Raw genomic sequence first — 144,179 nt, forward strand, 5'->3', positions numbered from 1 at the left:
TGGCTCTCAAAGTACTCAGTACAATCCATGAAATGTGAATAGATGTGTTGATGTCGAACATTTCACGGAATCCTTTGATCGAAGGTCAATGATGCAACCTGTCATCGAAGGCGAGAAACCTGCCGTTGAGGCATGCAGATTCCAAGGTACTGACGATTCCTAGATCATCTTTTTAGATAATGAGCTGAAGTCGATAGAAAGCGATCCGTCGTAGGCAAGCCCACAACACGAAATCATAGATCAAGTTTGAAGAAATATAGTTGCAAGGACTGACTCAGGGATAGTCAAAATGGATGACAGATGTTTTGCAGATGAATGGTTTATTTGCACTGACCTCTTGAACACATAACGACATTATAGATGGTTTGGTGACAATTGACCCAAAGCTAATACCCAGAAACCAGCTGAAGACTTTCAATATGGTTTAATTAACTGTTAGGCAAAGGATTTCCCAACCTAGGTGAACAAAAAGTGTCATGTTCAAGAGTGGTTGAATGCTTTTCTGAGACACAAAGTATAACAAACAGGTTCATTTTTCTCTCTTTTCCCCCACCATTTCTGGCAAGTACCTCTTTATTTTTGACAAGCTTGAGGAGGATAACATTTGCTTGGTTATAAGCTCATCCTTCGGATGAGTCCAACTTAGTTTAAAATTCAAACCCTAAGAAGGAGTGGTCTGTTCCTGTTTGTAATTGAATAGGTCCTTTACTGTTAAATTTTAACGAGTCCAGTATAGGAGAAACTCGGTGTTTTTTAATTTTAGGGAGTCAGAATAAAAACTTAAGAAAACTCCATGATTGTCCTTTTTCGTAAATTTGTGTCTCCCAAGCCCAAAAAAGTATAAAATAATACTTGAGAGAACCGCTTGACCATTACGATCAAGGAGTACTTTTCATAATTAGTGTCCTTGATCTGAAAAAGTAAAAAAGCGATCAAAGACACGTCGTTTTATAACCAATATCGAACTTGAAACGACAACAGTCCGGCAATCTTTTCATGTTTATGCGGTCAGAAAAGAGCTATAAGTGGACCGTCCTTTTAATTCCGTTTTAACGAGTTAAAAAGGGAAAAACTCGGTAATCTTTTCATATTTTATGAGTCAGAAAAGAGCTTAAAGAGGACTCGTCCTAGAGGAATGAGTGGTATAAAGGGTAGCAATTGGTTCCGGCAATGGAGGAACTGCTCAAAACATGTAATGGTGAAGAGGCTAGCTAATAAAACCACTCCTAACTGCGGTCCCTCAGGAAAGGAAAACAAGCAAGTGAAAGCATATGATCGGCCAAAGAGATGGTGGCGATGGAATGAAAACAGCCAAGGCTCATCTAGCAGAATTTAGCAGATAAAGACGACAATCACGAGATGTAAAATGGGTATGAGTTCATTTTTACACAAGCTTGAACCAAAGAGAACTTTGCTTGGATTCGGTTTCATGTTTAAGCAAGATTGAAACGAAAAACTATGCTTGTTATAGTTCGCATGCCCCCATCATAATGATGCAAAACGAGGTACATGCCCCCCAAGCTTCATTGCATTCAACTAGGTGGATGGAATGAAGGTTTACTTTCGAGATCTTGGAAAGACTCGACTCGAAAATGGAGCTGTTTCATTTTTTAATGAGGTTGACACAGGAAAAGAACTATCCTCAAAACCCTTGTTTCATTTTTAAAAACGAGCTTGACACAAGACAAGCAACTATGCTCTAAAATCCTTGATTCAGTTTTTAATGAGCTTGACACAAGACAAGGAACTATGCTCAAGACTCCTTGTTTCATCTTTTAGCGAGCTTGACACAAGACAAGGAACTATGCTCAAGACTCCTTGTTTCATTTTTTACCGAGCTTGACACAAGACAAGGAACTATGCTCAAGACTCCTTGTTTCATTTTTTAACGAGCTTGACACAAGACAAGGAACTATGCTCAAGACTCCTTGTTTCATTTTTTAACGAGCTTGACACAAGACAAGGAACTATGCTCAAGACTCCTTGTTTCATTTTTTAACGAGCTTGACACAAGACAAGGAACTATGCTCAAAAATCCTTGATTCATTTTTTAATGAGCTTGACACAAGACAAGTAACCATGCTAAAAAATCCTTGATGCATTTTTTAACGAGCTTGACACAAGACAAGGAACTATGCTCTAAAATCCTTGATTCATTTTTTAACGAGCTTGACACAAGACAAGGAACTGTCCTCATACCTGATTCATTTTTTAACGAGGTTGACTCAGTAATAGGAACTATCCTTTGACCAACTGATTCATTTTTTAATGAGGTTGACACAGGAAAAGAACTGTCCTCATACTCACTGATTCATTTTTGAACGAGGTCGACACAATAAAAGGAACTTTCCTTGAAACATCCAATTTCATTTTTTAACGAGGTTGAGACAGGAACAAACTATCCTCGCGGCAGCCTGTTTCATTTTTTAACGAGGTTGATATAGGAAAAAACTATCCTCGCCAACTGATTATGGCTTCCAACTGGAAGAAATACATGTCAATGGACACACCTTGATCATGGCTTCCAAGAGGTCTTCATCAGAAGGAAGAATAGTTCTCTGCAAGAAACACATGTCAATGGACTCAAAAGGGATAAGAACACCACGTTCAAGTAATCCCATAGAGTTTTCCATGTCAATTACTGGATCTAAATCAAAGGAAGATGAGCAAACAATGAGAGGATCACATACATCGGTAACTGGAAACATGGGACGAGTTGCCACATAATTAACCCGTGGCGGGGTAGATACCACTTTAGAATCAGGAGCATTTAGGGGTGTCATATTATTGGTAGTTGAAACAAGACTAGAGAACACAAGCTGGTCTACAGTCACAATATTTCCATTGTGAGGGAAAGACATCACGCGAAAGAGTGTCGATACGATGGCTTTCATTGCATAAACATAGTCGCGCCCAAGGAGTAAATTGAAATCCAAGGGACCTCGAACTACCATAAGATCAATATAGACAGTTTTACCTTCCAAGTTAATAGAAAACTTAGGAAGGATCCCTAAAGGTTCACTAATGGTTCTGTTAAAAGCTTTCAGATTCTGTGTAATAGGCACAAGCTGAGGGGAACCCAAAGCTTTCCAAGCAGTTGAGGATAAAATACTAACAGAAGCACCTTCATCTACCTGTGTGCGGTGTATGTCGCTACCACCAGCCTTGAAAATGATTTGGAAAGGGATGGAGGAAGGAAGACGAGGTTCTATCAGTCTATCCAATCAAAGGAAAAGACCTCAATACTTGGAGGGCGTTCTGTAGAGACAGGTGAAATAACCCCTGACGTAGAAGAATCCGATGTAACAAGAAGAACCTGAGCGGTATGAAGTTAAGTCTCTAAAGGGAGAGTGGGATCGACCGAATGTGAAATTGAATTGACCACTTGATCAACTAATGGATCATCAACTTGAGTGATATGAGTTTCACTCTCCAATGGAAGAGTGGGATTGACTGTACTTGAAATTAGATCAATCACTCCGTCAATTGACGGTAGGTTGGGAGAAAGTTTACGGTAACCAGTTGGAAATTATTGGTGTGGAATAGTAAGGTTTTCCAACAATTTTGAGGCTTCATCCATGTGAGGGAAAATGTGAATTTGATGACTCCCTTTGCATAACTTACAAGGAAACCTAACTTTACCCTTTTTCCTTGGAACCTGACTATCACTGGTTGATGAATCAATGGAAAGTTGATGAGATTTTTCTGACCATACTTCCAAGACCTTTGGACTACCAGGACAATTGATAAGGAAGTGGTCACCCTTACAAAGCCTGCAAGGGTATTTGGGTTTACGATGCATGTTGGAGGTTTCCTTAACACAACTAACACTTACAGCCATGGTTGGTTGGTTGACTTCTTTATTATCTTGCTTCTTTTTCTTCTTCTTCTTCTTAGACACCTGGTTACTTGTGTCAAGGCTTTTACCGAGCGAAGAGGAAGAAATGGAGGAAGAAATATTAGGCAAAGAGGGTAAAGGGTCAACAGAAGGTTACTGATGTTGAGATGGTGAACTCTGTTGAAGTGAAGCATTCGGTTGAGGTGGAACAAATGGAGTATTTGGGGCCAACGAAGTTGAAAATAACCATATTGGTAAACCTAATGTAAATCCAGGTAATGACAAAGTAGCCATATAAGGAGGATCAACATTTCCAAAGCAAGGAAAAGTACTAGGATTCTCGTTAAGAGGGGTTCCTTGGTTGGTAAATTCCAGAACAGTTTCCATTATATTCAACTTCAGTGAATTTTATTAACAATTTAAAACTAAACTTAACAATTCACAATTCACACCTAACAATTAAAATTCACAATTCACACCTATGGTCTCTAAAAGTAAAAACAAACAAATTAACACGCGCTATCAAATCTAGGAGTCAAACCACACACAAACAGTAACTTCCCATACTAAAAACACTAGTTGGTGATGAAATCCAACTTTGTAGAAATTTAATACAGAAAGGGCAGTTGGAACAGTTACCCCGACAACCTGCTTAATGAAACAGACTAGCAGAAGTTTCTTCACAAAACCATCTCGAGTGAAGAGAACGCCCCAGAGAGTCCAAGTGAGTCTAGTCGATGTCTGCTCTAGGTACACCGTCACCTTAGGAAAGAATCCTATAGATTATGGCCACTAAGGTTACCAACAAAAACAAATATACCTGGGGGAATAGTCTACGATCAGATACACACGCAAAGGCAGAGTAACAAAGCTCAATCCCCTTGAAGGCTCCTTGACATAATCCAAGGTTTACCAACAAGTGACCCCAGGCTCTTCGACAATGGTCAATCCAAGGTTTACCATTTTTAATACGTGTATATCTGCTATCGTTCCCAATGAGGAAGGATTTATTACCTCACCGGTTCAGATATGATCTCGTGCTTGACTCCTTTAGGAGGAGCTTCCCAGAGCATACATGCAACAATTGGAATTTTTCCTACCGCAAGATCGACTACTTGTTTGTTTTACTGTCTTGGAGAGTTAACTAAAACCTATTCCAAGACACTAGCTTAAGCTAGTTTGGTGGAAAGAGCCCTAAAAATGTAAAAATTACTAGATGAATTTTAATTAAGCGCTGTGTTATTTAGGTTGTTGTTACTCAAAAGGGTAAATGGATATGAAACCAATGGTGTTATGACCCAACCCAAAACTGAATGCAATCAAATATGATAATGTAATATTTTCAATTCGATGAATCCTAACTAAAGTAAGGAGAGAGTTTCCATTCACTTCCAACAATGCAAAAAATTGATCACTAGGAGAAAATATAACAAATTCTCTAATGCACTAATTTCATCAAGAAAAATTAATGCAAATCAATTCCAAAACAGTTTTATTTTTATTTTTATTTTTGTGTGTTAAAAACAAGCATAAAAATATGTAAATTCAAATCAAAGAAAACTGATCTAAATCTACGATTTATTTTTCAGAATGTAAACTATGCAATTTTAATCTATGCACAATTCACTTGAAAAGTATGCAAATGTAATCTATGCACATTTTTCATTCATATTCTGAAAATGAGAATTCTAATTATGCAAATGTGATCTATGCAAGGGAATTCTCAAACACAAGATGATTCTAATGTAATCTAAGAACCAATCAAGTGCAAGTCAAGAAAATTGGGTGAGAGTTCCAAAGATCAAAAAATAAAAACACTCAAAGGCGATTAACACTCATACACAATTTATACCCCCCCCCCCCGTGAATGAGGGGGAAACTTTTTTGCAAAAATAAAAGCAAAAAGATGCAAAATTGTGAAAAGACTGAGACAAACCTCCAAGTAATGACCAAAGGAAATCAAATTAAGAATTTCTCAAAAAAGAGACTCAAAACACCCAATTAACGTAATGGAGATTGATGAGATAAATAATTTGCTGAAAGAAACTCATAAACAAGGCTTTTTGATAGAACACATGCAGATCTGGGTAGACACTAAAAAATGTAAACAAATCCTAAGCTTAACTGGATGAAAAGATTTTAGGTTTTTCAAAAATTTGACAGGGTCCGCAGGCCTCCGGTATAACCAGATGCGGTACTGCTCTGTGTAGTAAAGTAATAGTGCGAGGATGTCCCCATTGCGTTACAAATAGAACGTGCGGTCCTCTTTCAAAAATGTGAAAAAACAAAAAACAGTTCAGAATCTAAAATCTACCCAACCCACACACATCAAGCAAAAAACTAGAAACAAGAAAAAGTTTCTCAAGTCAAAGTAAAAGTAAAGGCAAAAATCCAAAATTCAAGTCCCCGGTGGATTTGCCAATTTGTCGGCCGGATAAATGGTTCTTGCGGACAAGACCGATCTCCCTAGTATCAACTGATATCTAGCGGCAAGCATAACAAGCAAATCTACCTTTCTCTAAATATTGTGATTTATAAATAAAAACCAAGAGGTGTTTTAGACCCTACCTTAAGTCCAATTCTAGTTTGTGGCAGCCACGCTTCGACCGTCTGAATGAGTTTCTTTTTAAGAACCTGCAAACACAAACAAGCACACATCAAATAACACCTGCATAGCCAATATAATAAATCATATTCATCATGGTGATCAAGGAATCCATGAAATAAACCATAGAAGACAGCTTATTGAGAAAAATAAAATTGATTGTATTAACTTTGAACAAAGAAGAACTTTGCAACCTTTGGTGCCTTGATGTTGTACAAGCTCCTCCCAGGGTCCAAGCAAGAATCTCCTCTACTTTGACAAGCTTCACACTCTTCCCAATGAGATCAAAAGGTATGTAATCTCTCCTGTCAAGCTCAATTAGTAAGTCTAAATTCCAACAACATTTACCCTAAAAAATATTCAGCTTTCAACCTCTCTAGTAACCAGCCCAATGCCTCATTTTATAGTGCATAGGAAGGAAGTTACCAGGTCCACCTTCAAAGGGATAGAGTCCTCTTTCAAAGGGATAAGCTCCTCACATCAAGGGGTTAGCTCCTTTAGTTATGGGATGCATGAACCACCTAGGAGCGAACTTGCCACCTCAAGATTCCTTCTAGAAGCGTCCAGAATTAACCCAAAGTGAGTTTTTAAGAATGTACTTGCGCCTTTTTGACTTTTACAAGGTCCACACCCTTTCCTTTAGAGACAAAGCGGACAGGCCTACAAGGGACATGACTAGGGGGTGCGGGACCGCAGGTAATGCTAAGAGAAAGTGCAGAACCAAAGTTTTAGATATTTTTAAGGACTTTTTCTCATTTTTCAAGGCTTGACATGAAGAGCTGAGGTTTAAGACTTGCATAGGAGGAAAGTATGAGTGATGATAGACTCACACTAATTGCAGAATGTCATGGTGACAATATTTTGTGCAAAAATGAATATGTAATAAAATTACCATCTCCTTTAGCACCTTCTGCATATTCTTTGTATAAGTTGTATATTTCTCGTCTTGAGAAATTATCTGGAATATGTATTGTGTCTTTATTTGGCATACACTCTCCATGCTTTAAAAAGAGGTCTTTCATCCATGACATTGTAGTAATTGTTGATGGTCCAAACTCTCTTTTATAACGTACTTCTGAATAATATGTAGGGTCTTTTTCCAGTGTTTCTTGGATTCTTGACAAACAGAAATTACCAACTGAATGCAACATTTTGAAAGCCTCTCTACATATTAATACATTCCCAATATGATAAGCATAACCTTCTTGTGTAGATTGCATGCAACCCACTAAAAATGAATTTTGCATGCTTTTATTCATTAACAAATATTTCTTCCTTTGATCCAAAATAAACTTGAAATCCATATGTTTCAAGCAATCCTTTCGACAACATTCACTTGAAATCAGATCACCGATAGAACTTCTACTTGTGAGATATTTTGTCCTAACCCTTGTATAACTGGAATATTTTGGATTGATATGAAAAGGCCTACTCCTACTCCTAGATACAATATTTGCTTGCAATGTCTCCCTCATTTCATTATTATCTACAGAAGCATTTTCATCATCAGTAGGAGGAATATTATACTGACGAACATAGTTAGAAAATTCATCACCATCATTGTTTGGAAAATATTCATTACCATCCTCGCTTGAAGGAAATTCTTCACTACCAACATCTACGCTTTTGAAATCCTAACTTAGATGAAATTCGTCACCATCTTCATCCCTGCTTTTGAAAACCTCTCTTGGAGGACTCAATTCATCATCACCAAGACTACCTTTAAAACACTCGCTTAGAGAAAATGTATTATTCACATATGTGCCTCTAAAATTATCATTTGCAAGAAACTCTTCATCCTCCCCTTCATCATTGGTGCTCGCATAATCCTTAGGATTATGACTAAGTGGAAAATATGACTCTCTATTTATAGTCAAATTATCATTTGCACGAAATTATTCATCCTCCCCTTCATCAGTGGTGGTATCATAATCCTTGGGATTCGAAATAAGTGGAAACTTTGAATTTCTATTTAATGGAAAGTATTCATCCTCCCCTACATCAATGGTGCTCTCATAATCCTTAGGATTAGGACTAAGTTGAAACATTGAATCTCTATTTACAGGAAATTTTTCATCCTCGTCCTCCCCTTCATTAGTGGTGCTCTCATAATCCTTAGGATTAGGAATATGTGGAAACTTTGACTCTACAAATTCTTCATCCCCCCCTTCATTAGTGGTGCTCTCATAATCCTTAGGATTAGGAATATGTGGAAACTTTGACTTAGCAAATTCTTCATCCCCCCCTTCATCAGTGTTTCTCTCATAATCCTTAATATTAGGACTATGTGGAAACTTTGACTCTGCAAATTCTTCATCCTCCCCTTCGTCAGTGGTTCTATCATAATCCTTAGGATTAGGACTATGTGGAAACATTGACTTTGCAAATTCTTCATCCCCCCCTTCATCAGTAGTTCTCTCATAATCCTTAGGATTAGGAGGAAGTGGAAACTTTGACTCTGCAAATTCTTTATCCCCCCCTTCATCATTGGTGCTCTCATAATCCTTAGGATTAGGACTATGTGGAAACTTTGACTTTGAAAATTATTCACCCCCCCTTCATCAATGGTGTTATGTAGGTTTTAACCCCATATAGAAAGTACCTGCATACGAATTCTAAAACACGGAAAATAAACAATGCGAGAGCATAATACATAAAACACATATACATAAAGATTTTCCCCTGGATGCCAAAACCGGGACTACTAGCTTGATTTTTCATTATATTTATTTCAATGTTACAATACATATTTATACATGCCAAAACATCCAATACCATGGACCGAAAACCATCGCGTCCAAAACCATGTGTGAAAAACATGCACAAAACCATAGGTAGGTCCACCCAACCTAATATAGGGTCCAAAACCAAACTTTTATGGGGCGCTGTCCTAGACCCCATAGAGTGGGGTTACCTGCACCCCTCAAACCCCCTGTGACTCCCCCCACTACGCAATCGACGCAACGAAGGGGGGGGTCCGCCCCCCTTCTAACCCCCTAGTTAACTATGTGGGCTAGTCGTGGAAAGAATATAACACAACCGAACATTTTCCTTCTTTCCACAAGGGGCCACAAGAGAACTTAGTCATTTATCCAGCCCTACAACACCCATTGTTTCTCTACACCAAGAGAACTTCTAAGAGCTCACAGATTTTGTCAATGCATCTGCAGTATTCTTCAAAGTGTCCACCTTACTAGCAACACCTTTTTGTCTTCTATCATATCCCTCACAAAGTGATACTGAACATTAATGTGCTTTGTCTTTGAATGATATTCCAGGTTCTTTGCAAAGAAAATTGCACTTTGGTTGTCACAGTCTATCCTTATAAATCCCTGTACTGACCCCATACTTGAACACAATATCTGCAACCAAATTGCTTCCTTGCTTGCATTAGTGGCTGCCATGTATTCTGCCTCTGTAGTTGATAGTGCCACTATAGATTGTTTCTTACTCATCCAACTGACTGCACCTCCAAATAGGTTAAACACATACCCACTTATAGATCTTCTCTGATCCATATCTCCAGCCAAGTCTGGATCAACAAAGCCACGAATATCCAACACTCTGTTCAATCCTGGTCTTCCTTGGTAGCACAAACCATACTCACTAGTGCCACGCAAATACTTGAAAACCCACTTCATTGTTGTCCAGTGCTCCTTCCCTGGTTTTGACATAAACCTGCTCAATACTCCCACTGCATGTGCAATGTCTGGTCTAGTACAAACCATCGCATACATCAAGACACTGACTGCACTTGCATATGGAACACAAGACATGTCCTCTTCCTCTTCTTGTGCCTTGGGATGTTGTTTAGCAGATAACTTTACACCTACAGGAATAAGAATCTTCATCAGTTTACTATCCTGCATATTAAACCTCTACAATATTGTCTCGACATACTTCCTCTGGTTTAAACAGAGCTTCCTCTTTTTCCGATCTCTTTTAATTTCCATGCCCAAAATATAGTTTGCAGCACCAAGATCTTTCATTTCGAATTTGGAGGACAAATGGGTCTTAAAATCCTGAATAATTTATTTATCATTTCCAACCAACAACATATCATCCACATACAAGACCAGATAAATAACATGGTCACCAATTAATTTAAAATACACACAGTGATCTGCTTTGCTTCTGGTGAAGCCAAGTCCCCGTATAAATGTATCAAATTTATGATACCACATCCTTGGTGACTATTTTAACCCATACAGAGACTTCTTTAACTTGCATACCAGTTCTTTCTTACCCTTCAATGCAAAGCCTTCAGGTTTGTTCATGTAGATCTCCTCTTCTAGATCCCCATGAAGAAATGTTGTCTTCACATCCATCTATTCTACTTCAAAATCAAAAGCAACAACAACAGATAAAAGTAATCTAATAGAAGTTACCTTGGAAATAGGAGAAAAAATATCACCAAAATCAATTCCTGGCACCTGGGAATAACCTTTTGCTACCAACCGAGCTTTGTATTTCTCCACCTTTCCTTCTGCATTTGTCTTCTTCTTGAACACCCATTTGTTGCCAATGGGTTTCCTTCCAGCCGACAATTCCACTAGATCACAAACCTCATTTTTGTGCAAAGATGCCATTTCATCAGCCATGGCCTCTTTCCAGAGTTTTCCATCCTCTGAATTTATTGCTACCTTCACAATTTTGGGATCATCATCAGTAATAGATAAAGAAAAATTTGAACAGAAAGAAGATGGACTATACCTTTCTGGCTGCTTTCTTTCTCGAACTGATCTTCTCACACCCGGAGTTTGTGGCTCTTCATCTTCTGATTCCTCCTCTATTGTAGAGTCTGATTCTTCCTCCTTTAGCTCAAACTCTATCTTCTCATGTTCCTTTGGTTGAACTTCATGTTTAATAACATCTTTTACCTCTAAGAACACCACATCTTGGTTGTACACAACCTTCCTTGTTACTGGGTTCCAAAGCTTATAGCCCTTTAAACCATCCTTATACCCAATAAAGATGCACATTTCAGATTTACTATCCAACTTGGTTCGTTTCTCCTTTGGAACATCTACATATGCATCACATCCAAATACCCTCAAATGTGAAAGAGAGGATTTCTTACTAGTCCATACCTCTTGTGGAGTCTTATCCTCCAACATTGATGAAGGTGATCTGTTGACCAGGTGATATGTTGTCTCCACCACCTCTGCCCAGAATTCCTATCCTAACCCGACACTACTGAGCATGCTTCTTGCCCTTTCCATCAACGTATTGTTCATTCTTTCTACAACTCCATTTTTCTCAGGTGTGTATGGAGTAGTCTTCTGTTGTGCTATACCACACTTCTTACAGAATTTTTCAAATTCCTTACGGCAAAACTATCCACTGTTATCTGTCCTCGGCACCTTTATCTTATTCTCTGTCTGCTTTTCCACCAAAGCCTTAAATTCTTTAAACATGTCAAAGACTTCAGATTTCTTCTTAAGGAAATATATCCATGTATTCCTTGAGAAGTCATCTATAAAGGATACATAGTACACAAACTTACCCAGTGATGGAACCTTCACAGGTCCAAACACATCACTGTGCACAAGCTCTAATATTTGTTTCACCCTCTTACCACCAGAGAGGAAACTCACTCAATTTTGCTTCCCATATACACAATTTTCACAAAAATCAAAATCCAAAGAGCTATTACTCATACCTTCTACCATACCTTTACCATGAAGTATTCGGAGGCCCTTCTCTCCAATATGTCTAAGCCTTTGATGCCATAGCATGGACTTCTCTCCAGATACCACTAGATTTTCTGATCCACTTTCAGGGACCACAGAAATGTTGCACCCATCAACAACAGTGCTACCTTGGAGCTTGTACAGAGTTCCAATTCAAACTCCCCGCATCAATACCAGTGCCCCTCGAACCATCTTGCAGGTATCCTTCTCAAACACTGTTTTTACACCTGCATCATCCAACTTGCTTACAGAAATCAGATTTGTCACTAATGCAGGAATATGCAGAACACCCAAAAGTATTCTGACCCTTCCACCTTGCAAATTAAACTTTACTTTGTCGTGACCAACGTTTCTAGCCTTCCTGTCATCCCCCAAGAAGACATCACCACCATCATATTTCTCATACTCGCAGAACCACTCTCTATGGGGAGTGAAGTGAAAAGATGCACCTGAGTCAGTCAACCATGCCTTATGATATACATGCGTACTTGAAGAACCCAAGTACACATCCCCACCTTCATCTGAGGTGGTTTTCATCTCTGCAGAAGGAGCATCATCAGATTCCTTTCCTTTATCAGGAGCTTTAGATTTACAATCCCTTTTGTAGTGCCCTTCCTTTCCGCATTTCCAACACACCACCTTTACAGGCTTTCCTGAAGATTTAGATATCCCTCTAGATTTAGACCTCCCATTCAATGACTTATTTTTGTTTCTGTTCTGGGACTGTCCTCGTACAAACAAGGCATCACCATTCTGACTCTCCATATTTTTCTGTCTCATTTCCTCTGTCAGCAAGGATGAGACTATTTCATCAAACTGCAAGGCAATTGCATTGCTACCTATTGCAATAACCAGACTATCCCACGAATCTAGTAGAGAACACAACGAACTTAGGCACTTATCTTCATCTGAAATTTTAATATCAACATATGATAACTGACTTACCACAGTATTAAATGCGTTCAGATGCTCTGTCACCGAGTCTCCATCTTTCATCCTCAGGTTATACAACTTTTTCCGTAGGTACAATTTATTCACTAGAGACTTAGATTAGTATAAAGTCCCTAACTTGTCCCGCAAAGCCTTCATCGTAGCTTCCCCTGACACATTCAACAATACTGAATATGAAACACACAATTATATTGTGTTCTTTGCCTTCTGATCCAACTTCTTCCATTCTTCATCGGACATTGTCGTTGGTTTAGTACTTGGATCTACTGCGATCCATTGATCTTTATGCACCAACAAATCCTCCATCTTGAATTTCCACAACTCAAAACTCTGACCATTAAATTTCTCGATCTCTATCTTTCCACTGCTCGCCATCTTCTTTCACTACCAGAATAAATCTCACAGATCTCCCACTGAACAAGGTCTACCACAGGCTCGAGCGAAACCCCTCAGCAACAAAGAGGTCCCCTTGAAGCCAAAACAGCTCTAATACCAAATGTAGCTTTTAACCCTGTACAGAAATTACCTGCATACGAATTCTAAAACACAGAAAATAAACAATACGAGAGCATAACACATAAAACACATATACAGAGAGATTTTCCCCTGGATCCCAAAACCAGGACTACTAGCTTGATTTTCATTATATTCCTTTCAATGTTACAATACATATTTATACATGTCGAAGCATCCAATACCATGGACCGAAAACCATCGTGTCCAAAACCATGGACCAAAAACCATCGCATCCAAAACCATGTGAGAAAAACATGCACAAAACCATAGGTAGGTCTGTCCAACCTAATGCAGGGTCCAAAACCAAAATTTTCTGGGGCGCTACCCTGGACCCCATAGAATGGGGTTACCTGCACCTCTCAAACCCCCTGTGGCTTCCCCCTACTACGCAATCGGCGCAACAAAGGGGGGGCTCCACCCCCCTTCGAACCCCCCGGTTAACTACGTGGGCTAGTCGTGGAAAGAATATAACATAACCCAACATCTCATAATCCCTATGATTAAGAGGAAGTGGAAACTTTGACTCTAGAAATTCTTCATCCCCCCCTTCATCAGTGATGCACTGATAATCCTTAGGATTAGGACTATGTGAAAAATTTAATTTTGGAAATTCTTCATCCCCCCCTACATCATTGGTGCTCTCATAATCCTTAGGATTAGGAGGAAGTGGAAAAATTGACTCTCTATTCACAGGATATTCTTTTTGCTGCCCTTCATCAATGCTGCTCTTATCATCCTTAGGATTAAGACTAAGTGGAAAATTTGTTTCTCTATTCATAGTGAAAGAATTTCTATTACATTCATCAAAATGAATAGAGTTGTTGCATGACGAAGATGTCGATGCTAACGATAGAAAAACTTCACTATCAGGAGAATCCATGACCTTCAACTGGAAGATGTCGAATGATACAATGCACTCTCTCCCAATGACAATTTATAGCTTAGAGATTGAGAATTTCCCTCTAAAGTTTTCCCCAAAATTTTTCGCTGAAAATTTTCCCTCAAAAGTTTGCCTCCAAAAACTTTCATTGAAAATTTTCCCTCCAAAAATTTCATTTTTAAATATTTTCTTCCAAAATTTTCATCTATAATTTACTTGAAAACATATTACTAAACTTTTGGTTTTGAAAAACTTCACCCTAGTTTCTATTCAAAATATTGACAAAAACTCAAAATAATTTTTCTATTTAAATTATTTAACATTGACTATGTAGCTAAATTAAAAATTTATAATTAATGTTTTATTTTTATCCTATAATGAATTAAAACTAACCTAAAGCTATAATACTAACTATATTTTTTTTTTTAATTTTAAGTTCAGTCTCACATTCAAGAAACGTTAAATCAATCCCGCAATCATCGCTATAAAATAAAATTCATTGTTTCATCACATCATATCTCATCAAGTCTTCTGGGTCTTGTTAAAAAATTTGCGGAGGAGCTACAAAAGAGCTACATTGTCATATATAGCACATTCAATGGGAGTTTTATGCATTTTAAAGGTTAGTATTCTTTCTATTTCGACTATTTACAAATGAATGTGGGGAAATTTTATGTTTTTACGGGAAAAACCACATAAAAAAACTCTTCTTCTTTTTTATATTTTTATATGGACGAAAAGGAAAAAAAAACTCAAATTTTTAGGATTTTTAGATGAAAAATTAAGATTTTTTTTTTTATTTGTAAGCTTTTGAAATTAAGAATGGTCGTTACATTTTTTTTCTATTTTTTTTTTCTTTCCATTTGGGGAGCATTAAAATTCTTGCATGAAAAAAAAGCAATTGTTCAATTATATATATATATATATATATATATATATATATATATATATATATATATTTATATATTTGTAATTTTTAAATTTTTTGTTTTTGTTTTTTTTTAATTGAAATTTTATTTATTACACTTTACTAATAAAGTTTTTTTTAATTGATTTTTTTTTTTAATTAAAATATATCTTTTTGAAAATATTCAAATTTTTAATTTAAATTTAATTTAAAAAAAAATAGAGTTTTGTTTGTTTTTTATATAAATTTATTCGTTATTTTTTTTAATTATTAAAAAACATTTTTTTAAATAAAATATTAGTTTTTTTTTTATTATTAAATAGTATATAATTTTATTTTTTTTAAATTGGCCCTTCGCCACTGGTCGGGGCCTAGGCAGGCAAAGGGGGGCTATGGGAATGAGCTTACGGCCCTTTGGCTGCTGGCCGGGGCCTAAGCAGGTGGAGGGGGGCTACGGGAATCAGTGTGCGTCCCTTTGGCCACTGGTTGGGGGCCCGAGAGGGCGAAGGGGGTTGCCCGCCCAGTGCCCCAGCTAGAGGCCAAGGGCGATTTTTTTTTTAATTTATTTTTATAAAATTAAAATTTCAAATTTAAATATAAAATGAAATAAAAGATAAAAACAAAATTAATTTAATTTTAATTATAAAATTGTATAAAAATTTAAAAATATTAAAAGACTTTGTTATATATAAAATTTTAAATATTAATTTTTTATATAATGTCTTAAATTTTATATATATATAATTTAACATAAAAAGTTTATATATAATTTTTTTTATATATACATAATATATTTTTTTTAATTATATATATCGCTGGTTGATTTTAATAATTTAATATAATTTCAAATTTATATATACGATAATTTTTTTATGAATTTGTATATATAAATTTTATAACAATTTTTTAAAATTACATATAATTTAACTTATTTTTATATTTAAATAACAATTATAGTGTCAATTTTTTTATTTGACTTTTAAAAAAATTTAAGTAATATATATGGTTTTTTATTAACTAATATATCTATATGTGTGTGTGTGTTTTTCAGGAAAATGGCATCAAGGAAAATCTTTGTGAATATGTCTAGAACAAAGATAATAATTCCATCATCTAAAGTTGCAAGTGGACATGCTTTGAAGACTGTCGAACATACCCAAACTGAGAAACATCATAAAATTTGACCAACTGGCCCGTCAAGTACACCAAAGATTATTTCTGAATGGATGAATTCATGAGAAATAAATAAACAAATTTTACATGGCATGTTAAATATGTTGAATCTGATGATAGTACACATCTCTATCTATAGTGTGGTATGATTTACATGGGTGAACCGTATTAGGTGATAGGTAGAGTACAAGACATATGTTTGGTGCCAAATTCAAACATTGTTTTTCTTCTTGCTAAATTTCCCAATTCACATAAAAATGTTAGATATCATCTATCAAAGAATAAGTATGACACATATGAAGAATCTACACCATTGAGTGAATAAATCTCATCCAACATTTCAAATAACATTGTAAGTATGCTTATTTATATTTATGTGTTGTGTATTATTGTAAGGATCATTAAATTTTTTATAAATGAATAATCATTGACATATTGCATTTTTTTTTATAGGATTTTGATGAGAGTCTTTCAATGGTTGGAGGGTATTTATTATGTAGAGCCAAATATTATGAATGTGATCAGCAGACTCCATATAGACTCAGAACAAGAAAAGAGAATGAAGCAAAGATCAACAATCCATAACACTACAATGGTACATATAGGGGATCAACAAAGAATCCACGTGGTGGATCAATCAAGCAAAGGTAAACATGTTTCTTTTGAAGATGTGGCAGTTGTAGTTGAATCTAAAGCTCAAAAATATGTTTCCATTAGTGAGGAGGAGGTTAAGACTGTTGTTGAAAAGGAGAAAATAAATAAAACACCGAAAAGAAAAATGCCCATGGATGTCGCTCTTCCACTTGATGATGAGGAGATTATTTATGTAGAAGAAGATATGTTAACTAGGAATAAGAAGAAATAAAAATTGGTGAATCTATTAAAATCATAAGCAACAGTGAAGAACAAAGTGAAATTTCTAAAGGCAATAAAGAAATCATAACACCAGGCATTGATTTAGAGGATGGCATTATGAAAACAAAACAAAATGCCATTCAGAATCACTTGAGGAAGAATAAATTAATTAATGGTGGCAAAACATTTGAGTTTAATGTCACCCAATTCTATAGGTCAGATGAAGGACAATCTCAATATCAAATTAGAAAGGCACATCACCTACATGTCCATAATTTGAAAACATTGTTCAGGTACAATCCATATGCACGTGTGGTGGATTATGTGGTTCTTTTTTATCCAAATCAAGTTCCCAATAAGGAGGCATTTGATAGGACACGATGTTTTGACTACAGATATTATGTATTTGGAGGGAACCATTCAACAGAGGCCAAAAGGCAATTGATTGAGGAATATCCTAGAAACTATCTTTTTGAAATACTGAAATGCATCATTTATACTAGCTTAACAGAAACAGAGGCAAAGTTATTGGCATGGGATCATAATGCAGATAATGAGTATAGAATGTTTATGACTTTCATCCAAAGGGTCAGATATATCCATAATAAATTTGTAGAAAAATGTGGTGGGGATAAGACAAAGGTCAATTTAATATTTCAGAAGGAATGTTGTATGGAAACAGGTTATCAAATTGAAGACAGAATCAAATCAAAAGGTGGCAAAGAAATTTAGAGCTATTTAGAGGCATAGATAACATTTTCCAGTTGGCATTTAGAACAAGGGAGATATGGGAATTGATTGATGACATTTTCAACATGTGGGAGAATATTTCCATAAAAAATCAGAAGGTTAAAAAGTCTAAACCCATAATACATACCAACAGTAAGATAAGTCCTGAAATAAAGCAACTTCCAGATGATATGACTATCACACCTTGGAGAACATTGTAAGGAGTGACAGATGACAAACTAGTCAAATCAATATTATGTTGTGTGAAGTTAGGTGAATTGTCATTGGAGAAAATGTGGTCAGAATTTCAAAAATAAGTTTGTTGAATTATTTTTACATTTTCTTGGATTATAATTTTCTTTTAAATATAACATATTGTTGTTGCTATTATTTGTTATACATATCACTGTATTAACAAATTTTACTTTATTTATTCAGTCATAAGGTTTATATGAAAATACAAGAAAATATGTTTAAAATGTTGAATGAAGAGAGTTGGAATGATGTTGTACAAAACTACCCAAAATCAAGTTCTACAAAATGCCATTCGGAATCACTTGAAGAAGAATAAATTAATTCATGGTGGAAAAACATTTGAGCTTAATGTCACCCAATCCTATAGGTTAGATGAAGGACAATCTCAATATCAAATTAGAAAGGCACATCACCTACATGTCCATAATTTGAAAACATTGTTCAGGTACAATCCATATGCACATGTGGTGGATTATGTGGTTCTTTTTTATCCAAATCAAGTTTCCAATAAGGAGGCATTTGATAGGACACGATGTTTTGACTACAGATATTATGTGATTGGAGGGAACCATTCAGCAGAGGCCAAAAGACAATTGATCAAGGAATATCCTAGAAACTAAATTTTTGAAATAGTGAAATGCATAATTTATGTTGGTTTAACAGAAACAGAGGTAAAGTTATTGGCATGGGATCATAATGCAGATAATGAGTATAGAATGTTTATGACTTTCATCCAAAGGGTCAAATATATCCATAATGAATTTGTATAAAAATGTGGTGGGGATAAGACAAAGGTCCATTTAAGATTTCAGAAGGAATGTTGTATGGAAACAAGTTATCAAATTGAGGACAGAATCAAATCAAAAGGTGGCAAAGTAAATTCAAAACTATTCAGAGGCATAGATAACATTTTCCAGTTGGCATTTAGAACAAGGGAGATATGGGAATTGATTGATGACATTTTCAACATGTGGGGAATATTGCCATAAAAAATCAGAAGGTTAAAAAGTCTAAACTCATAATACGTACAACAGTAAGATAGATCCTCAAATGAAGCAACTTTCAGATGATATGACTATCACACCTTGGAGAACATTGCAAGGAGTGACGAATGACAAACTAGTCAAATCAATATTATGTCGTGTGAAGTTAGATGAATTGTCATTGGAGAAAATGTGGTCGGAATTTCAAAAGTAAGTTTGTTGAATTATTTTTACTTTTTCTTGGATTATAATTTTCTTTTAAATATAACATATTGTTGTTGGTATTATTTGTTATACATATCACTATATTAACAAATTTTACTTTATTTATTCAGTCATAAGGTTTATATGAAAATACAAGATCATATGTTTAAAATGTTGAATGAAGAGAGTTGGAATGATGTTGTACACAACTACCCAAAATCAAGTTCTACATCAACACTTAAAGATTTTTATCTTGCATTCAAAAAGGTATGTTGATTTTTACATTCATTTTATTCATATAATTTTTTTATTTTATTTTATTACTTATACTTATATTTGTTTATTTCATTAAAGATGTCAAAGAAGGATGCGAATGGAGTACTAAATACTTTCAAAAGCTTCATTGAAAAACTTAAGTTGGAAAGGCTGAGAAAGCAGCGTCTTAGGAATGTTGAATTTGATCATACTCTTATTCATTTCATTTGGAGTGGGCTCGACACTATCCAATATCAAATAATACAAGGTGACTATGAAGACATTGCAAAACTCATACCTAAAAGGGAATATGCCCTGGTTATTGCAAACATTCCTCATGATTTCAATTTGCGAGACATTGGATATGATAGTGAGCCTTACACTTGTCAAGATTTTAATAAAGTGGTTACGGGCTTTCAAGAAGTCACAATATCACCACTTTAGAGATTTGTGACATTTCATTCAGACACACAATTGTCAATGTTATTAACAAGCTTCAAGGGAAAATCAAACTCAAGGATGCAACTTACATGGTAAGACATTGAAATTGTATGTTTGATTAATGTAATTTTATTTTTTTATGTACAAGTGGATTGAACTTTTACTATGTCGTGTTACAGGCAAAAGTCAAATCCTATTTCTTCCAGAGATCAACCAATCACAAGTGATTGTGAGTTCATCCATGTTGAATGTTGAGCAAAAGATGATAGCTATACGTCTATTTTTCTGAACCAAGCAGATGGAAAGAGTCATAGCTAGGTACTGGTTCATGATGCTTTCATAAAAATGTTAACATATGAGGATAAAGAGGCAAAATGAGAGATAGTTCACATTTATCAAAAAACACAAACATTGATTAACTTTCTTATAGATTTATGTTTAAATGAAGGAGATTAGGTTTTGGATTTATTTTCTGGTTCATGTAAGTTTTATTATATAAAATTGAATTTTAACATTTCTTTTTTCTGATTTTATGTGTTTATACTAATTTACTTATTGTTTTTGTGGTTGATGATTAGGTACAACACTAGCATGTTGCCTACAAAAAGGAAGAAATTGCATTGCGATTGAAAGAGACCCACTACAATGCAATTTTATTCAACAAATAATTAATGCTCTTCAATTTCTTCCAGATGAAATACAATAAGTTGGTTTGAGGAAAAGAGATTTTAATGAATCATGTGTGGCAAAAAAAGCAAAGGAACCTCAACCACCATTATATTGAATGATTGGAAAAGGACACTTTGGGATATTTGTAGACATGAAAGATCCATTAGAAGAGGAAAATGGAGAAACTCAAGCAGAAAATATTGTGGAAGAAGAAAATAATGAAGCTGAAGAAGATGATGAACATGGATTATATGATATTGTTGATGACATTTAAGTTATGATTGCAAATCAAGCTCAATTTTGAGAGATCTTCATTAGTTTTACTTGTAATATTTTCACTTTGAGATTTTATGAGAAGAATGGGCATTTGATTATTGTTGTTATATGTTTAATATTTGTATTATCTGATTTCCACTTTAATTTTTATGCAATCTTTTTTTTGTAAAAAACTCGTGATAACTATTAATTTTTAACATAAAATTCATAAAAAAATGCTATTTTTTAAAGTTTTTTTGTTAGGAATTTCCCATAAAAATCATTTATTTGACATGTAGTTTTTGACAAAAAGTCTGAAAATGTATATTTTTTTCATTATATTTATATTGAAAATGTGTTTTTTTGTAAAATATTTAAAATTATTGTTTTTTTAGTGACAATTATTTTATGTCCATTGAAATATTAATTAACATTACATAAACATATAAAAAATACTAACTTTAAAATATTGACCATTTTTTTTTACTACGTGAAAAAACTAAAATTTCATTACAAAAAAATTGAAAAGAAAAATGAAAACAGACAAATAAATAAATACACTTAAAAATAAATCTTAAGGGAAGAAGAAAGCATTAGAAAATTTAAAGTGTCAAAAATCAACCCTCTAAAAAAAGGGGTTGATGTTGCATCAACACTTTTCAAAATCAACATGAAAATCATTAACATCTAAAAGAAATGGTCATACTTGATACATAAGAAAATTTAAAGTGCCAAAAATATGCTAAAAGAAAAGGTGTATTCTGTATCACCACTTTTCAAAATCGAGTGATTTTTCGCTACCTCAAAAAATGGCTACTAGGTCATTTTCTCGTTTGATCAGTAACTATGTTGTAGGCAGGTGGCCATAGTAAGCATCAAGTAAAGAGGATCTGTATAGATTCCTAGAGAAACAGAAGAGACAATCTTATTGTCAACCACAGAAGAAATTTTGGTCTCAGGAGAAGTCTGGGCTTTTGGGCCGTAATACATCAACTAATTGATGGTGATGATCTTTCCATTGTGGGGAAAGCACATCTTATGGTAGACCGTGCATGAGACAACTGACATGGCATAAATATAACTATGACCCAAAAGGATGTTATAGTCAAGTGGTGGATCAATGACATCGATATCAATACACACAGTCTTTCCAGCAACTGTGACTAGGCAATTGTGGTATAAGCCAAGGGGTTATGAAGGATGACCATCCCATGCACGCAAAGTGATGGTGGACGGAAATAGTTCAGGGGATCCAAGTTGTTTCCAAACACTGGTGGCCATCACACAGGTGGAGGTACCTTCGTCAATGATACACTGTTGGACAGTGGTATTTCGAATGGAGACTGGAATTTGGAAAGCAACAGATGAAGGTAAAGGAGGGTTATCCGACTTGTCAACATGGAATACAATCATCTTATCTTCTTGAGGATATATGGTGCCTAGAGTAGATAGTAGATTTTTTGTTGTGATGGGAACATCTAGAATACTTCCATCATTAACATGGAAACAGGAGACTGTGCCAAGTCATCTACTATGCTATATGTATGGGTGGCTTTAGCAGGAGAAACATTTCGACGTACCGGTCCTTTGGGGATCTTGGGTATGACCTCAACCTTAGGTTGAGGGATCTGTAAAGTAATTTTGGGTGATGATAGAGGCTCAGTAGACATTTTGGGTTGGGACTCAATTGCAGAATTAGTAGGTGGCTTGTCATACTGACGCAATCGAGTCTGGAGGTTGACTTTTTTAGTGTTTATGTCATCAGAATTCATCATGAGAATCTGATAATCGTGGTGACTAGATGGAGGAGTTGGTTGAGCAACCTGACCTTATGAAAGTTGGGTAGATATATACCCTTGGTGAGGAAAAATTGTTGTTAAGCACAGTGGGTTGAGATGAAGCAGGAGGGGGAGGAGGAGCAGAGGGTTGCGATCCTCGAGAAGTTTCTTGAGCTTCCCATGCTTGGCGCATTTGAAGTAACAAGGGACACTCATGAATATAATGACCATAGGCTCCACAACAAGCACAAGGTTTGTTCATATGAAGACCCTTGTTCTGCTTGGGTTGACCGCCCTGTTGCTGGGTTGCGAGGTTAGGTGGAGGATCCTGAGGGGCATTGGGTGGAGCACCCTGGTTGCCTTGATTACCTTGCTTTTGTTGGTTCCTATTTCCCTTACCCTTGTTCCTTTTCTTGGGATTTAGGGGATTGGGACCACTCTGTTGAGCATACACTTGTCCTTGTGAAGGAGCTGCTTGTTGTGACAGAGTGGAAGAAAGCATAAGGGGATGGGGCGCTAGTGCGAAAGGAGCTGGAGCACTAGGATGTGCGTACAGATAATATGGAGATGGGGAAACATTGGTATAAACACGTGGTGCAACAGATGGCCCTAACATTGATTGATGCGGACAGGGTTATGCATATGGTGTTTTGGGACCTGGATAAGGAGTGCCCTAATAAGGATTGGGGAGGGGGATAATTATACATGGGACTGGTCCCTCCATGAGGTTGACCATAACTCATCTGGGGAGGAGCATATGGTTGGGGGTGTGAAAGAGTTCCAACAATTCCATCCACGGCATGAGATGCCCCCGATGCATTAGCAACGCTAGGCCGAGGCAGATCAGGGATGATAGTGTAAACGTAACCTGATTGGGCATAAATCAGGTTAAAGTTGAGAGTTATCTCGAGAGCTTCTTCCTCAGATTGAGGAAAGTGATAAGCGACATATTTCGCAATGGGGGCCAACAACGATCTAAGAAACCAATCCATCTAGACTCGTTCTTTGAAGTCAGGAGCTCGGTAGATGCTCCTCCTTCTACGCAATTCCTAAACATGGTTGGAAAGGCGAGTGGCGGAAGTTTGATGAAATGAAGTCAAAAGTTCAGTATCGGTATCATAACAGATAACTAACTAGAAATATGAAATAAAAGCTATGGAAAGAGTCACTAAAGTGGAATGTGTTGCCCTGGGCTACTCTACATACGACTTCGTAGCAGCTCCAGTGAGCATGCATATGGAGTTGTCGGTAATTGAATTGGATGAACACCATGTATGAAAGGAGCGAACATGATTGGTTGGGTATTCTCCAGGATTACCCTCAAACTTCAGGATGTCCAAAGGGAGTTTTATAGGCATTTTTGGCCATGTTGGATCGTGGATAAGGGGATCATTGATAAGCTAGTTAAAAATTGGGAGACTTAGACCAACTACAAACAAAAGTAAAGGAATCGAAGTGACCACACCGGTTGAGGTTCCGCTAATGGGGGTACCCTGGTTGGCACCTAGGTTACCGCCCTAGGTTCCTGCACCTGCATTGGTGCCTGACATGATGGCGGTATGAGGATGAGGGGACGCGGAATCAAAGGATGAATCAGTAGAATCAGAATCAGAATCAGAATGATGACTCGATGGAGGACTCGAATGATGAACTCTCCCTTGACGGGGATGACTGATATGGCCTAATGGGAACTAAGGGTGAAGCCCTCAAATTCGATGCGACAAATGCCTTGGAGGTGTTATGATTTCTAGACTAAGTGATAATGATAGGAAGAAAAGAGAAACAAACAGCAAGAAAACACCTAGTGCAGTGGTGCCAAGTGTAAACTAACTATTTTAATGATGTTACTCTAATGCAAGAAAACATGTCCTATCAAATAAAAATTACCTCTAGCCTATAGGTGATATGAATCCTCAAACAATCCTAAATCTATTGTTTCATATGGCCTTCCAAATAACTTCTTACTTAACATAATCTCATCCCCGCAAGCAGAGCTTTCTAGAGAAAGGTGGGGTAGAGGACCAAATTTTTCCCACAGCGAGACCTATAAGGTGTTTTCCTAAGATTGGTCACTACGGATACCTTTTTCACATGAGAGTGTTCGAGTCTTGAGCTCCTTGGAATTCAGTCACCACACAGAATTCCCTTCCATAGGTTGGGTAGCCCCGAGGAGAACTACTCGTAGGGTGACCTAGACTAACCCCCTCTGAATCGGGTTTCTTGCACACTCCATCTTTGACCATGGGATGGTGAAGGATTTTAAGCTCCATAATATGAAAACTTCTATGTCTCAATGAAAAGTGACCGATTGGTGTTATTGGAAGCCTTTCCCACCAAACCTACATACACTACAAAGTTTGTTTGGCCCTGATGCCCAAGTGGGCTTAATCTATGTGTGTTGATTTATTAAGGTGTAGTGTTTAATGTCTTGGCTTGGCGGTGTTAAACAAGCTCTCATTCTCTTAAGGTGTGAGTGTGTGTAAAATATGTGTCAAGTGCATGAGTTAATTAAGCATGTTTGATGATCCCATATGTTGCTGAAAGTAAAATGTTGAAGCACTATAAATGAATCTAAAATGACAGAAAATTAAATAGTCGATAAAGCATACACAACCCCACCCACAAGGGATATTAAGAAGCTAAGCAAGATAAGACAAACAGGCTACTCAAAGACACATAAAGAGGCCAACAAGATCTGATGTCAAGGAACTAGGATCTAAAGACCCTAATCTGTTGAAAATGGTGCAAACAAATAACAAAAATCAGAGGTGAAAATTGTTGTAAAGGACAGGTATGAAGCTCTAAGACCTAGGATGCTCAAGGGGATCCTAAGGGGGAAAAAGTAAACCCAAACTCTAAAGTGATAAAAGGTAAAATAAGCCTATGCAATAGATCTGAAGAGTAATGGATCGGATCTAGAAAACAGAGGCTAAAAATCTTGAAAACCCTGGACTCCTCACTCAGCAAATGTCTTCCTAAAAATGTGGAAGAGTACTCTAAACCCTAGGGGGCTATTTCCTTCCTCAAAGAGATAGAACAAGTGGATATAGGCCTAAGGGAGACTTATTAACACAGATGAAAACCCAAACTAGTCTGCAGACAACACTTTTAGACAAACTGTAAAAAATTTGAAAATTTTTCAAAAAAGCTGGAGAGCACTAGTACTGACCTGTTTTCAGAGCTAGCATGGTTTCTGGGCCAAAAAGTGCACTCTGGAGCACACTAAAGAGGAAAAAATGTGTGCTATATTCCTAGGAGTCTCAGTCGGCAAATCTTGGATAGATGTTGTCGTCTCCTGCTCCGCTGGTACCTGTGACCTGCAGAAAAGACCAGAAACCCTTCATAATCTGAAAATTTGACAAAATAAGGTTTAAAAATGGAAATAAAAATTGAGAGGCCTAAAAAATGGTTGGAGAAACCCTGAAATTTCTTAAACTTCAGTCACCCAGGAACGTGGTTATTAAACTAGTGGAGTCGTCATTTGTTATTATGAAAATTCCTGGAAGGTGTACCAAAAATCCTCACTTAAGTCACTAGGTGACAAATGACCCTAACAACAATTTGATGACTACTATAATTTTAGATTTGCAATACAAATGGAAAATTTGTAGTAAAAGAAAGCAAGATCTAAAATAAATAGCTGCAAAGTAATGTATCCAGAATAATGACTGAATTGGAAATACAATTTTAAATGAATAAATCTTTATTGATAACACCTGGTAAAGGAGATCTACATGTTGGTTTGTAAGTCCCCCTCTGTGGGATGGGTCCTTTGATATCTTTGATGCTTCAGAAATAGAATTCCCTCTCTCAATCATGTGAAAACCCAAACAAAAGTGAAGAACTCAAATGGGAGCTCAAGAAAATGACGATAATGTTGACGATGATAATGATCATGGTGAGGAATGAATGAAAAACCCTCTTTATATAGCAAAGCATGGAGTTAATCTCGAAAATGGAGAATAATAAAATATTATTGACCAAATTCAAATCTAACTACTTGGAATACTTTATTATATTTATTGGAGAGGGAAAAGGAATTTAAAATGGTTAAATTACTTTATTTATAAATAATTAACAAATAAAATGATTTATTAATTATTTTTCGAGAAACAAGAGAGGTGTGAAATCAAAATAACTATTAAATAGTGATTTAATAATTATTCTAATAACAAAAAGAAGGAAATTCAAATAAATAATGATCTATTTAAATATTCCTAAGGGATTTAGTCAAATGTGACAAGGAATAATTGTTAAATAATGATTTAATAATAATTCCTAGAGAAAAATCAATAAATAATTATCTATTTAATTGCTCTCATGGGGTTTTTTTTATTTAAATCAAAAAATAATTTAATAAAAGTGGCTTACTAAATTATTTTCCACACTGAAAGTGATTTTACTATGCTAAAATTAAATCCACATGGTACCTTCCCATCCATGGTATTTAGCCATGGTAATGTAACCAAAAAAAGGCTATAATAACCAGCCTCACTTTGTAAGAGGACAGATTGTCTAGCATAATGTAGCTATCCCAGTTATTTTTTTGATTTAATAGAAAGTATTTCATGTGAATTTGTTTATTGTGTGAGTTATTCTCTTTTTTCTGATGATTGATTTACTTAAATCTTGGCCCCTCCCAGGATTTCTATCAATGGTATCAAAGCAGGTTATGACCCCATAGTAATCAGGTTTTAAGGGCATTCAATGGGAGTTTTTCAGTTCTACTCATAATGCTTTTCCCTCCATTTAGAGAAGGGATCCAACAAGGTGATCGAATAAAAAAATTAAGGCATGAACTTATCATAGTGGTTCTCCTGCATCTACTTCCGGATTTGGCTCTTCGTGAATTGCCTCTTGGCATCCCACATATGATACTAATACATGATCTTGATGTTGGTCTTCTAGTTGCTCCCATTGCTCGACTGGTTAATCAAGTTGGGGTAAAATCTAGCGAGGCGAAGCATGTGTGTTGCATCTGGCAGTAGAGAGAATACTTAAATTTTCATTCTACTGCAACAAAGAAAGGAAAGTACAACATCAACACCCTACTACATCTATTCATCTAAACTATTTTATCCTCTCATGTCTTCTTCCTCCATGGCCTCGCTATGTAATCAAAATGAATATGTTGAGAATATCGATACACAGACAACCAACAGTGGCCCTCCACCGCCACCATTTGAGATACCGATAAAATGGACTCCGCAGGGAGCACTGAGCATAGAATGGGTAGAGTCCTTGGCCACGGTGTTCGATTGGTCATCCCAACACATTTCTCCCTCTGAGCTCCCGTCAGTGCTTCCCGTGTTGGTATTTTACAGTCTTGCAATATCAGCATTCAAGGTCCTCAAAAAATAGCCCAATTTCCTAGAAATCGACATCGATAGCAACTACAAAGTTATGGCGATGGGAGATCTTCAAGGCCAGTTGCACGACATTCTTAACCTGCTATACATCGTAGGGCCTCCATCTCCCAGTCAATTTTTTTCTTCAATAGAGATTATGTCAATATAGGGGCCTGGGGACTCAATATTTTTTTATTTCCCTTAGCCTGGAAGGTTCTTCTCCCTCATAGAGTATTTCTTCTCCATGGGGAATCATGAAACCAAATTCTGCATAACTTTCTATGGTTTTGAGAAGGAATTGATGTCTAAGTATGGGGATCAAGCTAGAGCTTGGAGAGTGGTTCTTGGCCCCCCTTGGGAGGGCTTGAACTTGATACCAATTGATGTAATTTGGTTAGATCCCTCTACACATCTAGGATTGTCACCAAACAAAGAAAGAGGGATTGGTTTATTATGGGGTACAAACTGTAGAGAATAATTTCTAAACAAGAACCATTTAAAGTTGATTACCAGGTCACATGAATGTCTTGATGAAAGGGAAAAATGAACTGGATTAACACGAATGGATAAAGGATACACAATTTACCATGATGTGAAATCATAAAATTTGATCAGTTTTCTTAGTGCTCCAAATTATCCACAATTTTAGGCCATCACAGAGCGTTATAATAGTCGGGGTACATATATTATATTGGAGTCACCTGATTTTTCTAATCCAAATTTTCACACATTTGAAGATGTAATGCCCCATCCCCTATGGAGCGAGATGCCCTAGGCCTTTATTAAGGCTAAGGGAAATGATGACACAATCATAACAAAAGAAGAGATTGTGTCTTTTTGTAGAGAGAATCTCTCGCACTACATGGTTCCCAAGGTTGTGGTCTTCATGACGGAGGCACTAAAGAATCCAACAAACTAAATACTTAAAAACCTGTTGATAGATCACTCCAAACATATTTCCGCAACTTCAATGTTAGCTAAAGCTTCTACACAAGGTGTCATTTGAACCAATCCAACGACATCAATACTGAAAAATCAGCCATAGTTTGACAATGATAATATATTGTCACTAAATCATGGATTTAATTAGAGATTGTTGAAAAACTCTATCCAGGGCTTTAAGGAGAGACATAGATACTATAGAATCATTTATGATTCAATCTTATCAAATAGAAAGAAAATTTGTTAAGCACAAAAAACTCAAATTAGTGGGGATTCTATTATAATCTGAAAATTGGCATAATGCCTAGTTTGTCAATGAATTTTCATATTTCCAGTTTTACATTTTCCAAAAAAAAGAGAGAGAGAAAGTAGCAAAGACTTCTGCTATTTTCGACAACCCAACTAGTATTGAAAGAATATGCTACTTCTAATTGCAAATTTAGCAATTTAAAACCTTGTCATTAACTGCTTCCCATGCTTTTACATAAGAAATTCTATATTGACTTCTCAGGAAAGCACTGGATCTAATGAAACTCAAGGCAATTGGTTTCTACAAAGTTCATATGTTTGGTTCCTCATTCAATGGGTCAGAGAAAATTGATGCCAATTCATATTGGCGTGCAATTTTAATCATTCTGGTGTGACAAGCATAGCTTCAGGTGATCAGTTTCAATCATTTTGATGTGACATGCATAATTTCAAGTTGGATGTTATCTCTAACAAAAGTTGCAGTGATATCTTCATGCCCAATATAGGGTATCTCTATCCTTAGACCCTCGTTTGTCATGGTTATGGGTCAACCACTCAAAACCCTTATCGTTGAAGTCCATTTGTTAGGTCGCACACTGTTAGTATCACAGTTGGTCATAATAATTACAGGGTATCTCTATCCTTGGATATCAATCGTCATGGTTATGGGTCATCCACAAACCCACAGTTCATTGAAGTCTATTTGCTAGGTCGCACACTATCTATATCACAATTGGCTCTACATAATTACAAGGTATCTCTATCCTTGGAACTTCACACATCACAATTATGGTTCATCCACAAACCCTCGGTTGTGGATCAACCACGCAAAACCCTTTTCTTCAATAAAACTTGGCCGTTCACAACTCACCTTCAACAAAGGCTTCTCTGGAGGGAACTTCACGTAATGGGGACCATTTCTTCCTAAAGGGGGAGGAATGGTCCGAATGGAAATTCACCCATGGTAATGTAACTAAAACTCTCCCATGGTATTATCCACCCATGGTATTTTCCCACCCATGGTATTTACCCATGGTAATGTAACCAAAAAAATGTTATAAATAACTAGCCTCCCTATGTAAGAGGACAGATTGCCCAACACAATGTAGCTATCATAGTGATTTTTCTGATTTAATAGAAACTCTTTCGTGTGGATTTGTTTATCATGTGGGTTATTCTCTTTTTTTCCAATGTTTCATTTACTTAAATCTTGGGGCCCCCTGGGATCTAGATCATCCATAAATTTTCTTTTCTTATAATGACATTGATCTTTTCCTTCATTATTGCTCCCTATAGAACATTAAACATATACGAATTAATAGATTGTTTGAAACATGTTATCTAATATTATTAAGTATATTATTAATTAAAAAAAAAAAAAAAAAAAAAAACTCATATTGAATAGTATTTTCCATTCACTTAATTCATCATTATGCAATTTTTCTATCATGATTTTATCTCTTTTGCACATAGATTAGAAATAATCTTATCAACCTTGTTCATTTTGTGGCTCTACATGACACACACCAACTAATACATATTATTTAAACTTACATATAGTTCAAACATATTAATTTTGTAAAAAAATTACAAAGAACTTTCCTTCTCTAATTTTTTTGATGTGTTGTCATTGTGTCAATCAATATTTTTGTTACTTGAGACCTTCTGAGACATTTTTTATCAATATACAACCTGTACCATTCAATATAGAAGCCATTAGATATATTTTACAAATAAATCAAATAATTTTCAGCCAAAAAAAGCTCTGGTAAACAGTGTGTTTATCTGAATAAATGCACTAGTGCATTTATAAGATTAAATACACTGGGATTTTAATTGTCCAACACTGTCATGGAAAATTAATTTTTAAAAATAATTGTAAATTAGGATGATGCAATTTATAAGGCTACACACACCGCACTGATTTAACGATGTTATTAGGAACATGTGCGGCTGGTGTGTTGTATTACACTAGGAGAAACAATGAACAGACTCAACAAAATTGAAAGTGTTATAATATACCAGTGTGTTGAGGTACTGAGATAGCCCTATTGTGTTATGTTACATAGGGTGCACCGCGAAAGATATAATCGTCTCTTAAAAATTGGATAGGGTTGACAGTGTGATTTGTACAGCTCAACACATTGGCAATGATTTAACGGTTCTCTTAGGAACATGTGCTTCAATGCATTATATTACACGAAGAGCAATGATGAACATACTAGACAGAATCAAAAGTGTTATAATTTACCAGTGTGTTGTATTACTCAGATAACATCGGTGTATTATGTTGCATATGGTGCACCGCGTAACCTATAGTCGTTTAAAAAAAATGGAGAGGGACGACAAGGTTTGGATCTAATTCACTAAGTGACTCCCCTACTTTATATTTCAAACACCCTATATATAATAAGTACACAAACTCATTAAAAATAAAGTGCCTAAATTGAAAAACCCTAATTGTGAAGTGGTAGAGAAAGTTAAACCCTAATGTGAAATTTTGCAAGAAGAAAGAAGCAAGTGTTTAAGGTAAGTATTGATTTTTTTTGTTTGTTTTTTTCTTTGATTTTAAAGTAAATTTAAATAGGAAGAGAGATCGTAAAAAAAGAAATATTAGTAAAATATATAGTAAATTTTTTATTATACACGGTTTTCATTTTTTTTTTTTTTTTTTTTTTTTTTTTTTTTTTTTTTTCTGAATTTTGAATAAATCTAACAGAAATTGTAAAATATTTTAACAATAAAATTTAAAATTCTTGCTATCCAGGGTTTTGAGTGAATCACCATACCTTTAAACTTTTGATATTTTAGTGGATACAAACTATTTTATAGCTCTAATATGATCTTCTCTTGCAAATGATCTCTTTTTTAATTATACCCTAACAAAAATTGTAAATTTTTTTATTAGTAAAATAAATAATGAAATTTAAAATTTACTATGTAGGTTTTTGAGTGAATCACCATACCTTTTAGCTTTTGATATTTTGAATAGTTCTGCTGCTCCAAAGTATTATGATGTTATTGCATAGTGTTCCTAGTATATCTCTCTTGCAAATCACTCCTTGAAATTTTGGGTAAAGTAATAAAATGGTGAATAACTTTTTACTATCTAAAAGTTTTATGAAATTAGATTTCAAAAAATTAATTGTTGCTTGTTTTTTAATTTAAAAAAAAAAAGAAGAAAAAAATGCATTTTTTTTTTTTTTAATTCGATTCCTCCTCACATCAGTGTATTCAATATTCAAGCACACCAAAGCGTTTATATGAAAAGTGCATTGACATTTCTGAGGCACCATATTTTTTCAATGTGCCAACATGATTCATTTTTTTTATTTTCGAAATCCCAAAATGATGCGATTATTATTTTTAATGCAACGATGTGGTCTATATTTAAAAGAGCACTGAGACAGTTGAATTCATTTTTATTTTCTAAATTCAGCAAACAATCGGGTACGATGTTGTTTTTTATTTAAAAGTATCAGTGTGTTTTTATGTGAAAGAACACTTATATGATAACTTATTTTTTATTTTTTCATAATGTCGGAAATTGGTGTAGGTATTATTTAAACACCCCGGTGCTTTTATTATTTAAACAAACTGGTGCAGTTTATTCTTATTAGCGCACCAGTGGGGTTTAAAAATTACTTGAAATTTTATTTTCACATAAAATGGCATATTAATCTCAAATTATCCTTCAGAGTGCATCAACATGAATTACAATAGTTCATAGTATAAATTTGATCCAGATTTGATCATTATATTGATTTTCATCCATCTCGATGCATTTGAAGTGGAAAAAGTGGAGGAAACATCTCATGGGACCATTTTTACCGGCGAGACCCAGTATGGCAAAATGGGGTCTAAAACCTTCCGAGAGAATTTTGAGGAATCATCTCATGGGACCATTTTTACCAGTGAGACCCAGTATGGGAAAATGGGGTCTAAAACCTTCCGAGAGAATTTTGAGGAATCATCTCATGGGACCATTTTTAACGGCGAGACCCAGTATGGCAAAATGGGGTCTAAAACCTTCCGAGAGAATTTTGAGGAATCAAATGATGTTTTTTGAGGGTAAAATTTTGCCACTTTAATGCATCACCTTTTCAAGTTGTTCTACACACCAAAATATTTCTAACGACGCAAGAATCACATCAATTGGAGTCTGCATGCAAAATTTATGCCAGTGAAAAGTTGACCTTCTTGTTTTGACACCTATAGTTCGAGAGGATATCTTGTCAGCCCCCATTATTCATGGAAAATGGTTTGGCCACGTGTTTTTTATGTAAAATACTCTAGAAGGGTCTATATTGTAACTCTAGTTAAGAGTTGATGTAGTCAAACTTAACCACTAGTAGGTTATAAGGTTGTGTTACAATCGTGCCATAAGGAGGAAGATGAATTCCATTCTTTTGAGAGAATTTTATTCCATAGTTGAGAAAATATAGCCAGGAGAGATAGGAGGTAGATCACACATAGAGGATCTGTGCACTGTAGAAGCCCATAGGCCATAGACATTATTCTTTGTACCTACAACCATATTTCCAAACAGAGACAAAGAGTGAAGCAGCCTTACCTTCCAGTTGGGTTTTCTTCGAAAGGGTTTCCCAGACCATATGTTGTATCTTATTTGTGTGTGAGAGCTTATTCCATCGTTCTCTATTTTTCTTCATAATTTTCATTCGCATGCATGCACTAATTATAGTTAAATTTACAAATCTAGAAGTTAATAAAACTGTAATAGTATAAAATTTCATAATTTTAATATACTATTATCAGATTTATTGTGATGAACTATCCATTGGAATATCCACAGTAGTTTACAAATCAACATTTTTTGCTTAAATTCGTCTGGTTCTTCAAAAATGGTTTCAAAACTATATTGAAATTCATATTGTGGTTACGTGGTTCTCGAGATTAATTTTATATATTTACACAAAATTTTATTTTTGATTTTTCTCAAATACAGGGACAAAATATCAATAATATCAAATGGTCAATTCTTCAACTTCCACTCATTCCATATTGTTGATCAAAGTCCTTCACAGAGTTCTCCATTTCCATCTCGAGTAAGTTCAGATTTTATTTATCTTTCGATTATCTAATTGAATTTATTTTTCTTAATCCATGTCAATTTGAATAAAAAAGTATGAAAATTATTTGTGGGATCTAGATTCAGAATCGAGTTCAGATGCATAAAATATTACTCCAAATTATTTTCAAAAACGTCAGAAGCTCTTATCAGGAGCAGCATACAACAAGCAGTTGGAAGATGAAAACGGACAACCTCTTCACCCTACTAATTGGAACATGAAATCTTCTAACCACAATCTTGGATCAATGATTGTAATAATTGTTTATTATATTGAAATTTCAACAAACCAATTTCATTTTCATGCTTACTAATATCATTAATATTGTACTAATGACGTTTAATCTTTTTTGAAATTAGGATTCTAGTGATGATAAGTGACCCACCTACCATCTTTCAGTGCACCCCACTACAACGTCAAATAGAGAGAAGGTTGCATTAAGACAAAGAATCAGAGAGGAATCATACAAAGAATGTTTGAATCAATCACCTATTCAATTCCCACTACATCCAGATTCACCAATTAGGAATGACTATAGAAATAGTAGTTCTTCATCACAAGTTGGCAATGGAGACAATCAAATGGAGGTTGGTATGGATGATTACTTACAGGATATGACTGCATGGAGGCAGTGTTCTTAGATGCATTTGATAACTATGAGCTAGGGGATGATGCTCATATCACTGATACCTTATTCTAGAGATTAAATATGTTTCCACCACCCCTCTCTTTGGACCTGGCGGCAAGTCAAATTCTACTTAGTTGGGGACAATGATGTTGTTGTACAATGTGAAAGCAAAGTTTGGCATGTTGAATGCCAGTTTCTCGAAAATATTGAGGTAATTGAGTTGTGATCAATCAATTTCCTTATATTTTGTCACACAATAAAATTTAAAAATGGTCGGTTTCATGAATGTTAAATATTGACATTGTACAATTATATTCCCCACCAACAGCAGGATATTCAAAGATAAGGTTCTTCTGAGTGACAGTGTCTTGTTGGGTAGCTGTGAAGAGGCAAAGTAGTTGTTAAAAATGTTGGGTGTTGAGTACATATCATATTATGCATGTCAAAATGATTGTATTCTATATAGAGGAGAATATGCAGACAAATAGATATGTCTGAAATGTGAGCATGGTAGGTACCATAATTCAAAATAATGGTAAATCACATGGTCCTCATAAGATATTGAGGCACATGCCTATAATCCCAAGGATTCAAAGACTCTTTCATTGCAAATAATTAGCTATGTTGCAGGGATGACATGCCTCACACAGAAGTGATTCAGGAGTTATGTGAATCCCAATAGATTCAATAGCCATGAAGCATATAGAAGATAGATGGCCTAAAAAAATCAAGGATGAAATATGAAGTCTACGACTCGGAAGAGCCATGGATCCTGTAAACACCAAAACACCAACTATTTTGTTTGGCCTGTAGTAGTGATCAATAACAGTATCCCCCCATGGTTTTCTATGAAGAATGAACATCTTATATTGGCTCTCATAGTCCCTGGTAGAAGAAAAGTGAAGAATATGGATGTCTACTTACAACCATTGGTAGATGAATTTAAGGAATTATGGGAAGGAATACATTTGTACGATGTATCAAGATCTATATCAACAGAGAGGAGTTTTCTGTTGTATGGCATATGTGCTTACATCATACATGATTATCTAGGATTAGGATTTTTCGCTAGTAAATTATATTCTTATTGATTTGTTTAGTAACAATATTGTTTTGCATATTATTTTAATTTGTTGCAATTGTTCATATATTCATGGACGCTAATGTGTCGATTTATATACAATAATTTCTCAAGTATTGTAAAAAAAGGGTATCATGGATGTAAATGTTATGGATTTTTGTAAAGGCTGGGTGGTCCATCCACCTAAGAAATCCATTGTATGACTGCTCTAGGGTATTCCTCCCAGAAGAACACCCTTATAGAAGAGAAACATATGCTTTCAATGGTAAGTGAGAGAGAACCAAAAGACCTGCAATAATGACGCTAGCTGGATGGCTTAGAGCATATGAGATAAAGAAGGAGTTTACAAAAATGTTTGATTCAAATATGGAGCCTATGTTTGATGATTTGGATTTATTCGACACCTATGTTGAGAAATTTCCCTTTGGAATGAAAAGGAAATTTGTCTTTTATGAGCTCCCATATTGGAAGCATCTTACGATTCCCCAAATACTAGATCCCATGCATATATTTAAAAATGTTTTGTCTTCTTTATCAAAAGAAAGTGACACATTCGTTGTTAGGAAAGATCTTATTTCTTCAAAAACTAAAAAGAAACACTGGCCAAGACAAGAAACTAGAGGAGAGGTTGGCCCTTCTTGGTCTTTCAAATAAAGTGATGTCCTATGCATTTTAAAGAAAGATGATATTTCTTTGGCAAAGGAACTTATAATGAATGTGAGGGTGCCTTCTTTATATCGATCTTCACTACAACATTGTTTCACTATGGATGATCGTTTGTCGGGGTTGAAATTGCTTGACTATTTGAACCTTCTAAGAGTACGTAAGTCAAAAACATGATTTATTTTTTTATGTAATGGGATATTTTATAATTAATTTTTGTATAATGTATTTTTTACTGTGTAGTAACATTATCCTCTACTCGTGCATGGGTGTGTGAACCATGACTTCCCCCAAGACCTAAGGCATGCCATATCTAGATTATATGCATTTGTACATTGGATCACATCAAAGGAGATTCATATGGCTAGAATTCCACTTTGGCGTCAAGAGATAGTTGATATTGTTTGTATGTTTATGAAAGAACTGCAATCGAGTTTCATGGAATTGTAGGTTCATTTTCCAATCCACCTAATAAATGAGGTTGAATTAGTTGGGTTCGTTTCTTGTTGGTGGATGTTCTTCTTAGAGAGGTACATGAAGAAATTGAAAGGTTTTTCTCGACAAAGAGAAAAACTTGAGGGGTCTATAGCAGAGGGTATATATCATATGAGTCTTTCTATTATGCCAGTGAGTATATCAAGTAGATTGAGAACACACCAGGTGCAGCGATTTGGGATGACAAAAGGGATGAAGACAAAAGAGAAGAGAAGCTTCTCGAAACGAATGGAAAGAGGTGCATGATAAAGATTAGGGGTAGGCTTATCATTTTTCAAATTACTACACAATAGCTATTCACACTAAAATTCATATTAATGCATATTTTGATCTCATACATACTATATATATGTTGGTTTGATTTCATTAGCGAATTTATAAATTGAATCCATCCCAAAAATTCATTATTTACAATATGGAAGTGACACAACCATGGGTCGCATTGTATGAAGAGAAGAGGAGGAAATGGGATAGTGACAGGAAAGAATTCAAACGGTTGAATGGTAGAAGTGTGCCTTATCCTGATCATTTAAAAGAAAATATGTCAATGACATGCCCTAACAGTTGGGTTGTTGATCAAGTCAGAGAGAAATACAGTGCATTTGGTCATTACCCGTGTGTTGAAGAGGATGCGCTAAACATAGGGATTGGGTGCAACAACTCGGTAATTATAATCTCTTTCTGTACAGTTTTAACTTCATATTGCACCTTTGAATTGTAACATATATATATATATATATATATATATATATATATATATATATATATATATTATTTTTAATTATGTTTGGGTTATTAAACACATGACCTGTGATTTTTCACTTTTGTATAGGTGCATTTGTTCCCATCTATGTGGTCATATGGACATCATTTTCGCACGGAGGATGTTGATGATGGATACAGTGCATAATATTGTGGAGTGGAAGTCAAGTTTGACCAATCTTGTCGTGCTAGCCACCGCGATCAAAAGCTGTTGCATGGGAAATTAGGTTATTGTTGGAAAGATACAAGAGATCATTCAAGTGGAATTCTTTTCATTCCAATGTGTTATTTTTAGGTGCTAGTGGTGGGACACCTTTTGATGAGAATAATGTAAAGGAAGATCGAGATAATGGGCTGATATCTATCAACTCTAGAAAGATGTGGCATGAATCTAGGGAGCTTTATGTTTTCCCATAGCACTGCAACCAGTTGTTTTTTTAATCAGATGTGTTAGATAGGGATTAGTGGTTTGTATTAAGACATGACCCTAGATCAAAACATGTTTTTGAGAACAATAATGTTATCATGCCAAGCGTCGAGGAAGATAATCAAGGTGATGACAATGGAGAGTGATATGTACTTGTGTTATTTCATCATTTATACTATTGTTGTATGTTTTTTTTCATTATTTCTCATTTCCAATTGTTGTTGCTCCCTCTACTAACATCTTTGCTACATGATTGACATATAAAATACATCAGCCTCATACATAAAATACATTTATTTTTCATTAAATGAAAAATGTATTCATTAATATGGAAACATAAATTTCAATTAAAAATAAAAATACAAATTTATTAGTGCACTAAAAACATAGTCATGCACCGGCTTTGGTGCTTTATAAAACACAACTGCACCGTAGACGGTGGGCACATACCTATGACGCATTGTTTTTGGTCCACAAATTTAAATTTTTGTAGCAGTGTGTCACACATATGCACCGGTGCGCACATATAACATTTTCACACCAAGAAAGAATGTTCACGTAATCGAACGCATCGATATATAGCTAAATTTTGAAATATTATTTAGGCAGTGCATTGGGTAACTATGATAGCACCGGTGTGATCAAAACATATTGAACACACCACATTTGTGATAGTGATTAAGAGGCATTTGTTTGAGTTTCAAATAGACTTGGTGATGCATTTTTGTTTCCTGTTTAGATTATGTAAACTAAATATCTATTTTTATGTATTTATAACTAAACTATTTAAAATAGGCATGTCTTTATCATTATGAACATGATATAATATTAGCTAGGAGAATTGTGAAAAACATGAATTTTAGTGAATATCTCGTCATAATTTAACTCATATTTATTAGTTAAATTTAAACCAGTACAATAACAAATAAAGAACCAAAATAGTATCAAAATGTTTATCTTTATTACTAGGAAAAAAATTGATTTGCCTCTTTAAGGAAGAACTTCCAATAGAGCAAATCCCCAACTACAAGTAACTTGATTGGAAGCCTTATTTTATATTTCCTTATCCTCATCCTTAGAGAGAGAAATTTTTAATTTAAATTGGTAAGAGTTGCTATAAAGATTAAATTTAAATTGCTTGAAAATCTCATAACTTTAGTAATAAGATAAGTTTAATAAAAATAGAATTTCTTAAGTTGTATTAAATCTAAATTAATTGCACCGAGAGGTGCTCTACAGCTAACTATGGGAGAGAACATAATGTTACAGATAAAAATAGTAAAATAATAATTGAAATTAACAAATTAAAAATAATAATAAGAAAAAAATTTAATGTCGGCCATAATTACAATACTTCAATTTACACCTTAATCTTATGTAACTTTATATAGAGATATAATGTAACCGGAAGTAAAAATAATTATTTAGCTTTTATCATGAGGAAGAAATGTAATGAGCAAAAAAATGTAATTTACTTTTTACTACAAGGAAAAATGTAATTTTTTTCACATGACAAGAGACTGTATTATTGATATGGCATTATGTGTAATTCATTCTATGTTCCATTTACATGTGAGATTTAAAACAAAAATATATTTATAACAAAATATATTTTACTAACAACCATAAGCAAAATATTTCAATGTCCATATTAAATAACATAATTTTATAGACACTTTATATAGAGAAAAATAAAATAATTTAAATTGAAATTTTTCTTATATTTTCACTTTAGTGAGAAATATTGAGAGAATTTGTATTCCATTAATAGTTGCTTTCTAATTCAATGTATGAGAGATATTTGTAAAATTTTCAATGTTTAATATGGATTTGATATGTAATATTAATTTAAAAAATAGTAATAATAAAAATAATTAAATGTATACATAGAGGAAAAAAATATGAGGGGGCATATTTTAACATTTTAATATGGAGAATGTGAATTATAAATAAAATATTTCAATGTCAACTACATATATATTAATATACTAGCTTCCTAGATCCACCAAGCGCCTAGAGGGATCAAATCTCTTTTCACTCAAAGATGTTTGCATCTCAAGAGATTTGATCCCTCTCAACGCTTGGTAGATCTAGAGTTAAGATGGATCTAGGCTGCAGGTTGTAAAAAAATTCTAACTTAAGTTTTTTAAATTTAACAATAGATTGAATTTTATAAACCAATATTGAATTAGTTAAATTGTGTTTTTGAATAATTTATTATTAATAATATTTTATATTAAAAATTGAATGAGTTACTCATTTTCGTCTTTTTAAGAAAAAAACTAAATTATTTTACTTTTGATTATTTTATCGTTGTGAGTATTGAAATATTTTACTAATTTAGATTGAATAGCAATGAACTATCTAAGCAATAGAAAAATATTTATCATAATTTTACAATCATAGTTTCAACCATACTAAACTTTGTAATTTATAAAATTATCTTTGCATTTTTTTAAAGCAAGTCATTTTACATGCAATTTCATATATAAAAGTTTGATATAAATTCACCAATACCTAATCTATAATAAACATTATGTCATAAAAATAAACATCATGATAATAATCATCTTACAAACATAAACATCATCTAAGATACATATTCGAATTCACTACCATCATCTAATTAGATACACTTTTAGTAGCACATATAAACGACATTAACTAGCACATAAATATAATAATATAATAGGGCATCATCATCATGATCACATCTAACAAAACACAAATATTGTAATCTAACATCATCACCACACACATCCTCAAATTAATATAAATCTCATGTCAAATAATTGCTATCATGTACACATCTATCTGCAAGCACATTAAATGAACATATCTAACATGACCTAACAATATGCACATCATAACTAACATATAAATTGAGTACATAAACATGAACAAAAAAATCATATATATATATATATATATATATATATATATATATATATATATATAACAGTCAAATAACTACATCATGAAGTCAAATAAGTGCAATCAAATATCTGATACAACAGACATAGTAGTGCATGTAGCCTGGTTTGCAGTAGAAGACAATGGATGGTCAACTACTACTTGATCAAGTACATATGTTGAACTCAAATGAGGTGGAGGACTAAGAGGTGGCTAGTCTGCAGTAGAAGGACAGTGTTGGTCTACGTGAGAAGGTGGTCGATCTGCTCTCTCAGGAGAAACATATAGCACATCCTCTAGCTCTGGAATCTCGACATCATCAGGCAACTAACGAGCAAGTGTACTACTAGAAGGATCACTAACACCCTGGCGGCCATGATCTGATGGGGTGGCACCACTAGAAGCATCATCATCACCATCCCCATGATCATCACCCTCATCATCATCATAACCACCCTCATCTAATGGATGTGATGTTACATGATGTCATGCATCCCTCGTCACTGCTAGTAAAGTACTAGCTTCAATAACATGTCACATAAGAGACATCAAATCCTATGAATAGGTCCTATAGAGATCCACTAACATCGGATATGTGTTGATATCTCGATTCCTCACAGAGCAGACTCCCTGTCGAACCAAAAATCTAGCCAATCTATCATAGTAGTCCATCCAAAATCACATAATAGTCCTCTGTTCTCGAATGCCCACGCCCCCCTCGGGATGTACCTCACCCTCATCCTCTTGGGCCTCACTCATCTCCTCATCTCCTCCATCAAGCGATGGGGGAGGAGGCATGTCCCCATCATATGAGCTGATGTATACAAAATATATAATATACAAAAATAATTATACAATTTCATTAAAAAATTTAATAAAACAAGTTAAAGAATGTGTTAGAATAAATTTTATTCTAATTCATTAAAATAAGAAAATGAAACTAGATTAATTTAAAGAAAACATTAATATTACCTCTATCATCTGGAGGCTCAACCACTGTGAAGAATATGTTGGGACACCCTCTCCAATCAATCCTTGTGTACGGATACCCCAACACGACAAATGCATGGTCATCCACACTGGGCGCCAGTGCCTCATCCGAAATCTTGGCCAGAAAATCCAACATATCCCTCTTGCAAATCATCTGCCCCCACATGTGCATCTAGGCCTCAGTGATCGTCTTAGGAGGGCGACAATCAAATGTGAGCCTCATCTCTGGAAACCTCTAAAAAAATAAGCAAAAAATCTTAGAATAAAAATGGAATGTCTTCCTCCCTTATCTCAACAATGCACAACATTTATCTAAAGTTGTGCAAAATTTCCTAAAAATGGCAAACCATCTTATGCAACGTGGCGCCTGAATCAAAGAATACACATAATACAAAAGATGGAAATTAATGCACTTCCCATCACCACAAGAATGTGTAATGATGCTAACTAATAATGAGAGGCACCTATCCTACTCTATGTTATCACTCCTCTGGATCTCCAAGGCTGAGGAAGAGTCCAACTAAGATAACCACAGACCAAGGAAAATTTTAGGGGCTAATATTCGCAAGTGGGCTAGTTTTCTATACTTTTTCCCAAACAAATATTCACCAATTTCCTTCTTTTTCTAAAAATAATTCGCCCAAGATTTATAGTATGAGATAATTTTACCTTAAAATCGCCAAGATGTTATATAGACTAATATAATATAATCATAAATTTAGATATTTTTACAAAAAAATCTTCAAACATTTTACAATTTTTCTATTAGAGATTACTAAGATTCGCCAAGGTTTCTAAACTTTCAAATATATATATCCATCCTTAAAATTTTCCCTACCACAGCCCAACCTTTTGACTTGGTAGCTACCCCTACCAAGTCGGAGAGGGCTCTCTCCAAAGCATCATAGCCAAGAGGGCTGGAGAGACTAGGTTTTTAGGCTAGATATAGTAGCTTAGGGGGTTGTTTGATTTGATTTTGATTGGGGTAGTCACTGGATGAGTGAATTAGGTCAGAGAGTGAACTAGGTCAGGGTAAAAGAGAATCAGAATTGCAGACATCTGATGGGGCAAGGTAGGAAAGTTAATTTAACACTTGGTAGTATAGTGATGAGATGGTTTAGACTAGTGAGGTGCTTAAAAGAGCATGAGATCATGAATTCTTTTAACACTGAAGAAATGAAACAATCTATGATGATTTTCCCAAAACAAAGCATACATGATGAATTTTGCTTATCACAACTTGAAAATCAAACATACTTAGAGTGATATGAATCATGGAAGGTACAAAAAATTCATAAATATGAAACTAAAGAAGAAACAATGTCAAAATACCATGCCATAGGAATCCCACCAAAATAGTTGCAACTCATCCAATATATTCCATGCCAAAGTCTGAAACACTAATACAATATCCAATGGAGTCCAACCTGTAGAATGACTGAAAAATTACATGACATAGGCCTCAAATCAACTCATCCTAGCCTCAGGGATCGAATCCATGAGAGGAGGAGTAGTTACAACAAAAACTGAACTAATAGCTAGAGTGTAGGGTGGTTAAAGTGACTCATCCCTAACTTAAGCAAACTAATTCATTACAAGTCATGTAGGCCATTTACCTAATGTATTTACCCTAGGTAACAGTAAAAAAACATAATAATTACATAATACTTATCAATTACATGAGTAAAACATCAATTTCCCATAGGTGAAAATCAATTTGGAGAGAAACAGTGAAAATCGGGGCTAACTGTCAAACGCGCAGCGCCAGTGTCAAACTTGTAGCGTCATCTTCAATTTGACTTTTAATTACCTTCCTGATGTCCAAAAATAGACCAAGATATCTCATTGGAAATCTTATCCTATCTAGTTTCTAAAACTGCCCATGGTTTTTAAAATGGGCTTGATTTTCCCCTCAAAAATTGCAATCTCCAAAGACTACTCAAACGCACAGCGCCTAGTCCACAAAAGAGGTAGAAACATGATTTCTAGGTGGTTTTTTGCCTTTTTTCACTCATTGGTTTTGCCTTCCAGGGATGGAAACATGGTTTTCCTAACTATCTTGGTCCTTTTGAATCCAATGGTGATGGCCATTCCTCCAAAAAGTGGCGCTGCTCATTTGACCAAAGTGGTGATATAGAAATTGCCTTAAAAAGACAAAAAATACTAGATGACAAAAATTAAGCCAAAGGTCTTCAAAATTGTTTGAGAAGCTGATGTCTACGGTGGCTAGGCATGGAGTGAGGCCTCAACAAGTATGTCAAGCTTATTTTTCTCCTCATGGTGGTTTAGGGTTTCAATTCTTTCCCTAGCAGTTTTGAACTTTTCCCTTGCTATTTGGTTTCTTTGGAAATAGTACTTTGCCATCTTTATTTGAATGTCAGTGTCTCTTTTGGCTTTGTCTAAGACAATTTCAAGATGAGTGTTCACCTTCTCGAGCCAATTTCCCCTATTCTCATTTACCATTTTAGCTAATTTTTCATTTAGGGTGAGCTCATTAACTAGTTCAGACTCCTTTTCCTTTTCTAGCACCAAAGCTCTCTTTAGGCCTCTAGTCATCAGCCTTATTCTTGGCACCTGTTCTTCTAGATGGTCACTATATTCTCCATATGACTCATTAAGTAAGGCCTTAGTATTTTTAGCCTCTTTCTTTTCCTTGATGAGCTGAATCTCCATAAGCTCATGTTTGACCTCAAACTATTTGTTTTCTTTCTCATAGAATGAAATAATGTATTTGGCCCTTTGCAAGTTGACTTGGAGCTCTCCTAAGAGTGCATTCTTCTCTTTGATGACAATGGCTATGTTTTCACTGTCATCATTTTCACTTAGGTCAACTAAGTGAAAATCTTGCTCTGTCTCATGGAGGTCCTCCTGTTGCTGTTGGATCTCTGCCTTTGTCACCTTTTCCTTACCCTTCTATACCTACTTTGCTGATGAAGAAGGCAAGGCCCCTCCCACAATATGTGGGACAAACACTTGCATATGCCCTCTCTGAAAGGTATGTGTCAAGGTACCCAAACCAACCCTTTTAGGTTTGTTGATCTCACCATGCTCAATGTGCTCTTGCTCTCTGCCTTCATCTCTGCTAGGTGAATGAAATAGGCTCATGAAATGGCAATGATGGAGGTGATGGTATGGCTAACTCATCAGATGAAGATGAATGATGTATGGGCTGAGATTGAGGAATGGAGGTGGATGTATGAGATGATGAAGGGATGCTTTGGACATTCTGAGTGGGTGCATGAGTGAATATGGGATTAGCTATGAAAGTGCTCCATGAAATATTGAGTTCCTTGAGATGGTAAAGGACTATGATTTTGATGAGGGAATGATGAAATAGGCTCTTCATTTGATCTTTGTACTTCCTCTTTTGGTCAATGTAGGCCATATTCTCAACTCCTGAAAAGATAGTAGGGTATATTGAGCATTTTTACCCTACTGAAATGCATTAAAATCCGGATATGATAAGAATAGATCCTGGAGAATCTACCTTCACATGAGAAATACTTCATGATAATCTTCATCATTGGGGCATATCTGTCAAGGAGGTGTGAAAAAGGAAAATAGCCCCTTCTTTCATTTATGTATCTTGGTTTCATGTAAGGCTCATAATAATGCCTCTCCAAATCACCCTATTTAAACCACTTTTCCCCAACATCTGGAATCCCAATGGTAGCTGATATATTGGCAGTAGACAAAGTGAAAGTTATGCCTACAAGAGTAACCTGGTTGTCTTGAAGTTTAGTAATACAGAGCGTAGTCAACTGAGGATGATGTTGGATTGCCTACACTTGTTCACAAAAATCATAACAACCTAGCCATTTGAAGGATGTCACAGTCATAGGGGATGCTAGGAGTTCCCTAAGATCTGTGGTCTCAAACCTGTGTATCTGTCCTCCTTTGTGTGGCCTCCTCTGTTCCCTGTCTTCTTCTCTATCTATTTCCTCTTCCTCACTATGTGTTCTATATTTCTCCTCTGCCATGTTGTTTAGTATCAAACCCTATGGAGGTGTAAGGTAAGTGGAATGTAGTTTTTAAGGAATAGTAAATGGGGAAGGGTAAATAGGAAGATGATGGGTGTAGGGGTATATGTATTTGAAGAGGGATATAGGGTAGTGGTATGATAGTTTGGGGATGGGGGAAATCGTTTGCAATAGAGGGGTTTGGGAGCCTAGGTAGTGTGGTATCACCTAGGACTTAGGGTTTTGAGGATAAAGGTTTAGGGAGTATCTGGGATATAAAGATTTAGGGAAAGGGAAGGAGGGTGAAGGGAAATGTATAAAGGGGAATGAGAGTGCAAGGGTAGTGTTGGGGGGAAATCTAGGGTTTAGATATAGGATTAAACACCAAATATTCAATAAACCTATCAAGCACTTAGGAATTAACTTGAGGAGGAGGAAAAGCACATGCTTCAGCTGCTACTTACTTGTTTTAAGGTTGAGAATGCTTTGGAGGAGCTGAGGAGGTAGCTGAAGTGTTGTTGGATAAACGCGCAGTGCCAGCACAGAGTGCGCAACGCCTCAGCCAAATGTGCAACGCCTTTAGGGAATGCACAACACCTTAAGGAAACATGCAGTGCCGGCCAAACGCATAGCGCCAGAAGAGAACATGCATCTCCTGAAGGAAACACATAGCACATGCCCTGTTTCTGCTAAATTTGCCCAGAACTGTGAAAAAACTCTCTTGGGGTTTGCTCAATGAGTGCTAGGAGGAAAATGGAGGTGAGTTTGAAGGCAAGAAGTCCTTTATGGGTGAGTTATTTTGATCTTCTGCTTTTCAAACCCACTTTCTAATGTTTCATTTGATCCCTTTCTAATGCTTCATTTGACCCCTTTTTGACCTCTTTGCAAATTTGTTTTATGACTTTTTCTTTTGTAGGTGGATGATGTTGAAGCTTTGGCAATCTTCACTTTGATTTTTGTTTGGATGATATTGGCAATGGATGTTGAGTAAACAGCTAAAATAGTGACTTATTACATATGATAAACATAAAATTACATAAATAAAATAAAAATTATTACATCTCTCTTTTGAAATAAAATTACAAACTGGAATGAAATTCTTGCTTAAAATCAAATTTGGAACTTTAGCAATCATGGTTACATGCTTTTAAACCCTTATTTGACTGAAAAAGGGATATTATTTGCTTCTCTCTCAGACTTTTTTGGCCTTATGCAATGATATGATGTTTTATTGGACCTTGGAAAATGAAACCTAAGTGACCTAATGGGACTTTGAATGACTGAACTCCAAGTGGACTTGACTGACATAAAACATGATGAAATGAGTTTTTATAGTCAATGTATGCTCAGCAAGACACATGAAGGTGGGCCAGCAAATATAAATTTTTGAGAGAGGATTGTGATTTTTTATTTTGGGCTACCATCAGTGAGTAAATTTTTACATGATGACCTAGGTGGAATGATAAAAATTTCAAATGGGACACTAATATGATATAAAATAGGAGTTTTGATCATTGATGGCAGTATGCAAATACTGACTCTAACATCGGCCTTATTTAGGGATGGCAGCTCCTTGGAGGTGCCAAGAACACCGTAGACCAAGTAGCCTAACCATATGGGCCAATATGGTCAAAAAACTCAAACTGGAATGCATGAGTAAATTCTCACAACTCAAATAACTCAAACTGACTCAAGACTGACTCAAAACTAACTCAAAACTAACTTACATGACTAAGGATTGAATACTGTAAATGGCATAAAATCAGTGAAGCTCCATGGCCTTCACTTCTAGCTCCAAACTCCATTGATCTTCTACTTCACACTTGCGGAAAATTTAAAATGTATGTAAAATGAAACCAGGACAATTCAGAAAAGATAAAGCTTCAAGAGCCTACCATTGACTAGTCCTCCTAAGCATGGTTATCCATTCATCTTGTCAATAAGAAAGCATTTTGTCCCTGGAAAGCTGAAATCTAATAAGGGCCTTTCCATAAGTTCTTAAATTTTCCATGCTTACCCTTGTCTTCGTTTCTGGCATCCCAACGAAGTACCACATCTCCAATTTTGAAATCATCTTCCTTTGTTTTCTAGTCATAGATCCTCTTTATTCTCTCATGAAGCTTGGAGGTGTTTTGAAATACCTCATCCCGTGTCTACTCTAAGTGAATCATTTGATTGATCCGGCGTTGAATATCATTCTCTTCACTTCTCGCTTCTTGTAATAATTTCATGACTGGGACTGCTAAAGATGTAGGAAAAACAGTATCTACTCCATACACAATCTGAAAAGGGGAAAGCCCAAGAGATTTCTTACTACTCACCCGATCTGCCCACAATGCATTGATTATCTTTTTGTGCCAATTCTTTTTTTTAGCCTCCAACAGTTTCTTGGTGATATTGATTAAGGATTTATTGGAGGACTTCGCCAAACCATTTCCTTGTGGATAGTATGTTGTAGAATGCCCCAACCTTATGTTGTATTTATCACAAAACTCAATCATCTTTTTGGACTTGAATGATGTTGCGTTGTTTGTGATAATCTTATTATGACAACCAAAACGAGACAACATGTTAGTTTCTAAAAACTGAATGATAGTTGAATCTTTTTCTTGCCTGGTTGGGATCGCTTCGATCCACTTAGTAAAGTAGTTTGTAGTTGTCAATATCCACTTGTGTTGTGCGGATGATGATGGATTGATCTCGCCTATGAAATCTAGGCCCCACTGCTGAAAAGGTGCATTAACTGATATTGGTTGTAGAGGCAAAAGGAGAAGCTTTCTTTTACCTTGGAAAACTTGACACTCATGACAACTCATCACTGCTTTATAGATATATGCAAAAGGTGTAGGCCAATATTAACCCGCTCTCAGTACTTTGTTGGCCATGGTCTTCCAGTACAAGTGGCCCCCACAATCTCCTTTGTGGAAGTCATTTATTACTTCTTTGGACTCATCTTCGATCAAATAGTTCAACAACACACCTCCAGGATCTTTCCAATAAAGTGCACTATCCATGATACAATATTTGGAAGCCTTCAAATTCAATGCCCTGCTCTTAGCCTTAGACATGCCTAGAGGGGGATTTAGACGCTGAAGTACATAAATAATATCATAATATCATGGAGATGATAGAAATATTTCTGATACCTGAATGAGATCTACCTCTTCTTGATTGTCAGATAATGTTGCTACAAGGTTGATGTCTAGAGCATGAAGGTTTGACTCGGCCATGAGTCAAGCTAAGCCTTGAACCTTGACCAGCTTTGTAGGCTTGATCTCAAGATCATATTCTAATAATTATACTATCCATCTACCTCTTCTACCTTCCGGGTCATTCTGCACAAGAACATCTTTTACCGCTGCATTAAGCACATAAGCAAGAGTATGCGAATGTAAAATATAAACTCTGAAATCTTTGATTGATTTTACCAAGGCCAAGGCCTGTTTCTCAATGATGTTGTACTTAAGGGTTGCATCACTGATGTTGCGACTGAAAAATGAAATTGGCAGCTCAATTTTATCCTTTTTTGCATGAGTATTGTTTCCATGGTATGTTTAGAAGTAAATGAAAATATAATAAAATCATCAGTATAATTAGGACTAATCAAAATAGGGTCAGTGGTTAAGGAAAGCTTCACCGCATGAAAGGACTTGCCGGCTTCTTCGGACCATTTCACCTCATTATCCTTTTACAACTTTTTGGTCATTTCTCTAAGATTTTCAACCAAATTAGGCATAAATTTGTGTAAGAAATTCATCTTACCATTAAATTCTTGGATTTCCTTTTTGTTGCGAGGAAAATCAATTTGCTGAATGGCTTCTACTTGTGAAGGTTCAAGCTGGATGTCGTCTTTCGAAATGATGTGGCCGAGAAGTTTACCTTCCTCCATAGCAAACATACTTTTCTTTGGATTGAGAGAGATCCTGAACTTTCTACACTTCTGAAAAATGACTCTTAAATGATGCAAATGTTTGTCATCTGAATGTGAAAATATAGTTACATCATCTAAATATACAACCAAGAAAACATATTTTTCATCTGAAAAGGTTATGTCCATGGCACATTGAAAAATGGCCCCTGCATTTTTGAGACCAAATGGCATCTTTGCATATTTGAATGTGCCCCAAGGTGTGGTGAATGTCGTCTTGGCCTGATCATCTTCATGCACTAAAACTTGATTGTAATCGGAGTAGCCATCCAAAAGTGACAGCCGGGAAGCGCCCACAACTCTCTGAAGGATATGGTCCATTTTTGGAAGTGGGTAATTATCTTTCAAAGACACTTTGTTAAAGTTTCTGAAGTCTATGCAGGGCCTTATCTCCCCAGTCTTCTTTCTCGCTGGAACTAGATTTGATATCTAGTCGGAAAATTTGATGGCAATAATGATGCCCACCTTGTAAAGTATATTAACTTCTTTCTCTATGGAAGGCAACAATCTTGGGCTAATTCTTCTCAGCTTTTGTCTGAAGGGCTTTTGATTTGGCTTGATTGGGATGGTATGTTGAATTATTTTCTTATCATACTCCTTCAAATATGTATAATCCCATGCAAAAACATCAGAAAATTTAGATAGTAAATGAATGTATTTCTCCTTTACCTCGGGAGATAATGATTTGGATAGCATGATCATTTTTGGTTTGTCTGTTGTTCTGATGTTCACGTCTTCAACACCTTTCTCTGTAGGAACCAATGTAGGCTTCCTTGCTACATCATCTTGATCAAACAAGTATTCCAAAGGTATAATACCTTTTGGAATATTGTTATCTTTTAGCTGTAGTATATCAACTTGGGTTGCCTCGATGACTTGATCATATTCATCATACACTTCATCCATAGAACAATTTTCAAACTCTCCTTCACTCTAAATAAAGTTATTCACTTGTTTATCATCCCAGAATACTTGCCAATATCACAAGTTATCAGGAACAGAGGGCCGATGCTTCACATGAATTTCAAATTTTTTGTTTGAAAAAATGGGAATTTTAAAATTACTTGCAGATGTAGGTAATGAATCCGCCATAAGATTTTGAGTTCTTGGTACAGCTGAGAGTGTATATTCAGGAAACATTCTAAGAATATCTAAAACTGCATTTATATATTGTTTCATTTGCAGATGGTGAGCTTGATATTGACCTTTAACTTGCTTAATTACAAGTTCTAAATCACCTTACATGGAAATTCTTCGTGCACCTAATCTCTTCAAGATCTTTAAACATGTGATCAGCACTTCGTACTCCGCCTCATTGTTAGTGCAATCAAAAGCTAACTTGTATGAGCACAATCTAACATGATGAGGGAGATTACCGTGCTGATGATGTGGACTTTGAATCCAAATCTCAATACCTGGTCTGTCTTTCCCAAGAGCACGATCAAAGTCCATGGTCCAAAGGCCATTTTCCTCTTCCAAGGGTTGTTCATCTTTTTTCTGTTTTGGGTCAATTTTCTAAACTTTCCCTTCGGACTGTTCTGAAGGTTCCATTACCTTATCTGATGGTTGTTCTGAACCTTTTTCTGCCTTGTCTGATGGATGTGTGGATGAACTTGGTAGCTCTTATTTTTCTTGATCTAAAAATGTCTTTATACAATTGAAAATCTCAGGTACATCTTTAATTTCCATAAGCTAACTATCTACATCGTTCAGTCCACTATCATTATATAAAATAAAAGACTCTAAATCTGTATGTACAACATTTATATGATGATTATTAGGCTTATCATTGCTAGTTATCATGAACTTCATTTTGGTTTCTCATTACAACTTTCTCAATTGCCTGAAAACCAAGATGGTAGCATAGGAGAAGTCTAACTGCAGTGTGCCTCTTAGTTTCGCTCCCCAGGATCTCGATAATAACATGACAAGCCGTGGTGGTATATCAGCTACCACCACATCCATTAAAGCATTCTTTGATGGGATTTGATCCAGGGATACTACCAAATCTTTGATTAGGCAAAGACAACGAACCTTACCGAAGTCAAAATAATACAAGTCATGGTACTCACGAGTTATATCTAGACCCAACCTTTCCATGATGGCTTTTGGCATTAAATGATGAGAGGCTCTGGAGTCAAGCATGGAGTTGTGAAGAATGAATTGGTGGATTCTTAAACTGAGATAAAATGGAGGAACATCACTATCTCCTGACTGACCATCTATGGTTGGACCAAAAATCAATTCAGGCTGGTCATCTTCAATATTAACCATGTCAGATGTAGGATCAACTTTGAGCATTTTAATTATATTAGACTTGTAATGGATATTTTTTACCAATTCGGTAAGAGGGATTAACACTTTCAACTTTGAAATTTCAATTTCTAGATTGAAAGAGCTAGTTTTATCTACACCTCTTTGGACATTATCTCTCTTCTTGAGAAGATCTCTTGGTATCTGATACTTATTTTGACTATCATGATGATCCGGATTTAAACAGGAACGCAACAAATTACAGAGATAACCATATACACAAAGATGCAGCGGAAATAATACTTCATTTCATTAATGGAAAATACTGAAATATGCTTACAACCAGAAATGGAAACAAACTAGCTAGGGCGATGGTAGCTTATCTCTGAGAAGAGATGTGATGGCTACATGCCTCTAAACTGTGTTACAATGAGGCTCGAAGGCCTATTTATTGTTGAGAAACAATGGAAAAACCCTTAACATTCCAAAACCTAACCCTAGGAGATGAAACGCCAAACTGTGGGCCCCGTTTGGGGGTAAGTTGGTACATCAACTTCCCGGGGTCGTAACTTTGGCATATGATCTCCGTTTGACGCGTACAATAGCTCATTAGAAAGATCTATCCGAGTACTATCATTGTTGGATTCCCCAAAAAACGTCGTTTAGGGCCTCAAAACGGCTCCGGAAGTTCAGGACCCGAAAAACTGCTAAAAATAGTAAGTTGTGCTACAATTAAGGAAACTGAAAATGCTGAGAAAGACAATGGTGGGGGTCCAGGTGGACTTGGCAGGTGGCCACCAATATCCACCTGGATCATTCCTCCCCCCTTAGGAAGCAATGGTCCCCATTGCGTTGAGCTCCTCCATGAGATGAGGAAACTTCTGCTGAACTTGTTCCCTGGTGAGCCACTTGCCCTGCTGAAGGAGTTGACCTGCTTTGACAACTCGATACAGTTGGATATTCTGTTGGCGAGTGTTCTTGATCTGTGTGTCCATGATCCGATCAGTTGCAGCTTGTTCCATGCAATCTGGATTTAATTCTGTGGGTTTGAGCTGTTCTGCAATGTCGGATGTGTCTAGCAATGGTGGAAAGTATGGCCGAAGGCAGTCCACATTGAACACTGGGTGCAGGCCAAGGAATGGGGGAATGCTGAGCTCAAATGCATTGTCTCCCATAGCCTTAGTAATGGTGTAAGGACCATATCAGAGTGGTCTCAATTTCCGATAGGCTCCAGTAAGGCATTCCTTCTATAAATGCAACCAGACTTTGTCGCCCACCTGAAACTTGTGTGACACCTGATGTTGATCATGTCGCTGCTTGTACTTGGCATTTGATCTCTCAAGAATGTCATGGACCTGCTGGCGAATATGTTGGATGCGCTCAATGAAGCTGGTGGCTTTATCTGTTTCGGACTGGACATGAGCTGAATTCATGTGAGTAGCTGCAAGTGGCATGGCCACATCAATGGGGCATAGTGGCTGGAATCCCAAACCCACCTGAAAAGGGCTATGGCCAGTGGAGCTGTGAAGAGCTCAGTTGTAGCAGTGCTGAACATAGGGGAGGCTCTCGTCCCATGTGCGTGGATGCTTTGAGTTATACATGCGCAGAATGTGCACAATCATCCTATTGACAACCTCTGTCTGGCCATCAGTTTGAGGATGGAAAGCTGTGGACTTCGTGAGTTTGGTGTCCAGCATTGACCAGAGACTGGACCAAAATGTGCTGAGAAACCGACTATCCCGATCTCAGATGATAGACTGTGGGATCCCAAAGTGCACCCACACTCGTTCAAAGAAGAGTTTAGCAGTGGCTTCTGCTGTGATATTCTTCTTGCATGCCACCATAATGGCCATCTTCGAGAACCTGTCGACGACCACAAAAACACAGTCATTTCCATGCTTAGTGGAAGGAAGGCCCGACATGTAATCCATGGAGATGGATTCCCAAGGTCGACTAGGGGTAGGCAACGGGGTATAGAGGCCGTGCTTCTTAATGGCCGGTTTGGCAATGGCACAGGCAGTACATGATCGGATGTACTTCCCAACATCCTGTCGAAGATTCGGCCAATAGAAATAATTTTGCAGTACTGCCACTGTTTTCTCGACCCCGAAATGCCCAGCAGCCCGACTGTAGTGTGCTTCCCAAATCATCTTGGCACGCTCGCTTGAAGGAACACAAAGGTGACCGAGGTGGCATAATAGGGCATCCTGGAGGTGAAAATCTGCAACCTGCCGACCCTCCAAGAGTGTCTGGCTTTTGTAGAGAAGTGGCCAATCAGAAGTCTCGTGCCCACAAGAGTTGAGCACGGTGGTTAGTGCCATGATCGGTGGTCGACTGAGGCAATCTGCAACATTATTGGTGCTGCCCTTTTTATACTTGATATTCAAGTGAAACTGTTGCAGGTATGTAGACCACTTCTGATGGCGATCATTCTGCAATTTCCCTTGGGTCTGTATGAACTGCAGAGGTCAGTGGTCTGTGTGGATGACCGTTTCCTTCCCCAAAATGTAATGCTTCCATTGTCGGCAGGCCTGTACAATGGCATACATCTCTTTATCATAAGTGGGGTACTTCCGGACTGTGTCTGAAAGTGTTTCACTGTGATATGCCACTGGATGTCCATGTTGAGTAAGGACTGCCCCAATAGCTTAGTCAGAGGCATCTGTCTCGACCTCAAATGGTTGTTGTAAATCTGGTAACGCGAGCACTGGTGTCGTGCAGAGGCGATCCTTCAAATCCCTGAATGCCTTCTATTGAGATTCAGACCAAAAGAATTTTGCTTTCGCCCCGCCCTTGGTGACTTGACTCAAGGGCCAAGAAATATGAGAAAACCCCAACACAAACCTGCGGTAGAAGTTGGCAAGACCTAGAAAGCTGTGGAGCTCTGTTAGAGTGGTTGGAGATGGCCAATCCTGAATGACTTGGATCTTGGCTGGATCGACATGCACCCCCTGTTCATCAATGATGTATCCCAGATATTGAACCTGGGTCATGCCAAAAGTGCATTTCTCCAAATTGGCACATAGCTGGTGTTGCCGCAGTGTTTGGAGAACCTGTCGGATGTGGTGGAGGTGCTCTTCCCAACTCTGGCTGAAGATCAGAATGTCATCCAAGTATACTACTACAAAGGAGTTGGTGAATGGCCGCAAGATGTCATCCATTAGCCTCATAAAGGTTGCAGGAGCATTCGTCAATCCGAAAGGCATGACCAACCATTCGAAGAGGCCCTCCTTGGATTTGAAGGCAGTCTTCCACACATCGGAGGGTTCGATTGGTACCTGGTGATATCCCGACTTCAGGTCAATCTTGCTGAAATATTTCGCCCCCTTTAGTTGGTCTAGGAGGTCATCAATTCGCGGGATCGGGTACCTATTATGGACAGTGATCTTGTTCAGCGCCCGATAGTCAATACAGAGTCTCCACGTCCCATCCTTCTTCTGTACCAACATGATCGGGCTCCCATAGGGAGATGAACTCGGACGGATGTGACCTTTCTGCAGGAGCTCCTGAATCTGCCTCTTGATTTCATCGTTCTCCAGAACGGAGCGCCGATAAATTGGTCCATTGGGTAGCGGCGCACCTGGGGTCAGATCGATGGAGTGCTTGACTTGACAGTGCAGAGGAACCCCTGCCAGAGAGGTGAAGATGTCCTCGTACTCCTCCACAATCTTGTCCATCTGTAGTTGTCGTGCAGAGGGGCCCCATTTGGAGGCCGCGACCACTGTCTTCTTCTTTCCTTGAGGGCGTATCATCAGGAAAACAAATTTCCTGGTTTTGGAAATGATCTTACTGCATTGTTTTGTAGTAATCAAAGAGAGGGCGGCAGGTGGTGCTACCTCTAGTATCCTAAACAACTTATTTCCCAATGTAATAATAACAGCATGGGGCCTTGATTCATACACAGCATGTCGCTTCCACAAGTATGGTTGTCCTAGTAATACATCACAAACTTCAAGGGGAGCAATGTCACACAATACCTCATCCGTGAAGGGCTTGATGTTGTATGGGAGGCGACACTGCTGGCTCACACGAAGATCTCGTCCTTGGTGAAGCCACCCAATGGTGTATGGTTGTGGATGTGCTGTGGTCGGTAAGCCCAACCGCTTCACGACCTCTGCCGAAATGAGGTTCTTTTGACTCCCGCTATCAACAATGAACTGTATCGGGGAGCCCTTTACCCACATTTTGGAGTGGAAGAGACGCTCCTCCTCCTCTGGATCTTCGAGTTCATTTTTCTGGATCTTTGCGGTAGCAACAGTGGCGCTGGGGTCCGCATCAATGATCTGCTTCCCTTTTTCATACCCCTTATCGGGTTCTGACTCAGAGTCGGAACATGCATCTAATTCTGAAACCTTTAGCTCAGCCACCAGTGACTGCTTGGCCCGACACTCGCTTGTGTTGTGAGTGGGGCTCTTATGGAACTCGCACCATTTTCCAGTGTCCTTTCTCGGCTTCGCGGCGCTGTTCTTTGCTTGCAGCTTTGGCTGGTTGTCTTGGGCTGTCCCGCCTTGGCTTTGTCCTTTGTTCTGTGGTTTAGGGGCACCTTTCCCCTGCTTTGGATTCGCAGATCCAAAGTCTCGCTTCTTTTGTTTAAAATTCTGCTCGACCTTGACGGCATACCGGTATGCTGCGCCGAGCGAGGGGATGTTTAGGAATTGTATTTCTTCCTGGATGTACTTGTGCAGGCAGCCACGGTATTTGAGTATCAAATGTTGCTCCGAATCCTTGATACCCAACTTTGTGCGAAGGGTATGGAAAAGATTGGTGAACTCCGGCACGTCTTGGTCCCTTCCCTGCCGCAGCGTGGTCCACTTTATGTATTCATCCTCATAGCTCCCGACAGGGTAGTACTGCTCCTTGATGGCATCCCGGAACGAATCCCAGGTGGGTGCGGCTGAAAAGAGTGAGCCAGTACTTTCATCCTTCTGCTCGCAGTAGGTTTCCCACCAGTCCTTGACGTGGGGGGCTGCTTTGAGGAGAGCAAAAACAATCTTTTCCCGACTCGAAAATTCATGAACAAAAAAATAACCCTCTAGCAGATTTAACCATTTATCTACGGCATCTGCGTCTATCTGACCCTCGAATATGGGGATTTCAAAATTAACTTGTACCTTAAAGGGTGTGGCGTTTCCAGAGTAGCTGCTGGAAGCCGATGCGTTGCTTCTGGGTAGCCGCTGAAGGATCTGGGCAAAGCTGTCCATCATCGCGTTCCGTTGTCGCTCGAGGGCTTCTTCGAGCAAGATTTTGATGGGATCTCCTGCCCCCTCGTCTTTCTTCTCGTCCGCCATGGGAGGCTGTCGGGATTTGCGAGGCTGGTCTTGCAAAGGTTCAACCAGTTCAAGCCCTAACTCCTTATATCCCGACCTTGTTGGGGACATGCAAAGAAAAACAGAGAAAAAGCAGACCGCTCTGATACCACTGATCCGGATTTAAACAGGAACGCAACAAATTACAGAGATGCAGCGGAAATAATACTTCATTTCATTAATGGAAAATACTGAAATATGCTTACAACCAGAAATGGAAACAAACTAGCTAGGGCGATGGTAGCTTATCTCTGAGAAGAGATGTGATGGCTACATGCCTCTAAACTGTGTTACAATGAGGCTCGAAGGCCTATTTATTGTTGAGAAACAATGGAAAACCCCTTAACATTCCAAAACCTAACCCTAGGAGATGAAACGCCAAACTGTGGGCCCCGTTTGGGGGTAAGTTGGTACATCAACTTCCCGGGGTCGTAACTTTGGCATATGATCTTCGTTTGACGCATACAATAGCTCATTAGAAAGATCTATCCGAGTACTATCATTGTTGGAACGGGCAACATCGGTCCATCGGTCCATTCCATGGACCCATGTTGCCCCTGGATTCCCCAAAAAACGTCGTTTAGGGCCTCGAAACGGCTCCGGAAGTTCAGGACCCGAAAAACTGCTAAAAATAGTAAGTTGTGCTACAATTAAGGAAACTGAAAATGCTGAGAAAGACAATGGTGGGGGTCCAGGTGGACTTGGCAGGTGGCCACCAATATCCACCTGGATCACATGATATTTGTTTGGACTGCTTGTAGATGGTTGGTTTTATCTGTTTTGATCGACTGTTGCCAACTCTTTACCCTTGCTTTGATTACCTTGAGGATTTGATTTCTGTTGGGTATCTTTCTGCTGTGATGTCATTTTCTGAATAGGAGTGATTGGGACATCTCTATTCCTCAAAGAATATTGTTTCTGCTGAGAACTGAGTGCGTTCAAATATCCTCTTTGGTAATTGGTTTGGCTCTCCAATGCATTGTCACTTGCCAGTATGTAGTCCTCATCTTTAGGATCCTCCACTTTCTCGACATACTTCTCATCTTCAGTCAAGAAAATGGGATGGTGATCTTCCCTAAAGAAGTGATTTTCCTCAAAGATCAGGTCTATTTCATCATCAAACTCTCCTTGAGAATTTTTTTCTTTAAGGGTGTCTGAATTGGTTGCTGAGATGTCGATGCTTCATAAGATTTATGCCCTCTTTGTTTTATCCTATACTGAGGTTGCTGCTGATTTTTGAATTTAGGATTTCTAACTTGGGGATTTTGAGGTCTATCTGAATTTATCATCTGGTCAGCCATTCTCTCCATAGTTCTAATTAGTGCATCTAGCTTAAGATTGGTGGAAGAAGAAGGTTCTTCTTTGATGGTTACTCTCTTTTCCGGTTGCTAATGTTTCAACTGATCTTTTTTAATCATCAAGTTTGCTTCCACACTTACCGCATTGTTCTGCATGTCTTTTAGAGTTGTGGGATCTCTTTCCCTCAACTGATAAGCCATCTCCAGATCAAAAGAATCCAGGTAATTCTAAAGTGCCAAATCAGGTGGAGTTTTCATGTTATCCGGAATGGAATTGTAGATCTGATTGAACCTTATACTGAATTCCTGAACCGTCTCATTAGGATTCCTCTTCAATGTGTTGTATTCCGCCAAGATCTGTAATGCATTCTTATTTTCCCACCACCTGGCTAAGAACAACTCATTCAACCTCCGAGGACTATCAATGGAGCCTACTATCAAACCACGGAACCATTTTTTGACATCTCCAGAAAAACTTTGAGCCATTAGTCTCATTTTAGCATCATCATCATCGACTTCCTCTAAGTCAATGAAATCAACCATCTTATCAATATGTTGTTGCGTTGTGACTCTTGGGTTGCCATCAAATAGAGGAAGCCTCTAGCCATAGGTCTGAGGTAAAGTTGCCAACTGACTAGGCAACACTAAGGGTGCAAATCTCACCATAGCTCCTGGAGAATAATGGATGGGAACTTCAATGGGTTGTGTTGTTTGAGATGAAGATGGGGGAGGCGATGTGGATGCTTTCGAAGGTGTAGTAGATGGTATGGAAGAAGATAAGATTTCAAGTTGATACTGAATATAGGCATGTTCAACAGTGATTTGTAATTGATCAGCTAGGCTTTGAAGTTTCTCAAAGTTAGACCAAACCTTGTGTTCAAGTTTTGAAGACTGAGAAGCAACAGAAGATCGGTTAAACAAAGACATTGAGGTAGGAAGGTATGAGTCAAACTTTATGGGATCAAAAACTTCTTCGGTAAAACAAGACTCAGAATTTGAATGGAATAGGGATAACTCAAATTTAATGTCGAAAGGTATATCCTCAACACTATGTATTTGATCTGTAAGGAAATGGTCCTTTCCAATTTTGTGGTTTCAGTCTCGGGGAAAGGGACTTTAGGCTTTCTCAACAATCTTTCAGGATTATGAACCAGAGGAGGATTTGGGTCTGGGTGTGACCTGGTATATCTTTTCGGAGTCAGTATCTTAAGACGGTCACAAACTATATGAGGTAAAAGACCTAAGACTTTGAGCTGAATAGAGATTATTTTCAAATGGAAGTCTTCAATAGTGAAATCTAAAATTGGTAATGATTGAGAGCTTTCCAATGGAATGAAGTTTAATCGAGCTTGTGATTTTTAACCTTCTTCGTTCTTTGAACAAGCTCTGATGGTCTACAACTGAATCAACTAGATCATGATGCAGAATTTATCATATTTGTCTCCTCAAGGCTAGCTCTACGATCTTAACACTGCAATTACTGAATCAGCCTTTATGAAGCTTAGTCCCGTCATCTGGAGGACCAAACTCCAATGTAAACTAGTCGTACACCTAAGGAAAATGAACCTTTCATTCCTTGGCAATGGCGCCAGTATGTTATCGCTCCTCCGGATCTCTAAGGCCGAGGAAGAGTCTAGCTGAGGTAACCACAAACCAACCTTTTGACTTGGTAGCTAGCCCTATCAAGTTGGGGAGGGCTCTCTCCAAAGGATCAGAGCCAAGAGGACTGGATAGACTAGGGTTTTAGGCTAGATATAGTAGCTCAGGGGGTTTTTTGATTTGATTTTGATTGGGGTAGTCACTGGATGAGTGAATTAGGTCAAAGAGTGAACTAGGTCAGGGTAAAAGAGAATTAGAATTGCAGACATCTGATGGGGCAAGGTAGGCAAGTTACTTTAACACTTAGTAGTATAGTGATGAGATGGTTTAGACTAGTGAGGTGCTAACAAGAGAATGAGATCATGAATTCTTTTTAAACTGAAGAAATGAAACAATCTATGATCATTTTCCCAAAACAGAGCATACAAGATGAATTATGATTATCACACCTTGAAAATCAAACATACTTAGAGTAAAATGAATCATGGAAGGTACAAAACATTCATACATATGAAACTGAAGAAGAAACAATGTCAAAATACCATGCCACAGGAATCCCACCAAAATGGCTGCAATTCATCTAATATATTCCATTCCAAAGTCTGAAACACTAATACAATATCCAATGGAGTCCAACCTGTAGAATTACTGAAAAATTACATGATATAGGCCTCAAACCAACTCATCCTAGCCTCAGGGGTCGAATCCATGAGAGGAGGAGTAGTTACAACAAAAACTGAACTGATAGCTAGAGTGTAGGGTGGTCAAAGTGAATCATCCCTAACTTAAGAAAATTGATTCATTACAAGTCATGTAGGCCATTTACCTAATGTATTTACCCTAGGTAACAGTAAAAACATAATAATTACATCATCCTTATGAATTACATGAGTAAAACATCAATTTCTCATAGGTGAAAATAAATTTGGAGAGAAACAGTGAAAATATGGGCTAAGTGTCAAAAGCGCAACACCATCTTCAAGATGACTTTTGATTGCCTTCCTAATGTCCAAATCTAGACCAAGATAGCTCACTAGAAATATTATCTTGTCTAGTTTCAAAAACTGCCATTGGTTTTCAAAATGGGCTTGATTTGCCCCTCCAAAATTGTGATCTCCAAAGACTACTCAAACGCGCAGCGCCTAGTCCAGAAAAGAGGCAGAAACATGATTTCTAGGTGGTTTTTTGCCTTTTTCACCCACCAGTTTTGCCTTCCAGGGATGGAAACATGGTTTTCCTGACTGTCTTGGTCCTTCTCAATCCAATGGTGGTGGCCATTCCTCCAAAAAGTGAGCACTATACGTTTGACCAAATCACTGATATAGAAATTTCCTTAAAAAGACAGAAAATACTAGATGACAAAAATTGAGCCAAGGGTCTTCAAAATTGTTTGAGAAGTTGATGTTTGAGGTGGATAGGCATGGAGTGAGGCCTCAAAAAGTATGTCAAGCTTCTTTTTCTCCTCATGGTGAGTTAGGGCTTCAATTCTTGCCCTAGCAGTTTTGAGCTTTGCCCTTGCTATTTGGTTTCTTCGGCAATAGTACTTTTCCATCTTTCTTTGAATGTCAGTGTCTCTTTTGGATTTGTATAAGAGGCTTTCAAGATGAGTGTTCACCTTCTCAAGCCAATGCTCCCTGTTCTCATTTACCATTTTGGAAAATTTCTCATTTAGGGTGAGCTCATTAGCTAGTTCAGACTCCTTTTGCTTTTCTAGCTCCAAAGCTCTCTTTAGGCCTCTAGTCCTTGGCCTTTTTCTTGGCACCTATTCTTCCAGTTGGTCACTATATTCTCCATATGCCTCATCAAGTAAGGCCTTAGCCTTTTCAACCTCTCTCTTTTCCTTGATGAGTTGAATCTCCATAAGCTCATGTTTGACCTCAAATTGTTTGTTTTCTTGCTCATAGTATGAAATAATGTATTTGGCCCTTTGCAAGTTGACCTGGAGCTCTCCTATGAGTGCATTCTTCTCTTTGATGACAATGGATGTGTTTTCACTATCATCATTTTCACTTAGGTCAACTAAGTGAAAATCTTGCTCTGTCTCATGGAGGTCCTCCTCCTGCTGTTGGATCTTTGCCTCTGTCACATTTTCCTTACCCTTAGGTACCTGCTTTGCTAATGAAGAAGGCAAGGCCCCTCCCACAATCTGTGGGGAAAAAACTTGCCTATGCCCTCTCTGAAAGGTATGTGTTAAGGTACCAAAACCAGCCCTTTTAGGCTTTCTGATCTCACCATGATCAATGTGCTCTTGTTCTTTGCCTTCATCTCTGCTAGGTAAATGAATAGGCTCATGAAATGGTGATGATGGAGGTGATGGTGTGGTTGACTCATCAGATGAAGATGAATGATGTATGGCTGAGATCGAGGAATGGAGGTGGATGGATGAGATGATGAAGGGGTGCTTTGGACATTTTGAGTGGGTGCATGAGTGAATATGGGATTAGCTATGAAAGTGCTCCATGCAATATTGAGTTCCTTGAGATGCTAAAGGACTATGATTTTGATGAGGGAATGATGAAATAGGCTCTTCATTTGATCTTTGTACTCCCTCTTTTGGGCAATTTAGGCCATCTTCTCAACACTCCTGAAAATATAGTAGGGTATATTGAGCATTTTTACCCTAGTGAAATGCATTAAAAGTCGGATATGATAAGAATAGATCTTGAAGAATCTACTTCACATGAGAAATACTTCATAATAATCTTCATCATTGGGGCATATCTGTCAAGGAGGTGTGAAAAATGAAAATAGCCCCTTCTTTCATTTATGTATCTTGGTTTCATGTAAGGCTCATGACAATGGCTCTCCAAATGACCCTGTTTAAACCACTTTTCCCCAACATCTGGAATCCTGGTGGCAGCTGATATATTGGAAGTAGACAAAGTGAAAGAAATGCCTGCAAGAGTGACCTGGTTGTCTTGAAGTTTAGTAATAAAGAGCCTAGTCAAATCAGGATGATTTTGGACTGCCTGCACTTGTTCACAAAAATCATAATAGCCTAGCCATTTGAAGGATGTCACAGTCATAGGGGATGATAGGAGTTCCCTGAGATATGTGGGCTCAAACTTGTGTATCTGTCCTCCTTTGTGTGGCCTCCTCTGTTCCCTGTCTTCTTCTCTATCTATTTCCTCTTCCTCACTATGTGGTCTATATTCCTCCTCTGCCATGTTGTTTAGTATCAAACCCTAGGGAGGTGTAAGGTAGGGGGAATGTAGTTTTTAGGGAATAGTAAATGGGGAAGGGTAAATAGGAATATGATGGGTGTAGGGGTATATGTATTTGAAGAGGGATATAGGGTAGTGGTATGATAGTTTGGGGATGGGGGAAATTGTTTGCAATAGAGGGGTTTAGGAGCCAAGGTAGTGTGGTATCACCTAGAACTTAAAGTTTTGAGGATAAAGGTTTAGGGAGTATTTGGGATATAAATATTTAGGGAAAGGTAAGGAGGGTGAAGGGAAATGTGTAAAGGGGAATGAGAGTGCAAGGGTAGTGTTGGGGGGAATCTAGGGTTTATATATAGGATTAAACACCAAATCTTCAATAAACTTATCAAGCACTTAGGAATTAACTTGAGGAGGAGGAAAATCACATGCTTAAGCTGCTACTTACTTGTTTTAAGGTTGAGAATGCTTTGGAGAAGCTGAGGAGGTAGTTGGAGTGTTGTTGAACAAACGCGCAACGCCAGTGCAGAGTGCGCAGCACCTCAGCCAAATGCGCAGCGCCTTAAGGGAACACACAGTGCCTTAAGGAAATGTGCAACACCAACCAAATGTGTAGCGCTAGAAGAGAATGCATAGCGCCTACCCTATTTCTGCTGAATTCGCCCAGAACTGTGAAAAAATTCTCTTGGGGTTTGCTAAATGAGTGCTAGGAGGCAAATGGAGGTGATTTTGAAGGCAAGAAGTCATTTATAGGTGAGTGAGTTTGATATTTCGCTTTTCAAACCCACTTTCTAATGTTTCATTTGACCCCTTTTTGACCTCTTTGCTAATTTGTTTTCTAATTTTTTCTTTTGCAGGTGGATGATGTTGAAGATTTGGCAATCTTCACTTTGATTTTTGTTTGGATTATTATTATTATTATCGATTTTTAAGGTCACGACCAAGCCAGAGACCAAATTTGTGTATGTGCCCCCTAGTCTACAAAGGCATACATACTCTACCCCCTTCTGGTTTTGAATCTATGTCCTCTTAGGAGGAAACACATGCTCTTAACCATTAGGCCCACTCAAGCTATATATTGGCAATGGATGTTGAGTAAACAGCTAAAATAGTGACTTACTAGATATGATAAACATAAAATGACATAAATAAAATAAAAATTATTACATCTCTCTTTTGAAATAAAATTACAAACTAGAATGGAATTCTTGCTTAAAATCAAATTTGGAACTTCAGCAACCATGGTTACATGATTGTAAACCCTTATTTGACTGAAAAAATGGATATTATTTGCTTCTCTCTCATACTTTGTTGGCCTTATGCAGTGATATGATGTTTTATTGGACATTGGAAAATGAAACCTAAGTGACCTAATGGGACTTTGAATGGCTGAACTCCAGGTGGACTTGACTAACATAAAACATGATGAAATGAGTTGTTATGGTCAATGTATGCTTAGCAAGACACGTGAAGGTGGGCCAGCAAATACAAATTTTTGAGAGAGGATCATGATTTTTGATTTTGGCCTACCATCAGTGAGTAAATTTTTACATGATGACCTAGGTGGAATGATAAAAATTTCAAATGGGACACTAATATGATATAAAAGAGGAGTTTTGATCACTAATGGAAGTATGCAAATACTGACTCTAACACTCTGCAGCAAAAGAAGAAATATGTAGTTGTCCACCACAAACTTGAAAATATTATGGACGAACCGCATGAGGCTTGACATATCTTTGAGTGTATGCAAGATGACTCTCAACTGCAACAACATGGGGGACATCAGGGAACTACACGAAATCCTCCCGTGTCCTGGATAGGCTAGTGATAAAGTATATGTCCTCCTTAGTGGACCTATACCACAACTCAAGACTGACACAGAAAGATTGTTGCTGGATATTTGATCAATGGATCAGATGCACCAATAAGACAAAGTGTGCCTTCAGGGATGTGCCCTCCTCATAGTACTTGAGGAGGCCGACATTCCTCAAGAGCACTTGGGTCGCAGGAATAATAGGCCGAGGGTATAAATCCCTCTCCCTCTCTCTCTTGCCTTCCATGGTTGGACCATATTTATGGGTCCGCCTGTTGCTCCTACTCCTGTTGTTTCTCCCTCTACTAACGTCTCTGCTACATGCTTGACATATAAAATACATCATCCTCATACATAAATACATTTTTTTTATTAATAGAAATATTTATTTATAACTATGGAAACATAAATTTCAATATAAAAAAAAATATCACTGTGCTCAAAACATAGTCATGCACCAAAGTCGGCGCGCTTTCAACTATAACTACACCAGTAACGCTGCATACATAAGTATGATGCACCGCGGATGTTTTAGAAAGTTAACTTTTCATAGTAGTCTGGCATATTTGTGCACCCGTGCGCACGTATAACCTGTTTGCACTGGTATGGTATGTTCAGGTTATCGAACGAATCAGGCTATAGGAATATTTTTAAATATTTATTTCCGTTTTGTTTGGTAAATATAAACGCACTAGAAGTGACGCATAGACACACAATCTTTCGCATCTTTTCCGGTGCATTTATATTTACAAAAGACACCGCCACAATAGAAGCGTGTTGCCACAACGGCAATGTTTTATGTTCACGCACTGAAACGTGGTGCATCCTATAAATTTATAAGGTGCACCAATCCCAATGCGAGCCGAACATATCAAGCGCACTACATGTCAATTTGTTTTTTAACAAAAACAATGATAAATTAAACCTAATTTGCAATTCTAATCAACTAAAAACTTAAATTAGAAAGCAACATAGAGATTACTTGGATATTTGGTCATTGGGGAGGTATTATGGACACGTAATGGAGAAAAACAGATTTTCACACTATTGGAAAAATTGGAAACTCAAACAATGAGCATGGTATTGAAAGGTGGTGACTAAGAGAAGCACCGATGTCAAGGCACTTCAACGTGGCAGGAGTGGCACTGGTGCTTCATAGCTCTCCCGCACTATAGAGAGTAAAAATGAAAATTACGGTCGGGATGGTTTTTTTTATTTGACCCTCCTCTAGTGCATTTCACGATGAGCACCAGAGCGGGATATATCCAAAAGCACTGTGCTTTTTTTTTTAATTTAAAATTATCGTCGTGCTTTATAGAGAGGCCTCGGGGCTTTACATTATTGGTAACACACCGCTGCTGTGGTTTTACAATAACACTAGCCTTTTTTGAGAAATTAGAAATAGTCTATCGATATTCTTTATAATATGCCTAGGGCGTTGTTATGAATTTACCGCACTAGGACATCATTATCGAATAGCACCGATACATTTTACTATATGAAGGAGTCTGGTGCTAGCGAATATTCAAGTACCAGTTCGTTTGGGTATTTAGGGTACTGTGGTTTTTTATTTTTCAAAAAAAAACTACAGTGCACCATGTTATATGCAACTCCGATGCATGTATGGATAATAAAGCACCGGTGCACTTTAATAATTTAGATGCACCATCAAAGAAACATATGCTAAAACATCCGCCCTCCCACCTTCGCTAGTGATCTTCGCTACAAACAAATTTTTGGGTTACTTTTATAGGGGCCTCCGCAAAAACCTCAGCTAAAAGGTCTTTTCACAACTATTCTCGAAAACCAATGGAAATTCTAAACTACCAAAGTTGGAAATCTTAATTTAGGAAATTAAAGGAAGTTTTACCTATGCAAGAAAGAAATTTAATATCATTCCAATTTGTAAAAAGTAAAGACTATTCTATCAAGATTCTAATCTATAAAACTTTGAAATTTTTAATATGAAGTAAAGGTGATTTTTAATCTATGGAAGAAATCTAATCAATGAACTTTGAAAGAAGTCTACACTAATCTATCAATTCGAAATACAAAATGTAACTATATTTGCAAAAAACTTAAAGTAAATGACTATGGGTGCACATATAAGCTCAATATTTGTTCAATTTAAATGATATGAGATGCTTATCTTGTTGTGCAAGATTTCATATCTTATATATGAATCTAAGACTTGAAAAGAAATTGTAAAACTAAAGACTAATAATAGAACTAATTGGAAAATGTTTTGATTATTTTAAGGTTTACTCAAGTGCTTGGTGTCTCCAAGAAATGAGAAACTAGTGAGCAAATGAAGCATAAAAACATAATGACAGGAAGCCAATGAAAAAAGAGTATAAGAACAAAGTATTGAAATTTAACAAAAGACAAAGAAAAAAAAAGTTAGATTACACTCTCAAACCAAGGGTCCTATTGCAATGAGATCTAATTACTTAGAGAACTTAGCGATCAATTGTAGACACTTCTCATTGGAATGCAACCATAGCAGCGGGAAATATTTTATTAATAAAGCAATGCGTACATAATCAAGAGAGACAACATGGATAAAAAAAACATTGACATAATCTCAATCTCTCTTTGATCTATTTATCTTCCCCTTTCATCATAGAGATTACAACATTTTATGAACTTATGAAGCAACAACAAACTCAGAATTTCATTGCATATATTATCGCCATGAGTTCTTAGTAAATCACTTTGAAAATAAAATCAAATATATTTTAAAGGATTTTAGGATCAAAGATGAGCCCAACTCCAATAAAACTTATCTCCTTAGCGCAAATTTGCTAAAGAACAGCTCGTTCTAGCATTCTAGTTGACTATGCATTGAATTACACATTAGCACACCATTCATTCATGCAATTTAAAAAATAGGGCTCCAAAGAACCAGGAAAATCTTCTGATCAGTAACGAATTTGAGGAAATCACCTACGATGAACCTAATTGGGCTCGTTCTAAGAAAACCCATGATTTATTTTTTTCAAATTCATTTTCATTTTCTCAGAAACTACACTCGAAGTTGACTAGTCAAAATTGTTATGTTTTTCCTTTGATCTCATGTTGGAGGATTACACGTGTGAGTTGGGTTAACTTTGACCAACACAAATCCATATTGGAGCTTTTATAAACAAAATCCATATGCCTGATTTCCTTATAGAATGGCACTAACACCTAGATCATGAATATGACTACAAAAACTTGGATTGAGCTGCATAATTTGAACTCACCAAACTATCATTAGTAAAACCAAGAAAAATCCTAATTAATTCATTAAAAGCAAAGGAAATGTTTAAGAATTAACCAATTTGGGAATTGAAAATGTTTGAGTTGTTTTTTCAAGAAATTGTGGAAAATAAGGTAATCAACAGATGAAATAATAGCACAAATAGTTAAAAGAATGAGTGTAAATAATGGTGAAATGATGACAAATCAGCAGCCCAACATCTCTTGCACACCTAGATATTTGCAAACAAAGTAAGAACATGTAGAAATAATGAAATTTCATGCCTTTAACTACTTCAAATAGTATCCCGATGTTGAAATTTTAGTATCCACCTTTGCCTCACTTGTGGAAAATAGGGTATTGTTCAACTACTAAATAAAATGCTTTGATCCATTTGGTCAATTAATTTGGCATCCATGAGAACTGGTTACTGGTGGGCAGTTTTTCTATGATTCATTCCACCACTTATGAAGTACTCTCATTTAGTAAGAAACCCTTCCATACCACCAACAACAATGTAACTTTGCTAACGCCATAAATCATTTTCACTATGTACATGAAATTTGGTGCATTGGAACAAAAGGGGCCATCTATTCAAACATTGCCTAGGTCTGCAAACAAGATGTTGATATTCCTTTCTACACATGAGCTTGCTTATAACTTCAAGGAATGTCATGGAGAAGTCAAATTCGTCCCTTACTTTTTTCATAAAATGCTTAGGTGATAATTATTCTTTGAGGCCAAGGATAACTATGTCAAATTCTTCTTTCAATCTTGAAATAATCAAAGCTTAGGGAACTGTAAATAATCTGCTGAGAATTCTTGAATTAGTATTACCTCATTTAAAGATTGAGCTTCATGTTCATAGTTACAAACCTTTTGCATTGGCCTTGTCACTTGTAGAAGAATTTTTTAGATGAGAAGTGTTGTGTTGATGTTGATCAAACTAGTAATTGCTGCAATAATAATTTTAGGCCAAGATTTCATTTGGAGTATATTTTAAAAGTGGTGTGATGTCAAAAGAACCATGGTTTATTGCTGCATTATAGTTTAATACTAAACATGAGAAGGATACCTTCTGCCTTTTACTGTTGCCTTTCACCAAGCCCAACTGAATATGCTCACCTGTAAATAGAAGCCTTAGCCTTACCTTTAGGCATACAACCTTAGTCAATCTCACCCTTAGCCTCTCACCAACAACCTCACCAAGTACTGGTTCCCGATTGCCAGCTGGACAAGTTGGTTACATTACACTTTCTAATTAGACACGACAGAACACACCTGATGGGACCCACGACTTGGCATTAACGGTACGGTCGTCCTCTGGGTCTCCCCTGGAAACCAGCCTATCGTTTAGTTATGGGTTTAATCCTGCCTAATGTCATATTAGCTTGATGATCCGAATCTGGTAATTGACTTTGCAGGAATAGTACAGTTCGAATACACCAGCCAGATTCAATTCATATGAGGTGGCGAGAAAATGGATTGAAGTTCCATATCTTCTTATTCAACTGGTGAAATATGAGGCTTCCAGTTCCATATGAACCAGTAGCTTGAACCATCATCTGGGTCTTAGCATTTTTTTAATCAGTGAGCTACATTCAGAACACCCATTGCTAGCATCTCTTTATTTTCATCCAGATGATAATCTTTTAAAACTGCAAAAAATATTCTTATAGCAATTCCCTCCATGGGATCAATGAAAACAACTAACAAACCAATTTCAACAAGTTGTCTTTCCCAACATTCAACCATAAGTTTCTCCTTCAAACTTGTTTGAATAATGTATGCATTTCATCAAGAATGCATATTATAGCAACAAGTTAAATTTGTTTCTCCTTCAAACTTGTTTGAATAATATATGCATTTCATCAAGAAGCATATTATAGCAACAAGTTAAATTTCGCGAACAACATTGAGGACTCATTGCATTTGAATTAGAGTTTGCCCCTCTCCTTGTGTTTTTAGAATGAAAGATTTTAAAGGAAACCAATCTCATGCATCTCAGTAGAAAATACCCAATATCGAAGGAAAAACTCACACTTATGAGAGGAAGAGCTGATTTTGCAATAAGCATTCCATCTCATACAAATTCATGCGTATGCACTTCTAAGTGGAAACTCAACACCTCACGGGACAAGAAATACCAAAAACAGAGGGTTAACAAAAATGTAGAAAGTATGAAGTGAAAGGTATGGAAAATGTAGAAAGTATGAAGTGAGAGGCACAAAAATTGGCAATGATGAGTGAGTGAATAATAAGCTTAAGTAATAATTTTTCATACTTTCCTAAATTTTCAACAAATTAAAAATTTGTATACATGGTTTTACCTCCAATTTTCTTTTGGAAGAGCTTGGAATGTTGAAGTCGAAGTTGTAGGAATTGTAATAGAATCATTTTACTAATGAAACAATTCTTAAATTTTGAGCTATTGAAGATTTTGAAAATGACTTTTCATGCCATCCAATGTTGCGCAAAAACATAGGCCACAAACTCATTTTAATGCCAAATTGAGTGTTTCAAAAGTGAAACGATGTATTTTTACCTATTTCACCATAGCACACCTTCATAATCCCATTTTTATGAAGAAAATATGTTGTTGCACAAAAATATCGAATTCTGGCCTAATTTGTGCAAAGTGGTAAAAAGTGAAAATATGCCTTAAAATCCGACCGAAATGTCCTTCAAAATAGCATTTTTTTAAATTTTGCTTATGTATTACTCAATTTACCATACTCTAAGAGAAGCCCGTGTCTTAGAATTTTTTATTTTCTCTCCATATGATTGCAATATCTGTGCCAAAATTGCCCTAAAACAGGCTATTACATCCATAGCTACAAAAATTGTTTGTAGCTACCGAATGTGCAAGTTTTCATAGTTGTTTTTGTTTTTCTTAAAAGGCTTGTATTTTTTTAAGTCTAAATTTTTGATTTGGACTATGTGTTTAGTGTTGAAGTAGAGGCCATGAAATATGATGCATATTGATTGAAATTGATCTCATTTTATTGATTTGCTGGTAATATATATATATATATATATATATATATATATATATATGAAGAAGAGTCGTAGTGCCCTCATGTTTTTGAATGGAAATTTTTATTGGAACAAAAGACTAATCATGTTACTACAATAAACTTTTAGAACAATAAAACGAATGGTTGCAAGTTGTTGTTGATTCCACTAAACCATATAGTCTTTATCAAAACACAATATCCATAGTACAATTCTTACCATGTGAATGGATGTGTTGAAGTCGAGCATGGAAAGAAATGATTGGTTTATCGATCACTGATGATATTTGTTAACCAATGTGAGACAACTCATTGATAATGTAATTAAGTGTCAAGGTACCTAAGTGTATCTTGACAAGGATCAATGAATGTATTGAAGTTGAGTCACCTACAAGATCTGACAACCAAGGGACATTGGTGTATTCCCATTATTGTCATCAAGGAGGCTTTCCATTAATGTATGCAAGCTTCAAGGCATTGAAAATAATATTTGATATTAGTCCCAAGATAAGGTGTTGAAGTCGATGGGACAAGATCTATTGGAAGGTGGGCCTTGAGGAATCTCACATCAACCAAACTAAGCATAGAACAAAAATATTTGAAGAACCATATTAAAATATTCAAACCAACATGAAATTACAGAATTTATTGTGAAATTTTCTCACTAGTTTCCTGGTTTTCAAGCAAAGCTCATGTCCAATTGTGCCAGTAAACTGGTTTTCACAATAGGACTTTTTTTTTTTCTCTTTATTTTTTATTTTTTTATTTTTTTATTTTTCTACCCTACTTGAAAAATAAAATCTCTTTCAAGTATAGGAATACTTCCAATGGAACCATGTGTGTAACATGATGACAAATAAGCTTATATGTAATTTTGAAATATATGTTTTGATATATGTCAAAATATGAGAGACCAACTACTTTGATTGAGATAATGCCAAGAACTATTGAAGAAGAAAGTGGTGCTCCAACTCAATGATTGATTGAAACCAAAGTTCAATATAGTTGTTACCTCCTTGGTTCACTTGCTCATTTGGATCATTTTGTATGTTTCCTTCTTCCATGTCATTCATATCTTCTATTATGAGGTGGTTGATCTCTTGGATGCATAAAGGATCTGATGATAGGAATAGTAGAAATTCCTCGATCCCAGGTTCCAACAGTTGCTCTCAATCAAATGTGGTCCGCGATTCTTTAGTCTTCTCTGGATCTTCTTTTGGACATTTTTCCTCAAAGACAGTTGGAGAATCTTTTTTTTTGCAATACTCTTCCTAATCTAAGATGAATATCATTCATATCAAGAGGACTTGTTTTAAGATTTTGTACCTCAACATTGTAAGTGGACTGAGGTATTTTATAGTTTGGGATGTGAAATGGTTGTGCAAGTAGTTGAGTGTAAATGGGCTTTGGGGGTGCTTGCGTAGGTGGTAATGGGAAAGGTTGAATTGAGGTCAACTAAGGGTGAAATTGTGGTTGTGGTGGAAGTGAATGGTACGGATAGTGAGGAAAAGATTGAGGATATGGTGGATTTCTTCTTTAAGGCCCTTTCTAACCTTGTTTCCAAGATTGGTTTTGAGGTTGGGATTGAGATGACCAAAGTTTCCAAGGGAAGGATGTGTTCCAATTACTTTGAGATTGATGTGCACAACCTTGAGATTGTGAATTAGGGTCTTGCATCATACTAGGTTGACAAGGTTTCCATGGCCTTTTTGGAGCTACATAACCGGGTTGTCCCGGTGTTTGATTTTCTCCTTGGTAAACTCCCTTCAACCTTGATAATGATGGGAAACCTTTTAGTAGCATGTGATTATGCACAAATAACACAAGTTTCAATTTTATCAAGTGGACATTCATGCAAAGCAGGTTTCTAGATTTAGGGAAAAATATAAACAAAGAAAAATTCTTAACTTTGTGTTTGTTTTTCATTCTCAACATATCTATTTGTTCACTTAAATTACCAAGAATGTCTAGAAAATTTCCAAGTTCAATTTACTTGCTAACCCTGATTCATACTTACTTACTCTTGCCATAATTGGATCTTGAGAGGATCTACCATACTTTCCTTTTCCTCTTGATATGTGCTTACACAATTCACAAATCTCTTCAAATGTTAATTGAGAAACATCTCCTTTACCCATGAGATTAAGGATATCTATCCATTCATCCCTGATAGCTCTAAGTAAGAGGGTTTTTAATATATCAACTCTTGAATTGTGTAATTTTTCCCTCTTAAAATTATATATAAATCTCTCTACCAAATCTTCAAGGCTTTCAACTTATTTTTTAGTCATTTTAAAAAATTTCTCTTTAAGATCATGATGTATACAATAGTCTTCATACTTTTCTAGAAACAATCTTAGTGTTCATACTTTTCTAGAAACAATCTTCTCAATCATCCCATGACCTTATTGAGTTAGTACTTAGACTCACGAACCATTTAAGAGCTTCATCCTTCAATTTTGCTAGAAACAAATTCAAATTTTGAGCATTTAATAAGTAACCATAAGATAGACAAAATATTTCAAATTCAAGAAGAAAGGTTTATGGGTCTATTGATCTCATACCATGGAAGTTGGGAGTACAGACGGAGGGATATTCTTCATATGGACGTTTATATTAGTATCTTGAATGGGGAATCCAAAAGGATATTCCTCATTGTCATCATATTCATTCATTTCTTCTACCTCCTTTACCACCTCTTCTTATACCTACAAAAATAAGAATTCATGATGTGGAAGGTGATGTGGCTCTTACAACACCACATGATCTAGTGGGGATGGTAGGTGATTCATTTTTTTTAAGTCTGTCCTCTAATGAATCTACCTCTAGAATGCACTCTAAAATGGATGAAATTAAACTTTTATGCATCTAATAATGAATGCAACTAAAAATGAGATGCAAATCAATAGCTCTAGTTAGGAAGAACCCCACAATCGTGATGTGTGGGTTCTTACCTCTCGTCTTACCACTCTTGCTAGCCAGAGTTGTGTAAATAAAAAGACATTCTAGATTGAAAGCTAATGCCTGTGTATACTTCCCTAGCAACAACGCCAAAAATGTTGGGTAATTTAATTGTGAGTTAAATTACTTTCATTAAAATGACAATCGAGGTTTGTATACTTGTGAAGTACACTTGCACAATATAAGCTAGGAATTCAACTTTCAATTTTAACTCTAAAATAATTATATTCTATTAGACACAAAAAATGATCAAAAAATGCAAAATTAAAACATGCCAGGAAATTCTTAATTAAAAGGAAATGTTCATGCAATAAATCCTAAAGCAAGGCACACACATTGACTATCTATGAGGACAATGAAATTTATAGTCTATAAAAGTAATAAAAGACAACTAAATTTATAGTCCATAAAAGTAATAAAAGACAGCTATTCTCGAAAAGTAATGGAAATTCTAAACTACCAAAGTTGGAAATATTAACCTAGAAAATTAAAAGAATTATGATCTATGAAAGCAAGAAATTTAATCTAATTTCGAATTTGTAGAAAGTAAAGGCTATTCTATGAAGATTTTAATCTATGGAACTTTGAAATATCTAATCTAAAGTAAAAGTGGTTTTTAATCTATGAAAGAAATCTAATTAATGAACTTTGAAATCAATTTACACTAATTTATCAATTTGAAATACAAACTGTAACTATCTTTAGAAAAAAACTTAAAATAAAGGACTTTGGGTGCACATGCAAACTTAGAATTTGTTCAATTTAAATTATATGACACACCTATGATGTTGTGCAAGATTTCCTGTTTTATATATGAATCTAAAACTTGAAAAACAATTAGAAAACTAAAGACAAATAACTAAACTAATGGGAAAATGTTTTTTATGATTTTAAATGGTTTACTCAAGCATTTAGTGTTTGCAAGAAATGATAAACTAGTAACTAGTGAGCAAATGGAGCATAAAAACATAACGACAGAAAGCTAATGAAAATAGAGTATTAAAATTTAACAAAACAATTTAAAAAAGAAAAAAAGTGTTTAGATACACTCTCGTAGCCAACAAGGGGCCCTCCTACTGTAACGAGAGCTAATTACACAAAGAACTTAGTGATCAAGGGGCCCTCCTACCGGAACAAGATCTAATTACACAGAGAACTTAGTGATCAATTGTAGACACTTCTCATTGGAATGCAACCATGGCAGTAGGCAAGATTTTATTAATAAAACAACATGTACATAATTAAGAGATCTAGCATGCATAACAAAATAATTAACATAGTCTCCATCTCTTTTTTATCTATCTATCTTCCCCTTCTATAAAAAAGAATTACAACATTTTAAAGGTCTATGAAGCAACAAGAAACTCAAAATTTCATTGCATGAATTTTGGCCATGAGATCTTAGTAAATCAGTTTGAAAATAAAATCAAATATATTTGGAAGACTTTTAAGATCAAAGATGAATCCATATTTAATAAAACTTATCTCTTTGGCATGAATTTGTTAAAGAACAACTCATTCTAGCCTTTTTGTTGATTGTGCATTGAATAACATATTAGCAGACCATTCATTCACACAACATGAAAAAAAGGGCTCTAAAGAACTAGGAAAACATCCCAAACCATAATGAATTTGAGGAAACAACTCACACATTGCCTAATTGGGCTCATTCTGAAGAAAACTCATGTTTTATTTTTTTTCAAATTCGTCTTTATTTTCTTAGAAACTGCATCTGAAGTTGACTCTTAAAAACTTCTACATTTTTCTTTTGATCTCATGTTGGAGGTTTACACGCAAGCTAGGAACTTTGACAAACAAAAATCCGTATTGAAGCTTTGAGAAACAAAATCCATGTGCCTGATTTCCTTCTAGAATGGTGTTAATACCTCGATCACGGAGATGGCTACAAAAAATTTCACTGAGCTACATAATTTGAACTGACCAAATTGTCATTAGTAAAACCAAACAAAATCCTAATTAATTCATTAAAAATAAAGGAAATGTACGATAATTAACCACTTTGAGCATTGGAAATGATTGTGATGTTTTTGGGAGAAATTGTGAAAAATAGAGTAAACTTGGACTGAGCTACATAATTTAAATTGGCCAAATTGTCATTAGTAAAACCATACAAAATCCTAATTAATTCATTAAAAATAAGGAAATGTAGGATAATCAACCACTTTAAATATTGGAAATTTTTGTGATGTTTTTGTGAGAAATTGTAGAAAATAGAGTAATCCACAGATGAAATAATGACACAAATACTTGAAAAAATAACTATAAATAATAGTGAAATGACGACAAATCAGGGGCCCAACACTAATACCCAATAAAATATCGTTATCCACTCGAGCAAAATAGAACCCCTCCTCCACCAGCCACTACTGGATTTATTTTAGAATATGATGAAACTTGAAAGCTGAGATTTCTAGACACTCAAAGCACTCCAAGAGAGGTGAAGCTTCCATTCTTATTTTGGTTATTTTACGTAGTGCATAGAAGTCAAGGATTTTGAAATACTAATTTTTAAGATCCAACTAATTCCAATGCATCTAAGTTTTGAGTGGAATCAGTTTTCCCATACTGGGCTCAATGTTCTGAGCACAAATGCAAGGATTTCAATGTTGTAGACCGAGGAAGAGTTTGATCATTTTTAAAGATACCTTCATTTCTAGTAACCAATACTTTCTAGTAAGGATTCACAAATATATTTGAAAAAGGATTTTTGTTCTAGTATGCCATTATATTACATTAGCTGGGAGGAGAAAAGGATATGGAGAGAGTTTAGCCAAATTAGCCTGCTAGGCAAGGGTGCTAAGGTAGATATCCAAACCTATTTTATGCAAAGACACTCCTAAAAGAGATGTTGGATGGATTCTAATGTGATGGAGAGAGTTGGGCCAAATTAGCCTGCTAGGAAAGGGTGCTAAGGTAGATATCCAAACCTATTTTATGTAAAGACACTCCTAAAAGAGATGTTGGATGGATTCTTCACTATTTTTGCAGAGACGACAACGGGAACGTCCAAGGATACCTCTTCTCTAAAGATTTTGGTTGTTAGTATATTCTTATGCATTAGAAGCCAACAAATTGAATTAATTTTTGGGGGGGAGTCAGGCCACTAGATTTTCGACCAACAACATGATCCTGGGGGACCTTGCAGAAAAAAATAATGAAGCATTGGACACTTAATCTGTTAAATATTATGGTGTGGAAAGTGAATCATCAAAAGAGTCTAAAAGACCTTGAAAAATGAAATCAAGGTCACATAATGTATTTATATGCAATCTCTTTGTGAATAATAAAGTAAGTCATAATTGTCATTCATATCTAGTTGCTCATTTCAACAGTGGTATCAGATTAGGTATTGCTTAGATAATCACATTGGAATAGATGTGAACATGTTAGGTTCCATCATAAATGCTTATGTGAGTCCTAGCAATATTACCCTTCTAAGCCAATCAGACAGTGTTGCGTTGGTTCAGTACAACAAGGATTCGAAATTGTTGAGCATGTATATCAACAATGGGAGCATGTATATCAATAATGGTGATATAGTGAATCTCTCAAACCCTCTTATTTATGTTAAACTTGCTTTTTCTATGATTCTATAGGATGAAATCTATTTTGGGTTCTCGACTTCAACGGGTGTCGAAACCGATCTTCCCTGCATACGATCCTAGAACCTTACTGTGCAATATCTAGAGTCAGGGAATCATAAAGGGATTGTCAAAGGGCTTGAAATGTGTCTTCTTAACTTATTATAATAGTAGTCTTAGTCGTTGTAGGGGTTTTATGGCAACAAGGTCGTGATAATCGTAATGTATTCGTGTTTTGGACAGAACCTTGACGAATTCGACCTGGGGACCTTGTAAGTTTAGACTGAGGGAAGTTAGGCACGCTACTCAGATTTTTGATAGGAAAATATTGCTAGTCCAATCCACAACTCATTCCAACATAATAGTATGAATATTTCCAACCTCATACATCAACAACAGTCAAAATCCAAGGAGCAAATCTTGCAAGGGACTTTTGAAAATTCTTATCTAGATCATGCAGGTTTAGGGAAATGAAACTTGTTGGGCCTTTAAACATATCTGAATGCCTAGCTATTTAAATTCTTTCCAAGATTCCACAATTTGAAAGGTTTCATTATATTGAGAATGGTGTCATCAACAAATTGAGAATGGTTTATTCTCTTGACTCCTCTGGAAAATCTAATACCTAGGAATTTATCCAATCTTCTTTTTCATTCTAACTTTCTACTAAGAGTGTTTTCCATAATAATATACAAGAAAGGATAAAGAGGGCATCCTTGATGCAACCCCTTAGAAGCTTTAGAGAAACTAGAAGATCACCTATTGAATAAAGAAGAAATCTAGGGAGCTGAGATACATAAAGAAACCCAATGAATAAATTTACTATCAAAACCAAATTTAGACATTACCTTGAAGAGAAAGTTATGCTCCACTCTTTAAAATCACTTGCCATATCTAGCTTGATAACCATTCCTTTGTCCTTCCGTGATTGGCTATAATAGATTTCTTGAACCAATATAATGTTTTCAAAAAAATTCCTTTGAAAGACAAATTCTACCTGGTTTTCCGAAATTATTTTTGAGAGGAGGAACTTAAACCTTGCTGCCATGAGCTTGGAATCACTTTGTAGGAGATGTTGTAGAGAGAGAGATTGGAAAAAACCGAGAAGATGAAGAAGGATTGGCCTCTTTAGGTACAATATCCAAAAAGAGGAGCTTATACCTCCTCATAAACAATTATGCTTGAAGGAATAGTCTACCACTCAACAGAAATCATACTTGATGACATCCCAAAAATACTGATAAAAATGGGCTAAGAAACCATCAGGCCCCAAAGCTTTTTCAAGACTAAAGGGAAAGATAATGTAATTGATTTCTTCCTCAGATATTTCTTTCAATAAGAAGATATTATCTTCTTGGGAAAGGATATCCAGGAAATGTTCCAACATTATTTCCTTAGTGTCCTCCGCTATCCGATCCGCAAAGTTGTAGATGTTGTAAAAGTGTTGAATTGCTTCAACCTGGATATGTTTGAATTCACTAATTTTAGATGCTCTTAGTAATTGAATACTATTCTTCCAATTTTTGTCTCTATTCTAATTGGGGAAGAATTTAGAGTTTCTATCTCCTACTTTCAACCACAAGTTGGGGGATTTGAGGTGCCAGCTTTCCTCCTCTTTGACGGTAGCATGAAAACCCTCAAATTCTTGTTTTTATTGTATTAGAATTTCTTCAGTTACAAGTCTACTTTCCAATTCTCTTTGTAGATATTCCAACTTTGTTTGAAAATGGGAGGCCTTAACCTGGCCCTTTTCCTTTTGTGTCTTGGCCCATATTTTCAAGGCATTTTTAAAAATTTTAATTTCTACTCCCGGATATGAATTGGGCTTCCTATATCCCATTGCATCCAGACTTGTTTTACCATGTCACAGAATCCATATGATAATATGATCCATAGAGGGAAAAGTAGAAAGCGATAGGACCATAATCTCTTTTATCCACAAATTCTAAAGAAATTCAGCAACGCTCTGAACCACACTAAGGAAATTTCTTACACAAGAATTCGAAATCTTGTTCTAAAGAGGAATCAACAGCTAGAAAATTATCTAAACGAGAAGGGATGTGACAAGGACTCATTCTGCAATTGCTCCATGTGTACTTATTTGAGGATGGTTTTACATCCATTAGATTAAGGGCTCATATTAAATCCTCCATGCTTTCTTGGAATGGATCCCTAACTTTCTCACCCCCTTTTTCTCTTAGAAAAAGAGGGTAATGTTAAAATCACCTCCAAGGATACAATCTTTGAATCTCTCAATAATATGAGGGGGGAACAACATTCTATATTTTCCCTATAATGAATAGACATATAAATATTAACAACTACACATACCTTTTGAGATGGTAGATGCCAAAATTTTGTGGCTATCCAATGAGGAGAAGCTTGTTAATCAAATAGTGTAAAGACAAATGGAGTACATAGACCACCAAATACTCCTCTTGAGTTCGTCGATGAGATACCATTGTTGTTCCAAATTTTATGTTGTTTCCAAAGGATCCCTTGACCCCCATTTTCATCTCCTAGAGTAAGAGAATGAAGGGCTTGTTTATCTTCACAAGGGATTTAACTTCAGACATTTTTTTTCCCTAGTCCCCTACAATTCTATGAGATTATCTTCATTATTTTCTATGGGATTTTGTGTCCCCCTGATGGAGGACTGAATTTCCTCCTTTTCTTGTGATGCAACCATCTTGAACAAAGCTCAGGGGTAAGGTGGTCTGTGTTCCAATTTCTTTTTCTTTTTTGGCCTTCGTTATTCTTAATTCGTGGATTGATTTTCTCCTAGCTTTCTAATGGGACCTCTCTTGTTATTTTTTCTTTCTCTACTTCCATTTTTTCATTTTTTGAACTTGCAAGGGATGGACTCAATTTAGCATTACAAAGTGAGATAATTTCCTCCTCTTCCAAATATGAGTATTTGATCTATTGCACTAGCCCTGGAGCATTTTCCAACGATGACATATTAGTTGTTGTGTCTGCGATAAGGTCGAGAATTGGGGGTAGATCATTTGTTGTGGGGAATGGGGATTATTCATTTGGATTTCCCCTTCCTTTATTATTATATTCGGTGCCTTGTAACTATTATGAATGGCTTACTTTCCACTTGACCTGCTAGATCCTTCTCCTTCTGCTAGGGCTTTTTTTGGGAGAAGGTGGGTCTTTCCCTTTGTTCATATTTTGATCCACAAGTTTGGTTTGGGTCGTATTTTTATTTGAAGACCCTCTTTTATGCTTGGGTTTTTTCCATGGTTCTTCTATTTACTCCTATTGTTCTTGTTTTCTCTTCTTATAGCTTCTAGAAAAATGCCCACACTCATGGAATATTTTGCACTTGAAAGGAAGCTAGTCATAATCAACTTCCTGGATATGGGACTAATTGTCCAAGTTCAGATTTATTGCAGTTGGAAGCCCCTTTTCCAAATCCACTTCCACACAAATCTTGGGATATGCAAACAATCCTTCTTGTGGTTCATCCTAATCAATATATTTCCTCAACGCATTTCCAATATTTCTAAAGATGACTTCATTCCAGCAATGAAGAGGAAGAAAAGGGAGCTTCACCCATATTGGAACAACAAAGGGCACATCATTTTCCATATTCAAGTCAGGTAACTAGTGATTCAAGTAGAGACCTTGGGAACCCATGAAATAAGGCCCACTTCTGGATATCAGGTTATGATATACCTTGTTTTCAAAGGAAAAAATTAAAAAAACCTTTCTCGCAAAAGAAATAAGGCAATAGACCCTTCATCAAGGGTTTCCATCTTTTCTCAACCCACATATTTACTTAGTGATGGGATATCCAAATCCCCATGAACTAGTTGACTAGGCCACGCTCAACCAGCTACAAGGCATGAGATCAAGATATAGTGGTGTTGATCTCCCCTTTGGGGATTTCATCTCACTTTTTCACAAATCGTGAAGGCGTATCCTTTTGCTAGCTGGCCCATTGGCCACCAAGTTATTGAAGGCATCTATATCTAGTACTGGCAGTGGGGGAGGAGGTGGATATCCTCCAGAGCTTGTGGCCATAAGGAAATCAACAGAAATTGTACGACGTGATCAAATCTACAAGGTGTCAGAGCGTAGAGCTTCTATTTTCATTTATTGTTAAACTCATATTTATTAATGAAGGAGATAAAGTAATTAAAACTTTAAAAGTATGCTATTTTTAATTTTTTAATGTGAAGAAGATGTATAATTCTTATACTTTTTTAAACTATTTCAATAAGGGACTTAAATAAATTATTTGAATATCATCGTCAACATATATATATATATATATATATATATATATATAGAGAGAGAGAGAGAGAGAGAGAGAGAGAGAGAGAGATTATTTTAATTTTGGCCATAATGAAGCATTTAAATGTTCAAAGAGAAGAAGTAATGAAAAATAATAATAATAATTCAATCACCTACTAATAAGAGTAATAAGATGGAGATGTTTAATTCATTTAATTCTTAATATAAAATTAATATATGACCTTTAAAAATTATTATTAATAAAAATATAGATCATAAATAAAATATTGCAATGTAGAGAGAGATTATTTTAATTTTGGCCATAATGAAGCATTTAAATGTTCAAAGAGAAGAAGTAATGGAAAATAATAATAATAATTAAATCACCTACTAATAAGAGTAATAAGATGGATATGTGTAATTCATTTAATTCTTAATATAAAATTAATATATGACCTTTAAAAAATATTAATAATAAAAAAAAAATAGATCATAAATAAAATATTTCAATGTTGAGTCATATATGACCTTTAAAAATTATTATTAATAAAAAATATAGATCATAAATAAAATATTGCAATGTTGGGTTAACTAATATTATTGATCATGCATTTAAAAGTATATTAATAACAAAAAAACATTTTAATGTGGATAACATGGTTCATAAATAAAGAACTATGCACATATTATATAAATCAATTGAAGAAAAAAAAACTTATTGTTAAAATATTTTAAGTATTCTCATTATTCTAAATTCTAGCCAATTTTTGTGTATATTTTTTGGTCAGTTGTGTTTAAAGTCCAACAAAGATTTGTTGGAATTGCAAATTTAAGATGCATAGTCTACATAATCCAAGTGTCCTTTAAGATTATCAAGGTGTTGAATACATTTATGCATTAAAAAATGAAAAATTACACATGGTAAATGTGTTTGTGTGTGTGTATGTAACCAATATAGATCCATTTTAACTATTGATCTATTAAGAGTTGATAATGATTAAATATTTTTTCAAGTTTTGCACTCTATAAATGAGTTTGCACCTCAAGACATTTGATCCTTCTCTAATCTTTCTAGATTCATTGTTAAAATATATTTATATTAATAAACATTCAAATTTACTATGGAATGTGAATTTGATGGAAACGTTCCCTTCCTCGACATTCTTATTTTAAAAAGGAATTATGGCTCTTTCTCCCACTAGGTTTTTAGAAAGAAGACTCACACTGAACAATATCTTCATGCTAATTCACATCATTTCCCCACTCAAAAGTTAAGTGTTCTCAACACCTTAACCACTCAACAATTATGAGTTTCTGATAAAAACCACCTCAATGATGAAAAGTCTCATCTCCTTAATGTTTTTAATAAGAATGGTTACAGTAGGCAGCAGTGTCTTAGAGCCTTTCTTCAGGCTAGAAAAGGTCCCAAGATCAAGAGAGATCCTAAAGATCAATTTTTCAGGGGTTCATCTTTCGTTTATCCAAGGAACCATGGACAAGATTCTGAAGATTTTGAAGAAACATAAGGTTCCTTCGACATTTAGGCCACTAAGCACCATTTGAAGCTCCCTAAGATTAGTAAAGGATCATGTGAACCCAGATATGGGAAATGTGTTTATGTCATCCCTTGCTCTTGTGGAACTTCGTATATTGGTGAAATTGGTCGCTCGATTAATCAAAGGATTCAAGAGCACGCGACTGATATCAAACATGGGAGGTCTTGATCCTCCACTTTGGTATAACACACAGAGAAGTCAAAGCATTATATATGCATTGAAGAAGCTAAGGTCATTACAAGGATTGATAATTTTCATCATCGGAAATTTAGGGAGACCATAGAAATTGAAAAGAAAGTCTAATAATATGAATAGAGACGACAATTGGAATATCAGCAGGTGTTGGATCCCTACCTTATCTTCCTGAAATTTTTTTTTAAGCACCTCCCTTTTGATTAATCTAGTCATCTGATTTATCATATACTTTATAATATTCATTTACTTTTTCTTATTTTTAATTTTATTCTTTGAAATATGTAATATTTTTTGGCCTCCATTTTTACTTATATAATAATTCTAATATAAAATTTTAATTTAATTCATACTTTTCAACTATTTTATTCAATTTATTATTTGATTCTTATTAGTTTAATATTATTATTGATTTTAGTCTTCTAACTTTGTTTTTACTCCCAGACTTATTAATTAATTTAGTTTCATTGTTAATTAATTTTATTCCAATTTGTATTTGTTATTCTTGGTTTACGACCTTTATTTTGGTCTTTACTATTATTATATTTATATATGTATAATTTGAAGTTTTAAAAGTTTGACTATGCTTACTTATTAATTTTATCTTATTTTAATAAAAAAATATTGCCTTTTTTAATTTAATTATTTATTTATATTGATCTAAATCTAAATATTTGACTAAGTCTTAATAACTAGTTTAGTTGCTATTTTTTTTTATAAAAATTAAAATTAAAATATTATTAAATTAATTTATTTTCATGTTTTATTCTATAAATTTGGACTTAATCTATATCTAAATATTTAGCCCTTTAGCATTTTAAAATTAATTTTAATATTATTATATCAATTTATTTCCTACTTTTATCTAAATTTTGACTTAATCTAAATCTTGATATTTGACTCAAGTCCCCTTTAACATTTTAAAAATTCTTTTTCAAAACTAGTCATTATATCATAACCGTTAGAAATATTAAAGGTATATACATTGATCTCTCTATTTAATATGGTGTCATGATTTGAATCTCCATCTTGTCCTAACGATGAACCACACTAGATGGTTCGAAACACGTTGACAAAAAGTTTCTCATGTGATTTTCACCAAAAGATGGCTCAATAATTCACAAACCTCCTTATGTGAGTCATGAGAGCCACCAAATTTGTATAAAAACTATTTATTAGTATATTTAATATATTTTGTTGTTTAATTTTGCTACAACACTCTTAATATAATATTTTTGAATTTCAATATATATGAATATGATCAAAATAATTAAATAAAAAATTTATAATTAATAAATTATAAAAAATAGATATATTTAAGAAAAAATTATAAATATTTATTATTTATATACAAATATTAAAAATATATTTATTTATTTAATAATTTATGCATTTATAAAAAAATATAAAAAAAAACTATCGGTATCCATTATTTACATTAAAAATATCAAAATACATTCACACAATTGTGTAACACTCCCTCCCACTCCCTTATGTTATTCTTGGGTTGTGGAAGGTGTTTAAAATTAACTCAATATTCAATGTCTATTATGAATATGGGGCCACAAAAATCCTCTTTTTCTAACATCTTTGAAACTCAAAACCGATGTCACTATTGTGTTTGGCTCGTTGAGACCTTTCTAGATATATAATTTTTATCTCAATGCCTATTTGAACATTTTTCATTAATCCCTTCTACATCAACTTGCACTACCACATTGCATTTCCAAGTGGCATAAGTGGCACTACCACATCACTCTTAGGCCAACGTGGCTCCCATCATGCCAACATGCTTAGCACCATCGCACCATTATGCCAAGGTGAGAGGTAACACCATTTTGATTTAGTGCGGCAAGACAATAAATTCCTCATTAGTTACTGGGGAGTTCCCCATCTAGCGCTCTCCATTAGTCTGTGCCAAAGTGATTGCATTGGCATGTCACTTCACCATCGACATTTATGTTAATCACTAGAAAATTTTCTCGTCTAACGTTCTCCGTCAGGCACTAAACGAAAGGCGTGAATGGGAACTTTCTTGTTTCCTATTGCCAAAATTTGATGTTGCACCTTCTATCTCTGGGACAATGTGGCATGCCTCGTGGTGCCATCTGGCATCCACATCATCTATCTACACGTCACCTTGCCACATGGTGTCCTCTAACAGCCATGTGTCATCTAAAAATTGACTCTTTAGTCATCCAATCCGGTTGATTCTTCTTGCCACGTGTCAAACCACATGGGTGACATGTAAGTATCAATCCACATCACCTACCCTGATGGCGTTCACACAACCATACTTGGCCTATGTTGCGCCTACCACATCGACTTGCCCAAGGGGTCCCACAGGGCTAAACCCTTCATGTTTTGCAGCGAAACCATGTTATATCCAGTTTCAAGAAAACAGATGGGTTGCACAAGAAATCATGCTATAGAAAACTCCCAGACCCCAAACTCTTGGATTCACTCTCTACTTTAATCAAATCTGAGACTAGTCCCACATATGAGTTTCCCAAGTCTTGGTGCCACACCTTCATCCCCAAATGCCCTAGATTTCTGATTACATCCCTATCTCACAATAAATCTTGATCTAATCCCACATGCAGCCCCTTACATATAGTCCACCATGTGGGGTCCACATTGGATGTACTACACAACTTTGGTTCCATTCAATTTGACCTTGTACAAATTACCAAATGGGTCCCATCCCAGATACCCACCTTTATTCATAGAAATATAGATTTGGGCCATATTCAAAAGCACACAAGTAATAAATACCTAGATGTATGTATCTCTAGATACACCTCCCAAAATACATCTGACTCCTCTACAATTTTACGTTTAAGAGAATATCCAAGATATCACAAATGTTTTCCCAAGTTGGGCCTACTCTGGATATTCACCTTTCCTTTTCGAAATCCAGATCAAGGCCTTTCCCTAGAGCACACTTGCAATAACTGACCGGATTTCTGAATGTCCGGATGCATATAGATTTCTATAGTATGAGGACTTAGAAATTCTAAGGGATTTCCAGGGACTTGCCCAAGTTTCCCTTGTTGTGTAGTGTTTCTCAAAACACTATTATATATTTGAATGAAACCTTCATTCCATCTCTAACATTTCATACATTATTCATGGATATGATACAATAAATGGATTCATCAACATGCCTACAATCATGAATCAAACCAACTAAACCATAGTTAACAATGCTTTCTAGAATCGATACAACAATGCCATATTCAAACACAGAATAAGTCCTAGGCATGGACATCTAATTTACTAAGAGTTCATGCATTACAATGATAATTCACCTACAGAGTTAAGGGTTTAACTGTTGACATCAATTTATCTCGGAGCTCTATAACTCTTGTAAGATTCTTATACAACACATAATGCATATCCATCCTATGCATAAATAAAGTGCATAACATTATTAAGCAAGAACAATGAACCTTTCAATTTATAAGCATGCCAACCATCAAAACTTTTGTATTAAAAGTTATTTGCATGTCTTCATGCAACCAATCCTAATTGTATATATAATCAAGAACATTCATATCATCCACATAAAGTTAGTATTCCAACTTAGCCAAAAGAATATCTAATGCATATTTCCCATCAAGGACATGCAACAATTTTCAATGACCATTCAAGAATAACACAAAGCCATACATTATTCATTAACATACCAGTCATGGTAATCAATCTCATTCAAATTATACACAAGTCATGACACTTATCTGAATGGTTAGAGATGGTTGGAAACTGAAGGTGGGAATTCAACTCCCCACCCAATTATAAGCCAAATGCACCATATTCTTTCTTGTAGTTGTCCACCCTCGAGCTAGACCCACAATTTGAAGGATTTCTCTCTTAGGAATTTCAAGCAGGCTCAACTCGAATAATGCTCTACTCCAAGAGTATGGGTTTACTTTTATAGGTGGTTCACCAATTATGTCCTCAAGGAAAGCACTGTAAGAACCTGTAGCTCAAAATCTGGGTGGTTTATCAGCTTACATGACAAGCACTAAGTGGCTTATCCTCCTTCTTGGAAACATTTAGTGGTTTATTAGTCATTTTACAATAATCACCCGAGTGAATTGCTATCCTGCCCAGTGGTTTATTAGCCTTCTTGGCAAGCATTAAGTGGTTTATCAGCCTCCCCAACAAGCACTTAATGGTTATCATCCATCTCAACAAGCACTTATCACCAATACCTCCTCTAATCCTCACACTAATCTTTCAAGCTTGGACACACACAATTCAGTAGCCCCAATGCATCAACATTGGGAATCACATCCAAATTGTTTGAGCATAATTTGCCCAACATGTCTCTTGCTCTTATGCTCCATGCTAGTTTCTCTCTCTAGCGTTCTCTCACATTGGTTATTTCATGTTTTTTTATTCGAGAGTCCTCTATTTTGCTCGCATCCCCTCTATTCCTTCATGCTCCTTGCCTTTCACCGGGTTTCCTTTCATCGGAATGTCCATTTTCCCTTCCCTTCACACCATGGAAGAAGGGAAGAATCTGGGCATCTCCTCTACCCGTCATATATTTGTCTATTATTTTGGTGGTGGGCATTTAGCTATGCCAGCCAACACCTCTCACAATTTTCCCTCAAATTGCGGATCTGTCTATCCCACTTTTCAAGCTAACCAATTATAAAATTTATTTTATAATCAAAATCATCATTTAACATTAAAAAAAAATACTAATACAAAAAAATTACAAACTACAAAATTGAGGTAGTTAAAAAAACCAAATTATTTATTTTTATACACCAATTAAAAAATTTATCAAAATTCTGCCGAGCATACAAATATAGGTAAATTTATCAAAATTCTACCGAGCATACAAATATACGTATATTTTTCCTCCATAATTTGTAAAGAAAATTTACTTTAAAAACATTAAAATTTTCTTTTTACATTAACCAAAGCCATGGCCAGTTTAAGACTTTTGTTTAATAGTTTTTGATAAACCACTACCGTACAAAAAAAAATCATTATCTTGTATTGAGTAAACTATGGAAAATAAAACCATTTTTCATTCCAACATAAAGAGAACATATGATTGCATACCCTAATAAGAAAATAAACTTCTTTTTCATATATATAAATAAAGTATCTCATTTATAAATTAAATATCATCAAAAATATTAATTTTGATTGAAAAACATTATTGTAGCGATTCATTGCATACCATGATATTATAATATATATATATATATATATATTAGTTTTTGATGAAAAAAATCATTATAGCATGATTATAGTGAATAGTGATTGATTGATATACTATTAATTTCATCTTTAATAATAGATTTTTCAAATTTTTAATATACCAAATAAAAATAAAAATAAATATATAATTAATTTTAAATAAAAAATTATATATATATATATATATAATTTTATTGGAGGATAACTTGGAAGCCTTATTGTAAGCTTGGCTTTTCCCAATATAATTTTCAGATCACTTAAGTTTTTCAGTGCATGCAAATTTTAATACTTTTTTCTAATTTCCATTTGCATACTACGTAGGAGTTTCAATGTTACCCGAACAAACAATATGGTTATGAATTAGTAAATGTTTTGCTATCTAACAATATGGTTGTGAATTAGTAAATGTTTTGTTATTATTTTATTGTTTCATTTCATTCTTATTTTTTTTTTTTATTCTATTTTATTCTAATTAATATAGATTTATTTTAATTATGAATTGATTAAAAATTAAGAGGGGGTAAATTTTATTATAGGTAAAAAAATTAGAATATAAAATTTGGAAAAAAATTATATGTTTAAAGATTTAATTTTTTTAAGTACTTGTTAAATTGGTAATTTAGATGGATTTATAGTGATTTTTTTGTTTTCTCTTATATAAATCATGTGTAATTTTTCATTATTTAAATTATATTTTTAATAATTTATTATTAGTAATATTTTATATTAAAATATGAATGAATTACACATTTCTTTTGAGTATTTGATCTTTAATCTTTTTTCTTTTTGAGTATTAAAATATTTTATTAAGATCAACATTAATATTGAATTAAGAAAAATATTTAGCTAGAAATCAAATAGGAGAATTTGAACCATCCAGTGTCTTGTATCCAGTGTGGTGGTTCATCTTGTCCTGACCATGAACCACACTGAATGTTCCAAACACGTCGGCAAAAATTCTCCTATGTGATTTCTACCTAAAGATTTTTCTTAATATATATAGTTAATATGAAATATTTAAACAATTTTATTTAAGTTTTATATTGAAATATTTATAAAAGAAATAGAAGTATTTTTTTTTTTTTAATTTCTAATTACTTTCTCTACAGAGTTATATAAAACTATATTACTTAACATAGACATGGAAATATTTTATTTATAACTTTACAAGTGAAAGTAAATTTTTACCACGTTCATATTGGATGTTTTATAATGCTTTTAATTAAACCTAACCAAATATGTATAATCATTTATGTTTTTATTATATACAATAATTTTTTTATATGGAATTACACCAGTATATATCCATTTAACAGGTACAAACTTATTTTAGAGTGCAAAATACAATGTGTAATTTTTCATTATTTAGATTGTATTTTTGAATGCTATATAGATTACATAACTTACACATTTTCTCTACTTCTAATTACTTTACATGAAATTATATTACCTCATAAGAACAACTAATTAAATATGCGTAACATATTCATTTTTGGTTTTTTATATTTTATTTTTATTTTAAGAGGGGCATGTTTCAACTCTAGGTTGACGAATCACACATCGCCCTCATATTGGGTTGTATAACCAGCATAGATCCATCTTAAGTAGGGATCTAACATGAGCCAAGAGGGGTCAAATTTCTTCACATGCAAACTTCTTTAAAGTGCAAAATACAATGTGTCATTTTTCATTATTTAAATTGTATTTTTGTATGCTATATATAATATATACAGGACCAACTAAAGGTTTTAACAATAAAAATTTATTTTTTTCATAATATATACATTTTTTTTTCAATGATATATAATATATACATAATTGTTATTAAAATATTTTACATGGCATGTACATGGAGACATTTTATCAACCCAAATTAAAATGGTATTTTTTATTATTAATATATTTTTATGTATATGTCAATATTAATTCGTATTAAAATATTTTATTGATAACCCACATTAAATATATTTTTATATATAACATTGGGATATTTTATTTTAATAAAAAAATTCTACATATAAATATATATGAAGTTGATATCGACATAAATTAGTTAACATGATCTTTAAATAGTTTATTTCAATCTCTTGTTGAAATATTTTTGAAAAGTATAATGTTCCAACATTTTACTCACTCATTTTTTTTACTTCTAATTACTTTAGAGCATATTCATTTTTTTAATGATAACCAACATTAGTTTTATATTTAGAACATAATTTATTTTTATTTTGAAGAGCATATTCATTTTTTTAATGATAATCAACATTAGTTTTCTATTTAGAACATAATTTATTTTTATTTTGAAGGGGCACATGTCAACTCGAGGCACTTACACATCCCCTCATACTAGGTTGTAGAATATAGATCCATTTAAGTATGAATCAAACTTCTTTAAGATGCAAAATACAATGTGTAAATTTTCATTATTTAAATTGTAGTTTTTAATGCTATATATATATATATATATATATATATATATATATATATATGACCAAATAAAGGTTTTAACCATAAAAATTATTTTTTTCATGATATATACCTATTTTTTAAAGTGATATATAATATATACATGATTGCTATTAAAATATTTTACATGGCATGTACATCATACATTTTATTAACCCAAATTAAAATGGATTTTTTTATTATTAATATATTTTTAAGTATATGTTAATATTAATTCGTATTAAAATATTTTATTGATAACCCATATTAATTTTTTTTTTATTCACAACATTTAAATATTTTATTTTAACTATATATATATATATATATATATATATATATATATATAGATGTGAAGTTGATATCCACATAAATTAGTTAACATAGTTCTTCAAATAGTTTATTTAAATCTCTCTTTTTTTATACACAACATTTAAATATATTATTTTAACAAACAAAAATATAGATATATATGAAGTTGATATCCACATAAATTAGTTAACATAGATCTTCAAATAGATTATTTAAATATCTTGTCAAAATATTTTTGAAAAATATAACTCACTCTTTTTTTTTTTTAATTCTAATTATTTTACAGCATATTCATTTTTTTAACTATAGCCAACATTATTTTTCTATTTAGAGCATAATTTATTTTTATTTTAAATGGGCACATGTCAACTAGGCGGGAAGACTTACCCATCCCCCTCACACTGGATTGTGGAATGAGTAACTTATTCATTTTTTTTAATTATAGCCAACATTAATTTTCTACTGAGAGCATCATTTATTTTTATTTTAAAAAGGTGATTGTGGAATGAGTAACATATTCATTTTTTTAATTATAGCCAACATTAATTTTCTATTGTGAGTATCATTTATTTTTATTTTAAAAAGGTATATATCAACTCGAGAGAAGAAATTTACACATTCCCTTTATACTGAATTGTAAAATAAGTTTTTTGGCGGATAAAATTACACACTGTTTTTATACTATGCTGTAGAATAAACTTTTCGACTCAATAAACAACTTATTAACAAAAAGAAATATCTGTACAAAATAAAATATCTTTACAAAATAAAAATTTAAAATGAGGAGAGAACTCAAAGAATCGATTGAGATTATTCCTACAAAATATTTCTCTTTAATGTAATTCTTAGAAGATACAAAAGTACTGTATTTTGTATTTTGAGACTTTCATGATCATTTCTATTTGAAGATACAAACAAGTCTTGTATTTTGAGAATTTCGTGATTATTTTGAGAATAGGGAGAAAACAAAATTTTACTTGAATACCATAACGGTTATCGGTTATCTTTACTTGGATACTACAAAGCCAATATGCTCAATATGGATGATTATAGCGAAAATAAAATGCTAGTTTACTATAGAGAAACTTAGGGATATTGTGCTAGTTTACACGAAAGTGTATCTTAAGGAAAATTATATTACAATCTTAATACAATCTTGTGGACATGATAAAACATAAATTTACATTGCACTTATTAAGTAATAGATATGAATTGAGACTCTGAGTTGATATGAAATAAATAAAGTAACGCGTATTTTCTTTATGATAATAATAATGCAATATAAGATCACATAGTCTAGTTAGAGTGTCACATCAAATTAATTTATGAATTTTTTTAGTTTGAGGGACCATGAATCCTTGGAAGCAACATTACAACCTATTTGGCATGCATCTTCCATACTCGAATGGTAACCACCTAATATCTTTTATATACTTTAAAAAAAAAGTGGTTGAAAAAGAAATTTGGGAATACAAAACCAAGAAATAATAAGCTTTCAAATTAAATGGCAAGAGTGAGTCAAAACCGAAATCTAGAACTTACCAAGCAAGTGGATAACAATTTAAAAGAGGCTCAGTTCATAGTCCTATAATAATGCAATAGAGGTGTGTGATATTTGTTAAACAAGCCTAGAGAACTTCATGATGAAACTAATGGTATTTTGCGATGTATTATTCATCATAAAAATGGTATTTATACAAATAGAATTATCGGGAGACAATTATGTTTCCACAACTAGAAATATGGGAAATAACTAATCAATGTCCTAACTAAGACTATCCTATCTATATACAAATCCCGAAGGATTAGTTAACATTTCCCCCCTTAATCTGAAGGGACATCTGACATGTCAAGTAAAGATTTAAATTTTTCAATCTTTTTATGTCTTGATGCTTTGGTAAAAATATCTGCAATTTGTTCTGAAGTATGACAATGTGTCAAATGAATTGTTTTGGCCTCAACATGATGTCAACTCAAATGATAATTGGTGTTGATATGTTTGGTTCGATCCTGAAATGTTGGATTCTTGGCCAATTGAATTGCAGAAGAATTGTCAACGAATAGAGGAGTTGAAGCCTTTTGTATCTCTTGCAAATCTTCAAGTATTTTGTGAATTCAAATTATTTTTTTTGTAGCTTGAGATGTTGCAACATATTCGTCTTCAGTGGTAGAATTAACAAGAACATATTGCTTTCGTGATCTCCAACTGATAGTTGTTGATCCAAGATTCATCAAATAACCAGAGGTTGAGATTTTGTGCTCCTTATCACCATCAAAATTTGAATATGAATAACTAGTAAGATGGAAATCTGAAACTTTAGAATATTTGATGTCATATGTTTGAGTTCCTTTTAAATGTTCAAGTATTCATTTTGCTGCTACCCAATGATCTTCACAAGGTTGATGCATAAATCTAGAAAGTATTCCTATAGTAAAATATATGTCAGGACGAGTAGTAGAAATATAAATCAAACTTCCAACAAGTTGCCTAAACTTTGTTGGATCTTCAATTGACTTGTCTTCTTCTGAAGTAAGTTTTAGATTTTTTTCCATTGGAGTAGCAACAAGATTACAATCCATCATTCCATATTTTTTCAATAACTTTCCAACATATTTCCTCTGAGGGATACAAATATGTTGCAGTTTTTGATCAACTTCAATCCCTAAATAATAATGTAGTAAACTCAAATTTGTCATATCAAAAACCTTTTACATTTCCTTCTTAACAAATGATATATAGTCATCATTGTTCCCTGTAATTATTAAATCATCAACATAGACAACTAGATATACAACTGATCTTCCAAATTTCTTATAAAAAAAAGCATCATCTAGGTCAAAATGTTTATAATTCAACTTAAGAAGATGTTCGATTAGTTTCTCATACCATGCACGGGGTGCTTGTTTCAAACCATAAAAGGACTTCATCAGTTTACATACCTTTTGTTCTTTCCCTTTGATAGAAAAACCTTCTGGTTGAAACATGTAAACATCTCCCTTCAAATATCCATTGAGACAAACAATTTTTGCATCCATATGATGAATTGTCCATCATTTCTAAGATGCAATAGCAAACAAAGTTCTAAAAGTGCCCCATTTAGTTGTAGGAGTAGAAGTTGTTGTGTAATCAATACCTTATTTTTGTGTGTATCCCTTTGCTACAAGTCTCGCCTTGTACTTGTCAAGTGAGCCATCAGTTTTATATTCGATTTTATAAACCCACTTGAAACTAATGGGTTTGATTCCATTAGGAGGATACACCAACCTCCAAATGCCATTTTTAATAAGTGCATCATAATCCCTTTTCATTGCATTTTTCCATTCATTACAATTAATATTTTCTTCAAAAGAAGTAGACTCGCTATCAATAGAGAAATTATACTCAGAAACATGAAAATGGTTACCCGAAGAACTTTTTGTTTCAAAATCATCATATTTTCTTCAAAATGGCTTTCATTGTAGAATCAATAGGAACAATTTTTTGTCATGATCTCCAACTAATAGTTATTGATCCAAGATTCATCCATAACCAAAAGTTGAGACTCCAAGCTCATTATCACCATCAAAATTTGAACCTGAATAACCAATAAGTTGGAAGTCTGAAACTTTGGAATATTTCATGCCATATGTTTGAGTTCCTTTTAGATATATTTAAGTATTCTTTTTGTTGCTACCCAATGACCTTCACAAAGTTGATGCATAAATCTGGAAAGTATCCCTATAGCAAAATTTATGTCAAGACAAGTAGTAGAAAGATAAATCAAACTTCGAACAAGTTGCTTATATGTAATGTTTCGAACTTAAATAAATAGTGATATGCAAAGCAAAAACGATTTACAGCACAAAAATTTTAAACAATCAGTAAATGATGATAAAAACTCTGGAATTAAGAACCAACTGAGCCATTTTATTAATCAATGGATCAAGTACAATAGTATGGAGGAATGCACCTCAGATTGCTTCAATGGAAAGTGTGACAGAACCCAAGTGATAATGCAATCATCTCAAATACTGGAAATTACTACTCCTCTAATGCTCTGCGCTGCCTAGAAACTTCACTGCTGCCTGGAAAGGGACTGCAAGAAACTCCTCCTCTGGTGCTAAAAAAATGATGAAACTTCAGCCACAAACTCCTTGGCCAAAACCCACAAAAACCTAGAAATGGTTTGGCCCGATTTGGACTTCCCAAAATTGACCCCCAAAGGCACTATTCAATTCTTAGCAATTTTACAATGTCTGCTGCAAAGTTATGGATTAAAATCCCACATCACGTGATCAAAAAATTATGAAACTTTATATTTTGGATCCTTGTCAATAACCCAAAAAAACCCAGAAATGATTTTGGCTGGTTTAGACTTCTGAAATTCGACCCCTTGGAGCCCAACCTCAGGTACAACTACAAAACTCAGCCTGCTAGAAACTACCCGTAAATCCTCCAAAGTGCTAGGTTGACCCTTGCTATCCAATGCCTGACTTCCTGGGTGATCTCTTGGCCTAAGGCACCTACTCCTAAGTTCCACGAAAAGCTGTTGAGTGGCCTCTATGCTGTCCCCTAGCCCAACAATTCAAACTGCTGGAATGCTGGCTCTATTGGATGTAAAACTCAGAAAGAATGTTGGTATATTGTTGCTATCTCAGCTCTCTAACTCTCTGGTAAACAATTTGATCTCTGCTGGCCTCTATCTCCCTTTGCTTATTCTCTCGCTGCCCAAAAATATGCACTCCCTTCTCTGAGTTGGTTGGTGGTGCTATGTCACTGCCTCGAAACTCCTGAAATCCTTGTAGAACTACCTCTCTAGGGAAAGCACGAATGGTCCCCTGAAGTAGAGGTTGAATCTCCTGCTTGAGAGATTCATGGCTAAACAGTCGGTTGGCTCAGCTAAATAGCAGGGTGAACGATCAAGTGATTTTGTTTGCAAGATGTATTAATGAATCCAAAAATGAGAGTTGCTCCCTCCTTATTCGACTTTCCCTCCAAGTTATTCGAATGGGCCAATTCAAATTCCCATGTGGGTGGCCCCCACATTCCACTAGCAACCAAATTAAGTTGAGTTGTCTCCTAAGTCCCTAAGTCGGAACTGATGGGTTCTCCTCCTTAGCCAAAATTGTGCAAAATTGTGTAGCAGCACCTAGTTACAAATGTGTTTGAGAAGGGACATGACATTGTAATTTGTTGAATCTTCAAATGGTTTGGTTTCTTCTAAAGTAAGTTTCAGATTTTGTTCCATTGGAGTAGCAACAAGATTACAATCCATCATTCCATATTTGTTCAATAACTTTCCAACATATTTCTTTTGAGAGATAAAAATATGTTGAGGGTTTTATTAGCTTCAATTCCAAGATAATAATGAAGTAAGCCTAAATCTATCATATCAAAAACCTTTTACAATTCCTTCTTAATGGATGATATATAGTCATCATTATTTCCCGTAACCATCAAATCATCAACATAGACAACTGAACTTCCAACCTTCTTAACAAAAAGAGTTGCATCATCTAGGTCAAAATGCTTATAATTTAACTCAAGAAGATGTTCACTTTGTTTTTCATTCCATGCATGAGGTGATTTTTTCAAACCATACAAGGACTTCATCAGCGTGCATACCTTTTGTTCTTTACCTTTGACAGAAAAACCTTATGGTTGAAACATGTAAACATCTTCAAATCTCCATTTAGGAAAGCAGTTTTTACATCCATATGATGAATTTTCCATCCTTTTTGAGCTTCATTAGAAAATAAAGTTCTAATAGTGCCCCATTTAGTTGTAGGAGCAAAAGTTTCTGTGTAATCAATACCTTATTTTTGTGCATATCCTTTTGCTACAAGTCTCACCTTATACTTTTCAATTGAACCATCATCTTTATATTTGATTTTATAAACCCACTTGAAACCAATGGGTTTGATGCCATTAGGAGGATCCACCAACCTCTAAGTGCCATTTTTAATAAGTGCATCATATTCCCTTTGCAGTTTCATTTTCCATTCATTACAACTAACAACTTCTTCAAAACAAGTAGGCTCACTATCAATAGATAAATTATACTCATAAACATGAGAATGGTTACCTGAAGAACTTCCTATTTCAAAATCATCATATTTTCTTGGAAATGTTATGATATGAGTTGATCTTCGTAGAGGTTATTCATCTTGTGGAGCATACTCTTTTGGAATGCAAGTATCTTTTGTCCCTGCAGAAGCACTTTTATCATCCAATTTCTCTTCAGCAAAACCATTGTCATCATTAAGAGGCAAATTTATCAAAGGAAAATCCACAGATTTATCTAGAATAGGAATCCCCCCTTCAGGATGAGGAATAGTATTATCGGATTCATAACAAAAAATTTAGACATAAACTTTTCTAAATGATTAAGTTGTCTATCAACTGTGGATGTATCTTTATCAGATTCAAGAAATACTACATCTCTTGACAAAATAAACTTCTTATTTTCTTCATCATACAACTTGTATGCCTTAGAAGTAATGGAATATCCCAAAAATATACATTGTTTGCTTCTTATGCTCAATTTATTTCTTTGCTGGTTAGGAATTAAAGCATAACATTGAGAACCAAAAACTCTGAAATGTTGAACAACAGGAAGACGATTATACCATAATTCATATGGAGTTTTATTGTTGATAACAAAAGAAGGACAATAATTTCTGATATAAGTTGCACAAAGTACTGCTTCTCCCCAAAACATCAACTTTACATTTTTAAAGAACATCATTGATCTAACCATATTAAGCAATGTTTTGTTCATTTGTTCTGCAACCCCATTTTGTTGTGGATTATAAGGAATTGTTGTTTGGTGTTTGATGTCATTCTCTTGCAAATAACTTTCAAAAGCATGTGAAGTATACTCTCCACCATTATCATTTCTCAGAGTGCGTATATTAAGTTGAGTTTCATTTGTAATCAAGAGATGAATTTTTTTAAATACATCAAAAACTTGTGACTTTTATCTTAAAAGATAGACCCAACACATCCTCGAATAATCATCAATGAATGTCAGTATATATTTATTACCATTTGCATGAGCAACAAACATAGGTACACATAAATTTGAATGTATGAGACCTAATTTTCTGGAAGTTTTAGAAGTAGAACTATGAAAAGGTTGTTTACAATGCTTTCCCAAAATACAAGCATTACATGGTGTAGGTTTTCTTGGAATCATTAGAAGCTCTTTAATTCCCTGTTGTCTCATAATTATTATATTGTCATAATTGATATGACCAAAACAAGCATTCCATAACAAACTTGAAGACAGAGTATCATGTTGCTTGACTGGATGAGTAGCATTCATGACATACCTTTCAATTTTAATAGTTTGTTTTCTTCCACACCAGTCATAACAGTCTCATTATTAGTTGCTCTTCAAATCTCCACTTTACCATCAAATATGTGTATTGAATGTCCTTGTTGTCTAATTTGTATAAGAGACAATAAATTCCTTTGAAATTGTGGAATGTAAAGAACATCATTTAAAATATAATATGTAAGTCCTGGCATCTTTAATCGAATAGATCTGATCCATGAAGGTTTAACTTGAAATTTATCAGCAAAATAGACTACTCCATTAATGTGATCATTGAATTTTTCAAACATATCTCTACTAAATGTCATATGACAAGTGGCCCATGTGTCTAAGATCCAACTGTCATGCCATGAAGAAAAAAAGGTACTAAAGACATCATCCATGTTAAAATTACAATGGGCAACAACATAATGTGCATTCTCAAAAGATTGTCCTTTATCTGGAGGTGGTTGATCTTTCTTTTCATTCATTTGTTCTCTCCTTTCACTAATTTTCTCCTAGGGAATTCTACAATTAGCAACAATATGTCCAACGTTACCACATCTAAAGCATTTGATAGTTGTTTTGTCAGTAAAAATTCTTTGTTGTTTATCATTCGGTTGTCTATCTCCCTTATTATTTTTTCCCCCAACCCCCCTACCTATATAATTCCTTCTACGTCAACCTTGTCGCCCATATTATTTCTGGTTGATTCTTCTTGAGGTTTTTTATCTTTTTTGAGAAAGACACAAAATCTTAACATTATAACTGGGTAGGTATTCCTTCTTGTCAAAAGCCTTCTCTCTTTCTACATTTTTTCCTACTAATTTGTCAAAATCTAAATCTTTTAACTTTCCATTGGCTTGGAGAGATTCCAAGTAGTGTAAATAATGAGGGTAGAGGGCATTTATAAAGGCAGTAAGTTATAGATCAACATTAACACCAAAAGATTCAATTTCATGATTGATGGCTTTAATCTTAGAAGAAAATTTCAATGGATCATTATCTTTCATCTCCAGGTCAAACAACTTCAGCAGTAATTGAATGATCTCCAATTTTAAATCTGTATCATAAAGTTATTTTAACTTTTTTATTGCTTCATATACTGTTTTAATTTGAATAATATATTTTCTTACCTCTTCTGAGCATGATTTTTTATCCTTACTCTCCCAGATTTCTAGTTGTTTTTCCTCATCAGATGGCTCTAGTTTATTGTCATTTTTTCCTTCACAAACTCCATCCCATAGATCATTAAAAATAAGTGTATTTTTAATTTTTCTATACCACTCTTGATAATTTTCCTTTCTAGAAAGGACAACAACAACTAGAGATACCAAAGAATTATTTTTGTAGAAAAATTAATAGTTAAAATTGTGAATGTACAGAACTCCTTCTGATTAAAAAACGATTTAAAAAAAAAAAAAAAAACAATTAGAGTATTATCTCGCTTTAAAAATATTTTAATTTGGTGCTCAAACAATCTAAAATCGACAATTTATCACATCAAAATTGGCAATGTGACATGGTCCCATCAAACATGTAATGGTCGGACAAGATCGACGGTGAGGGCAACTCGCGATGCATCCAATGACGCCCGGGTTCACACTACTTACCAAACTTTAGACAAGCGAAATGTTCCCATGTGCGCATAACTATAGAACTCAATCAATGGTCTGGATCAGCTCCAATAGATCCAATGGCAAGCGATAATGTATAACTTGTCGCTCTTTAAACTGACGAGGTGGTATGTAACGTTCACATGAAACCAATGGTCGAGATGACCCCTTTCACATTCGAAGGAAATCGATGACATGTGGCTTATCGTATGTTAACAAGGTGAGTGGTCCCATAGGCGATTTTTTAAATGCCATATCAACGACGCTTACTCAATTCGAGGTCACCCTCCTCAATTTCGAATACCGCCAAAAGTGATGTTGAGGCTGTTTTCCAAAACCACCAAGGTCCCACGCATAGTGAATAGGACATGGTCCCACATACCAACTTCACTAGGTACCCACGTGCCAACTTCGCTAAGTCGACACCATCTACGCCAAATCGGATCACTAACTTCACAGCTCGTCCACCTCAACCACAATAGGAACTTGTCAGCATCAATGGCGTTCGAACTAGGCATAATGACTTAGGTGCTTTCCAAACCTTACACTCTGATACCACTGTTAAATAAGCATGGAGAACTTTGCGATAAAATTGATGGTATTCAACGATGTATTACTCATCAGAAAAATGGTATTTGTACAAAAAAAATTGGAGGGAGACAATTATTTCTCCATAACTAGAAATATGGGAAACAACTAATCAATGTCCTAAATAATACCATCCTATCTATATACAAATCTTTAAGGATTAGTTAACATCATTGTCATCTTAATGCTTGGTGTTTATCCCTTATGTCTTATTTTTCTTCCTTATCTCAATCACCTCCTTTTGTATCCACAAAATGTATACCATTGCTACCTACCCCTAATCTCTTGATGAATTTTTCTACTTTGTTGAAGATCGTTTCAGTTCTACATCCACTCCACATGTTTGTGAAACCTCCATGGGATGTATCTACTACTTCAATCATGTGGCTACCAAACTACTTTTCTATGTTGTACAACAAAAAGAAGTGTAAAATATCAATATGATTCCCCTACTTTGATCAATGCTTCATTTTCTCTTCCTGATATGACTAGAATTCTTCCTACTTCATACTCTCATTGGTGCCTCATTTGCTCCACCTATTGTGACTAGAATTCTTTACCTATCATAGTAGTGCTAAAATAACTAAGGTTCCAAGAAAAAACATCCCTACATTCTTTGGTGGGAAGAATATAGTTGGAATTCTTCTACACCATTTTTTATGCTATTCATTTTCTATTTGAATTCATGTGCTTCATTAATTAGGATTCATTGAGCATATAGGCGCATTAATAACTCAATAGTGTGTGATTTTGTCCATGGTTAAAGTGAAGTTGACACGTATGTTAAAATAAAAATAAAATATTCTCTAAATAGAAAAATAATGTCGCCTATAATAAAAAAACAAAAATGGATATGCATTATAAAACATCAATAATCCCAACCTCATTATGGTCACTCAATTTGTTGTTAATTACGCCATAAGGCATTCCTCTTTTAAATCAACTCCCCTTTTACCCACATGTCATCATTGTAGACCATAAGATTATATATTAGACAATTAAGAAAAATTCAACTGTTTGATAAGGGAATAGTAGTTACGAATTTGTTGATGTCCATATTCATGGTCTCCGTGACAGCAATGGCTTCAACCGTCGCGCAACTTCCAAGAGGTAATTATGCAATGCCCCCAACCCATTATTTTTTTCTTTGAAGTATGATACCATGCAAATCTTGATTGATTTTACAAGAAAAGGGCTAGGGGCCATTGGTGTGAGGAAAAGAAGGGGACATTTCGTTTTCTCTTTAGTTTTTTATCGCGTTAGTCTAATACATCTATCACTATGATAATGATGAGTAACCTCCAACTTCTAACCTCTCCTCGTGCTCTAGACAGAACATCTGCAACTTATAAAGATCACCATTAAAGCTTATCATAGTTGCATTGCAACTTGGATTCCCCTGTAATTTTATCGGACTTTTAGGGGTCTTGGAGAAATTTAGTGTAACTATCAATCTTTGATTGGGAAGGAGGAGGATATCACTGAATTACATTATTATTGCAGCAATGGCAAACAAAGGTAACCATTAATCTTTGATTGGGAAGGAGGAGTATATCAATGAATTACACTATTATTGCAGCGATGGCGAACAGGGGTGATTAGAACGTCTATGTCCATGATGTTGATCAAGAAGATCAAGAAAGCGACACCGACGATGAAGGTCACGATCGTATAAGAACGTATCACCAGCCTGAAGACATTGAGGTTAACATGAAGCTTACAGCAGGTCAAGGTGCTCAATCCGGAATCCTTCTAAGCCAACAATATTAAACTCAAATTTTATTTTAACAAATTGATTAAAAATAAAACATAATGTATTTAGATTATACTTTATCATTGTTTTTCATAAGTGCAATGCAATGCTTAATTTAGATGTTTGTTTGTTTTGAGCACTTAATTGATGAGCTATTACGAAAATGAAATGGATAGCCTCTTTGTTCTTGTTTGTTTTTTCCAACTTCTTACAAGTGCAAGTTTGTCAATAAGTGCCTTGCAATACAAGTGCCTTATCTAGGAAAGCTTATCAACAAGTGTCTTACAGTACCTGGTGGAGGAAATCTTATCAACAGGTGCCTTGCAATACCTTTACAATTACTTCTGAATTTCTATTTTCTTTTATTTTCTCCTTTTAAATATCTATCTTAGGGACTGAATAAATATTCCTGAGGTTATAACATAGTTTCTTTTGTGCTATAAATATTCCTGAGGTCTCTCTACATCAAAGGTCTCTCATACATTGTGTCCATATCATAGAAACAACCACTCTCCATATCAACGAAGGTATTCTGATTTTGTCCTCGCCCAACAACCTAGAATAAAATATCATAATTGACTCACACTTTTTCGACCATAAAGATCATAATTTTACTTCACACTTTTTCGACCAATTATAAATTACTTTTCCCTCTTACCTTACATTTTACATTTCCTGGCTGCTTATTAATTTATTTTATTTCAATAAACACAATTTAAACTTCATAAATGTATGAAATATCTTCTCAGTATTTGTAAATATATTAATTTATTTTAAACATAATTTAGATCCGATACCTGTTTGGAATGTCTTTAGATATTATGGACATAATTCACATCCAATAGCTCTCTATCAACATTCACAAATAATGCCAAGATATTCTTGAATGCCATTTAAAGCTGCATTCTCTATCAACTGATGGGGATTCATTTCATAATACTGTAGTCTGCAAGCAATAACTAGTTTGGGAAATTCTGTAACTCCCTTTAATGTCCTCTTTTCATGAAGACAAAACCTGCCATCTCAGAGTCTCTGGGGATTTTATTGACAAACCCATCCAAGAGTCCATGGGCATGGTTTCCAGAAAGAAGAAAAGGAAATTTATATGGTGGATGCAATCATCAATAAGCATCTAGTTGTCTAGTATTATGTGTAATATGGAATGGTGTATATATATATATATATATATATATATATATATATATATATATATATATATGCTCTCCAAGGTGATTTCTATTCTCAATCTATTAATTTGAAACTGAGACTTGGTTAAGACTAAACTCTACCTAAATCAGTGTATATATATAACCTGGTTAAGACTAAAATCTACCTAGATCAATTCGTGTATATATATATGGGGGATTGTGTATATGTATTGGATTACATGATTCCAGGCAAGCCAGTCCTATCGATTAGATGAGAATAATATGAAATTTAATGGATAGGATGGAAATACAGTGAGACCATCATGGTTAACATTTTCTATGTCAACATTGGTCGGCACAGATCCTTATTGATTACCTTCACACATAGTCCAATCTATACCAACATTAATGGTGACAGGAGGTTTTTATTGTTGGACCAAGGAAATAGATTCGTTTTAAAAACTTTTGTCAACATCGATCCATCTTATAATTAAGGAATTTAGCTTTACTTTGCAACTTATGAAGGCATATTACAGTTTGGGTTGGGGTTTTGTTTGCATGGCATATTGAGGTTTGCCTAATCTGTGCCTCATATTTTGTTGTGCAGGATGCTGACATAATGTGGTTGCGAAATCCCTTTGCAAGACTGGCAGAAGATGCAGATATCCAGATGACATGTGACAAATACAATGGTGACCCTTTGGATGTCCTGAACGATGCTAACATAGGGTTCATGTACATCCATTCCAATGAATGAACCATTAGATTTTATAGAGATTGGTATCTGTCAAGACGCTTTTTCCCGGGCCAGAAAGAGAAGGACGTCTTAAATATTCTCAAACTCACAATCAAATTTGTTGCAACGGGCATGAAATTTATGTTCTTGGAAACCAATTATTTTGGGGGTTTCTGCAAGAGGAGCCCAGGCTTGGATGTTGTTTACACCACACATGCAAACTGTTGCAAAGGCCTAAAGGCCAAGCTCATTGATATGAGAAATGTACTTGATGACTGGTTGGATTACAAAAAGGCCAATATCAATTCATTATCTCCCCATCTGGGAGAATGGAGACCCACTAATGCATGTATAAAATCTTGGTGGCTTTAAACTATTTGTTTTGATCAATAGATGTATCGAGTGGTAGAGTATTTGCTACAATACAAAGGTTGTATACATAATTTTTTCATAAAAATCGGTTATATACCAGATTTCCAAAATCATATAATTTTTACCGTAGATCTATAGAGATACAACGATAAATATTGTGAGTAAGTTTCATCACCAACTCAACGCTCTAAAATTTTGGGATTTGGTAGCTCCACCATGTTCTCCATCTAGTTTCCTAATCCTACTCCCACTATTACCATTTATTGTGGGAATTGTTGAGTCACTCTAGACTCTATGGAATTGGTAATCCTATTCATGATTGGACCAACAAATTGTGTTGCGGGAAATCAGTGAATACGCGCCATAGTAGAGATTTTGTGAGGAATAAAAAGTTCCTTGAATTCCATTTACAAAAATGCTTGCACAGTTATTGTTGTTAATCTTTCAAATAATACACACACTTTTTGTATTATGACTTTTTTTTTTGTGTCATGTCATAATTTCAATTTTTGAATAAGCTTTAAATTACATGTTGTGCAATTTTCCATAGATATCGTTTACATAGCTTTTATATTTTAAAATAGAATATTTAAATTATATTTTAAAATAGAATATTTAAATTATATTTTAAAATAGTATATTTATTCTATTTCAATTTTATTTGGGGTTTTTATTTATCTTTTAATTCATTTTTGAAATGTATTTCCATTTTTGAGCTTAGAGCATTTGAATTATATTTTAGATTTTGTTTATTATTTATTGTCATTTTTTTAACACTATTTTCTTTTTCTTACACTTAGAAATGGGTGAGAGAGAGGAGAGGAGAGTGGGGTAGAGTGGGAGAGATATAAGGAAATAGTTGGGGAGATGGGGAGGGAGATGGGGAGGGATAGGGAGATGGAGAGGGAGTTGGAGTGAAAGGAAGGGAGGTAGATGGAGGGAGAGTCAAGGAGGGAAGGAAAGGGAGGGGTATCAAGAGATAAAGGTAGAGTGAGAGAGAGATAAAGATATAGAGGTAGGGGGAGAGGAAGAGGGAGAGAGTGCAAGGGTGAGAGAGTGAGGGAGGTAGTGTGAGAGAGAAAGAGAGAGAGAGATAAGGGGCGCAAGGGAGATAGAGGGAAAGAAGAGAGCTGAGAGAGAGGGGAAGGGAGATGGAAACAAAGAGGGAGAGACAAAGGGAGGGGGAGAGAGAGAGGGAGAGAGTTAGTTGGAGATGGAGATAGAGAGGAAGAGAGTTAGTGGGAGAGGGAGATAAAGAGAGAGAGAGAGTACAATATAGAGTGAGAGACATAGAGAGAGTGGGAGAGGTAAGGGGAGAGATATGGACAGAGAGAGAGGATAAAGAGAGAGAGAGAGTAAGGGGGGAGAGTGAGGAGCCAAAGAGAAAAATAGAGAGCAAGGGAGAGTGAGAGAGAGATGCAGGGGAGGGTGAGGTCAAGATGGAGAGCACAAGGGAGAGAGTGAAATGGAGACTGAGAGAGGGATGGAGGTAGGGGAGAGATATTTAGAGGAAGAAGGAGAAAGAGCATGTGATGGAGAGTGAGAGAGAGGTAAAGTTAGAGAGTGAGGGAGAGTGAGAGATGTGGGGGGAGGATAGGGAGGGAGAGAGAAAGAGAGAGAGAGAGGAGTTGAGGGGTTGGGAGAGAGGGGGATAGAGGGCTAGAGAGGGAGAGGGAGAGAGAGAGGGAGAGAAAGAGTGAGGGACGAAAGGGAGGTAGATGGAGATAGAGTAAAGGAGGGAGGGAGAGAAAGAGAGAAATATAAAGTGAAAGAGAGATAAAGAGGGGTGGGGGGAGAATGGAGAGGGAGAGAGATTCACGGAGGGAGTGCAAGAGAGAAATAGAGAGAGAGATAAGGGTGCAATAGATGGAGGGGGAATAAGAGGTGTGTGTGTGTGTGCGCGCGTGTGTGTGTGTGTCACAGAGAGAGAGAGAGTTAGTGGGAGAGGGAGATAGAGAGGGAGAGAGTGTAGGAGATAAGGAGAGAGATAGAGAGAGTGAAACAGATAGGGGAGAGAGAGTATAGAGAGAGAGAGAGTGGGGGAGGGAGAGTGAGAGGGTGATGAGAGAAAGAGAGAAATATAGGGCAAGGGAGAGCAAGAGAGATGCAGAGGAGGGTGAGGATGAAAGGGAGAGAACAAGAGAAAGAGTGAGAGTGAGATGGAAGGGGGAGAGGGAGGGAGGGGAGAGAGAGTTAGAAGAATAAAGAGAAATAACATGTGATGGAGAATGATAGAGAGACAAAGTTAGAGAGAGAGAGAGAGAGAGAGAGAGGGGGGGTAGGAGAGGGGAGGATAGAGGGCGAGAGAGGGGGAGAGAGACTGATAGGAAAAGGGAGAGAGGGAGGGGAAGTGAGAGTGGGAGAGATAATGAGAGAGGGGATATAATGAAGAGAGTGTGGGAGAGGGAGAGAGTTAGAGGAAGAAGGAGAAATAACATGTGATGGACAGTGATAGAGAGACAAAGAGAGAGAGAGAGAGAGAGACAAAGTTAGAGAGAGAGCGAGAGTGAGTGTGTGAGAGAGAGAGAGGAGTTGAGGGGGTAGGAGAGGGGAGGATAGAGGGCAAGAGAGGGGGAGAGAGAGTGATAGGAAAAGGGAGAGAGGGAGAGGAAGTGAGAGTGGGAGAGATAATGAGAGAGGGGATATAATGGAGAGAGTGTGGGAGAGGTAGAGGGAGAGGGAGAGACAGAGAGAACTAGAGCGAGAGTGGGAGACATAGGGAGGAAGGGTGAGGGTGAGGGTTTCATAGAAAGACAAGGGGAATGAGAGAGATGGGGTGAGAGAGAAAATGTGTGTTTCTTATGCCATTGCCTTACGACATTTCCTTTGCAACATGTGTTGCAAATGCTAATATTAAGACCAAATGTGAAACTACATTAAAAATATTAAAAAATAAAAAATTAAAATTAAAAAAATAAAATAAATAAAAAAATAGAATTAATAATTAAAATAAAATAGAGGTAAAATAGTCAATTTATCGTTCATGGTTTCTAGGTTTTGACAACCCATGGTTTTTATTGTAGTTTGTTGGATGTAGGTTTTAACAATCCATGGGTTTTCCCATGGTATTCTTATATATATACCAGCCTATATCCATTTTAATTTTTGATCTACCAAGTGTCAAGAGGGATCAATGTGCATTCTTTTTAGAGTGAAAGATATTTGATTCCTCTAGGGGCTTGGTAGATCCAAAGTTAAGATAGATCTAGGCTGGTATAATTTCATATCAACTTAAAAAAAATAAAGTAATTAGAAATTTAAAAAGTGTGAGTAAAATGTTTAAACCTTGTAATTTTCAAAAATATTTCAATAAACTATTTGAAGATCTATGTTAACTCATTTATGCTGATATCAATTTCATATATATCTATATATAGAAAGAAAATGTTAAATGAAAATATTTTAATGTCTATATAATAAAAGATTCAATGTTCAAAGTAATTGAAAGTTGAAAAAAATAAAAAAATATCAAGTGCTTCCTAAAAAGAATAATAAGAGGAAGATGTGTAACTCATTCAATTCCTAATATAAAATTGGCATGTGACATTTAAAAATATTCATAATTATTAAAAAATTCAATGTTGGTCATCAATAAAATATTTTAATATGCACAATTACATAATATTAACATATACTTTAAAATAAATGATTTTAATGTGAACAATATAGTCATAAATAAAATATCTCAATGCACATGTTATGTAAAATATTTTAATGTCAACTATTATATTGTTGAAAAATATATTTTTATATATCATATAAATAAAATCATTTTAATGTGAACAATTTAGTCATAAATAAAATATCTCAATGAGGCACATGTTATGTAAAATAGTTTAATGTCAACTATTGTATTGTTGAAAAATATATTTTTATATATCATATAAATAAAATCATTTTAATGTGAACAATTTAGTCATAAATAAAATATCTCAATGCACATGTTATGTAAAATATTTTAATGTCAACTATTATATTGTTGAAAAATATATTTTTATATATCATATAAATAAAATCATTTTAATGTGAACAATTTAGTCATAAATAAAATATCTCAATGCACATGTTATATAAAACATTTTAATGTCAACTATAGACTTGTTTAAAAAAATATATTTATATATCATATAAAATAATTGAGAATTTTTTTTTTTTTTTTTTAAATTTTGCTTTATTTTTCTCCAATCCACGATTATTGTTAGTTGGTCTTTTATTCTTCCCTGTTAATGGCTTTGGCTGCTTTGATTACCATCATTTCCACCCATCATGTTCATCATGAAAAACTTGGACTAGCTGGGTTAGATCAAGTCCTTTCTTTTCTAATGATAGTTTACTTCTTCGTAGGGGATGAATCCCACTTAGATCAGCCCACTAAAACTTACTAAGTAATAAATAAATCGATTACTAACACCAAGTAATCGAAAAAAAAATAACTAAAATTTACTAAATAATAAATAAATCCACCACTAACCCCAACTAAGTAATTGAAAAATAAATAACTAAAATAAACTAAATCAATAATGGTAAATAAGGCCAGTTCTCAGTAAGTATTTCATTGTAATCGCATTTAGGGGATATATTCCAATTAAAGGTACTTAAAAAAAAAGAGAGTTTATTTTGAGTAAATTTTCTCGAGTCTATACCAACTCTTTTCTCTAATGGAAATATTATTATTTAATTTATTTTAACTAACATTTATTGTTAATTGTATGTCTTTTTATTTCAATAGATTTATAAATTTAGCTAAATAAATATATATTTTAAATATTATTTTTATTTTTTTGGATGACTTTTTATGGAATAAAAATGTGAATGTTGAATTAAGTAAACACAAAGAAAAATACATAGATTGTTTTAGGAAAGTAACTCTTGTCCGTTGTCTTTTTTATTTAATAATTATGCATACTTGATATGGTCATATGCTCTTATAGTTTTATGTTTCTTATTGAGTAGTCTCTAAAGTTTTCCTAAACTCACATTGTCTTTCGAACATTTTGGATATGGGTTGGTGTCATGGCATAGGGTAGTTTCCGGTCAAATAATGAAACCTATTTGTATTGCCATCTCCCCAATTTTCTAGGTTTAAATATAGTCTGCAGCGAACAACCAACATTAATATACTACTTTTTCATACTTTGGTTCTATCAGGTTTGTTTGCCTTAAATTTGTCTATCTTAAGTGTGACAAAAAAGAGAGCAATGGGAACTATTTAGGAGAAATTGTTTAGGAATTGATTCTAAGCATTTGAAAATGTGATTTTCTACCCCTACTATGTTGGGACTCATCCTTGCCATATTTGTACATAATCCCCTACAAATCCTCCTCTGGTATCCATCTAACCTTATTTTTTAGATATCAAATGATATTTACCAATATAACAACTTAAAGAATCCTCATGTAAGTCCATAGGTAGATGCTTTCCCATTTCTAGGATTAGGGATTCCATTGATGCTTTAACATACCGATAACTAGATGCCCCACCCCAACCACTCCATCTTAACCTTCCTTAATTTTAATTATCTATCCTTTTCAATAGAGAAATTCTTATAAGCTTCTAAAACAGGCCAACTTTCAAGATATGAATTTAAACCATATTTCTCTAAGCTATCTAAAGTGTTTGAATAATAGCATATCTTACTATTTTTTAAGTGACTAGATGACAACTTAGGGCCATGTTATGTTGGCATGTTGTTCCATTTCGAACTAGATCCTAGATCCTAGTCATTCTCAAGACCCCTATTTTCCCATCCTCGAGTTCCATAACCATTATGTTAGCCACTCTCCCTTTATCTCTAGTAGCAAGTACTTCCAACCCCTTTTTCCATCCTCTAAAATCATAATATCACTTATCTCTCAACTCTCATTATATTTAACTTTTCTAGCCAATTCCAAATTCTCCTCTAGTTTATTAGTTTCACTTTTCCTTGATCCAATCTTCGCTCAAATTGTTCCATATATTTTCCTCTTCCATTCTCTTATATTAAACTAAATAATACATCGTGTGGCTAAGTTTTCATAGAAATGACATCAAGCACATCTACATGGTATTCAAACATAATTTAAGGTCCAAACATAACACATATATCCTATCTCAATGTTCATAGCCTCTATTAACCCATCTTTCAAGTCCAACTTGACCAGTATTTGAGCCATTGAACATGAGGTTTCCACTTTATACATACTGTGGAAAGCCCCAAACTTATTCAATATCCATAAAAGTATCCACCATCTAAACTTCCAATGCTAATCCGTGAAGTTTTACCCACACTAGGTGTGCTAATTGCTAATCTAACCTAGTTTCAGAGCATGGTGACCATTTTTTAAGAGTTAAAGTCACATTTCCCCAAAAATAGTGAGTCCTCAATATTTTTGTCATGTCTTATTTAGATTTGAAATAGAATTCCACCCATATTTATAGCAAGATATGGTGTCATAACATATACCTTAATATAATTGTCCACTTGTACTCAATCCACATGGCTAAAAACTTCTCATATATAAAACTATCGTAAAACATCCCTATTAGAGTTTTACAAGACATTTCCAAAACTTCGCTCATTGTTATAGCTTCATCGATAATAATCTTTAGTTTTGGCATCAGTAGTTTTACACATTTATTTATTCTTCCACCTATAGTATCTATGACCCTGATCCGGATTTAAATAGGAACATAACAAATTACAGATATAACTATAAATACAGAGATGCAACATAAATAACACTTAATTTCATTGATTTAAAATACTAAAATATGCTTACAAACAGAAATGGAAATGAACTAGCTCGAGCGATGGTAGTTTATCTCTGAGAAGAGATGTGACGGCTACATGCCTCTAATCTATCTTACAATGAGGCTCGAAGGCCTATTTATTGTTTAGAAACAATGGAAAACCCTAAACATCCAAAAACCTAACCCTAGGAGATGAAGCGCCAAACTATGGGCCCTGTTTGGGTAAATTGGTACATCAACTTCCCGGGGTCGTAACTTTGGCATAGATCTCCATTTGACGCGCACAATACCTCGTTAGAAATATCTATCCAAGGAATACAACTTTTGAGTGAGTAACATGGTCCATGGACCCATGTTGCTCCCAGTATTCCCAAAAAACATTGTTTAGGGCCACAAAACGGCTCCAGAAGTTTAGTACCTAAAAAACTGCCAAAAATAGTAAATTGTGCTACAAATAAGGAAAATGAAATATTGAAAGAAACAATGGTGGAGGTCAAAGTGGAATAGGCGGGTGGCCACCAATATCCCCCTGAATTATTCCTCCCCCCTTAGGAGGCAATGGTCCCCATTGTGTTAAATTCCTCCATGAGATGAGCAAACTTCTGCTGAACTTGGTCCTTGGTGAGCCACTTGCCCCGGTGAACGAGTTGGCTTGCTTTGACAACTCGATATAGTTGGATCCTTTGCTATTGGGTGTACTTGATCTGTGTATCCATGATTCGATTAGTTGTGGCCTGTTCCATGCAATCTAGATTTAACTATGTAGGTGTGAGTTGTTCTGCAATGTCTGATGTGTCTAGCAATGGTGGGAAGTATGGTCGAAGGTTGTCCACATTGAACACTGGGTGCAGGCCAAGGAATGGGGGAATGTTGAGCTCAAATGCATTGTCTCCCACAGCCTTGGTAATGGTGTAAGGACCATGTCGAAGTGGTCTGAGTTTCCGATTGGATCCGGTAAGGCGTTCCTTTTGCAAATGCAACCAGACTTTGTCACCCAACTGAAACTTGTGTGGCACTTGATGGTGATCATGTCGCTTCTTGTACTTTGAATTTTATTTCTCCAGAATGTCATTTACTTGCTGGCGGATATCTTGGATGTGCTCAATGAAGTTGTTTGCTTTATCGGTTTTAGACTGGACATGAGTTGAATATTCCTGAGTAGCTGCAATTGGCATGGCCACATCAATGGGACATAGTGGCTGGAATCCCAATCCGACCTGAAGGGATTGTGGCCAGTCGAGCTGTGGAGAGCGTGGTTATAGTTGTGCTGGACATAGGGGAGGTTCTCATCCCATGTGCATGGATGCTTTGAATTGTACATGCGCAGAATGTGTACGATCATCCTGTTGACAACCTCTATCTAGCCATCAATTTAGGGATGGAAATTTGTGGACTTAGTGAGCTTGGTGTCCAGCATCAACCAAAGACTAGACCAAAATGCACTGAGGAACCTACTGTCTCGATCTAAGATGATATATTGTGGGATCCCAAAGTGTACCCACACTCGTTCAAAGAAGAGTTTAGCAGTGGCTTCTGCTATGATATTCTTCTTGCAGGCCGCCATAATGGCCATCTTCGAGAATCTGTCGATGACCACAACAACACATTCATTGCCATGCTTAGTAGAAGGAAGGCCCAACATGTAATCCATGGAGATGGATTCCCAAGGTTGACTAGAGGTAAGCAATGGAGTATAGAGGCCTTGCTTCTTAATGTTTGGTTTGGAAGTGGCACAGGTAGTGCAGGATCTGATGTACTTCCCGACATCCTGTCGAAGATTCAGCCTGATAGAAATACTTCTGCAGTAATGCCACCATTTTCTCAACCCCAAAACTCCCAGCAGTCCGACTATAGTGTGCTTCCCAAATCATCTTGGCACGCTCGCTTGAAGGAACACAAAGGTGACCTAGGTGGCATAACAGGGCATCCTGGAGGTGAAAATCTAGAACATGCTGACCCTCCAAGAGCGTTTGGTACATGTGGCCAAATTTTGGGTTGCTTTTGTAGAGAAGTGGCCAATCATAATTCTCGTGCCCACAAGAGTTGAGCAGAGTGGTTAATGCCATGATTAGTGGTCGGCTGAGGAAATTTGCAACATTATTGGTGCTGCCCTTCTTATACTTGATATTCAAATGGAACTGTTGCAGGTATGTGGACCACTTCTGATGGTGATCATTTTGTAACTTCCCTTGCATCTGTATGAACTGCAAGGGCCAGTGGTCTGCGTGGATGACCATTTCCTTCCCCAAAATGTAATGCTTCCATTGTCGGTAGGCCTGCATAATGGAATACATCTCTTTGTCATAAGTGGTATACTTCCAAACTGTTTCTGAAAGTGTCTCACTATGATATGCCATTGGATGCCCGTGTTGAGTAAGGACTGCCCCAATAGCATAGTCAGAGGCATATATCTCAACCTCAAATGGTTGTTGCAAGTCTAGTAATGCGAGCACCGGTGCCGAGAAAAGGCGATGTTTCAACTTTGTGAATGCCTTCTGTTGACATTTAGACCAAAATAATTTTTTTTCGTTCCTCCCTTGGTGACTTGACTCAAGGGCCAAGTGATATGAGAGAATCCCAACATGAACCTGCGGTAGAAATTGGAAAGACCCAGAAAGTTGCGGAGCTCTATCAGAGTGGTTGGAGCTGGCCAATCCCAAATGACTTGGATCTTGGCTGGATCCACATACACCCCCCGTTCATCAATAATGTATCCCAGATACTGAACTTGGGTCATGCCAAAAGTGCATTTCTCCAAATTGGCACATAGCTTGTTTTGCCGCAGTGTTTGTAGAACCTGTCGGATGTGATGGAGGTGCTCTTCCCAACTCTGGCTAAAGATCAGGATGTCATTCAAGTATACCACTACAAATGAGTTGGTGAATGGCCGCAATATGTCATCCATCAGCCTCATGAAGGTTTCGGGAGCATTTGTCAACCCGAAAGGCATAACCAACCATTCGAAAAGGCCCTCCTTGGCTTTGAAGGCATTCTTCCACACATCGGAGGGTTCGATTGGTAACTGGTGATATCCTGACTTCAAGTTGATCTTTCTGATATCATCAATTCATTGGATCGGATACCTATTTCGGACAGTGATCTTGTTCAGCACCCGATAGTCAATATAGAGTCTCCAAGTCCCATCCTTCTTCTATACCAACATGATCGGGCTCCCACAGGGCGATGACCTCGGTCGAATGTGACCTTTCTATAGCAGTTCCTGAATATGCCTCTTGATTTCATCCATTGGGCAGTGGTGCACCTAGGGTCAAATTGATGGAGTGCTTGACCTAGTAGTGCAGAGGCACCCCTGCGGGGGAGGTGAAGATGTCCTTATACTCCTCCATGACCTTGTTCATATGTTGTTGTTGTGTAGAGGGGCCCTGTCTGGAGGTTGTGGTCACTGTCTTCTTCTTTCCTTGAGGGCATATCATCGAGAAAACAAATTTCCCAATTTTGGAAATGAGCTTACTGCATTGTTTTGTAGCAATCAAAGAGATGGTAGTAGGCGGTGCTACCTCCGGTATCGTGTACAACTTATTTCCCAAAGTAACAATAAAAACATGAGGCCTTGACTCATACACAGCATGTCGCTTCCACAAGTATGGTTGGCCTAATAATACATCACAAACATAAAGGGGAGCAATGTCACACAATACCTCATCTGTGAAGGGCTTGATGTTGTATGGAAGGTGACACTACTGGCTCACATGAAGATCATGTCCTTGCTGAAGCCAACCGATGGTGTACGGTTGTGGATGTACTGTGGTCGATAAGCCCAACCGCTTCATGAACTCTGCAAAAATGAGGTTTTTTTGGCTCCCAATATCGAAAATGAACTGTAGTGGGGAACCCTTTACCCACATCTGGGAGTTGAAGAGGCACTCCTCCTCCTCTGGATCTTCGGGTTCCTCCTTCTGGATCTTCATGGCGGCAACGGTCGCATTGGGCTCCACATCGATAATCTGCTTCCTTTTATCATTCCCCTTGTCGGGTTTTGACTCAAAGTCGGAACATGCATCTGATTTCGAAGAATTTATCTCGGCCACCAGTGATTTCTTGGCCCGACACTCCCTTGTGTTGTGAGTGGAGCTCTTATGGAACTCACACCACTTTCCCATGTCCTTCTTTAGCTTTGCGGTGTTGTTCTTTGCTTGCGGCTTTGGCAGGTTGTCCCGGGCCACCCCGCCTTAGATTTGTTTAGCGGTTTGGGGGCACCTTTCCCTTGCTTCGGATTCGCGGATCCAAAGTCTTGCTTCATTTGTTTAAACTTCTGCTCAATCTTGACAGTGTATCAGTATGTCGTGCCAAACGAGGAGATGTATAGGAACTCCATCTCATCTTGGATGTACCTGTGTAGGCATCCATAGTATTTGAGTACCAAATGCAGTTTAAAATCCTTGATACCCAAGTTTGTGCGAAGGGTAAGAAAAATATTGGTAAACTCCGACATGTCTTGGTCCCTTCCCTGTCACAACGTGGTCCACTTTATGTATTTATCCTCATAGCTTCTGACAGGGCAGTACTTCTCCTTGATGGCATTCCAGAATGAATTCCAAGTGGGTGCGGCTAAAAACAGTGAGTCTGTACTTTCATCCTTCTGCTTGCAGTAGGTTTCCCACCAGTCCTTGACGTGGGGGGTGGCTTTGAGAAGAGCGAAAGTAATCTTTTCCCGGCCGGAAAAATCATGAACAAAAAAATACCCTTCTAGCATATTTAACCATTTATCTACAGCGTCTACATCTATCTGACCCTCAAATATGGGAATGTCAAAGTTAAATTGTACCTTAAAGGGTGTGGCACTTGCAGAGTAGCTGTTGGAAGTAGATGTGTTGCCCCTAGGTAGCCACTGAAGGATCTGGGCAAAGTTATCCATCATTGCATTCCTTTGTCACTTGAGGGCCCCTTCGAGCAAGATTTTGGTAGGATTTCCTGCTCCCTCGTCTTTCTTTTCATCCGCCATGGGAGGCCATCGGGATTTTCGAGGCTGGTCTTGCAAAGGTTCGACTAGTTCAAGCCCTAGCTCCTTATATCCTGACCTCGTTGGGGACATGCAAAGAAAAACAGAGAAAGAGAAGACCGTTCTGATGCCACTGATCGAGATTCAAACAGGAACACAACAAATTTCAGATATAACCATAAATACAAAGATGAAACAGAAATAACACTTCATTTTATTGATGTAAAATATTGAAATATGCTTACAAACAAAATTTGAAATAAACTAGCTCGGGCGATGGTAGCTTATCTCTAAGAAGAGTTGTGGCGGCTACATGCCTCTGAACTATTTTACAATGAGGCTCGAAGGTCTATTTATTGTTGAGAAACAATGGAAAACCCTAAACATCCAAAAACCTAACCCTAGGAGATGAAGTGCCAAACTATGGGCCCCGTTTGGGTAAATTGGTACATCAACTTCTTGGGGTCCTAACTTTGGCATACAATCTTCATTTGACGTGCACAATATCTCGTTAGAAAGATCTATGTGAGGAATACAACTTTTGAGTGAGAAACATCGGTCCATGGACCCATGTTGCTCCCATGTTTCCCAAAAAACGTCGTTTAGGGCCTCAAAATGGATCTGGAAGTTCAGGACCCAAAAAACTGCCAAAAAATAGTAAATTGTGCTACAAATAAGGAAACTAAAAAACTAAAAGAAACAATGGTGGAGGTCCAACTGGAATAGGTGGGTGGCCACAAATATCCACCTGGATCAGACCCACTTCCCACCTTCAAATCTACTTCCACTATTCTTGTTCCCCGTTTTGTTACTCCTTTCTACAAATATTTTGTTTGTTTACCATTTGAATCCTTAGTTATATAATACCATAAATGCATCCTCCCTTGCTAAAACTTCCCTATTAGATTTTACAAGACATTACAAAACTTGGCTCATTGTTACATCTTCACCAATAATAAGCATTGGTTTTTAATTTTCTAGTTTTGTGCATTTATTTATTCTTCTTCTTATTGTACCCATGGACCCATTTCCCACCTTCAAATTTACTCCCTCTATACCTAGTCTCCCTTCTATTACTTATATCTACAATTTTTTTGTTCATTCAACTTTAGAATCATTAGTTGTATAACACCATAAAAGCATCCTCCCATAGTATATCTTGATCCAGATTAGATCATTATATTGATTGTCATCCATATCGATGCATTCGGAGTGGAAAAAATGGATGAATCAGCTCACGAGACCACTTTTACTAGCAGGACCTAGTTTGGCAAAAAGGGGTCTAAAATCTTCTGGAAGTGTTTTGAGACATAAAATGATGTTTTTTACTCCATTCTATTCTACATATAGATATATTTCCAATGGTGCAAGAAGCACATCAATCGGAGTTCGTATGCAAAAGTTATGTCACTCAGAAGTTGACCTTCCTGATTTCACACCTATAATTCGAGAGGATGTTGTGCCAGCCCCCATTATTCATGGGAAAGGGGCTATACACGTGTTTTTGATGTAAAATTCTCTAGAATATTCTATATTGTAACTCTAATTAACATTTGATGTAGTCAAACTTAACCACTAGTAGGCTGTCGGGTTGTGTTATAATCAGGGCGCTAGGAGTAAGAGGCATTCCATTCTCTCGAGAGCACTTTCATCCATAGATTAGCAAAGATAGCCATGAGAGATAGGAGGCAGATAAAAAGAGAGGATTTGTGCATTATAGTAGCCCAAGGGCCACAAGCATTACTTATTTTTACTCTTAGCCTTATTTTCCAAACAGAGAAAGAGAGCGAAACGACCCCACCTTTGAGCTGGGTTTTCTCCCGAAAGGGTTTCCCAAAGCACATCTTGTGTCTTATGTGTGTGTGAGAGAGCTTATTTTTTAATTATCTACTTTTTTGCATTATTTCCATTATCATGCAATAATTATAGTTAAATTTACAAATCTAGAAGTTTAATAAAACTATAATAGCGTAAAAAATTCTACATTTTAATATATTATTATAATATATGTTGTGACAAACTGTCCAATGGAATATCCATTGCAGTTTATGGATAATTTGGTCTCAGAATAGGTTTCTTTTGGTATTTGGTGGATATTGTAGGGATTTAGATGGGCAGGGCCGAAAATCGTAAGACCCTAATCATGGCTGATGAATCTGTAAACAAACCTTGTGATCCTACTGGGGTGAGGTTTACGCGGCTAGAACAACAAGTCCTAGATATCAACCACAATGTAAGCCTCATCATGATGGCCTTGAATAACAAGCTAGGGATATCTGGAGAATATGGGGGTTCGAATGCATAGGACAAATCAGAACGGGGATCAGAAGATAGGGGAGAAACGAAGAACCAGTCGAAGAAAGGAATTGAAAATGATCAACCCAATTCGAGTGTTGTGAATCAATCCCTATTTAAAATTGAATAAAAAGTCGATATCAAGTGGCTCTGAAGCTAAACCACTGGTTGTAGCAACCAGAAGTTTATTTCATCGCCCATCAGATTAAGGAAGGGTAAAATATCTCATTCGTGTGGCTAAAACTAGAGGGCCATGCACTGACTTGGTGGGAGATCCACACAGAAATCCTGAGGTTAGAGGAAGAAACTCTAGTGACTAAGTGGGAGGATTTTAAAATCCACATTAAGTCACAATGTTATCCCATTAGGTATGTGGAGGACTAGTGGATCCGATGGCATTACTTCAGGCAAAAGTCGGGCCAAAGCTTTCAAGAGTACACCACAAAATTCAAAAATATGGCTACAATGTTGGGTATCTCTCCAAAGAAACAATATCTACTCCTCAATTATTTTGGGGGTGTCCACCGCCATCTGCGTGAGCAAGTGATTCTATTCAAGGCCAAATCAGTGGATGAGGCTTGCGTATTGGCACGGTACCTAGAGAGCATAGGCGTTAAGAGAGCGTAATCAAGTGGATCAAACTAGAAGGAGCAATAATATTCTTCTAAGGAGGGAAAGAAGAAGCAAAAAGGGGGAAAAGATAAAAATACAGCAGCCACATCACACTAGTGCAAAGATCCTAACAACTGCTGGAACCAATGCAACATTGATGGCCATACATAGGAGAAGTGTTGTAATTTGCATCCAAAGCTAAACATGAAGAACAAGAAGAAGAATCTCATGGTGACAGATTCGAGCAACCAAGTTAGAATCAACTCGAACGTGGATGAGAAGATCGTATGTATGTCAGTGCATAAGGAGATGAACCTGAGTAGCCTTCAGCAACAAGATGAGAATGAAATGACCAAACTCTTCCATATAAAATACAGGTCAAGAGGACAAAGATTGATACTCTGTTTAACTCAGGATCGCAGGCGAATCTCATTGCAACAGAGCTAGTTAAGAAGTTGGGGTTGGAAGTTCGTGATCATCCATACCCATATCCACTGGGATGGGTAAATAAGGATGCAGATTTGAAGGTAATAGAATAGTGTAAAATTATATTTGTTATGAGTGATGGTATTATTGATGAAGTAGATCTAGATGTGGTTCCCCTTGATGTATGTGGAGTTTTGTTTGGGATTCCATACATGTACATGTGTGATACAATATTCATGAGGAGAGCCAACTAGTTCTGGCTCATCAAGGATGGAAAATCATTCATCATCAAAATGCACAAAGGCAAGTCAAAAACTTCTCTAGTAAGTTCCAACCAAGCCAAGAAATTGATTAGTTCCAACAAGAAGTATGTTTTATTATTTTTATGAGAAATTCAGGTTGAAGGGGAGTCAATAAGAGGCAAGGTATCCCTGGATGGGTGTAATAAGAAAAATAAACAACAATTGGAGGAGTTGTTACAGGCACACAAGGATGTGTTCTGATAGCCCAAAGGGTTACGACCTAAGAGAAAAGTGGAGCATGGGATTGATCTATTGTCAGACTCCCCACTGCCAAATATTGGGCTATACAAAGAGTCTGTTATAGAATCAAGTGAGGTGGAGAAATGGTTGCAACAACTGCTGGAACAGGGTGTCATTTAATTAAGTACATCACCATGTGGGTCACCCATCATCATTGTGTCAAAGGACAATGGGAGTTGTAGAAATTACAATGTAGATTTGCAACTTCTCATGAAGCTTTAATCAAAATCACAAGACACAAACCTAATCTACTGCTCTGCAAACATTAATTCACAATCTAGAACAAAAATTTTAGGTATGCAATAAGAAATAACACACATGCAACAAGTATTTTTTTTGTGTGAAAGAAAACTGCTAAAAATCCCAAATCCTTCTTGCATTAAATCAAAAGAATAGAGATGTATTACAATTACTTTTCTCAATTGAGAACACCCTACAAGTGCATAACTTATCTCTTTGCTCACTGAAAGGCTCTGACCTAGGCTTAGTCAAATTTTGCCTCTTCTTGAGATCCTATTTCCTTACATTGTTCCTCGAAATATTAGGCCTCTATTATTTAGGAAATTCCTCAAATTGATTGTGCAATTCCTTTAGGTTGATCCTCTAACTGCATGCAACACCTCTACACTCAAGACTAGTCTACAATTGATGTTACATTGCCTTGGAATATCCACCTCAACTAGGAAACTCAAATTCTCTACATGCACAATCTATTTTGGGTTGATTTATTAGTTAACTATATGATCATCGAGTTTGACTGAAGTCCTACTACTTAACTGACCTTCCACTAGTTCCACCAAAAGTTGGAACTAGTTTAACTGAAAACAACCTGAGATAACTGACCTTGATTCCTACAAATTAGCAATTTCACATGCTAAACTGAACTCTAACTCCTCCAACTCATATTTACTGAGTAAAATGGGTGACACAACCCATGTCACACAAGTTAACATCATCCAAGTTGTCTGCTGATGTGGAAATTTGAATTTTCTCAATTTAAACAAGGAAAAATAAAATTGAGAATTTCTTGTTTCATTTTTCAACACTCCCTCTTAGCAAGAAAGGGATTATCAACCACCCCTATCCTACACTTGTGGAACTCGGTCTTCCCTCTTGACAATGCCTTTGTCAAAATGTCAGCATCTTATTCCTCTGTCGGAATGTACTGCAACAACATTATCTTCCTTTACACACAGTCCCGTAAATGGTGATACCGAATATCTATATGCTTGGATCGGTCATGAAAAATAGGATTCTCAGAGAGATTGATGCAACTTTGATTATCACAGTATATCACAGTAGGATCCATCATCTGACCAAACAATCCAACAAGTATTTGTCTCATTCAAATCGCCTCACATGTTTCTTGACTTGCAGCCATGTATTCTGCTTGTGCCAAGTTGAGTGCCACAAATCTTTGCTTCCTACTATACCAGGAAATCGTTGCGGACCCAACACTGAAAATTTCACCTAATGTATTCTTTCGTTCTAATGGAATTCTCACCCAATCTGCATTTGTGAAACCACACAACTTCACTCCCTCTATCTGTCGGTACTATAGTCGAAACTAGGTATTGCATCTGAGGTACCGTAGAACATACTTAATTGCCCTCCATAATAATTTGGTTGGCCTAACCATAGCTTGGCTCAACTGGTTGATTTCATAGAACATATATGGTCATGTGTTCACAAGATACATCAGTGAACCCACTAGTTTTCGATAAATGGTAGCATCCACTTCTTCACTTGAAGTGGCATCCTCCTTCCTCTATTTGGTTGTTAGAGGTGTCTCCATGGGTTTTCAATTTTCCATGCAAAACCTCTATAGTATCTCATTTGCATACTTGCCTTGATAGAAAAACAGTTCCCCATCACCTTGCATACTCCCAAGCCGAGGAAGTAGCACATGAGACCCACGTCCTTTATTTCAAACTCCCTTGGAAGGTCCTCTGTGCAAGATCTGATCAGTTGCTCATCACCAGTTAAAATCAAGTCATCAACATATAAGACAATAACAAAAAATTTACCTTCTACCAAAATATGATAGAGGTTTGCATCTGCTTCACTTTTGGTGAAGCCCAAACCGATGAGATAGTTATCGATCATAGTGTACGAATAATGGGGTGCTTGCTTGAGACCGTACAATGCTTGCTTGAGTTTACACACATAAGACTGTCAATAAAAAGTCTCAAATCCTTCAAGTTTCTTGACGTAAACCTCCTTCTCAATAACTCCATTGAGGAATGTTGTTTTTACATCCATATGGTGGATCTTCCACTCCATCTATGCAGCCAGAGAAATAATTGATCTAAATGAGTACCTTGATATAGGAGCAAAGGTCTCCTCATAGTTAATCCCTTAAACTTGAGAGTACCCCTTGACCACAAATATGGCCTTTTACTTCTCTATGATTCTATTTGCTACATGCTTTACCTTGAAGATCCATCTCGAACCCACAACCGATTTATCCCAAACACTGTTCTTTATAATGGATTCATATCCTCCACCATTGCATCAACTCATATAGGTTTCTCTATTTCTTCCTCGAAAGAGGATGGATCATTCTCTACAATCTCACTCATTAGAGACATGTATCCAGTGTACCGATTTGGTGACCTTCTCTATCTATGCTGATTTGAAGGAGCACCCATATTCTCCCTCACATCTTGCACAAGTCTCTCAAATTCTCTGGTCCTTTTTCTGCCTTGTCTAGATGGTTCTTCTTGAGTGGTTGTCTCACTCGATGCTCCTCAAGTTGTGGCTGCTCCACAACTTCTTGAGGTTCCTCCTTTGGAGCTAAATTTTCCTCTTCTAGTGGGATCTAAAGCTCCCTCTCAAGAGAGCACCACGTGGATTTATCCTCATCAAATTTTACACCCCTTCACACAACTGTCATTTTGAGGGATGGCAAGTACACACGGTAGTTGTGGGGATTTTTTTTGTAACCCACAAATACCCCTAATTTTGTTGTCGTCTCTAGCTTATTCCTTGATTCTTTGGAGACATGGCAGTAAACAGAGGCTCCAAAATCCTGAAGTCTGATACATCTGGCTTCCTCCCTGAGAAAGCTTCCTCTGGTGTAATCATGCCCAGAATCCAATGAGGAATCCGGTTCTACAAATAGACTATTTTGTTACATGCCTCGACCAACAAGTGCAGAGGTAGGCCTTGGTCATGCAACATCACCCTCGTTCTTCCCATAATGCTACGGTTATTTATCTCAGCCACTCCATTCTATTGTGGGTTGTGGAGTGTTGTCAACTCTCGTCGAATGCCTTCTTTTGTGCAATTTTTTTTAAATTCATTCGAAATGTACTAACCTCCATTATCACTCCTGAGAGCCTTCACCTTATTGTTGATTTCTTTCTCAACTAGTGCCTTGAATTATACGAACTTGGAGATTGTCTCAAATTTCTTCTGCATGAAGAAGATATAGCACTTTCGTGACAAGTCATCAATAAAAATGACAAAATATTTGTGTCTAGTAGTGGAGGATATCGAGAAAAGTCCACAGACATCAGAGTGGATCCTTTCAAGGATTGCATGTGCATTGTTGTGTCGATCATGGAATGTGGATTTTGTGTACTTCCCCAAGGTACATCCTATGCATACATCATGTTGCTCAAGTTCTCCTTTGGGGAGGCCTATGGTTATCTGTTGCATGATCTTCATGGCGCCATGATGCAAATGGACAAGTCTAATGTTCAAAAGTTCCCCGACATTACAATTCCACATCTTCTCTGCCTTTGTGCTTAATGCAGCACAATCTTTGACATATAGCTTATACATGTTTTTCACACGAACCTTGATCTGCTTCACCTTTCCCGTGGTTATGTGTCTCAAGAATAATTTTCCTTTAATGAAGATCATATCATAATCACATTCTTCCAAAACTGCAACAAAGATGAGATTTTTACTTTGGCCCATAAAAAACATGACATCCTTGAGCTTGACTCCCTCTAAAAGGTGAATATACCAATCCTGGTCGTGCTATACCTTCCGTCATCCCCCATCTTGATGTGCATTCGCAAATATTTTTCTTCTAGGTCACTGAAAACGTCTCTACACCTTATCATGTGGAACAACGCACCTGAGTCCAAGTACCACTTGCCCCCCATCACTATATTGGTCATGCATGGAATGAGGGTAAATTCAAGAACAAATTTTGAAGCCAAGGCTTCACCTACTACTCCTCCTAAGGTCTTCTTGATTTCCTTCTTGTGGGGACACTCCATTGCCTAGTTCCCAAATTCATGACAATGGAAGCATTTAATTTTGGACAAATATTTCTCCTTCCCCACTTAACTGGATTCTGGTTTAAATTGAGATTTCTTCCCTTTTCCCTTATTTTCCTTTCTAGCTAAAGAAATTTTTTCTTCATCCTCACCCTTTGATGAAGTCTAATCTCTAGTATTCCACTTTATTTCTTCCTATACCAAACCAGACCATAAGCGCTCCCAATTTGAGAGTTTGTCCCTCCAATTCATCGAATCTTGATATTTATGCCAGATCTTGGGAAGACCCAGAAGGGTTAGGCTTACCAAGTCTTCTTTAGGGACTGTAACACTAACCCTACCAAGTTCATCATGACACTGTATAAATTTCTCACATACTGTGGAATTGTGTCATTCTTCTGCATCTTGATGCTTTGAAGTTTATCTTTGAGCACCAGCTTCCTATGGTCACTATTATTCTCGAACAATTATATCAGTTCTTTCCACATTGTGAATAGAGTTTCTTTTCCATGGATATTTGAGACAATGTGATCTTGTACTCCCTCCAATATTATTATCCTCATCTTGGCTACATATTTCTTCCACTGAGCAAGGTTCTAGGCATCAAATACTTGTGGTTTTGCAACATCTAACTTGATGTATTCTAGCAATCCATTTTCATCCAATACCGCCTCCATGTGATCCTTCCATGCAACAAAATTAGAGGTGTCTTCCAAGGCATACTCTAGCCTTAGTCCATTGAAGGCCATCTTCTAAGCTCTGAAGAAATCTTGTTGCACTAAGCTCCAAAATTAAACCTCCTAAAAACAACTTTGAATTTATGCTTGAATGTGAAACCTGGTTTGATACCATGTAGAAATTACGATGTAAATTTTCAACTTCTCTTGAAGTTTTAATCAAAATCACGAGATGCAAACCTACTCTACTACTCTACGGACATTAATCCACAATATAGAACAAAAATTTTAGACATGCAATAAGAAAGAACACACATGTAACAAGTATTTTTCCTTGGGAAAAGAAAACTGCTAAAAGCCCCAATGCTTTCTTACATTAAATCATGAGAATATAGATGTTTTACAATTGCTTTGCTCAATTGAGTACACCCTGCAAGTGCATAACCTATCTCTTTGCTCATTGAAAGGTTCTAACCTAGACTTAGTCAAATTTTACCTATGTTTGAGCTCTTATTTCATTATGTTGTTCCTTGAGAAATTAGGCCCCTCTTATTTAGGAAATTCCTCAAATTGATTGCGCAGTTCCTTTAGGTTGATCCTCTGATTGCATGCAACACCTATACCCTCAAGACTAATATACAACTGATGTTACACTGCCTTGGAATCTCCACCTCAACTGGGTAACTTGAATTCTCTGCATGCAGTAGCTATTTTAGGTTGATTGATTAGTTAACTAGATGATCACTAAGTTTGACTGAAGTCCCACAACTTAACTAACCTTACACTAGTTCCTTCAAAAGTTTGAACTAGTTTAACTAAAAACAACCTGAGATAACTGACCTTGATTGCTACAAATTAGAAATCACACATGTTGAACTAAACTCTAACTCCTCCAACTCAAATGTACTAAATAAATTGGGTGATACAAGCCATGTCACATAAGTTAACATAGTCGAAGTTGTCTGTTGATGTGGAAATTCGAATTTTCTCAATTTAATCAAGGAAAAATCAAATTGAAAATTTATTGTTACATTTTTCAACAAGACTTGATGGGTGTGTATATATTATAGGGCGTTGAATAAAATCACGTTCAAGAACATATACCCCCTACCCAGGATAGACAATTTGCTAGTTTAGTTGTAGCAATCAAATGACTTCACCAAGCTAGACTTGAAGTCTGTATATCACCAAGTTCCGGTCAAATAATTAGATACATGGAAGACTACCTTCAAAACCAGACAAGTTTTGTTGAGTGGATAGTTATGTCATTTGGCCTATGTAATGCACTAGCTACATTTATGATATTAATGAATGATCTACCACGCTCATTTATAAATTAATTTGTTATTGTCTATTTGGATGATATATTGGTAAATAATGCTACTTGGGAGGAGAATATATCACATTTGATGTGGGAAACATTGAAGAAGTACCAACTGCTAGAAAATCTCAATAAGTGTGAGTTTGCATAGCAGTCTTTGGTGTATTTGGGATATGTGATCAGCGGAGGAGAACTGAAGATAGATCGTTCCAATATGGAGGCCATCATGAAATAGTCGGTTCTTACTAATGTTTCATAGGTCAAGAGTTTCATTGGGGCATCACAGTACTTGAGGAAATTCATAGCCTCATTTTCAGTGATAGCAGCATCGATCCATGCCATAACAGCAAGTGGCAAGAGTTTCCAAGGTCAACAGAAGGCTTTTGAGGAGCTAAAGAATAAGATCAGTCAAGCACTAGTTTTGGAATTACCAAACATTCAACGCCCCTTTTAAGTGGAGACAAATATGAGTAGGTATGTTATGGGATTTGTTTTGATGCAAGGATGAAGGCTCGTTTTCTATCATTCTGAAGTATTTCAAGGTGCAGTTCTTAACTACCCTACCTACGATAAGGAGCTCTATGCTATGGTAAAAGATGTGAAGAAGTGTAAGCACTATCATAATGGGAAAAGAGATAGTAATCCACACATATCACTACCCATTACAGTACTTGTAGGCCCAGAGTAAGCTACAGTAGACCAGGCATTACAAGTGGATGGGGTTTTTATAGTAGTTTCATTTGGCGATCAAGTATAATAAGGGTAGAAAAAAAAAGTTGGTTGACATGTTTTCAAGGCCACCCACATCAAAGATCACAGCTTTGGGGACTCTTATGCACATGGAGCCATTCACCCATGATGCATACATAGAGGCATATTCAAAGGATGAGGACTTCAAGGAGTTGTATTAGTAGTTGCAGAGTCAGAGTCATGTGCACGATGGCGCTAGCACCATTGACTACCATCTCTAGGATGGGTTACTCTACATGCTATATAAGGTATGTGTTCCTAAAGGTGACTACACCTGATTAGAGAGGCTCACACCTCCAAGGTTGCAAGTCACTTTGGTGTAGGGAAGATCCTGGCTAACTTGCAGAGATATGTGTATTGAGCCAAGATGCAAGAGCAGGTAGCTAGGTTCATAATATGATGCATGATTTATTTTACCAGCAAGCCTAACAATAGGAAACATGGTCTTATCATCCCTTACATGTACCTACTCACCCTTGGGAAAGCATTTTGATGCAATTTGGGGTAGGCTTACTGGCAAATAGGAAGGGACATCTACATGTTCGTGGTAGTTGACAAGTTCAGCAAGATGTGTGTTTTGATGCCCTGTAAAAATACCATTAGTGGAGAAGAAGTAGCAAACTTGCTCTTTGGACAGGTCTGGGTGCACTTTGGGATAGCAACTAACATCATTTCAGATAGGGATACAAGATTTCTCAATGCCTTCTGGACTACATTACGGGAGAATATGGACACAAAGTTGAATAGATATATAGAATTCCATCCACATACAGATGGGCAGTCAGAAGTAGTCAACAAGACTTTGGTGTAGCTTCTGAGGGGATACAACTAGAAGCATATGAAGACTTGGGATGAAAATCCGGTATATATATAACATTCTTACAACATAGTAGTCCACGATTCTATAGGAAAGTCCCCATTTGAGACTTGTTTTGGATATTTGCCACCTTCACCTTTGGATATTGCATATTAGAAACAAGGAGGAGTGAGGGAAGATCTTATAGGAGATGATTTGAGGGCTGAAAATTTTATAGAGAAGAACAGGTAGATCCATCTATAGGTACAAGAAATGCTGCATAAGTCATGGGAGAAGTATATGGTCGGGCATGATCAGCACAAAACAAAAAAATCATTCAAGGTGGGAGACAAAGTATGGCTACAATTGAACAAGGAGAAGTTGCAGGGGCTTGGTAAGAAAATCAAGGCTCTGAGGTATGGTCCCTTTGAGATACTGGAAAAGGTGGGTGATAATTCCTATCGAATTAGTTTACCACCATATATGCACATTTACTCCATTGTGAATGTAGAGAATTTGAAACTCTACGAGCCTTCCACTCTAGATCAGGAAGAGGGACATGTCCTACCTTTGATGGAGGATTTAGCACCATACACTCAAGAAAAGTTTTTGGAATATATAGTTTTACAGAAGAGGTCTAGAATTACAAGACAGGGGCAACATGAACTTTGGCAGATTGGGTTGAAGGGACAACTTCCATGCAAAGCTAAATGGTACGCCAGAGAGAAGGTGGAGGAATATCTTCCTCACCTCATTCAGTAAAATATTTTGGGGACCAAAATCCTCCCAAAATGGGGAGGTGTGTTATGGATTGGATCATTATATTATTTTTCATCCATCTCAACGCATTCAAAGTGGAAAAACTGGATGAAACAACTCACAAAACTGTTTTTACTAGCGGGACCCAATTTGGCAAAACGGGGTATGAAACCTGCTGGGAGTGTTTTGAGGCATAAAATGAAATTTTTTGGAGGTAAAAATTTTCCTCTTTTCCCCACACATTTTCATGTTATTCTACACATATATATCTTTCCAAAGACATAAGAAGCACATCAATTGGAGTCTGTATGCAAAAGTTGTCACTCAAAAGTTGACCTTCATGTTTTCACACCTATAATTTGGGAGGATGTCACGTCATCCCCCATTATTCATGGAAAATGGGGTATCCACATGTGTTTGATGTAAAATTCTCTAGAAGAGTCTATATTGTAACTCTAGTTAAGAGCTGATGTAGTCAAACTTAAACACTAGTAGGCTATCAGGTTGTGTTATAACTGGGCCACTAGGAGGAAGATGCATTCCATTCTTTCAAGAGGATTTTGTTCCATAGTTGAGAAAAGATAGTCAGGAGATATAGGAGGTAGAACACACAAAGAGGATATGTGCACTATAGCATCCCACCGGTCATAGGCATTACTTCTTTGTACTTGTAGCCTTATTTTCCAGACAAAGAAAGAGAGTGAAGTCACCTCACCTTCCTGTTGGGTTTTCTCCTGAAAGGGTTTCCCATAGCATATATTATGTCTTATGTGTGTTTCTGAGCTTACTTTATCGTTCTCTACTTTCTGCATAATTTCCATTCGCATGCATGCACTAATTAAAATTAAATTTATAGATCTAGAAGTTTAATAAAATTGTAATAGTGTAAGAAATTCTACATGTTAATGTATTATTATGAGATATGGTGTGACAAACCATCCAGTGGAATATCCATGTCAGTTTACATATCATATCCCCTATCACTTGAGCACATTTCTCCCCATTTTTTGTTATGAACCAAATTCCCCAAACATAAAAATGGAAATAAGAAGTAACTCCACACCTTTGGAATGATAAAGAGTCAATGAATAAGAAGCCACGTTGAGGGAGCAACTTCCATTTACAATATGTCCAAAACATAGGACAATATGCCTATACAAGTAAATTTAATTTATTATATATAGGAGAGAAAGTGAGCATGATGTGACCTACCACTAGGCCGACATAATCATAACTAATTTACTAATAATGAATGAGGGTTGGGGCCTCAACATAGTCTCCCCTCTCCATAAAAGTTCTACCCTCAGAACTTGCAATTAAGGGTATTTCTCATTAATTTCTCCTTTTCCCAAGTAGATTTTTTTGAAAGTGCATTCTTCTACTTGATTAGGAACTTTGTTATGAATGTGAAAAGCAGACATGTCTAACTCATAAATCACTTCTCCAATCTTGTGAAGGATCTTGTAGGGTCCATAAATGTTGGAGCTATTTTTGAGTTCTTATTTTGTTAAAGAGTATATTGCTTATAAATTTATAGTCTCTAATATATCCAATCACCTTCCTCAATTTTCTTTCACTTTAATGTTGGACTTCTTATTTCTTCATCATATTCCAATTTATTTAAAGGTTTTCTTTAAATATTTTCAAATTTTGTTTAGCCTCTTCCATATGTGTGTCTATTGCTTGTACTTTGAAATCGTCTTGCAAAATTGTGATATTAGGAGCTAGATATCCATAAATAGCTTCAAGTGGAGACATATTGGGAGATGTGTGATAGATGGTATTATACCACCATTTTTCTATAGTAGTCCACTTCACCCATTAATATTCCTCGTCTAAAAAATAGTAACAAAGATAAGCATCTAAACATTTTTTAACTATTTGTATTTGACCATCTATTTGTCGATGATATATTTAACTCATAGTTAGTGTTATTCCACTCATGTTCAATAAATCTTTCCAAATATTTCCTTTGCATTTTGGATCTCTTCACCTATTATTGCTTTAGAAAATTTATGAATTCTATAAATTTCCTTCATGAACACTTCTACCACTTGGCTGTAAGTGTATGTACTTTTAATTCCACAAAAGTGCACATATTTTTTGTCTATCCATGACCATAAAAATGTCATCTTTACCTTCTAATTTTGGTAAACTTGAAATGAATTCTAATGGTATCTCTCCCCATCTTTTATTAGGCATCTACAAATGTTAAAATATCCCTAAATCCTTGACTATCTCTCCTTTATTTCTCTGGTACACTTGGCATTCTCTTGAAAAAACCTTTATTAATTTCTTCCCCAAAAAATATCTTTTGATTATTTGATTTGATTTAAAGAACCCTAAATTTTGCTGACACCAGATAGTCATGAGACTCCCTTAATATTTGTAACTTCAAATTTGATTGAGGGCCTAAAAGTAGTATATCCTTATACCAAAGGATATCTCTTTTCCACTATCAATGTTCCATAAAGCTCTCCCCCTCTTTTAGACATTGTATTTTATGCAGAGCACTACTTTCATCTTGCCATTCATGAAATATTTTTCCAACCACGCATGAATGGAAGATGTAATGGAATCTAAACTAGAGGTATATTCTATTATAGAAAGGGATACTACCACATTTCCTTCTCCTTTGGGTAGATTATTTCAAAATCAAACCTTTGAATTTTTGCTATTGATTTTTGTTGCTACTCTAATTACAATATTTTCTCCAAATATTACTTTAGTCTATTATGGTTTGTCTTGGCTTTAAAATGCCTTTCGATGAGATATTGTCACCATTTTTTATTGCATGTAAAATTATTGCAATTTCTTTTTTTATATGTATATTTCATTGATTTTTTTCCCTTGAATTGTTTTTCTTTCAAAGCCAATGGTACTCCCTTCTCCTGTCAATATTGTTCCAATTCCTTGTCCTAATTAAAAAATATTCAACTATGAATATTCTACCAAAATTAGGTGTTGCTAATATTGGTGTAGAAGACGTAGCATCCTTTAAGGGTGAGAATTACAAGGTAACTTCTTCATTCCTTTCATATGAATGCTTCTTCAAGAGATATATGAATGGGACTGCAATGCATGCATAATTCTCAACAAATTTCTAATAATATTCCATAAGACTAAAAAGTCTCTAATATTATTTATGTTTTTAGGAATCAACCCTTTTGTGATACCTTGAATCATTACAAGTTCCATCTTCACCCCTTCACGTGAAACAATATGACCCAAATACTTTACTTCTTATTTACCAAGAGCACTTTAGACATTTTTACATATAATTGATTGTTATCAAGAATTATTAGGACTTTATCCACATCTTTATTATGTTCTTCCCATGATTTTCTATAGATAAGTATATCATCAAAGAAAACCAACACAAGCTTTCTTAGATGGGGTGGAAAAATTTATTCATAAGGCTTTGAAATGTAGAAGGATCATTGGTCAACCCTAAAGGCATGACCAAGAACTCGTGGTTCTTTTCATGTGTTCTAAAAGTTTTTTCTGGAATGCTTTCTTCTCTTAAATTGATTTTGTGGTATCTTGATTTAAGATCTAGATTTGTGAAATTAGTCACTCCACCCAATCTAATAGCTCATCAATATTTGGAATATTAAATTTACCCTTGATGGTGACTTTGTTTAGATCTCTATAATTAGGACACATCATCTAAGCATTATATTTTCCTTTCACCATCGTTATTAGGGCTAAAAAGGAACTTCTTGATTGAATATCACTTGCACCATGCAATTTTCTCAATCTCCCTTTTTGTTAATGTGGATAAGATGTATAAAATGTTTTGGATATTCCACTAGAACAATTGTCACAAGATATTTGATAAAATAACTAAAATCTATACTATGAAGGTTAATTTCCTTTAGATACCATTTTACTGATTTTCTACTTAAATGCATAAAATAAGTGAAATTTAAAGAATAGAGAATATAAAAATACACATGCACACACACACACACACACAATTCACAAATAAACATAAATCTTACCCTAGGAAACACTTACAAGAGAAAATATAGCTAGAAGGTGAGGTTGCTCTACTCTCTTTTCTCTAGTATTGAAATTGTACAAGTACAAAGAAATAGGTACTCTTGGTGGAGTTACTTGAGACTCGTAGTTGTTGAGAAATATAGGGGCAACTAGATTAAGTTATTTCTCTTAAATGGATAACTACTTGTGATATATTTTTACTTATATTAATTAGCTTCTTCTTCAAATTGATTATTATTGTTTTCTTATCATCAAACAACTACCAAACAAAAAATAACAGTGAGACAAGAGGAAACAAGATATAGCTTATCAGCCAGGGCCAAAAGCTCTCCTTTTGAGAGGAAACCCCACAAGAACTCTTCTCTTCTTATATAAATTCAAATGAAAAATTCCAAAACCTATGACCGTTGACCAAGACCAAGTCAAAACTCTCATAGCTGAGCTCCTCTTCGACAAAGTCAATGATAATCAAACTAGCCTTCCAAGAGTTGCTTGCTTCCTCTTCGACCTCAATTTTAGACCTACACTTTTGATTGTGATTCTTGGCCCTCCTGCAACAACCCTAGCTCTCACGTGTGATAATAATATGGAAGAAATGGTCTCTTTTCTCCTTCGCTTGGACCGTAGTTCCTTCTTTAGTAATTCAACTTGTATACTAGAGGGGAATTACCTAAAACCTTGACTTCATGTAGGGACTGTAATTTGGCCTTGCTGCAGTTGTACGAATGCCCTAATTTTCTCCTCGCATGTGTGAAACCTTCAACTCAAAGACAGTAAAAAACTCGGATTATTTCTTCTTTGAATATTCTTCTTCTTCCCTAGATTTCAATCTTCCTATATTCTCTTTATCAAACTTATGTGTGCTTCTTGGATGCCTTTTAACGTGGTCGACTAGTCGCATATATATAGGCTTCCTATCCTAGCATATAGGTTGAATTTTCATATTCTCTAGGTCGAATTGACACTTGGAAAGGCTGAACTTTTTTGGAGCATTATGAAAAGGTCTTGGAGGGTCTTTGACTCTAATTTTGACTCAAATGAACAAATAATTTTGGGTCAATTGACTTGTAGACTCAATGAAAAGCCTTAGAAGCACTCAATGGGTGGTTGACCTATAAAACAAATAACCTTGAGCATGAAACCCATGTCTGAATAATGAAAATAATAATTTTATTTTTATTTACATCAAATACATAAAATCATGATTACATATGTCATTATGAAAACTGAACCTAGTTACATATTTCAACACTCTCTCTTAACTAGGGAGGTATTCATAATCCATACAAGGTACTTGGACATTCTCAAACTGAATAATTTGCATAAGAAGAGTCGGATTGGTAATCAATATCATAAGCTACTTCCTTAGCTTATTCCAAAGCATATCATCATACCAACCAGCGTTGTCACATGGCAAGACCTTGACTAACAACTCTATCTCTCCACACATTTAGAGCACAAGGTTGGCAAGACCAATGACTGATAGATATCATCATCATTGTCTCTCAAGGCACATACCTCACCCGAGTGTTCATAGAGTGTGTCCCTTTAGGAAAATTCCTATCTTGGAATAACACATCCTCAAGGAATTTCCTCTTTGACTACTCTTACCTATTGGATTTCCTACCACATAGTTAAAGAGTATTAGAACCAATATTAGATGCTTACACAATCCTCCATTCTTTCATCACAACATGAAGACAAGAATGATGTGTTTATCTCTCTTCATGGCCTTCACTAAGACTTAATGTTGTTTTCCTGGTCTAGTGCATGACACATGAAGTAGAGAACCATATTTGTCACTCCCTCTTAATCAGGAAGGATCTACTCATTCTTATAAAAGGAATATACCCAAGTTCCCTCTTAACTATGGAATTGTTTCCAACAGGAGTTATGTACTCTTTAGTGGAGATCATGGTACTATCATATGCTAGTAGGGATCCTCCTTTCAATTTCATGAAATTCAACTTTTTCATCATGGAGCCTTCATCTTCTAGTTCTTCTTCATAGGGCATCAATCATCCATCACTTTCCTTCAACAAACCATAGGTTTGAACCAACAATCATGTCATAATTCTTTGCATTGGAAAGTGATCTTCCAATCCACATGTGTCTTTTCTTCACATAGCTACCCCTTCCAAGTCATGTTTCTTTCAGGATCTTCCATCCATTCCCATGAGTGCTAGTTGTAGGTGGCATCTACAACTCTCTTTCGGTAGCCCTATTTTCAACCCAACCAGATATTGTTCAAAAAAAAATGAACATCAAATCAAGGTTACCTTTTATGATTCCCTTTCATCGTGAAATCTTTTTGCAGCATCAACATCCTACAAATTCATAACCACATCTCCAAGACTTTCAATGTCAAGGGTCTCCTTTCCTTTACAAACTTTATCAAAGTCTTTATATCTTCTCTATGGAGATGTCATAACTAATTCTTCTAGTTATCACATGTTGATAACTTATCTTATCTTATGTGACTATATTTTTATCTTTCATCAAATATTCTTCCTTTCTTCACATATTGCTCTCCGTGAACTTCTATACATAGTTCCTTCATATTTGCAGCCACCTCATATTCCATATGAGCACATATTATGTTTATTTCATCTTATCAATATGTGAACTAGTTCAAGGCTTATACCTTCATGCATCTTTCTAGTGGAAGAGTTCCTTCTTTTTCAATCATGTTCATGAGATAGAAAATTCATTCATGCTATCTGAAACTATATGATGACATGACTTAATCTATCAAACATATACATATCTCTTTTCTCATTTTTTTCATATAGACTTCCTTCGGTAGCTTCATTTCCTTGTTTGAAAGTACTTCAAACATATTGACATGTTGCACTCCTTCGTCATCATACCATGTTCTTTCTAAACCATAGATTCCACACAAGGTGGAATGATCAGTGAGACACTTTCTTCTTCCAAATAGAGTTTAACCTTCTAATGAAGATTCCAAAGAAGGATATTGATTATCCACATCCTACAAATGCTCCCTCCTAATATGATAATGTATGATGAATTCTTTCTATATTCTATCATGCTATATGACTTTCTTCATATATACTACTTATGCTTTTAATGAGGTTACCAAGAGCTACTTTCTTTTTATGATGACTGCTACAACCATGTCGACTTCTAATTCAGCTATTCTTTCAAAATTTTATAATGATGTCATGAGCTTTTGCTTCAATCGTCTGCTTCTAATATGATGCATCCCATCATACTTATAATGTTTCCTACCATGATAGCTATCTTTCACAAAACTGAAAAAGAATTAAGTGAAGAAGATTATCTCATTCATAATAGATATCTTTCACTTCTTATTCAATTTATTCTTCTCGGGTTCTTCTACTTCTTGGGTAATATGGGCTTCATTCGTTTCTCTCCTTTTCTTGTTGTCCTTCTTGAATTTCAAACAATCTCTCTTGAAATGCCCATATTCCTGACATCCATAGCAATGGATCTTTGACATATCAATATTTCTCTTTTTCTGAGGACCAAACTTTCCAAACTTTCCTTTTCTCCTAGCCATGGTAGCAAATGCTTGAACTTGTCTGTTTGATCCAACATCATTATTTTCCTTCAACCTAGTTTCTTCAATATTTCATAATGACCAAAGTTCATTGAATGGAGTAGCTTCCTTCTTTCCATAAATACTTGATACAAAGTTACCCCATTCATCAGGTAGTGCATTGAACACAATGGAGGTCATCTCTTTGTCATAAATTATTTCCCCAAAATCTTGAAGTTGGGCTCTTATTTGTGACGCCCTCATAAGACATGAGTCTATCCCTTCTTCCTTTGATACCTTGATCTTGTATAGCGTGGTTCTCAAAGATATAAATTTTCCACCACTACTTACAGAAAACAATTCAACCATCTTATCATAGATGTATTTGGAATGTTCCATTTTTTCTCCATATGGGATGAGAGAATCCTTAATTGAATCTATAAGGATTCTTTGAGCCCTTATTTCCCCCTTCATATATTTCACTAGAGAATGAGCTTCTTATTTTGGTGGTTTAGTGATTGAACCCTTAACATGTCCAATGAATTCATTTTCTAGGAGGATCAAATATGTCCTCTTCTTCCATGCAAGGAAATTTGATGACCCAACCAGTTTGTTTCTCTCCTTGGAAAATGAAGTCATTTGATAGTAGATTCAGATATAAGGATACTTACTTATCAAGTGAAGATGCTCCTTTGATGGTGATATCTTCAACTTGATGCCTTATTTGATTTTGATTATATTTGATGATGATAGCTTTCTTGAATATGACAATACTTCTTCTTCTGGAGATATCCTTCTTCAAATATGCTTGAGATGTGATCCTTTCTGATTCAATGAAAGGGAGATCACCTTAATGATGATGGCAACACTTATTCTTACTTCCTTCGAATGTATAGACTTCAAGATTACTCTAATTTGTACTCCTTTTTCTTTTGAGTGGAGATAGGGTTCTTCTTGAATTTAGAGTCTTTGGGTTCTTTTTCTTGTTGTTGCTTCTAGATGGTGTGATCCTTGATATGAGATGGGTAGTATTTCTTGATTCTCCTTAGATCCTTTCTCTAAGATGATGTGTATTTTAATTATTCTTGATGTTTTGATGTCCTCTTTTATGTCTTGAATTTCTTGATGATCCTTACTCAAGTTGCATTTCCTTGCTTTTACACCTTAGCTCTGATACCATGTTATTTCTCTTAAATTTATAACTTCTTGTGATATTTTTTTACTTATATTGATTATATTCTTCTTCAACTTGATTATTATTTTTTTCTTGTCATCAAATAGATACCAAACAATAAATAACAATGAGACAAAAGGACAAAATATATAAGCTACTAGTCAGGGCCAAAACCTCTCCTTCTAAGAGGAAAGCCCACAGTAACTCTTATCTTCTTATAGAACTTCAAATGAAAAATTCCAAGGCCTATGACCCTTGACTAATACCTCTTCAAGACCAAGTAAAACCTCTCATAGATGATCTCATCTTCATAAATTCAATGATAGTCAAACTACCCTTCCAAGAGTCGCTTGTTTCCACTTCGACCTCAATTTCAGACCTGCACTTTTAACTATGATTCTCGACCCTCCTACAACAACCCTAGGTCACACATGTGACAAGAATATGGAAGAAATTGCCTTTTTTCTCCTTCCTTGGGCAACAGTTCCTTCTTCAATAATTCAACTTGTATACTAGAGGGAATTTACCCCAAAACTTGACTTCATGTAGGGACTGTAATTCGGCCTTGTTGTAGTCACATGGATTCCCTAATTTTCTCTTCACATGTGTGAAATATTCAACCCAAATCCAGTCAAAATATTGGATTCTTTCTTCTTTGAATCTTCTTCTTCTTTTTTATATTTCAATCTTCTTATATTCTCTTTATCAAACTTCTGTGTGGTTCTTGGATACCTTAAAAGGTGGTTGACTAGCCTCATATATATACACTTCTTGTCCTATAATGTAGGTTTTTGTGTCACTATCTCCAGGGCAACTTGACACTTGGAAAGTTTGACTTGTATTGAAGAATTATGACAAGCTCTTGGAGGGTCTTTGACTCTAATTTTGACTCAAATATATTTTTCTTTACAATATGTAACATGCCCAAAAGGGTCTTGCATACATGACAATGACTTAATTGACTTGTAGACTCAATGACAAGCCCTAGAAGCACTCAATGGGTGCTTGACGTATAAAATAAATAACCTTGAGCATGAAACCCATGCCTCAAGAATGACAATAATAATTTTATTTTTCTTTACATCAAATACATAAAATCATGATTACATATGTCATTATGAAGACCTATCCTAGTTACATATTTCAATAGTAGCCTATAAGGATACTATACAATCTTAATCCCCTTTATTTTTCTCTCGAACTTCACACTCCCAATTTCTTTATTCAACTATGGAACAAAATATAATACATAGAATGGAACCCTTACTCCTTCTAGAAGCTTGGTATTTAACATATCTCATTAACCATCTAGGGGTAAGATTTGACTTCCTCAACCTTAAAATAGTGATAAGATTATTGGATCTTCTGGAGGCTTATTTTCAAATCCCACATACCAGTAATATATGTGAGTAATAGGGTTGACATAACATCCACTCATACCATGGTGGTCTACTAGGAATGTTAACTTGTGGGAGAAGTAAATTTCTTAGATGAGCTCTAATTGAGTATCAGTATGTAGAATATTTTATCTCGATGCATAGTAAGTTTGGGACCACAAATAGTTATCATTTGAGGCCTCAAAATGGATCTAGAAGATTTTGTGTGGTGTTTCACCCCTAATTTTCCAAACCATGAATACCACTAAAATGAACCTACAAGTTGATTGCTCCAATTTTTTCCACTCAGAGAGCATCAAGGTAGATGAAAAATAATATTATTATCCAAAATATATTAGGATATCTATACTTTATTTTATTAGGATGAGTTCTTCCAAATATTAGTTCAATTTAATGTTCATGATCTTTAGATGGAGGCAACTCCTTAGGAATTTCTTGGAAGAACATACAATTCATTTCCAAGGTACCTTTTAATTCCTCTACAATATTTTAATCTTCCTACTTCACTTCCATAAAGTAAAGTCTAACTGTAACTCCACTACTACCCTTTTTAGGATATTTTCAATTCTATGAGCATTGATAACTTAAGAGGGTGTAGATTTTAACCTTCAAGTTCATATGAAATTCCTTTCAATTCAAATATAATTACTAATTCATTATATTTTATAGAAACCATGCCTAATTTTCTCAACCATTGAATCCCCAGAACAACATCTACTCTTCCAATGGGAATGACATACATTGGTCTTACTAAGTTATATTCTCCCATACTAAATTTACTGTTATGGTAATTTCCTCCACAGCCAATATTCCCCCCATTAGCAACCAAAACTTGAAAATTTCCATTGGTTACAAAAAACAATTGAGGTGCTCTACTAATCTTTCAGCAATGACTTATGGCTACTAGAAGAATCAATAAGCACTATGACCTTTTTTGCTTTGTAATGTATTGTACAATATTAAGGGTTTGAGGTGTTGAAAAACCTATGAATTTATGAATTGGTATTTCACACATGTATCGATCTATGTTCTACAAAATATTTACATCTTATTCCTTCTCTTTTAAGTTCACAAGTCCTTCCTCACCCTTTTGTGCAAATGCCTCTATTTCCTCATCATTATTTTTTAAAGTGAAACATTTTGTTTCTTGACATTTATGCTTGTTTGACCATTTTATATTACAAAAAAAGCATAGTTGTTTTTCTCATCTTTCATCCATTTCATTTTGTGATATTTGAGTAGGTTGATCTAAGGTTTCCCTAGGAGGCACAAATAGATCTCTAATGTTCTAGTAGTATACTTGTGTGTATCCCTACTATGGGCTTGAATATGATGAGTAGATTCCATAGCTTCCATATAATTTTTATGATGCTTTAAGAAAATCTCATGTTTAATGTCTTCTTCTAATCCCCCCATGTAAGTTTATAGTAGATGTTCATCACTTATGTTATCCACTCTTGCGGCCAATAACTGAAATTCTAAACTCTTCAGCATCACCTAAGTGATTGATTTTGGTCAATTAACTAATGTAGTATTCTTCCCAAATGTTGTTATATTGTGCCCTTATGTCCCTTATAAATACACTACAAGTAAAATGATCATAATGAAGCTTCTTTTTAATTACCCACTGATACCATTGATAGGGTTTTGTCTCAAACTACAAATTTGTTGTAACACCCCCGATTTTGATACCTAAAATAGCAATGCATATGTGTATATGATGAAAGATTAAGAATCAAAAAATGGTGCAATATGTAAATTGATACAATAAATAATAATAAAAATGTACATCATGACTTGTGATAGAAGAAGGATGAAAATCTTGGGGAGATACAATTCCACAAGAGAGAAAATAAAAGGGGCTTGGAGGCTCAAGGGGACCAAGGTAAGGTAATATTATATTATTGTGATATTGATCCCTTAAACCTTAGCTTTATTAATACATAAAATTATTATTTCCTACATCCTTAGACCTTCATATTAATTGTCTAGAGAAATACATGACATTCTTAAGAAGACATGTGGCTAATTATTGGCATGCAAATATATTTCATAATTTTGATCATGTAAAGGTTGTTGTTCATGAATTTTTATTTGAGAACTTGTCTCAGAGGTTGAGTTATTTCACTAAGGTTATATCATAATTTATGGGAAATGAAACCATGTGGAAATTATGAAACCAAGGAAAATTGTTGACATTGAGAAAATTAATTACAACTAAGAATCTTTAGGTTTCCCAGTGATCAAATTTATGGTCTTGTTTGTGTTGGAGCCCTAAAGGGAAGTGGAATAACCTAAGGGATTGTATGGTAGAGAAGGAGATCACATTCCTTGGGTTGTGCAAGTTGATGAGGAAAGTTGGATAGTAGATTGGATAGTTGTAAGAGTTTGTAGATGGTGAATTTTTAGGAATTGGATTGTGTGAGGGAGTTAGAGCAAGCTAAAGGTTTCACTCTTATGGATTGAAATCCTCAACTAGGGGTGGCCCTATTGTAGAAATATTAAAGGAAACAAATATCCTATGGTTTAGTGGAACATCCTTCATCTATAGGTAGTTGGTGATTAAATTCCAAGGAAGATAAGTGTCGCAGTTTAATTATGATTATGTTGTTGAAAAAAATGTAACCTGAAAGGCTCAATTTGACTTTAGCCTTCATCAAATTGAGTAAATCAAATTTCCACATCAGCGGGACGACTTGTAGGCACTTAACTAGTGTGGCATGGATCTTGTCACTTCTTTAGCTCAGTAAATTCGAGTTAGAGGGCTTGGAGTTCAGTAATGCACGTGTGATTTCTAAACTTTAGTAATCCAGTTCAGTTATTTTAGTTGTATTCAGTTAAATAAAATCTAACTATTGATAGAGTCAGTTGAAGGTCAGTTTTATCGTGGGACAGCATTCCAACTCAGAGATTTTTCATTTAACTGGTCAATCATCCCAAAATATATATTGCTAGCAAGGAATTTGAGTTCCTCAGCTGAAGTGGAGATGACAAGGCAATACAACATCATTTTTAGACTAGTTTTTAGTGTACAGGTCTTGCATGATTCGAAATATCAATCCTTAGGAATCGCACAATAAATTCAGAGGAAATTCCTATTTTTTAGGGGTTAATTTCCTCGAGATTTGCATAAGGAAATAGGAGGCTTGGTGAGCAGCTTTAGTGCAGTAGTTTTTCTTCAGGATTGGGAGAATGTCTTTCAACAGACTGAGATTGGAGTATGCCCTGGAGGGTAGCTCCAATTTCATAGCCTAGAAGGATCGAATGGAAGCAGTGCTCAATGACAATGGTGTGTTAGAATATGTTAAAATCGACATTGCAAAACCCCAACAGTCTAATGCACAACAATTAGTCCAATGGAAGATGGATGTTGTAAAGTCAAGGAAAATTCTTCAGGAAAGTGTGAGAGAGCATGTGGTCTCTGATATCTATGGAAAAGAGACACAATTTTCTATGTGGAAGACACTGACTAAGTTATTCGAAAATAGGAGTGACCATAGAAACTTGGCCCTAAAAGACAAAATTCAAAACATAAGGATGCAAAAGAATGATATTATTCCATAATAACTCTCCAGGTTTACACAAGTTTGGGATGAGCTTGGATGTGTTTGGGTGAATGTTGCAGAAGATGACTCGGTGAGCCTATCTCTTCTAGGACTTCTAAAATCATGGCACAGTTACCAAGACTCTATGAATGTAAGGGAAAAGTTATTGAATTGAGAAAGGTTGTGGTCTGATTTGGCTCAAGAAGAGTTCAGAAGAAATAACAAAGATGGGACA

General features: G+C 35.6%; 1 pseudogene; it reads left to right on the top strand.

Annotated features, from left to right (window-relative positions):
• The first annotated feature begins 28,072 nt into the window (after positions 1-28,072).
• Positions 28,073-105,846, top strand: LOC149204526 (serine/threonine-protein phosphatase 7 pseudogene; annotated as a pseudogene).
• Positions 105,847-144,179: the final 38,333 nt, after the last annotated feature.

The sequence above is a fragment of the Pinus tabuliformis genome, chromosome 1_2, assembly GCF_031772625.1.
Source record: "Pinus tabuliformis cultivar Carrire ecotype Pingquan chromosome 1_2, CPIR1, whole genome shotgun sequence".
Taxonomy (NCBI): domain Eukaryota; kingdom Viridiplantae; phylum Streptophyta; class Pinopsida; order Pinales; family Pinaceae; genus Pinus; species Pinus tabuliformis.